Source organism: Martes martes (genome assembly GCF_963455335.1).
Source record: "Martes martes genome assembly, chromosome: 11".
Classification (NCBI taxonomy): Eukaryota; Metazoa; Chordata; class Mammalia; order Carnivora; family Mustelidae; genus Martes; species Martes martes.
Window position 1 is genome coordinate 63,518,818 of NC_137899.1, and position 144,179 is coordinate 63,662,996.

A 144,179-nucleotide genomic window follows, 5' to 3' on the forward strand; every position below is an offset into this window, starting at 1 on the left:
TAATGGATAATCAAAATATGGGTAATTGAGGGCTTCTTTGTGGATATAAGTGCATGCCTGTTTTTATTTAAAAAACCATTTTTGGAAAAATCTTCTGAGATGAAAACTGTTAAAATAGGGATTTCATTTTCTAAGTGTAGTTCTGGACATAGTATTTCAATTAACATATGTTTTGTCAGTTAGCTTTTGTCCAAGACTGTCATATCCTGATAAGTGATGCAGAGGTTCTGATCTTCTTCTTCTTCTTCTTTTTTTTTTTTGAAGATTTTATTTATTTATTTGACAGAGAGAGAGAGATCACAAGTAGGCAGAGAGGCAGGCAGAGAGGGAGGGGGAAGCAGGCTCCCTGCTGAGCAGAGAGCCCGATGTGGGCCTCGATCACAGGACCCTGAGACCATAACCTGAGCTGAAGGCAGAGGCTTAACCCACTGAGCCACCCAGGCGCCCAGGTTCTGATCCTCTCAAGGATAAATGGGCAGTGGGTGCCACAGGAGGAAAAGGATGCGGTGTTACCTCAGACCTTGAGACACTCCTAGGCTCCTGAGAGTAAAGGTCTCAGATACTAGTAGTAGAGAGGTGAGAGAATCCTAAGAGACAAGGGACATGTCCCAGGTTAGTTTCAAGGCCAGTTTACAGGACTATTCAAATCTTGCTCACAGACACGAGGAGCTCTGCAGAGGAATTCTCAAACTGTCATGGGGGGAGGGGAAATATAATAAGGCCTTTCTCTTCATTCCCCTTGAAGCCTCCCACTTTTATATATTGGGGTTCCTGGTTTTTGTTGTTGTTGTTGTTGTTTTGAAACTTTGACTGACTTATTTGAGAGAGAGACAGAGCAGGAGGGAGAGGAAGAGAGAATCTGAAGCAGGCTCTGGGCTGAGCACAGAGCCTGACTCAGGCCGAGATCCCATCGCCTTCCAATCATGACCTGAGCTGAAACCAAGAGTTGGTCATTTAAGTGACTGAGCCACCCAGCATCCCTGGGGTTCTGTTTCTTTGAAATGAAATATCATTTGAAATGCATACGGTCTTTTCTATCATTCCAAACTCTGATAATACAGCTTATCAAAATGAAAAGAACGGTTGGCATGCATGACTCAAGAACAGAATCATTTTTAAATAGTGCTTTAGCGTTGTGTTCTTTATAAGGATGCATGGTGAATGTGACTGTGAAATTTAATTTTTTAAAAATGAAGCTGCTCTTGTGCTTATTTACCTTTCTAAAGTGGGATTGTCTGATCTTTCAATTAAAATTCTTCACAAATACTGAAATCCCATGGAAAGTAGGACTGACTGTTAGCCCTGACAGCTTGGTCCCTTCTTTATGGGTTTGGGAGTACGCACGTATGTTTATGTTTCGTTTCCTCTGAACTTTCCAATAGAACTTCCTGGGAATTGAGTCTCTCCACCTGGAATATCAAATTCTACTGTCCTCATCTCCAGTGATGGTTTGCAATGCAAATTGTCGGGTTGGTTACACACAGTACCATAACCATGGTAACCAAATGAAGACAAGTTTGCCTTACTTCCTCAGTGAAGTACTTTCCAGCCCTGCATTCAGACCTGATGTTACTGCCAACAGTCAAGGGCTTTAAAGGAACAGCCCGAGGGTTCAGAGAAATAAAAACACAACTGGAGCCATTGTACTCCTTCCCCCACACTCCTCCCGAGTCCAGGACTTGCTACCAATCTCTCCTGTCATTTCTAACTACTTTCTGCTTTCTTGGAGGGGAGGCTAGAGAGAATCCCTCTGTTATCTTTATCTCCAGCTTGACTGTAGATTTGGGCAAGCCCACCGCCCTGGCTTTCCACGTCTAGCTCCTAAACAGGAGCAGATAGAAACCTGCTTCTGTGTTCACAAGGACTTTTTAGTGTTAGCAGCTGTGATGCTCAAGGAGACAGGAAGGCGTCCAAATAGAAGCAGACACTTTCTGAGAACAACCACAGCAGGTTGCAAGGGCCACTTCTCTGCCAAAATTCCTTTCTTCTGGTAGAGTCGTTCTTATCATTTGTTTGTTTCCAGCCTGTGGGGGAAGGGTATCAGTCCTCTGTTCTCATTTTCTGTCTGTTGGAATGGGAGGGCAGCTGTGGCATGATCTGAAACTTCTGTACCCGCAACAATGTGACCTGATGATGCCCAGGAAGAAAGCAATAAGGTAAGCAATCTAATTGTCATGGATTCTGGCCTGGATGATTTCCACACTCCCATGACTACCTGGGTGGCTGCCATTAACACAGAAAGGTCAAAAATACAGGGGATGGGAATGCTCTAGGCTCAAAATTCTTAGTTTACTTCCCTTTGGTTGTGAATACCATGTCAAACAATGTTTCTGAGGTAAGAGGAAGAAAATATTTTTACTTTCTATTGTAACTAGTGGGACTCGTATGTCCTTTTCTCTGGTACTTATTACCACGATTTTGTTCAGAGGATGAATTTCTAACTCTGTCGTTCCTTCTATCATTATTTGTTGGATTCTCTAAGAATAGCTTTCCCATCTCCACACAGGTCTGCCTCCTTTAGATATTAGTACACATTATCTGAGCTCTCCAGGAGGTTTCCCTAATTAATATTTCCACAATGACGAGTATCAATTTCCTATCTTCTAGGTGTTCTCACACTAATGAATTTCTGAGAATCTAATATGGTAACCTATTGTCTTTTTAGTCTTCATTTCCTGGAATATTTATAAGGTTCACTACATTTACATTCTTTAGTCCTTTGTAGATGCTCCCCCCATTTTAACTAGGCTCCATGCCCAACGTGGGGCTTGAACTCACAACCCTAAGACCGAGACCTGAGCTGAAGTCAGAAGTTGCACACTTAACTCAATGAGCCACTCAGGTGTCCCGATTTCCTACTTTTGAATTGCCTCATTATATTGTTTCTACTTCTATGTGTCTTCTTTTTATTGATTTATAATCGCATGTCATACATCAAGGATAAAAAAGCCTTTCATGTCACGTATACTGTCAACATTTTTATAGATTTTTTAACATTTTGACATTTTTATTATTTTTGCCATAGGAAATTTTTAAACTCTTAACTGGTTAAATCCATTGTGATTTTCCTTCATTGCCTTTGGTGTCATTTCAATAAGCTTTCACCACCTCAAGATTAGAAAAACATTTACCAATATTTTCTTTGAGGCCCATTTTCATTTCATTTTTTTCACATTAAATCCTTAACACTATTGGAACTCATTTTGATGAATTGTGTAGGGGTCTCTTATTCGTTTTGCTTTGTATTTTTTCCATTAAATCTTAAAATCAGAAATAACTATAAATTCACACGCAGTTCTAAAAATAATACGAAGTTTACCTGCCTTAATGCAGGAATCCTTCCAACAATGCATAGGTAACCTATTTCTGCATACATAAATTTCTATCTGGGATAGGATTTGTCTTCTCAACATACTTAACAGCTATAAAGTTGTTATATCAGGACAGTTTCTCATAATCACTTATAAGGAATAATATCTACTTTCTTCTCTACATTCCCTGAGATTTTTATGATTACGATCATGGTGGGAAAGCAAAGATGATGACACCTTTGATGTCAGAGGAGTAAAGAATATGTTAGAATATGCCTTTGTGAATAATCCGGGTTGGAAAGAGGATTTAGACCCAGGGTCTGGCTTAAATCTTGATCTCTTCCCCTCACTACCAGCTATGCCTGTGTGTTCTTGGATGAAACACACTCTCATTGTAGTCAAGAATTTAACCATTATGATGGTTTCTTATTGGACTGAAATATGATGCAATTTTTATTGTGTAAGAGTATGTTTTGAAACTTGAGATGTGCACCCCTGAAAATCTTTTTAAATTATATTTTAAAGACTTTATTTATTTGAGAGAGAGTGAGAAAGAGAGCATGGGGGGGTAGGTCAGAGGGAGAAGCAGACTCCCCGCTAAGCAGGGAGCCCAATGCAGAGCTCGATCCCAGAACACCTGGATGGTGACCTGAGCCAAAGGCAGATGCTTAACTCCCTGAGCCACCCAGGTGCCTTGTACACCTGAAAATCTTAAAGCAAATTGATCAGTTATTTTTTTAAAGGTATTAGGAAAAGTGTATAGAAGGAAGGTATTATAGAGTCCAATTAAGAGTATTTTTAAGAGAAATAGCCATCTGCATTGTTGGTCGGATTCTCCAGAGAAGTGAGCTAGTACATATATATATGTATATAATGTTAAAATAATTCCATATATTTAGTTAGAGAGAGAGGGAGGGAGGAATTTATATCTATCTATCATCTATCTATCCATCTATCTATCCATCTACCTACCTATTGTTGCTTGCACAATTGTGGAGCCTGAGAAGTTCTATGACCTTCCATGTGCAAGCTGGAGACCCAGAAAAGCTGGTGGTGTAGGTCCAGTCTGAGTGTGAAGCTTGAGAGCCAGGAGCATCAATGGTGTAAACCCCAGTTCTATAGCATGAAGATTCTGATGTCCCAGCTCAACAGTCAGGCAGAGAGAAGGAGAAATTTCTTTCTACCTTTTTCTTCTCTTTAGGCCTCAACAGATTGAATAATTCCTGTCCACACTGGGGATAACAATCTGCTTTATTCAGTCTTCTGATTTAAGTGTTAATCTGTTCTGGAAACACCCTCAGAGACACACCCAGAAATCATGATTAGCCAGATATCTGGGCACTCCCTGGCCGAATCAAGTAGAAACAAAATATTAATCATCGCTTTACCAGATAAGATGACTTGTGATTTCAGTAAGCTAACATTGAAGAGCAGCTGTTTAATTGTTGCAAATCCACTGCTGACTAGCCCTTTGGTGAAATTTATGCTATAATTGTTCACATGCATTTTAATCCCCCTGTCTGGAATGTTTGCCTACCCATTACCCATCTTCAAGAGCCACAGCCAATACTTCCCCTTCAAAGGAAACTTTTTTATGTCACTAAATGAGCATTTTCCTCCTTTAATATTTGAGAACAGTTGTTTTATACTTCTCTTAAAATGCATATTATGTTCTACTTCACAATATAGTTAATAAGTACTATTTTTTATAAACGACTGTAAGCTCCTCAAAGTTTCTTTGTATACCATAGACAGTAAAATATTTCATTGAATTAGTAGATGTTATTATTGCCTTTATGTAATAGTTCATGCATACAATGCATTTTTATGAGGAATGACAAGTGCACATTTCTGTCTCTGATTTGACAGAGACTGTGAAGATGAGTCACAATTCTCACCTCCTGAGAATAAAAACAAGAGCCCAGTATCAGAAAAATCATTCATTCATTAACAGTCATGGCTGATCCCCCATTATTACTCATGGTCTAGGCTAAGTGCCAAGGACAAAAAAAAAAAAAAAAGTCAGGGTCCTTGTCTCCAGGGGGTCCATTTAGTTGAGTGGGAAGGGCAGAAGTGTAAATAAACTGAGTGTGAAAAGTGCTTTCATAAGGAGTTGTGCAGGTTGCTGGGAGTGCCAGAAGTGGGCTAGGATGGAAGTGGAGAGTAACAAGGAAAGAAAGTTCTACGGAATGAGGTCCATCTGAACTCAGTGGAATGGTATCCAGGAAAGAGGGAAAAGCAGCACCAGCAGAGGGATCTGCACCCCACAGCAGAGAGGAGGGCACGCTGAAAACGACAAACAGGTCTGCGCATCCAGAATACGGTGTACACGAAGGAGCCTGGATGGCGATGCTATGGGAATGGAAGATAGTCCCACCTCCTTTCATTCTCCTTCCCCAGGATGAGGGAAGGCAAATACGGAGAAGACAAGAGTAGGAATAATGAAAAAAGAAAGAATCATTGAGAAGAAAAAAATCTCTTTGAAGTTGGAAAGGGATTGGAACAGGGCTCGCAGTAGGTGAATCCGTTGATTCAGGGTTCCCAGCCTCAAAGGCATTTCACGTTTCTAGGAAGCTGTATATATGGTTCTTGACTGTCATCTTAATACTCTTTTGCTTATTTCACCAGTAAAAGATGAAAACTCCTAGTCTGAGAGAACTGATTCTGGATTCCAACTTGGGCGCAACTGCCTTGTCTTTAAATCTAGCTTGCTCCTAAATGGCAGGAGAGAGCACCCTTCACATATTTCACAGTGGGAGGAAGCCACCCACGGAGCGAATCATCACAGACTGCGTGTTCCTCCTAGCAGAGTGTTGACAGAACACTCTATTCTCTAGGCTCTGCTTCTACTTCACTGAATCACTTGGAAATCTTTACCCATATTTATGGGACTTTGATACTTGGACAGGGAGGAAGAGCAGAAGGGCATTCCTGGCCTGGCTTTATTGTTTGAGTTTTTGAGTTGTCTTCTAAGTAATAGGAACAGTGTTTTATTCTTATCCCTTGTATGGTTTTGATGGTCATACCTTTAAAATATTTTTATTTATGTATTTATTTTTAAAGATTTTATTTATTTATTTAATACAGAGAGAGAGATCACAAGTAGGCAGAGAGGTAGGCAAAGAGAGAGGGGGAAGCAGGCTCCCTGCTGAGCAGAGAGCCCAATGCAGGGCTCCATCCCAGGACCCTGAGATCATGACCTGAGCCAAAGGCAGAGGCTTACCTCACTGAGCTACCCACGTGCCCCTAAAATATTTTCAAAATGTGAGCTCCATTGGTCAACGAATAGGTTATGTGGAGGCTAGAAATAGAATAATCATCTTATGGAATCATCTCATTTCATCCAGTTTTGTTATGTCATGCAAGAGGAAATTACATTCCATGACAACTTGAAACCACATACCCAATATCATGCAACCAATGAACTATTTGTTGATTAATTAAAATCAATTGCCTTTTGTTTCCCTGGTGATGAGTTAAGATTGTTCATCTGCTGTTAGCTGGGGGAAGGCACATAGGAGAAGGTAAAAGAAGGTATTTACTCAGATAATTTTGGTTGAAATAGTGGAAGTGGACCTCAAGTGATAACCCAGAAAATTTTGCTTCAAAATGGAGATAGTATATATATTTATATAGTGAATATGTATTGAAATATATGTGCATGTATGTGTGCAAATATATATGTATCCGTATAATAATCTGATCATTTTTCTAGTTCAGATTACATTGTTCTCTGATACCACATAGCTATTCCTGGCAAGTTGTACCTTAAACATTGCTGAATATCGAAGCTTTATCAATGATTTCATAACCAAACTTGCAATGATACTTCTCAATTCCTTGCTAGCATCCATTTCAACATTAATTTATTCAGCAAACATATATTGAGTACATTATCCTACAATTATGATAGGAGAGCTAAGATCTCTGTCCTGAAGAAAATCTTACATGGTCAAACAGAACTATAAGTACAAACTTATAAAACAATGTGAACATACTTTATAGTGATTTATACTAAACTATTAGATCACAGGGGAGCAATTAAAGCCATACTCACAAAGGGAGAGCATGTAGATAGCGGAGATAAGAGAGGGCTGAGATTTGAACACTCAAAATTTAGGAAAGTCATGGGCTCCTGGGTGGCTCAGTCAGTTAAGAATCTGACTCTTGGGGGCACCTGGGTGTCTCAGTGGGTTAAAGCCTCTGCCTTTGGCTCAGGTCATGATCTCAGGATCCTGGGATCAAGCCCCGCATCGGGCTCTCTGCTCAGCAGGGAGACTGCTTCCTCCTCTCTCTCTGTCTCTGCCTGCCTCTCTGCCTATTTGTGATCTCTGTCTGTCAGGTAAATAAATAAAATCTTTAAAAAAAAAAAAAAGAATCTGACTCTGATCTCAACTCACGTCATGATCTGAGGGTGGTGAGATTGAGCTGCATGTCAGGCTCTGTACTTGGCATGGAGCCTGCTTAAGATTCTCTGTCTCACTCTCTCTGCCCCTTCCCCCACTCTGAAAAAAATTTAGAAAAGCCAACCAAAGCTCTTGAGAAAAAAAAGCCTTGAGTGAGATAGGAGGATATCTGAGAGAGCTAGATATATTAAAAAGAAAAGAAAAGAAAAGATTGTTTCCATTAAGAGGAAGTGGTAAACTACTGAAAATTCTGAAATGATAAGAACAGTAGTTAAGTGTTAGCATACTGATCTGGCTGGGTAATAAGAGAATGGGAAGTGTGGATAGGTCTGTACGTGGGAGCATTTGCTATGTGATCCAAATGAGACTATAAGTTCTCATTCACATACAGTTAACAGCAGCAGAGGTCAATGTGAGATATACCATAAGGGCCCTCTCTCTCACCCGCTTTTAAGTGACTTGATGTGAGATGTAAAAGGAATAGAGGAACTAAGGAAGACTTATAGGTTCTTGGTCTGAACAACTGCCTGAACAGTGTACACCATTTATTGAGATGGGGACCAATGGAATAAAGGCAGGTATATAGGGGATCAAGCAGAAGTCAAGGAAAGAGTAAAGAATTCAGGGTGCTACATATTATGTTAAAAATGTAAATATCCAAGTGATGATGTCAAGTGACTAGGAATACCCCGTTCTGAAGCTTAGGTCCTCTATTCTAAGATGTAGAAATATGAATTCAGGAATCATCTTGAGATAAATAGAAAACTAGAGTAGGAGTTGGAGAGAAGTTGAAGGGTCAAAGGAGGATAATTTTAAGATGAGAGACATGATAGCATGTTCTAAGCTTAAAGAAACAATCCAATAGGGAAGGAAAATGGTGTCTAAGCAAAGTTTGTGAGTAAAATAGAGGTGACAAGGGATGCTTGAAATTGGGAATTTGGAGGTTGTTCATTTATAGTGATGAAGTATGACCATGGGAACTGAGTGGAAGGAAGGGTTGCTGAAAGTGGGAAGATTATTGAACTCAGTGGTCAGGTGTTGATGGGTCATCTAGATTGACAATGAAATCTTCCAGGAGGATAACAGAAATACCATTCGATTTTCAGTAAATGAGGGTGAGTGTCCTGGATGTTGATAACAACACAGTCTGATAGCTTATGCTTCGAAGGAGAGAGGAAATGAGATCTGAAAGCATCATTGAGGAACATGGAGGAACTCTATACTATCTCCAAGATTATGGTCTTTATTCAGTGGGTGGGGAAAAAAAAAAAAAGCCACAGCCTGAGAAAGAGGCGAAGGAAACCGTGTTTAGGTTTCAATTAGAAAAAGGGCATGAAGGGACATTCAATGAAGAGCTTAGGATAAAAGGGATTTGGTAGGTGACAGTCCCCGAATTCCAGAGGGCACAGGGTTTGGGAGTGCCTGGAGAAGGTGGAGATTGGGCCAGATGAGGCAATGTCCACTGCCACAGGAACATGGTTCAAGGGCATGATGGGATTAGTCCTATGGTCTCCAAGAGTAAGAAGTGTGAATCAGTTCTCTTAAAGTGTTAGCCTCCCAGGACTGGTATCTTAGTCTTTGGAGGGAAGTGAGTGATATCAAGGCTTATGGTAATCATCATTTTCAGAGCATGAAGGCTTTCAAGGCTCCCTTTTTAAACCTCTGTGAGTGATGTAACAACTGGGAAAGGGACAGGTCTTCATGGAGCATATGGCTCTATGTAGACTTCTCCTAAATTTTTCTGCTGGTGAAAGTCATTGTATATGGCAGGTGGAGGGGAGCAAGGAAGCCTGGACACCATTTGAGATCTTTATTTTATTTTATTTTATTTATTTATTTGATAGAGAAATCACAAGTAGGCAGAGAGGCAGGCAGAGAGAGGAAGGGAAGCAGGCTCCCCCCTGAGCAGAGAGCCCGACTCGGGGCTGGATCCCAGGACTCTGAGACCATGACCTGAGCCGAAGGCTGAGGCTTAACCCATTGAGCCACCCAGGTGCCCACCATTTGAGATCTTAACAGAAGGCTTGAACAGAGGCAGCCATGATGAGGATCCATTGTAGAGACATAGGGATGGTGAAATTCCTGTGGACCCAGAATGCTTGTGGAATTTTTTTCCCATTATGATGTTCTCTTCTTGAACACAGGTCTCCTTCACAAGTGGGGCCAAGGCTAGAACTATACAGCCTACAATTATCAGTTATAACCTTGAAATTAAGACTGTGGTTGACGGGACGCCTGGGTGGCTCAGTTGGTTAAGCAGCTGCCTTCGGCTCAGGTCATGATCCCAGCGTCCTGGGATCGAGTCCCGCATCGGGCTCCTTGCTCAGCAGGGAGCCTGCTTCTCCCTCTGCCTCTGCCTGCCACTCTGCCTGCCTGTGCTTGTTCGCTCTCTCTCCCTCTCTCTCTCTCTGACAAATAAATAAATAAAATCTTTAAAAAAAAAAAAAAAAAAAAAAAAAAAAAAAAAAAAAAAAAAGACTGTGGTTGAAGGTATTTCCAAACTCTGATATGAGTCTCTAGTCTCAGGTAAATCTGCATTCTCATGGTCACAGAAATATTTTATTCTCATACTCTCCAACTATATCTTCACAATTATTCAAACTAAGTAATCTCAAGATGACACAGGTTATCCACAAATTATGAGTGCCGAATTGATCTCCTATGGAAAACGAACCCAACTATTACATTGACTGGTGATTCTTTTCCTATACTTGATGGCTATTTACATGAAAGTGACCTAGAGAGGCAACATAAAGAAAGAAAAAAAAAACTGATCAATATGGGTATTGATTCTTTTATATATATTTTGCATTAATTTTTTTTTCCAACAGCCATATGAAGTGGTTATTTCCTACTAATTACAGAGATGAAGAAATAGATTATCAGAGATGTTTGAAAATTTCCCCAAGGAGATGTCAGAAAAGCAGCAGAGCTGAGATTAAAATCTGGAGTTATCTAACCTGAAAACATGTATTCTTTTAACCACATAAGAACCAAGAATGCTGGCAAAAGCAGCTGGTGACCCTTTACCAAATAACCAAGCAATCAGCTTACAGTTACAGATTATTTACCCTGGGCAGAGTTCTGTGCTGGGATCTATGGGGAACACACAGATAAATAAGGCACAGTCCCTATTCTCCAGTCTGAACAAGCTGTTTGGCAAGACAACCTGTTTGCAGAGGTGAAAAAAGTTAAATAACCCCAGAGGACAAGAATGTAACCATTGTCCCTGCTTCAAGAATCAAAGTATCAAATTCTGTGATTTCACTGTGGGCTGAAAGCTTCACATACATGGTTGCCTTTGCTCAAGTGAAAGAAAGTGTCGTGTAAAGTTAATGTAACAACACCAATTTTTTTCTCATTGTGAGTATTTTAAAAAATTGGAAAACTTGATAATATTTCAGTACATTTCTCTTTTTTGTCTTCTCAAAACCCTTCACTTTAGTTTTGTTTTTACAAAATTGAGTTCTTGCTGCATATATTGTTTTTCAACCTTTTTTAATTAAACATGATAATATAAGAAATTTCCCACGTTAAAGGAAGTTCTTTATCCACATAAGGGTTAATGGCATTATAATTAGGATAGAAAGGATCTGAAGACAGGGAAGGGACCTTCAGGCACAGGCGGCAACATAATCTGAGATGAAGATTCACTTTGGACCAAGTCAGCATTGGCAAGAATTTGGTTCCAAATGGTCCTGGGGATAAAGGGGTTAATCAGAGGATTAGGCAGAGACCACATCCTGAAACCTGCCACCTGGTCCCTGTCCCTTTACAAAGAACTGCTCTTCAGGTCAAGCCAGTGGAGGTCAGAGGAAGGACACTGGAGCATCCAGCATGAGCACTGAAGAATCCAAAGCAGATTTGTTTACTAAGCGGAAAGGGATCCACTGAAACAGACCGGAACAAAAGGGTTTTTCTTTACAAACTGGTCCCTGACCCTCGCCTTTAGCAAAGGTTCCCACTTTTCTTGGCAGGCTTTTACTGCTCGAAAGCCAACTACCACCGAGCTGGCAGGGAGCATATCCTCACCGGTTGTGTGAGCCTGGTGGCTAAGGTCAAACGTGCCATTTCAGAACGGAAGTTTGGGGACAGACCAATATAGCAGCACTTTTATCGAAAACTTTGATGATTTTTACAGCGTTCTTTTTGAAAAAAGGTTAAATTGGACATTGTAGTACAGATGCGGCAATTTGAGGAATTCAGCTGCTTGAGAACTCCGGCCCCGCTACGGAGCAGAAGCTTTTGTGCTAAATATGACCCCACTTACCGCCGAGGCTAGTGGAGGAGCAGGACTCTCTGGGGGTATCTTATTTTTCCATAAATCATTATTCTTTTCTTCAAACCCTGAGCACTTACTGAGTCTGAGCTCTCATGAATCTTGTTGAGCACGATTTTGGAGATTTTCCTTCCTTTCGAAATTGTTCATTGTCGGAGTTGAATACACATGCAAGATGCTTGGCATTGCCAAAGAGGACTTTTTTTTACTCAAAAGAGCCAAAGCGTGTGTAAAATTAAATAGCCAGAAATTAAATGCAATTCCTAAAGTGTTAAGCATCCTACTATACCAAATAAAAGTTAGAAATATAATCTTATCTGTATCATTTTTGCCTTTTATTATTTTATTATTTTTGTCTTGTGTCCGAAATTTTTTTAACGTTTTTTGTTCCCATAGAATATTCTGAGAGTTCACTTTCTTTTTTTTAAAAGATTCATTTATTTATTTTTGAGAGAGAGAGAGAGAGAGAGAACCCTTGCAGGAGGGCAGAGGGATAGAGAGACAGAGAGAGAAAATCTCAAGCAGATCCCCTGCTGAACTCATAGCCCAAAGTGGGGTTTGATCCCACAACCCAGAGATCACGACCTGACTTGAGCCAAAATCAAGAATCGGATGCTCAACTGACTGAGCCACTCAGGCACCCTCCAAAAGTTAACTTTTGGCTGACTAAAAGACTCACTGTTAATTTAGATCTCACCTGTCCACCCTTTGCCATAATTTTTAAACAATTGAAATTTCTTAGTGTTTGCTTTTTCATTCATAAAATGAACAGTCATCACCATTGTCATTGATTTTTACAGTAATTTACTATTGTAACAATAAATGTATATTTATACTTCAGTTGAATTACAGAATTCTAATGTACAAAGCAGGGAAGGAGACTCTCACTACCAACTGCAGCAAGAATGCTTACGTAGACTTAAAAGAAAATATTCAAATGTTTACAATATATCTGAATGACTTGCCTTGATTAAACACTGATCAGAAAAGATGGTTTAAGTCATGGGGCCAGTGATTATGGGTGAGTTTAGGAATGCAAAACATGCTGCTGAAATAGGTTTTGACTATTTAGTCATTTCTCTAAACTTGAAGCATAAATGAATGCGAATTCAGTAGATGCCATGGAAAGGATTTAGTCAGAAAGTGTGGTTTTGAAACCGAGCTTTGCTACTTTAGCTCTATCTGTGTTTATTTAGCATCTATTCTGTGCTGGGAATTCAGTCAAATACTGGAGACAGATTGATGAGTGAGAAGGAGACCCTCTTTCTTAATGTCCTGATAATCTGGGGAGTTGCAACAGTTTACTCCTCTGCTCTAAGCTTCTGTCCCCTCCTCTTACCTTGCAAGCCTCATAATGATATTAACAAAGGTTAAATGAGATAATGGGGGTGGTCAATATTTCTTGAGCTGTATGCATAATATATTTATTAATATTCTAACTGTCCCAACCATTCTATTGGTTAGATGGTCTAGCTTCCTAATCACAGGAATACGCTTGGAGTCCAGTGCCTGGTTTGAGTGTTCATTATTGGGTTGTCTTGGGTATGCAACCCCTCTGCTTTTCCAATTTACAATGAAATTGTGGAAGTTAGATTGCTTCCTTTGTTGGCAATTATTAGATAATGGAAGCATAGAATTCAGCATAGATTCTAGCACATCGTAGGTACTCACCAAGGTCAACAGTAATTACCACTCAGGACAATTTATACCCAACTAAGAAATAAGAGAATGTAGGAAGATAATATCATTTACACAAGGCCACCCAACAAGTTGCAGAGGTGATACTCACCCAGGATGACCTGTTGCCAAAGTCCTTATTTCTTACATTTTGGGTTCTCTAAAAATATTTTTGTAGATGTAACTGTTGGATAAACTTGAAGGATACTGATTATGTTAATCAATACTTTTGATCTTTCTTCCTGGCTGGAGCGCCTTCCCAGTCCACAATTTCTTTGCTCTCCGTCCACATCGCAGACCACCCAATTGGATCCACCAGAGGGTGGATGTGGCCTGACAACAGGCAAGGCCACATTAGTCCCCAGTCTCCAGCTGCGTCTCCACTGAGAGGGAACCATTCTTCCTCACTGAGACTGGGAACTCTGATCAGATGGGTGAGCCAAGTTCCGGAAGACTGCGGTGGCCTATGAGCACTCTGGCTTCTCCTTCTCACTGAATCAAGCCAGAAAGCGGGCTCTTGGGGTCTGATTTGTTTGTCTCCATGTTTTAGTTTACCGAATTGCTCTCTCACAATGGCGGAGAGGTCACATGGATCCGGCAACTCCCAAGGAGGCCAAGAAAAGAGCAGGAGAGAGATCCTGAGGTCCACCAAGAGGGTGTGGGCTCCCCTAGATGAGCAGCTGCCTCCTGGCTCTGAGGAGGAAAGCCAGAGTGTCACCATCCCCACACTGGGTGAGAACAGGCCCTCAGGGCTATTGAAAACATTCTGCTGTGGGTGCTAAGGGTCGTGGGGGCGTGGCTGGGGCCAGATGATTCTGGAACAAACACTTGGCTTTGAAGATACCAGTGTTCCTGGCAGGATGCTACAAACTTCTATGAAATGGGCACTTCTGACTTCCACCCACACACATTCAAAACACACATCTTCTTAATGGAAATAGACCAATTTCTCCCTTTCTACTCCAAGGTTCCCTCATCTCAAGTTCCCCAGGACCCTGAAGGGGCATGGAATCCATGCCAGAGACATGACACTTCCTTCAGAACATCAAGCATTCTATTGAAAGGTTCTTTTTGCTGGGTCTTGCATGAAGTGTCTGCAATAATTTTAATAGTTTAAAGAGTCGTAAGTAGGAAAACATTTTTCCCTCCGCAGTGATATAACTGATGGTATTTCTTCTTTGCCCACCACCCAATTCATTCTACCTCTCTAGAGTCTCTAAATTGAAAAATAAGCACCTTGCATGCCTACTTGGCCTTTCTGGTTCACCAGACCCCTTGTGAGGGGCTAAGTCAGGTACTTCACTGTTCGGTGGGATAAAGTCAAAGAAAATCAGCCCAGAGTAGCCTGTAGCCAACCAGAAAGGAAAGAAATATTTATTGGGAAATGCTGCTTTTCTGTCCTCTCCTTTTTGCCCTTTGACTATTGGTTAAGCCAGTGACAAAGATCCACCTTAAAAGACTGGTGCCTTTTTAACACAGGGTGCCTTTGGCAATCCTGGGACTGTAGTGCAATTTGTCCCTGGAATGAATGCAAATTTGGTTTAGAACCTGGCAGAGAACTCCTTGCAAATACACATCACTGGCTAGCTGCCTTAGGTAAACGTCGTGATTCAATAAGGAGAGGGTCCATGGTGATCTATATCCGACAAGAGAAAGACAAAAGTCTGGTATGCTTTCTCACTCTTCATGTTCACATTAAGGCAATTTAAAAATTATTCTGACATCTCTTGTACTTCAGTGTTATTTTTCTTCCTTTTCACACTTTTTCTCTTTCTTTCTTTCTTTCTTTTTGTTTTGATGTCAGTCATTTGGCAAGTTTATACTTCATTCTCAGGAAAGACTGATTATGGAAAGCAGGAAGTTTTGCCTTGGGAAAATAAGTGAATATGCTTCTAGAACATGTGCCTAACTATGTAGGAAATAACTATGTAGGAAATAACTATGTAAGAGCTATGGGTGGTAGCTGGATAATGGGGTAGCGTTATTTTAGCTGATGTGCTTTGACTGATGGTCTGTTTCTTTCCACTTCATAGAAGATTCCAAACAAGCAAGTATTCAGCAGTGGCTGGACTCTGGATTCTTGTAAGTGTTTCTTCGTGCCTTTACACATATCTCTTGCAAAAATCTGTGAAAACAATGTGGGTAACTCTTCTGGGGCAAGGTGAGACAGGCCTACCTTTTCATTTTAACTGAGTGTATGAAGGATCTCCCTATTATTGCAAAAGTTATATATCAATTTTAAAGTACTCAACAGAATACTGTTCCAGTCCCTGCCTGTTGATTGCTTTTAAAAAGCCCCCCCGTAATAAAGCCTAGCTTTGCATTTACTCTCATCTGTTTAATTAAAATGCAATTTAGTATAATTGAGTTGTACACATTGTTTGACTCGCAATATTTTTGTTTCTTTATAGGGTATCTGTAAATGAAAACTTTCAGCAAGTCATCGACCACACTGGTAAGACAAGAGAACCAGAAGCATTTAGGCTTTGTGGACCTGAGTAAAATTATTGAAATGTTTATGTAAATAAATCTTCTTAAAATGAGAATTATCAGAGCTTGTTAGAAATGGAATGGATCTCAAAAACCATTCAGCTCAATTGCTTTGTTTGATATATAAATCAGAGGCTCAGGAAGGATAGGGGGTCATCAGCAGCATGTGGGGTTGCAAACCAGGCCTCCTGCCACATCATTAACTCAGACTCTACCAGAAAACTCACTGGGTTCTATGAAGACATTTTGCAAGGATGTAATTATGGAAATGCAATTGTCTAACTTTTCCTCACACTGTATGGTACTTTTATGTCTAAATCTAGTTTCTTTCTATTCTCCAGTCTCAAAATTATATCCTCCCTTTCTAATGGTGCATTTGTTCTCAAAAAGAACAGATGACTGAATTCTACGGCAAACGGTGAAAGTATGTATTTCTGACGCAGAGAATGTATCACACTTGTTACACTGAGATTTGATAAGAATATTATAAAAAGAAAAAGAAATTAATTGCAGATCTCACAGTTCCCACATTCTTTAAAGAAAATACTGTATTTCATAGAAATATGATTGTAAGATGCACTCACAGTGCCCCCTACCCCCCCACCCCGACTGGCTCAGTTGGTGGAACATGTGACACTTGCTCTTGGGGTTGTGAGTTCCAGCCCCACCTTGGGTGTAGAGAGTACTTAAAAATGAAAGGAAAAGAGAGAGAGAAAGGAAGGAAGGAAGGAAAGAAGGAAGGAAGGAAGAAAAATACATTCACATGTTAAGTACCACTCAGGAAAATGAAACAGCAAGCCCTGGCAATTATAAATGAAAGGCAACACTGACTACAAGACACTTCCTGATTTCATAGATGTTAAGATGTGACAAAATGCGTGTTTTAAAACTGATGAACCACCATAAATAATGTATGTTAAAAAAATGACATAAATTAGGAGTTTAATGATTAGAGGGGAAAACTATTAGTCTACTGGTTACTTACTTGGCTGGTTTTAATTATTTCACTTCCTGCACTGACATCTTAAATTAAGATTGACCACGGGCTACAAACTAGTTTAAATTTAGACTTTTTTTTTTTTTTTTTTACTGAAAATAAAAACAAAAAACCAGGTATATCATTGAGATTTCTCCTCTTTCCCCAAGCTTCTTAATTTTTTTTTAAAATATAAAAGTTCCACGATCCCCAAATCTCTGAAGATGTTTGCCAATAAACTGAATTCTCTATTTATAGTAGTACAGAATCAAGAAAAGGCAAGAACTTGGGGTGCCTGCCTGGCTTCATTGGTAGAGCATGTGACTTGATCTTGGGGTTGTGAGTTCTAGGCCCACACTGGGTGTTTATTACTTAAAAATAAAATCTTGAAAAAGAAAGGAAGGAAGGAAGGAAAGGACTTAAGAAATGTAGCCAGGATGGGATGTCAGATTCCCCTGGATGTTTCATCTTGCCCAGGGCGTGGTGGGAGGCCTGGTACTAACTCTGGGGTTGTCAGTGACTGTATTATTAAAAGCTTCACTTCCCAGAAATGAGACACCCTGGTCCTTCCACCTCTGAATCGTGTCGATGAAGTGTAAAGGCACAGACAGAAGGTGCAAAGCTGGAGGAAAGAAGGGCTAGCCCAGCAGAAACGCACAGTTCCCACTTGCCAGGTCCTTTATCTTCAGCGAGGGTTTTAATAATAATGGAGTAGCCTCTTACAAGTTTAATTGAGCCTTCACTTTTACAAGGCTCTTTATGATCTATCGTATTTTAAACTCAGTAACCTGTGTGGGAGCAAGGCTGGTATTCATCTGAGCCTTGCAGGTGAAGAATCTGGGCCACAGAGTGATCAAGCACCATGACTTGGGGGCCCAGCGGGTTAGAAGTGGACAGAGGAGCTCGAAGCCCAGCGTCCTATCAGCCCTCTGCCTGCCGGTCACAGCCACGATGAGACCAATAAATGCGGAGTTCAGAGAAGCCAGCGGTCATACTGAAAACATGTGGAAGCTAGAACAGGACGAGCTGGTAACCTGAAGGTCGTGGTGAGGGTGGCAAGGAGAAGAACCGTGGTGAGATGAGAAGAAACCGAAGAGAAGAGAGAAGAGGGGTCACGACCTGAGGGAAAATCCCAGAACACCACGTGCAATCCTAGCATGACCCAGAGTGGTACATTTGTTCCTAGGGCCGCTGTACCAAATGACCACTGACTTGGTGGCTTCGAACAGAAATTTATTCTCTCACAGCTCTGGGGGATGGAAGTCTGAAATCAAGGTGTGGTGACAAGGTCATTCGCTCTCTGAAGGGTCTAGAGAAGAATCCTCCCTTGCCTCTTCCTAGCAGCAGGTGGTTCCCAGAAATTCTGGGCATTCCTTGGCTTATGGTGACAATCCTCCATTCTCTGCCTCCATCTCCACACAGCTGCTTTTCCCTGTGGGGGGAAAGCTTTTGTCTTTTCATAAGGACATAAGACCCACCCTAATCCAGTATGACCTCACCTTTACTAATTATATCTACAAAAACCCTATTTCTAAATAAAAGACACATTCTAAAATGAGATTTCAGGAGCGCCTGGGTGGCTCAGTCAGTTAAGCATCTGCCTTCAACTCAGGTCATGATCTCGGGGTCCTGGGATCGAGTCCCACATCAGGCTCCCTGCTTGGAGAGGAGTCTGCTTCTCTCTCTGTCCCTCACCCCACTTGTGCGTGCACTCTCTCTCTTCTCTCAAAAAAATAAATAAATAAAATCTTTAAAAATTAAAAAAAAATAAAATAAGATTTCTGATACAGAAGTTTAATTCAACCCAGTACAAGTAGAATATATTCTAAGGCTGGTTTCCCTCATTGATCATGCCTGAGCCCTTCATACAATGAAGCAGCAACCAGATCCAAGTGGCTGCTCATCTTATAGGTGACACAGGGCCCTCTATAGGAAGCATTCTAGTGGCCTCCAGGTCTTGGACTGAGTCCCAAATAAAATGGGGAGGGGGTAGTTGGCATAAGGCTTTAGGGATCCTATTGCTGAATTCCTTGTGAGTTTAGAGATGGCCAAGTTGGGGTGTTGGCCTTTTATGGTGACTCTGGCTTTCATGCTGCTCTGTAGCCATCTAAAGTCTCATTTTTATTAAACTAGAATCTGGCCCAGGGCGCCTGAGTGGCTCAGTGGGTTAAAGCTTCTGCCTTCGGCTCAGGTCATGATCTCAGGGTCTTGGGATCCAGCCCTGCATCGGACTCTCTGCTCAGCAGGGAGCCTGCTTCCCCCTCTCTCTCTGCCTGCCTCTCTGCCTACTTGATCTCTGTCTGTCAAATAAATAAGTAAAATCCTTAAAAAACAAAAACAAAAAACAAACAAGCAAAAAACCCCTAGAATCTGGCTGGCCTGTTTCCCATTGTGCTCAGTACCATAACGCTAGATGAAAGCCTTAACCCTGGGCACTTCAGCATCTTCTTCATCAGGAGAACTAGGAGGAGAAAGAAAGGAGTATGTGTGAAGGGCACACAGCTTAGGTACTTCACCTATATTATCTCATTTACCCAAACCAAGATCTCCCAAGGTAAATATTACTGTCACTAACTTTTGCAAGCAAGAAAATGAGACTCAGAAAGGTTAAGTAACTTGCCCAAAGTAGGCCAGTGAGTAGGTAAGGGGGTCAAGATTTGAATTTGGATCTGTCTGGCTCAGTAGCCATATTGCCTCTCCAGAGGCCCAGGTCATTTATGCTGTGTGCTACGCACGGGAGCCCCCAGCAGGAAAGCAAGGCCTGCATCTACCTCCCTGCGAGGAAAGTCAGAGGGTGAGCATTGTGGCCGAGTTTACTGGCGTGTACTTCTCTCTCAAGGTCATCTGGCTCTGATGCACCTGTCTTCAGAGCCACAACACAGTCCTCCAGAATTTACATTTTTTGGAGTAGAACTAATTTTTTAAGTCAATTGAGTAGTGTCTTTGGAAATGTAAAATGATCATACCCAGAGCTCAAAAAAAAAAAAAAAAGATGCATCAAATAATTCCTCTGGAAAGCCACATGAAGGCTGGCTGGCAGCTTGCCTCCCATGACTCACTGAAGTATTTCACAAAGGATGGTGTCTCACTGTCTGTCCTGTCTTCTGACAAATATTGGCCATCTTGGCTGAGTGGTCTGGCAGTCTTCTTAAGTACCTCCAGAGTCTTGTTTGCTCAGTGCATATGGGTGACTTATAGGAAAGACCCTTATGGGCATCCTTCCATTTTTTGGCTTTTCCCTTTCTGAGAACCACCACCCCTGGTGCAGATCAGTTCCTCATACTGGTCACCAACAACATAAGCAAACACAAGTTTGAGTCTCAGTTTGTGCTCTCTGAGGATCTGTGAACATTCCTATATCCACAAACACAAAGGTACAGTCGGAACCTCTTTGGGGTCACTTGGGTTGCTAAACGGTACGTGGTCATGGATGTGAAGGCCTGTCTTAGGCTGCTGATTCTTCCTAATCCCAGATTCCATATTAAAACTGTGTATAAGAAAGCCTAGGGAGAGGAGCTGGGTTTTGACAAGCCCATTTCCACCACTGGGGAACAAATTAGACTTCGACACCTTTGCCCTGTGAGAATACATTGGAGTTACCCTGCTGGGACGGACACCTACATGAATGCCTGTGTCACTGGGGAGCTTTAAAAATGTGTGCTTGTTTAATAACACAACCACACATAACTGTGAGGGGAGAAAAAACAGATGCAATGTCTACAGAAAAAAAAAGTTTTTGTCAAAGATCGCCTTGGAACCATTGATTACCTGATAGGTGGTTAATTCATTTGTCCTTTCGATATTTAGATATTTCTTCTCCAGTCCCCAGAGAGGTCCTTGAGCAATAAAGTTACACCTTTCCAGAAGGAATTTATTCAATAAGAACTACAAAATCAAATTCTAAAATCTGTGGCCTATAAGATGAGGTCGATGCAAATCCAGTTAAACATAAGAGATGCTCCTTTAATGCTTATCAAACAAAAGCACTCAGAGCAAAGAACTGTGCCGGTAGAGGGGCGCCTGGGTGGCTCAGTCAGTTGAGGATCTGACCTTGATTTCAGCTCAGGTCATGATCTCAGTGTCGTGAGATCGAGCCCCATATTGGGCTCTCCACTGGGCATGCAGTCTGCTTGGGATTATCTGCACACACTCTCTCTCTAAAAAAAGAAAGCACTGTGCTGGTGGAGAATACAAAGATGTAGAATGTATGGCCCCTGCTCTTACACATGTCACTCTGACTTCCCAGGACCGTTGCAATCTTAATATAACTGTGCCCATGTTTCACAAGACCCTCTTGTCTTATCCCCTTTCATTGCCGTTCTGCTTCATCTTTCTTCATCCAATGCCTCCTGCCGTAAAGTCTTTCTTGTTCTCTTCTCCTCTCGCCTTCTTTTGAGCCATGCCTCAGGTCCCCCGTTCTCTATAAGGCCCTTCCTGACATCTGCACACCTGCCACATCCGTGATGGGTTCTACCCATATGGTACCTGGCCCGTGCTTCCTCAAATTATTAGGGATACGAGCGGCCTCACTAACAAAATTGTAAATCCTGCTGAGGTAGGAACGATCTCTAACACATCTGATTTCCCCAAAGCTAGTCAACAAAAGACCTTCATACAACTGGTCCATAATGAAGCTGATGTGAGTTAGATTGGGAAATCTTCCAAGAAGGGTGACTTGAGCTACTCAAAGAGCAGTGTGGTTCTGAAAAAAAATAAATAAATAAAAAAGAGGCAAAGGAAGACAATGTTGCTTGGTCCAAGGAGCTAGAACAAAGGCACAGAATGAAGAGAAAACCAAATGTGTGCTGGAAAGCATATAGAAGGCAGTCAGACTAGAGAAATGGTTTCATGCTGGGGAACAAAGGTGGAAATTCTTCTGGTAAATAGGGTGTTGTCTGGTTGTAAACACCTTAAAATCCAGAAAGAGGGAACCAACTTGATGTATGACGATCATCTCAGGTTCCAGTCAAAGGAGAGGTAGTCGTAACTGGGATCTGTGTTAGGAGAATTTCAAGACCGTATTTTTGTTCACCTGAACAGAAGGTCATGAATAATTAGTGATAGTTGCCGTGGGTGCAGCGCTGGGGAATTGAAGCAGGCGTGTTACACACTTGCCATGTCTATTAGAGTGAGTTATGAGTGGTTTCTGAGGAGAAAGATGACAGATTCCGCTGTTTATCTTGGCGAGAGGAAAGAAGGGGCACATCTTGGGAAGACGCTCTTGAGAACTCGGGCTTGAGGTCGCCGGGGCTGGGGCTCCGTGCTGGAAGACGGGGGAGGAGTCAGCTGCATCCGGGAAATAAGCCGCTAGGAGAGCGGAGAAGAGCAGAGCATGGCTGGCTTCAAGGTCTTGAGGCTGAGTGTCAGGGAGAAGGAAGAATCTTTTATTTTGTAAGAGTGTAGATTGAAATCATGAACAAACTGGGAGAAATAAACGCTGCCGAGGGCCTCTGCTCCGCATCTTGGTCATGCAGGAGTTAAATATACAGAAAGCTGCAGAATGCTATTATTTTAGAGCCCTGTGAAAATGTAATTTGATTAGTCTATTGGACGATATTCCAAAGAACCAAATGTCTTCCATGAATCAGTCAGAAATGCTTAGGAAAACCAAAATAAAAAATGCTTTCTAAGCCAATAAAGGTGCTAATTAGTGCCTTCTGCATATCTCACTACATCTTCCACAGTAATACAGTTTGCAGGGTTAAGTGTGGTGTCTGCTGCCTCAGATGGCAGAAGTCCACCTCACAGTCGGGAGGGCGGCTGGAGACTCAGAACTGGCATTTTAACCCATGCGATGGGATGTAGTGAGTAAAGCGGGGAACTTTTTTCTTACTTTGATTCTCTTCCAACTCAACCCTTATGAGCCTTGAGCCTTGGGGAGAAGAGGACATTATTATTATTTTTTTTTCTTTCTTTCTTTCTTTTTTTTTCTTTCTTTTCTTTTTTTTTTTTGCTTCGTTCATCCACCATTGCTTTTAAAGAGTGAAATCTGGTTTTAAAAACCTACTAAGACTGTCATAGAAGGAAAAAAAAAATGGAGAAAAATATTGAGACCAAACCATTAGAGACACAAGAAGGAGGTAAGGAGACCCTAGAAGGCAGGGTCTTATGGGATGGATACAGGCACATTTCACAGCACGATGCCTACGGAAGCTTGAGGAAACACAGGGTACCAGGAGCAGTTTGTCTGTCCCATGGTGGCATTCCCTAGGTGTCAAATTCCTGTGCTCAGGGGCAGCAGACTCAAATGCTCCCGGGAGCCAGGCGGATAACCGCTAATGAACCAAGTGAGTAGGATAGAGACTGCACACGTTTGCCGCACATGTGGCCTCCGATGCATTGCTTTCCAAAGAGATCTGGGCCGATGCTGTCCTATCTTCGAGTTTTAAGGAAATTCTAGGAACCCCAGGGCTGGGGAGAACTGGGCCGCCAGCTGGTGCCTCTTGGTTCAGGTTCATCGTTGAAAAGGGACAGAGGGAACAAGGACCCAATCCTGACAAGCCCAGGAAGTTTATCTTACAAATTAGCAAAGTGGAAAAACAACAACAACAACTGAACCAAACTAAGACCCAAGAAACCCTCCAACAGGCAAGGAATAATACTTTCATTCTGTCTTGTGAGACTCTCAACCGCTTGGTCCCAGCACTGGAAAGGCACATCATGGGTTTATGTTTTTCACTCCCTGTGACTCTGAGGTGACAGGGTTCTATTTGTTCCATAGGGCAGACATTCATGGAAACTGCACTCTCGCTACCTTCTAAAACTATAGTTGTGTGTTCTGGGCTTAGTTAAGAACTCACCGTCTGCGCATACCTCATGATGTGCTTCAAGTCTTTATCTTTCTAGACCAGTGTTCTTGTCCCATTTAGCAGGGTCACTGAGCCTTTGAAAAAACAGCTGTAAACTACACGTGTTCTTATCTCCACCCTCAAAATTTGGCACTCAGAGGCAAGGTCACAGATACCTAGAGGTCTGTTCGTAGTATCCTACCCAGACAAGAACTCTGGCTCTAGACTGAAGAGCCCTTTATTATTTTCAACCTTTTTTTTTTTTTTGTATGTTTCAATCATTTAGGCTTGCTTTTCCAAAATTTCTCCCCACCTGCATATATTTCTTACAGTGAAAAATTTATACTTTCTCATGGGAGTGCTGGGTGGCGACATTTCCAGTTTTATACATGTCACACATTCGCAACCAGAAAAAGCCACTGTGAGAGGAAATGAGAAGGCTGGTGAACTTTCGGAGGAACTGGCCCATGTTCTGAAGGTTTCCCTCTGCAGACGTCTGCTGCCGCAGCGTTACATCGTGACACAGATCCTGAAGGCTGCCACGGCTCATTCCGGAGCCTCCCAGTACTGAGCTCTTCTAGTCTGTCCTCAGCACCACTAACCAGACAAATGGACTGTCGGCGTCATCTCTCTCACATTTATTCGTGTGCTCAAAATCCATGTCCCGACACATACATATAAACTCCTCTTTCTGGTTTTCAAATAAGCTACGGACATTCTGTTGGCAGTGTGGTGTTTTGAAAAGAAACAACAGCAACAAATAAAAATAAGCTGTGGCATCCTGCTGGCCGTGCGAAATACATTTAATCTCTCTGAGCCTCAGTTTGCTTCTCTGTTAAGTGGGGATTCATAATACCTATTTCATAGATTTGTTGTACGAATTAAAAGGGACGGTGCATGCAACACGCATAGCCCACTGACTCCTATAAAGTTAACACTAAATAAATGATGCTGTTATTGCTATAATCAATCACCAAGGGGACAATGTATTCCCAGATCTGCTACTTTTGACTGCGTGATCCTGGGCTCATTACTCGACTCCTGTGAGTCTGCTTCCTAATCTGAAAAATCAGGATAGGTCCTAAATTTAAGACTGTCATGAGGATTAGGAGATACAAATGCATGGCGGGTGCTGGACAACTGTGGGGTCCTCCGTGTATCCTTTTGCTTATCCCCACACTCACTCCTTCATCTTGTGGACCACGAGTGAGTCTTCCAAAATGCCCTATGCTCTCATAAGACTTGCTACAGACACACTTTGTGCTTGGCCACACCTCTTTTCCATCTATCAAATTCTACCCCTTCTTAAAAATCCAAGACGGGGGCACCTGGGTGCCTCAGTGGGTTAAGGCCTCTGCCTTCGGCTCGGGTCGTGATCCCAGGGTTCTGGGATCGAGCCCCATGTCGGGCTCTCTGCTCAGCGGGGAGCCTGCTTCTCCCTCTCTCTCTCTCTGCCTGCCTCTCTGCCTACTTGTGATCTCTGCCTGTCAAAATAATTAAATAAAAATCTTTAAAAAAAAAGAAAATCCAAGACACATACCAGTTTCTCCATGAAACCTTTGCGGGCTACTTCCTTTGCCATTGACTTCCGTCTTGACTGAACAAGTACATTTCTTCACGTGGTTGTCACACCATTTAGCCATTAATTACATTCTGTCTTGATCGCTGCAGAGATGCCTTCTACCTCATGCTGATACCATCTCAGATACGGAAATCAATCCCATCTTCATTCAGACGAGGACCAGAAAACCTATCTTAAAGGAAATGAAGCTCCTTAAAAGAAATGAAGCTTTGATTAATTCCAATCTTTCTTTGTTGCAGTTTCTTTACATGAACAAGAAATGGTGCACATGACCGTGAAGGACTACATGAGGTAGGTGGTGGGACCTGTGTGGCTTCACTCCAGTATTTTAGAGCCACATCTTTCACAAATGAAATGGAAGTGAGGAGACTTCTTAATACCACCATGGAGCTTGGGGTCTTGTCACTGGTTTAGCCACAGCACCTACAATGCTTTCACGACCCTTGAGAGAGATAGAGGTTCTTTCAATGTCATAAAGGGGTGAGCAAATTCGATCAACAAACGCTGGCATGGGGGTGGGGAAGGAATTTAATTAAAACACATGCATGGGGTTCTGGGTAGTTCAGTTGGTTAAGCGACTGCCTTCAGTTCAGGTCATGATCCTGGAGTCCCGGGATCGAGTCCCACATCAGGCTCCCTGCTCAGCAGGGAGTCTGCTTCTCCCTCTGACCCTCTCCTCTCATGCTCTCTCTCTTTCTCTCTCTCTTTTAAGTAAATAAATAAAATCTTAAAAAAAAAAACCAACACATGCGTAAAAGGCATTTGACTATAAGACAACTGTCCAGAAGGACCTGTTCATGAAAGAGTTGCTTTCGTATTCTCACATTGTCAGTGTTATTCATCACCATGCTCTTTGCTGGGCAATAAGACAGTTGACTTCTGAAAAACATGGCTTTGAACTGTGTGGGTCCACCTACATGCAGACTTTTTTTCAAATTCAAGTATAATTACCACACAGTTTTGGTTTTTGGTGTACAATGTAATGACGCACTAATTCTCTACATTTCTCAGTGCTCATCAAGATAAGCATACTCTTAATTCTCTTTCACCCTTCCTGGTACTCACCTCCCCTGTATTTAAGAGTCTGGGACTTTATGTTTATCTTTTTTTCCTTTGTTTGTTCATTTGTTCTGTGTCTTCAGTTCCACATATGAGTGAAATCACATGGTATTTGTCCTTCTCCAACTGACGTATTTTGCTATGCAGATTTTTTATAAGTAGACTACAGTACTATAAATGTGTTTTCCTTTTGATTTTCTTCATAACATTCTCTTTTCTCTAGCTTACTTTATTGTAAAGACAATTTTTTGTATATGACATATAAAATATGTGCTAGTTGACTCTTCTCAGTAAGGTTTTCGGTCAACAGTAGGTTATTAGTCGTTAAGTATCAGGGGAGTCCAAACTTATACATAGATTTTTGACCATGGCGGGGGTCAGTGCCCCTAGCCCCCATGTTGTTCAAGGGTCACCTGTGCATAAGATTTCCAATGTTACAGGTAGAAAGCAGTGAGAATCTCTTAATATGAGGGTAGACAAATCTCAAGGTGGTGCCTGATAATGGGGACAACAGCATCACCTCAAAACTTAATAGTCTTGAGAATTTTTGAGGCCCATCCCAGACACTCTGAGTCAGGGAACCTGGAAGTAGGGTTCAGATGATTCTGAGAAACATTCTGGTTTAAGAACCACTGGCATAGACTGCGAGCTTTTGGAAGTTGGGAACTCTGCCCCCATGCCTCAGCCACCCTTGCATTTTCGAGATAATCTCAACTCACTGAAGACCAAATATTCAATACTGTCTCCCTGTGAGTCCCACCCATTCACAATCAAAATGCTACTTTGTCAGTTTTCCCCTCTTAGCAGATTAGCTATTTTTGTTGCCCACAGAATCAGAGAGCCCTAAGGGACCCCAGAAGTCTCTCAGGTAACTTTCTCCTTTTGTTGAAGAGGAAAATGAAAGCCAAGGTCAGTGACTCGCTCCTGCTCTCCTGGTTTGCTTAGAACCGTGACTACACAGGGATTCTCCTGGATCCTAGGCCTGCACAGTTTCTGAGTGGCTCTGATGAACATTACAAAGGGAGGTGTGATCCTCAAACCCAGAATGAAACAGAAATATGGCAGGCTTAATACAAGCTGAGGGGAGGCAATAAATAAAAGGATATCTTCTGCCTCTCTTCAGGGCTCCCAGCAAACTCAACCATCTGTTAAAACCAGAGTCTTTATTGTTCAGAAACATATACTTTCTCCACCTTAACGTGGAAAAGCAATTGAACAAAGAGGCAAAGACCAGCTATTCTGACTACCTGTGGGACGGGGACTAAGGCAAATTCAAAACAACTTGGTCTCTTAGGGAAACATGATATCTACATGGTGTTCTTTGCTTAATTCCAATCTCGTGCCACCTGGCTGTTATAACTGATGAGGATGGATGTGTCAATGCTGTATCCAAGCTCTATAACACTGAACTATGTGACAACAGGGTTTCATTCTGTTTGGAAGTGCCTCCAAAGGACTTGCAAGGCAGGCCTCTTTGGATAGAGTGACACTTTTTTTTGTGGTAGTAGAGGAGTCGGTTACTATTGCATATGGATGGCCCCCGGAGCCCAGGAGACAGCACTGAAAGATTGTGAACCATGCAATATGGAACCCTTCACCATTATGGGAATTAAGACAGAGTCACGTCAGTGATGGCTCGCCGTACCTCTTTCACCACACAATTTTAACTTCTTCAGAAAGTTGGTGCCTAGCAGAGCTGTGTTCCTGAAAGGTTCCCCAATGATTTGCCATCTGTCAAAAGTGAGACATTCTGTCACCTTTATAATGAGCACTAGCGGGCACCTAACACTTAAATTCTCACACCTTCTGTAACAAGACACTCTTGGAAAGAGGAGCAGCTTCTCCACGGCATGCTCTCTCTTCCTCAAAGGTGTGGCCATTATGGGATTATTAGAAATGAGGAGGAAATGCAAATGTTCGCCCTGGAAGGGAAAGATTCACAATGATCTCCCAGGGGACTATCTAAATCAACACATCTCATCGTTGGTATTTTCCCCAACTGTAGATCTCTGCATCCGTTTTCAGAAACTCCCACCCTTTCCAGAGGGACCAGTTTCAACTCTTGCCATTCTGCTGCAAGTCTCCCACAAAGGTACGTGATTTCCAGGCACTTGTCAACCAGAGAAATCATTCGGTGTGACAGTAGATTTTATAAAATTATAAATAGGCCCTTGAGAAATCACTTGTTGAATGAACAGATGAGAAAATGAATAAAGGATTTTCAAAATTCCAACTTGCAAGAACAAGGTAAAAGATTCAGTGACATCAAACTAAATATCTGCCCATGGGGAGATGGCCAAACAGACAATTGGCCAACCCATTTTATGGAATTCTATACAATGATAAAAGGAACAGTCAGAGAGAACTATATACATTAACTTAGAACAATCTTTGAGTCATATTTTTCAGGGGAAAAATCAAGATGTGGAAAGATACATAGAGTATGCTACTATTTATAGAGTGAACCAGTAACAACTAGAAAGCATATATGTAACAGAAAAATATCTAGAAGGATAAATATAAATTTAGCAGGAAAGGAGTCAGGATTGATAGGTGTAATGGCTAAGGGGAAAGAGAGCTTTATGTATAATATCATAAATTTTTAACAAGGTGAATATATGTATGTGTTTCTTGCATAATTAAATATAAATAAGAAGAGTTAATGATATTAAAAATATGTTTAGTGACAAATCAACCAACAAATACATTCTTAGACATGAGGTTGTAAGCCTCTGAAAGGCAGAACTATGCCCTGTTCCTTTTTGTGCCATGGGTGCCTAGCAGAGATCATAGAACATGACAAATGTTCAATAAATATTTGTATAAATGGGCAGGATAAAAATGTGTACAATGAGGTCAATACGATCACAGATTAAACCTTTCAGATGCAATTTAGATTTCTTGCAAGAATTTTTTTCTCCCTTGAAACTTTTTTATGTTAAGATATCAAGGGATTGGAGGGGGGAGGGGGGCAGGGAGAGGGTGGTGGGTTTAGGGACATTGGGGAGGGTATGTGCTATGGTGAGCGCTGTGAAGTGTGTAAACCTGGCGATTCACAGACCTGTACCCCTGGGGCTAATAATACATTATATGTTAATTTAAAAAATAATAATAATAATTAAAAATTTTTAAAAAAAGATATCAAGGGATTGGTACCCCTGTTCTCCAGCTATTTCCAATGATTAGGATATCCAACCTGAGCCATTTAAGCCCTCCAGTAAGAGTTTTCGGCTTGTCTTTTCTTCCTTGATGGAAATCGGGAGGCAAAGCACCTGATCTCTATGTTACATAAGAAAGTGTGAACGTGATATTGGGTAATGTGTGGTAAATGGGCCTGCCCAGGGAGACTACAGGTGATTGTTGCTCAATGTGTGAATGGCTAAATAACTGAATTGTAGTTAATCCAATTTAAATGATGAAGTCATGAAAATAAATCACCCAAACTATCTCAAATAAGCTCCTTAGGGTTGAGTGGAAAGTAGAGGCAAACAGGGACTTGCAACGAAAGAGCCAAGCAAACCTAGGAAAACCTTATCAAAAGTTCTGCTTCCCATACGGTCCATGAGTTCTAAAAGGTCAAGAGCACAGTCACCAAGGAGAAGGTCAATAATTGGGAAGAGTTCGTAGACATAAATAGAATTTCCAGATAACCAAAGTTTATTATTTTAAGTGCCAAAACTGAGTCAAACAATTTGAAGAAACCATGTCTTATTTCTCACCCATGTTAAAAAAAAAAAAAAACCCAAAAAACAAAAAACCAGAACATATTTTAATTCTACTTTGGGACTGAAAATCATTACTTGTATCAGTCCTTGGAGTCTGCATTTCGCACTATGGTCAGCAGATCTCTGTAGCTGATGAGGCCCCCAGACTGATTCTCTTTAAAAACATTCTTTTTTGAGTTCCATTCCCTACAGGTTTTTGGTTTTTTTCTTCTGTTTCTTATTGCCATAAACTACCAGTTCTTTGTGGTTATCAGTGTATTGCTTCTGGTTTCTGACCCACAATCTCCCTGCCCTACCTAACGTAACATTTGCCTATTATGAAATGGAAAGTCAGGTAAATAAACTCATGGCTCTTGTACAGGAAGTACAGACAAGCAGTCCCTGAGTGGGAGTGATGGACTGTCCCTTAAATAAGTATGTATGAGCTCTGTAGACACACCATCTTGTTGTCTATTTAGATTCCTCTTTACTCAGTTTCTGGAAGACTGGGGCAGGAGTGGGGGCAGGAAGGGCAACTGACAGAAAAAAGACCAGATTTTGTTAAGTGAACTGTTACCGGATAAAGATATTCATATTTTTACCACAGCATTCCTGAATGGCTGGAATTTTGGGAAAAAGATCCGGTGGAGATTCTCTTGGATCTGGGGTTTGGTGCAGATGAGCCCGACATCTGCACACAAGTCCCAGCCAGATTCCTGGGTTGTAGCTCAGCCGCCAGAGGAATCAACATCCGGGTCTTCCTTGAAGCTCAAAAGCAGCGAATGAACATTGAGAACCCTGACTTGTACAGTAAGTGGGGGCTGCGTGGTTTCCGAATCTCAGCAATGGGGCTGAGTGTCCAGATGAGAGACGCAGTATGAGGAGGAACTCTCTGGAAAATGTGCGCTATAGCAATCGCCCCTCTCTTGCAGCAGCCTAGAACAGGGAAGTGTCTGCTGCAGGTTCATGTGAGTGTTTTGGGGAAAGGAGATCGCTCCATGTTGTCCTCCTATGTTGACTTGGCCCCGTCATCTGGAATGTCACTGGTTGCAATAACAAAGAAAAGGGAGAAATGGAGAATCATACTTGAGTCTTACTTCTTTCTGCTCAGAATTTACCCAGTGATATCATTGTCAGATTTATTTGTCCATAATCAGTCACATGGCCACACTTAACTCTAAAGGGTTAAGAATGTGCCATCTCACCATATGTCCAGGGAGGGGGAAAAAAAAAAAAATATATATATATATATATATACCACTGAACAGCACTAATATATACCATAATCACATACCCCGGAGAGAGAGGAACCAGGAGCTGAAAAATCTTATCACCAGTCACAAGGTAAAACCTTAATTTCCTCTTGTCTGAGGCTAGGAACATTTCTTATTTCACTATGAGCTATAAGTGGTAGGTGTGAAGCTGTCACATCTCCAGATTTGTGGACTAACTCTGCCTAACCCTCTTCATTATCATGCATACTGCTATTTTTTTCCCCAACTGGTGGTCAATGGAATACTTTTCTCTAGGAGGTTAGCGGGATGTTCTTGGAGCGTTTGTACTATGCTCAAGTAACTTGGAGGAAAGATACCTGGCAGTTGAACAGGTTTATTTACTTCAGAATTTGCTTAATATGCCAAAGTGCACTCTCGATCTCCTAAAGAAGATGCCAGGCAGCATTTTCAAAATTATTTAAATACAAAACCCCCTCTTGGAGGAGCATTGAAGAGCATCTCCTCCATGAGATAGAGTTAGCAGAATTCTGGACTGGAGAAAATGCCAAAATTCTGTTTCTGAAATACATTCTTTAAATAAATTCATGAAAGTCAAGTGAGATACAGTGTTTTTCTCAAACAAATATCTCAGATTTTTCATTTTAGTCTCTGTTTCCCCATTTTCATGTGGGTGAAATGGGTCTCAAATCTCAGCAATGCAATTTTTTAAAAAAGAGTATATATATCCCTGAAGGTATTGCAATGCCATGTTTCTTTACCTTTTAGAGGAAATTAGTATCCTTTGTTGTCTCGTCCTCCAAGCGGTAGGGAGATGCAAGTTCTTAGATCAATTCTTTCTTTGGAGACAATAATAACACTTCTTGTTATTTGGGGAGTGTTTGACCTGAACTGTGAAGTAGACATTTTGCAGATGAAATTGACACACGGATTATAGAAGACCCAGGAGATGGTCCCTAGTCTTGTGATTGTGCCCCTACTCTTATTTCCACCATCAACACTGTGCTAATAATGCACGCTAACTGTTCTCACTCAGCACTTACCTGGACACTTTTGATTCAAGAAAACTGAGATGGTCAAATGTAAAACAAGCAATAATAAAATTGGTTGGTTGTTCTAAAAACAGAAGGGAAAGTATGTCTCATTCAGAGTCACTAAAATAGCTTCAAATTCAAAGAGATAACAATCAATTGGTTCATTGCTCAATCTCCCCAAAGGCAAAAACAAACAAACAAGAAACAAAACAAACAAAACAAAACAAAACAAAAAACTCCCACACATCTAATACCACAAGATGGTGTTCTTTGAATTAACTAACAGTTAAATGGATAGATTTTATCTTAGTCTAAGTATAACAATTCTGCTATAGGATGGATGTTAAGACAATCATAGAAGTACAATTATGATTCAGTCATACCCTGGGGCTCACCAAAAAAAGATTTCGTTTCAACTAAAAAGATTGCATTCTGAAAATGCAATCAGAATGCTTCTAAAAATACCCAGAACCCAAGAGTTCCTCTTGGTCTTAAAAGAATGTCATGATCTTCTGTGAAAGGTCCATCACAGTGTTTAAAGTAGAAGGATCAGTAGTCACTGTCCCCCTTTCTGGTGAAGGGAGCAGGTAGGTGGAAGGATATGCTCATGGGAAAGTCAGTAACATTGCTCTACTGGTGCAAACAACAGAACAGAGGCCAGTGTCCTTTCCCACCAACGTGACCCTTGACCACTGTTGAGCTGTGCAACCTGGCATGTTATCACTGGGGTTGAGAAAAAGGCTGTGTAATAAAAGCAAAATGTTTTTTTTCCATCATTTTGGTTTTATTATCTGGAGATACCAAAGCTGTTTTTCGCTATTTTCTTTCAAAGTGGCAATGTGTCCCACTAGCTGCACTGGGTTCCATCCATATGATAATGAAGTCAATACTTGCATATTGCCTAAATGAGCCATCCAGAAAGACTTACAAGTTGAAGAGCTGGTTCATGTAAAAAGGCAAATGGATGTTCACATTAATGGCTGTTTTCTCTTGGACGGTTGAAGACAATATATTCCTGTCCTGAGACTTACACATTTATAACTCTAACTACTGGTATTTGTACAATATTGTGCTTTCTACACAGATGTGAGGGACACATAGATGGGATTATTACCCTCTTTCTCCAGATGAGGAAATTGACCATTTACTTACTATGTGCTTGGCACAGGTGCTAGGCACCATATTTCTATTAATTCATTTACTCTGACATCACACTTGCAGTGATTGGTTGACCTGGGATTTGGAACCAGGCCTTCTGACTCCATATTCCATGATCTTTGCAAACTGTAAGTGACAGTATAGGTGAAGATGATGGAGGTGATGATTAGGATATCTACCACCTAGAGCCATGGAGGAATACGTAAGTTCACCCCATATGAAAGAGCTAGGTTCACTCTTTTTCATTTAGTTTCATATACAAGATTCAGATTCATCCTCGCCTATAGTTTTTATGAATTCACACATAAAAACTACAGACATATATGAATTTAAATATTTATATTTATATTTATATTTAAATATAAGAGGTGTTCTCTTTCTGCATGACACAATGGCATCCTTATGTTGGGGAATCACCTCCATAATAACCAGTGGCATGTACTGAGAAAAAGTTCAAGAGCTTCAAGAGCTTGTAGTCCTTCCGACCTTGAAAATCACATATGTCACCAACTTTTTCAATTTTGACTACATTTATGCAGTTTCATGGAAAGGACCCAGTCTAAAAATTCTGTGTTCGTTGTATTGTTCAGGTCGCTTCCAACAGCTGGAGATCCTGGACCATGTAGCCAATGCCTTCTCATCTTTGCTGAATAATGTTAACATCCTGCAGAACAAAGATGAAGAGGAAGACGGAGGGGAAAATGTGCGAAGAACCTCAGTGAGTGAAGCCAATGGACATCGGAAGAGAATGGGTAAACTTTTCAAGAGAACTTCAAAGCAGAGCATTAAGAGAGATTGTAGCCCAGAAGCATCAGAGTCACTGAAGATGAGGGGCAAATTTTCCATCACCTCTGCAAAATCAGGAGGGTGTGGAGCAGAGTTACCAGTTGTGACAAACAACCATGACCAAAGCCATTTGTCTCCTTCGGCAGAACACTTGTCTCTCCAAGCCTGCAATGATTTGGTGCCCTGTCATGCTCCCCGAGCTCTTGTGAGCAAACGATGGCCTCGCTCATCCACACTGGCTAAGAGGGCTCCTCTTTCCTGTACGTCTGAGGGCTCAGTCAAGGACAGAACTGAAAATGTACACTCCATTCAAACTAACAAGCTCAAGAGCTTGTCTCATCTTGCAAGAGAAGCACTGGACTCCTTTGAATTGGAAGAGGTCAGTGTTATACCTTCACACTCAACTTCTAAGGGAACAACCCTCCCCAAGGCATTTTCTGCCTACTACATTCAGTTGACCCCTTAATCTTTTAACTTCCCCAGGGTTATATGTTATTGGTCCAAACTCTTGTTTTTGTTTTGTTTTGTTTTTTTGTCTAGGACATTTAAGGCCATTCTAGCTTGCTTCTGGAACACTCTCTAACTTTCCTTGTTTCACCATCTTAGAGGGTCAGTTCAGCTACTTCCCACTCGATGTAATTGCCCACCACTTCCACTCTGGGTTCTCACAGCCTTGGTAGGGAGCGCTTGTATAACAGAGACTGTACATGTGTGTTGATGATATCTCCCCTGCTGGTCTGTCAGCTCCCCAAAGACAAGGTTTTGGCCTTAAGATGTGTCTTGGAAATAGTTTCCCCATGATGCCTCGTGCAGGGTCTTGGGCAAAGAAGTAGGGACTTGGGTTTGGTTTTGATTTTACAGGACTAGTATTTTGTTTGCTTGCTTTGGAATTTATTGATAGTCACATAACTTGACCTCCCTTGCACAAATATATATTCACCATTCTGTGCAAAGAGAACTCACCGCATCAGCCTCATTCCTAGGCCAGTACACCTTTCTGGGGCTGATCCCACCTTCTTCAGGCGCCTGTGCCTTTGGCATTGTCAGCCTCATTCTATGCGGCCATGACTCAACTCCAGAAAAGTATGAATGCCTTTGAGGCTGAGGCGTAGGGGTATATCTCCCATTTCTGGTTCTCCCTGGGCTGCACCATGACGCAGCACCCCTTGGCATGGCTTTTGTGGGTTGACTGAAGTTCACACATCAAGTGACTTCTTGCCTCCATCATTTTTACCACATCTTGTGCCGCCTGGTCACCATACATTCTGTTCTTAAAACATGGGCGTGAAACATGTGACAGGGAAAAGATTATACTTTTACAGACCCTTTCCCCACTCATGCCTCTTCACACTGCCTGTTCTCTCCTCTCCAGACCATTAATTTCCCATCCACCCATGGTGAGAGCCTTGTAATCCCATAGGCTTCTCTCTCCTGAGTGGGAGAAGGCTAACATTGGTCAATAAAGAGTTTTTGTTCAACAAAACAAGAACAACAACATATTTTGCAATGTGCTCCTTCATCTTTACCTTCCCTCACTTGTGCTGATTTTCACCCCTATTTAGAGGACACCCCCATCCACTCCTCAGTCTTTTAAAAAAAATACACATTTTCACACATTTCTCTACTCTTTAATATAATGACAAGGAAGAACAAAAGAGCAAAATTTTCCCCTTTATCATGTAAATTATCCAGAAGTGGGGTAAGATATTTTTATGCAAATTCCAAGGTGGGCCCACCTTTCCTTTGAGCCTGGGACATGCAAGACACTTTAATGGGTTGGGGGTTGGGGGCAGACTCCAAGGGAACCTCTGTGCAGTGACAGGGATGGGTATAGAAACCAGTAACATGCAGGGAGAGGTCCAGCTCTATTGGTAAACTTTTATATCACTCTAGACATGTCTGGAATATCTGAGGAGCAAGAAAAGAGGTTCTTAACCTGCCAGGGGACTGAGAGGACCAGCGAACTTGGGGGAAGTAAGGCTTACCCATTGCCCTAAAAGAAGAGGAAGTAGGTGAATATGCCACACCGATGGGTAGCCCTCCCCATCCAACAGAGATAAAACAGTTGCCTCAAAATACGGAGCTGTCAATGCTCCTAATACCTATGTATATATGTTTATACGTGTACATGTCTTATGTTCGAAATGATTTCAAGAACCTTAAAATATTTTTAAAAAGAACCTTGAAATATTAATCTGAATGTAAACCAGTAGCCTACAAATGAATAAAAATTACAAATGGAGAGAAAAGCAGACCTTTGGTCTCATGCCCTGATTTGAAGATAAACTGATGTGGCACTAAGAAAAATTATTTTCTTTTAATTCAATCTTGCAAAGATTATTTAATTACCAAGCTAATACTTGAGGTTCTATAAAGAATATCAAGAAAATCTGCAATCTATTTGTCAGTCTGCTATATCACCTACTGTCTAAACAAGAAATGTCACCATCTCCAGCCTGTTGGCAGGCTGCACAGATGCTACTGTCCCTTACCAAGTTTTTTATGCTTCAGGCTAGACTGAGGAATATAATGTCCGTTAGATAGCACCTATATGTGAGAGTACAGGGAGAGATTATATGATATTATGCTATATCATATTCAGCATAAAAAAAGACTGAGAAAAGAATGTCAATTCTTTCATGATACGCTTTCAGATATTCGTAAGCGACAATTATTCAACAAAAAGCGATCTAGTAGTGTTTGTGGTGGTGGGAAGAAACTCAGACACCAAAATGAAAGAAAACAAACTCATGTGTTTTTAGGCGTATAGTAGGTACTCAGTAAATATTTATGAATGAGTAAATCATCGTGAAGAGTATTTGGTAACATTAATTTAGTCAGTGGGTGGCATCCGTAGAGAAACAAAATATTCTGTTGAACAATATAGCCAACTTTGTTTATAGTGTTTCTTTAATATTTGCCCAGATTGGTGTGTGTGAGAGACTGTCTGTGTATCTAAGGCAGAGAGAACCCCCAAAACAATATAAAAGAAACTCACTACTTGAATTTTGGCTTTCTAAAAAATATTTAAAATATTACATCCTCATCCCAGTCTGGGAGAAAAATGCTTGTTTCACTCGATACCAATGAATGAGTGAGTGAAGCTTGGGTAGGTTGCATCTTAAACAGGAGCTAATGCCAGACTTAATAGTCATTTTTTAATGACAAATTTAAAAATTCAATTATAAGAAATGAAAAATATGTGTGAAATTGGCAGATTTTCATGGCATTTAAAACATGAGCCAATGTCCTGAAATATCTAGCTATCAGAATTTCAACTGGAATTGGCCAAAATTTTCCTCCAGATCAATCTATGATGCTTTCCCTAACATCCTAACTGAAGGCTGAATTTGGCAATATTTGGCTCACTTTTCAAAACTATGATTCCAAGAAAATTATGCGTAGATTTTTTTAATGCACAAATCAACATATTTTTGTGTTTAAGTTTACTTAGTAAAACTGAGTCTGTTCCTTTCTTTTTAAACTCCCAAACATACTGAGCATTTAATACTGATGAAGTATATACAATTGTAAAGTCAAGGTAAGATGCTTCTTGATATCCACAATAAAGCATTTTAATCTCCCTCTGACTTTCATACAGGGATCCTGCTCTCTAGAACTCATATGTGAGAATATTGCTCATATTATTGAACAATGCCAGTCGGCATCCTGATTGGGTGGAAAATGTTTCCAAAGTTAATAATTATTTCTTTATTTTTAATTTTTAAAAATGTGTTAATTAGTTTGGCTCAGGAGGAATAACCCAAGAATACACTGTTTTCATTTTAAATTGTTGGAATTTTGTTGTTTGATGGTTATTTCTCGACACGTGAATACATACTTCACATCACACTAAATGGGCTTTTCTCCATGCTAATAATCAGAGCAAAAGAATTTTCTTATTGTACTTAAAAACTTCCGTGATGAATGCTGGTTTGAGTTACAAAACTAATAAAAATAATGGTAAGAAGTATGTCTAATTAATTATAAGTATAAAACAACTTTTTTGAAGGAAAGAGATGAAGGATTAAAAAGAAGGAATAAATAGTCTTTCTTACATCATTGGGCTATATCCTTGTGGTCCTCTCTTCCTGAGTTAGAGGTCGTTTTTGGCCACATGTACCATAATGTTTAAATGTCCTTTGATTCAGCTTCACTATTCAGACATCAGTCCAAATAAATAATATGACATGTAGAAAAAGATTTCTGTACAAGGATACTCATCTCACCATTATTAATTACTTTTATTTGCAAAATTCAGGAAATAGTCCAACATTAGGGGAACCAGTAAGTAAATTAATGTAACTTCCAAATATGGTCTATTGTAAAGTCATTAAAATGGTGTTTTCAAAGAAATCTTACAAGTGAGAAAAAGTTCCCCTTCTAAGTTTTGAATGAAAATTTTTGATTACATAACTACCTTCAGAAAAAAAATACTAAAAAGAAAACTGCAAATACACATTCCAAAATATTAATGGTCACTGTTTTCTTACCTTCTTTAATTTTTTTTATTTATCCAGCTTCTATAGTAATCTATATTATTACTTGTAAATAAATATTTATTATTTTGTTTTATCTATAATTTTACTCACAATAGAGTAATATTTATTAATTTCTGAAAAGATTTTTAAAAGAAATTCTGCTCTATCAATTTGGAAAACCAATTTTCTTTGAGCTAAGCTCCGTATAGCAACTGAGTTGTGAATTTTCTGAATTGCTCTCCATAAATTTACCAAGTCATAAATAAATCCCTTAGAGAGATAAAATTAAATGTGGAAAATAACTTGCTTTCTCCAAATATATTTAAAGCTCCTTAGGAGGAAAAAAATCTAGAATAATAATAATATTATTATTTCTGTTTTACTCAAATGCTACATCTTCCACTCAGGGTCTCTGTTACTCCCACTGGGAAGTGATTCCCCCATTTCTCTCTCCTGATCTCCTTTAGTTCCTTTAGTCTTTACCCTGAGTGCCTTGTACATGCCATCTGCCTACAGAGGACTTGCAAGCTCTTTGAGTTCAGAAGTCATGATTAATCCTCTTAGCAGTAGCCAGGAAGCAGTCATTATATGTTGATTAAATAAATGAAGTGAATTTATTATGAAAACATTCCTAATGAGATTGATGTATTTTGGTGTCTCAGGTCCAGAGCTTTGAGGAAGACACTGGTAATCCTCTTGACATGACATCAGGAATTACAGGTAAGATTCAGCACAGTGTGCAAAGTCATCAATGACCTTTCAGAAAGAGAATGTAAATAACTAGTACTCAACTTTCTTAATATGTAGAGCTTAAATAATCTCAGAAAATGGCAGAGCTACTACTGTTATTTACTGCCATTATTATTTCTACCTACTACTATTGAAAACCTACCAGCAATGCCAATGTACATGTAAATTTCAAACGACTTACTACAGACACATCCCACATCCCTGGGGCTGATGCAATATGCGGTTTTCTCAGATTAGCTCTGTGTGATTTGATCAGGAGAGCGGAAGGGATTCCACATAGAACTGGGACTAACTGAGTGAATACTTTCTAATTTCTACTGACAACTGCTCGATGTGTCAAAAATCATATCATTTTACTGGCCCTTAGGGAAGTGGAGGTAATTTTTTAAGTTCTCTGCTTTCCCTTACATTCTAAATTAAGTGATGGTAGGGACTTCCTATTAACTCTCTGTGGAAAAAAGTAGCCTGGATGTCACTTTCCAAATAATCTCTCAGAATCCTGTTATAGAATCCTAGACAGCAGAGAAGGAGGGCTTTCTCTACTCCTCATTCTTATGCTTCCATTCAGCCATCATTGTGATTCAGCATTTCCATGATCCTATAACAGAGCTAAAAGTAGACAGGGATTAGTGAAGCAAAATAAAGCAGATGAAGCTAGTGCATTTCCTGGAAGAAAATATGCAAATTTTTAATTTAATTTAGTGTGGTGTCAAACACATCTTTTTCATTACGAAGTGTATGTATGGGCCTCATTTTGCTAAATGCTGTTTAGAAATTATGCATTAGTAATTATAGGGTCCTGCTGATTACATAAATTGTTATCCTGCTCTTCGAAGTAATTACCACATAACCTGCATTGAGGTTTATAAGACAAAAATAAGCATCTGTTTTCCATCTAATTGAATGCTTCTCAATGAAGCTGGAGGTCCCTGTGCCAATAGGAGCTGCCTTCCTTGACATTCAATTAAGAGGTCTGCTGATATCACGTAAGTCTCCCCAATCATTCCAAAAAATGATTTGGGAAGTTAGGCAAAAGCGCTAGCCTACATTTAATTTCAAATTCAGAAAGCAAAGTAAAATGGGTGAAGGTTAGCCCAATGGAGAAAATCTAAACTAAAGTAAAGCAAATATAATTTATTACTTTCAAAAACAGTGTCATTAACCCAAGAAAAACTAGAACAGAGAAAAAAAATTTTTGTTTTTTCTCTTAAAAAATTTTTGTTTTCTTCTCTTAAAAGGGAAAAGGATTACTTTTATTAAATATGAATAAATGAATGAATGAATGAGTTCATTATATATATGAACCAACTATATATGTGAATGAATTTGTGTATGTATCTGTATATGAATATCAAGGAATGAATTTTGACTCAAAGTTAAAAAGATGACTTCTTTCAAAAATGATAGTATATGGACTATTTTGACCAATAGGATATAGCAGAAGTGATGCTGTGTTATGTCTAGAGTGTAACCCTTAACCCACCTGGCTGGTTCCTGGCTCTTGAGATACTTGCTCTGGAACATTCCCTCTGGGAACCCAGCCCTCATGTCGTGAAAATCCCAAACCACATGGGAATGTCCACTGTGGTAGACACCCTTTACTGAGCCTCTGTGTGAGGCAACCTAGATGTTCAATCCAGTCAAACTTTCAGATGAACATCCCCCCCACCAGATGTCATCTAACTGCCACTGCATGAGAGAATCCAATAACCACAGAGCTGAGCTGAGTCAACCCAAAGAACCATGACAAATTATCATCAACTGTGGTTCTAGGTTACAAGTATTTCAAGTTTAGTAGTACCAAGAGATAGTAAGAATGTGAAACAAACCTACCCATTGTTGGTTGTCAGTTAAAATCATAATAATTACTTGAAGTATACTCTGTCAATGTCACATAATTGTAAATGTATGCAACTATTCCAGTTCTGCGGTTTGAACCATCAGTAGACCGCACTGTATACACAAGGAATTTGACTGCAAAAATATATTTATAATAACAGACAGCTAGAAGCAGCCTACTGACCCAAAAGTATAAATTAGCTTTAAGTAATTATGGTACATTTTTACATTAAAATCTATTCAGACTTCATTTTGAAAAATGAAGCAGATATTTATGTGTTGAGGTCTCTGAGATATACAGTTGTTAAATGAGAAAAAAATGTGCAACATATTTTATAGAGACACCTCTTTTTATTAAAAAAGTTACCTATTTCTACTGAGGGAAGAAAGTATGCACAGAATGCTTCTGGAAGAATATATAAGGAACTGCTAATGGAAGTGACTTAACAGAAGGGAAACTAACATGTTTTAAATTAATTGGCATCTTTTAATTTTCTTTTGTTATCATGTGCATATGTTATTTTCATAACACTATTTAGCAAAAAATTCTGGTGATACTATAGGAAATTGACACAATAAAAATGGGAGATTTTGTTGTTACTAAATCTCTGCTCCCCATGACAACCAGTCCAAAACTTTTGGACACTTTTTATTTTTTTAATTTTTAAATAAATATTGTGCGTATTTGAGGTATGAAACATGATGATTCAATATACATATGCATATTGAAATGATTACCATAATCAAGCTACTTAGCATATCAGCTCTTCACACAGTTTCCATTTTGTGTGTGTGGTAAGTACACCTGAAATATACTCTTTCAGCAAATTTTCAATATTCAATACAGTATTATTGACTATAGTCACCAGGTACCTTAGATCCCTAGATTTTTCCATCCTATATAATTGTAACTTTGTATCCTTTGACCAACATCTCTTCCAAAATTTAAAGATTTTAATATTCCCCTCAGTTTTCTGCAGACCAAACATGACATAGTAAAAAGTGATAGATAATGTATTAATATTATAATTGATAACATGAGTATAATAGAAAATATTGAAACGAGTGTTCTCTCTCAGTGTTCTTGGTATATTTTATTAAAAGAGCTAACAATTTGTAAATACAAAGATTATCTCATTGATTTCTTACATATGCCCAAATTATGTATAGGCCACCTTCACATGGATAAATGCAGTAATATTTTAATTCAAAAATAAAAATATAAGTAACACTTCCTCCTCCTAACAAACAAAACAAAACACTAAATCCAGAATTTGGGTACTGAGTTCTCCATCCTAAAAAGAGTGCAGAAGTTGCTCATTTAGAATTATAAGTTCAGATCATTTCAATAATAATGATGAATGTTTCATATAAAATTGAAGAACTGGAACAGAAGCAGTAATCTGAGGCAAATTCATAGCATTAACTGCTTTCATTAACAAACAAGTAAAAACTAAAATAAATTATTTGGATCGCAAAATCATCATAAAAACAATAAAATAAACATAATTAGAAGTTAGAAGTTAATAAACCAGCAATTAATCATATAGAAATCAGAAAAAATAATTTGGTAAGTAAAATCAAGCACTAGTTTTTTTGTGGGGGGGAATAAAAACAATAGAAGCTGTCAAACAACAGAAGAGAGAAAGGCGTGCAAACGAAATTAGATAAGATAAAATTAAAGAAAAGACAGAACCACTGATATAGAAAAGAAGTTATACCATATGCAAAACCATGTTTAAATTATAAAGGAATACTTATACCAATACAAATGGTATAATTAAAATCAGGGATAATTAATATGGATGATATTTTAGAAAATGTATGTGTTTATACTACCAAATTTTATACTGGTATTATGTTGTCAATATTCGTATATACATATCTATTTTAAAACAAAAAATTAACAAAGTAACATAATATAACTGTTAAGTAAACTAATACCAGAAACGGGGGGGAAACAAACAAAACTTGAGTTTATCAAAAACTATCTCTAAGAACAGCAATGAATAATGCCAAAATAAAACCAAAACACTTACATGGGTAGACTCTCAGTTTTTCAAGAGATAATTGCCCTTCTTTATAAATCTTCCAGACAATGTAAACATTTATAAATCTTTCCAGTTCCTTTTAGATTAAAAACAAAACAAAACAAAATTTTGATTTCAAAATTGACTAAGATGGCTCAGAAAATTAATCATTTTTACTTATGAATACAGATGTAAACATTTTTCAATAAAGTAATGAGGATTTAAATGCAGTAAAACAGGGGTGCCTGGGTGGCTCAGTGGGTTAAAGCCTCTGCCTTCAGCTCAGGTCATGATCCTAGCATCCTGGGATCGAGCCCTATATCGGGCTCTTTGCTCGGCATGGAACCTGCTTCCTCCTCTCTCTCTCTCTCTCTCTCTGCCTGCCTCTCTGCCTAATTGTGACCTCTGTCTGTCAAATAAATTTATTTATTTATTATTATTATTTTTTAAGATTTTATTTATTTATTTGTCAGAGAGAGTGAGGACAGGCAGACAGAGTGGCAGGCAGAGGCAGAGGGAGAAGCAGGCTCCCTGCTGAGCAAGGAGCCAGATGTGGGACTCAATCCCAGGACGCCGGGATCATGACCTGAGCCAAAGGCAGCCGCTCAACCAATTGAGCCACCCAGGCGTCCCTGTCAAATAAATTAAAAAAAAAAAAATCTTTAAATGCTGTAAAACATTAAAAGTACACTAATCCTTGAAAACTACCTTTCATTTGAAGATTTTGGTGTTTCAACAATTGAAAAACTAATTTATCAACTACAGTGATAAATTATTAGAGGAAATAAATGATATGATCAATTTGATAGCTTATGAAAAATATATGTGTATTTACAAAATATTTCACTGTTTACCAACAGAAATTTAGATGAATGAAATTTCAGATAGACAACTAAATGCAAAAAACACACTCAAATTATCACAGGGCTAAAAATATAAATGCAGATGAATTGTATATGATTTTGGAATAGAAAACTATTTTTTAAATGTGGCTTAAAATGCAATAGCTAATTAAATCTATCAGTTTTCACTACCTAACATTGAACATCTATGCATGAAAAATGATCATAAAAAATTAAAAGGTAAATGACAAGCTGAGAGTGTATTTTCATCATAAACAATAAAGGATGCACAAAAACTCTTCGCAAGTAGAAATAGAAGGAAATTTTCTTAATTAAAGTGGTGTCTATTAAATCTTGATAGCAAGTATCAATCCTAACAATGAAACCTTCAAGGAAATCCTATTCAACCAAGAAAAAAAAACCTGTTGACACTCCTTTTATTCAGCATCAAACTAAAGGTCAAAGCAGAACGACAACACCGTGAAAGAAAGATGTATGTAAACTTAAAAACTGTCCGCATTTGCAGACAAAATAACCATCTACATAGAAATCCCAAGAGAATTAATAGACATATTCATAGATTAATAAAGTGTAGCAAGTTTGTTGAATGCAAGAGCAAAATGTAAAAATCAATATTATTTTCACACCACCAATAACCAATGAGGAAGCCATTAAAGTACAGCCATTGTACAAAGAAGTTTAAAAATCAAATAAAAAGGATCCACGGACCCTTTGACTCAGCCATTTCATTTGTAGCATATGCCCTAGGGAAATCCTCACATATACACAGATGAATGAACACATAAAAACATTTTTTGCAACACCGAAATAGTGAAAAACTTAAAACAACCTAAAGGCAATCAAATCAATAAGAATAAGGTTAATGATATCATAGCATCATCGCAGAGTAGAATATAATATACCACAAAGATGATAAACAAACAAGTTAATTTGTCCATATGAAAAAAATATCACAAATATAAGGTGGGGGTAAATAAATCACAATTAGGTGCATGTAATATATAAAATATATTTACCTTAGCAACACTTGGTGTGTATGACTAATGCATACACCAAGTAAAAGTACAAAAATGTACAATGGAAATATAAACATCAAATTCAGGATCCTGGTTAACTCTGGGGAGAAAGGTAAGGAGGGAGGCAATGAGATTAGGAAGGGATAAAACCAGGTAAATAACACTACTGTATCTGTAATGTTTCCTTTAAAAAAAAATCTAAAGTAACTATGGAAAAATGTTAAATTTTAATAAAACTGGTAGGTGGTTACAATTAATGAATGCATGTCATGCTATTTTCTATACTTTATACATGTTTGAAATTTCCCAGTGCAAGAGAATTGAACAAAAAATAAAGATGTCAATAGGAATTTTACTAAATAAGCTATTGCAAATGAAGCAGTTTTCAACCTCAGTAGTAATCTAAGAAATATACACTAAAATAGGCAAATGAGTTAATACATTGATAGAGATTTCAGAAATCATATAACCTAATATTGGGAAGAATACACATTGCTTTCTGGAAGACAATATGCAACAATATGTATCAGAAGATTTGCAGCAGTGTTTATCTTCCTACCTGGGTATGTCCTCTTGGAAATTATCCTAAAGCAATTATAAAAGAGGTGTAAAAAAATTAGAACTAGCTTCAATGTCCAATATAAAGGATTGTTTAAGTAAATCATGATACATTATATGGAGTATCATGCGGTCATCAAAAATGAGAACTGGTATTTCATCCCACAATGGTTTTTAACAAGTCATAAAATAAAATGTTTTTACAGAAAAATCTCTCAATTTGCTTATATAAAATTACATATATAATCTATATAATACACATAAAAAATTGCATATGAGGGGCACCTGGGTGGCTTAGTCGGTTAAGCATCTGCCTTTGGCTTAGGTCATGATCCTGGGATCCTGGGATTGAGCCTGGCATCAGGCTCCCTGCTCAACAAGGTGTCTGCTTCTCCTTCTCCCTCTGCCTGCTGCTTCTCCTGCTTGTGTTCTCTCTGTCTCTCAGATAAATAAATGAAATCTTTTTTTTTTAATTGCATATGATTTAAACTACAGTTAACAGTTTGGTGACCATCTCATGGTGATCGGTTTCAGGTAATATTTTTTCTTTTTCTTTTTTTTTTTAACATTTTATAGGCTACAAGATAAATTTTTTAATACAAGTTTCTAACCCTCAGCCTCCCACAAAAAAAACCAAAAAACAAAAATAGAGAAAGCCTAAATGTACATGGTATAAATGACGGCAGTCTAGATGATAAGAGACATCTGGTTTTTCCTTCTTTTGCTTCTCTGTATTTGCTAATGTGTCCACAACAGAATAAATAATCACTCAACCAAGATAATGCTAAATATTCATTTTTACAAATTGGGTGTATTTGGGCATTGAGTGAGAGCTAAATTATTAAAGTTCTGCTAATAGGATTTCTGCTCCAAAGCAGATTTGAATAAAGGTAGCTTTGAAGAGGTCTCTTATATCCTGTGTCCTAGTTGGCCTTGCGGTCTTCCTCATCAGTTACCACTAAATTCTGCTTATTCTCTTTCAATTTCTCATTCTCATTCTCTCTCTCTCTTATCTCCCTGTTATTTCAAAGGGGCTGATATTCTAATTTAGAAGAACACCAAAACCAGCCCGTTCTCTTTTCTTAAGCAGACAAATTCCGCAGTCCCTACAACTATTCCTCCTTTCTCTTCTCAACCTATAAGCTCTCCCTATATGCTATTGCTAGCCTTGGTAAATAACACCTCTACAGGACTCACCTGGAAAACTGATAACCATTTGCTTATGCCTCTCTCCTTTACACTAAATTATGCTCTGCTTGAGAGTAGGAATCTTGTTGTCTCGTTTACCTGCCATCCCCATGCCTCGCACAGTGCCTGACCCATCAGGGAACCCCATGCACGACACCATCTAAACTTCTCTTACCTTAGCTGAAAGAGTTTCTATTCGAATTCACCAGTGGTGATTCAATGTTGCAATGGTGGACTGTTGGCAGAGTATAATGATTATCTTAAAATGCGGCACATGGTATTTTTAATGATTTTGCTGGCATGAATTTCAGTATTTGTAAATTAGGATGATATCCAATATGTATCTTCCTTTCAAATCTATGAATTGGTGCTTTCTTTTTGCAGGTTGCACTTAGTCCTAAGTAATGTAGACTTAATATATTTTGGTTTTGCACACATTCCAGCAACATCTCTCAGCATCATCTCTCAGTTGTTTTCCCTGAATATAGATGGAGTCTGTTGCTTAATTCAATATTCTAATCAATTACAATTATTATTAGGAAGCAGTTCATTGTTAATTAAAAATTTATATTTGATACCCACTTTTGCAGTGTCCTGACCCATTTCAATTACATTATTTAACATAGTCACCGTACCACTCTTTCCTTTTTAGAGATAAAACATCAACAGATTAAGCAACTTGCCTGGGTTTACACAGCTGGCAAAAAAGAAGGACCAAAATTCGGGTCAAGATCTTTTGAATTCAAATCTAGTTCTCCTTCCATACTGAATTCATTCATTCAATGAATATTTAATGAGCGCTTGTACATGTAAGAACCTGGTCTAGGTGCTGGGGATACAAATAAAAGCAAAACAGAAGTTAGTCTCATGGAGCTTGTGAATTTCAGGAGAAACCAATTAATTATTGAATTACAATTGCGATGTGTCATGAAGGAAAAGCAAAAGATAAATCGAAAGCTACTAACACCCAGAAAAGAGCCAAGTGCAGATTTGCGTGCCTTGCTAAAGCATCCCTTTAAATTCTTGGCAACATTTATTGAGCGCTTACTCCATGCCAGATGCCATTCCAGGCACTTTACATGTGTTACTGCATTGAACCCTCCCTTGGAGGTGGATTCGATCACCACTCTTCCCATTGCACAGATGAGGACACTGAGGTGGCGAGATGGTGTAACTGGCCACAGCCACACACCCCAGAGCCCCTGACTGCCTTTCGTTTCTGGCTGGCTTCTGAGTTAACTTTGAGACAATGCACCTGGTCATAAGCTCTTAGCACTTGCCTTAACTTCTAGTGCAGAAAAGCTATTTCGGCAACGAAATTGCTCAAAGATTAACTTAGATGACGAGACTCAGAAGATACTGATTTCCGTGGTAATCTACACATGACTGTACTTTACCATCTACAGTTTCATACTTGGATTGTCGCCACTGGCCTCCCCGATGATGTAGGTTGCTAACTCAGAGGTTAAAAAATGAACTCCGCTGGCACTGAGAAGAGGGGCTGGGGTGCCCATCTCTTTTGTTGTTTGTTTGGTTTGGGTAGTGTTCCTTGTTTTCAGAGAATTAGCACGCAGGGAAGAGGGATAGCCAAACTAAAGGGAACTGATGGATCACCGGCGACTGCCTGCTCACAAAAACAGATTAGGACCAGCACTCTGGGGGAGCCCAAGCCTCAGTGGTCCTGTCCCTTGGCTCAGTCACCTGGCCTCCATTTGAGTCCGATTGCTTAATTTTCTACGCGCTCCACGAAAGGCAATTCCCATGCTGCTCTGTGTCTTCTTTATATTTCTCCGTAATGCCGTCTCTGGCTGTTTAACGGCAGCAGGCTTTATGATAAGGGTTGTTGTTTGTTTTTTCCTTCCTTGGCAGTAGGCAAAGACTTAATTTTAAAAGACACACTCAAACTCAAACAGCCCTGAACGACTTACACAGAAAGCAGGGTGTTTTCTGGGCTTGTTTTTGAAATATTACAATTTTTTTATTAGGCAATTTTATCATTGTTATAAATAAGTAATTGTACTGGGGAGAAGGGATAATCCTTATTTAATTAAATTCATCTATACTCCCAGGTTGGCAGCAACAAGACATATGTGAGACTAATACCCACAGCCTGCCTCTTTGCATGTGCAATTAAAAATTCACTCTACAGTAGCACTGGCACTTTAGTGTTGCTTTTGGCATTTACAAATTCTTTTATTTTGTGACTTTTTTTTTTTACCATACACATATGCTGGAGCAGATGTTGCTTATTTGTTGTTTATTCAAATCTGTAGGCTCTGGCAGCTAACTCCATTGTTCGGTAATGAAGCTTTATTCACTGTCCTGTATTAGGACCCAGCGCCTGCACGAGAGGCTGCCTTGGTTCCCAGTAGGACGCCACAGTTATTGCCCTTGTAGTTGGCTGTTTATAGTTGGAAGCTTGCATCCGGGAAAGGAAACCACCACAACAAAGAGCTGGGTGGTTATGGTCGGTCGGTTGGTCGGGGTTAGTGGGAGGGAAGAGGCGGGAAGGTCACCTTGCAATGCTCTGCTCGGTGGTCCCGCCCGGTGGTCTCAGCCTGGCTCCTGGACTCTGCTGCTGTGGGGGTTTGGTGTCTGAAACTCCTTCTCTGGCTCCTTTTCTTCCTTGACTTTCTCTCTCCCTTTCCAGTTATTTCATTCGTTTGCAAGCAGGGCATCTTTGGTTACTCCCTACCCACACCCCAATCCCTTATTTCCAGCGCTGCTCCCCCACCCCCGCAACCTCCTGCCGCCGGGGATGTCTTAAAGGCCAAGGTCAGCCAGAGGACCTCTGTCCAGCACAAAACTCCTTCTTGCATATGTCACACCCTCATGCCCTCTTTCCTCATCCACATACTGTTTCTGGCTGCCCGTGTCTTGGGGGAAGCCGCACTTCATAAAGTCGAGAATGTCAGGTCCACGTTGACCAAAATAAAGACCTGCTGATCCTTAGAGCTCCAATGCCAATTTTGCCTTCTGGAAAACCCCTGTCTTGGCCAGGAGGCAATCAATCAGAGATGTAACCACCTCCATCTGGCACATTATGACATGGAACCTCACTATTAACACATTTGTGATTCATCTTGTCCCAACGAGTGGTGCCAGGGATCAAACCACATCCTCCCTCCCCGTGGCAGCTGGGAGCACTCTAGCTTCCCAGCATGCGGAGTTAACACATTGGCTCCTGTGACATCGCAAGTAACAATTCTTTTAATTATCACACCTTCCCTCCCTCTCCCCACCCACTCCACAGACATTTTGGCACCATGGGGATATTTTGCAGCCGGCAATCAGTACTTTTCTTAATTGACTGAGTATGTTCTAATGGTGCAAAGCCTGGTATTATCCACGATGGAATGAAAGGGGCAGTTGCTTGATGCAAAGTTCAGTAGATACAACACCCTACACGTCTTTGGTAGCTTTTGTGTCTTTAAGGATGCTGTCGTGTTTATTCATAATTTTTTTTAAATTATTTCTCTCAGTTGTCTCTGTATGAATGTGAATCTCCTTAGGGTGGAATTCAAGGGCTGTCCCATTCTGGCCCCAGTCCATCCTGTGGTCTCGCTTCCTCTCCCATAGCCTGTACTGCATGTACTGGGTTGCTCAGTGCCCTCCAGCATTCCCCACGTTTCCATCTCTGCAGTGCATTGCTTTTTTTTTTTTTTTTTTTTTTTCACAGAATCCACCCAATCTCCTGTTCCACCTGCCAAATATCACCCATCCTCAGTGTCTCGGTTTGGTGATGACTCTTCTATCACTTCCTGCAAGAAACCTGTTCCCTGGGGATATACCTTCTTCATTGCTCCCCTAAATTTTGACATATGCCTTTACTCCAGGCCTTAACACAGTTTTCCTTGAATTGTAGTTAGCTGGTGTAAGACATATGTTCCTAACAAGACTGTTACTTCTTTTAAGGATTCTCTCCATGCATTTCATATCTAGGGGTTGGCATCACGTCTACAGAGGGGTGAGCATGGGGAATGGGTTTCAGGAATAAACAGATATCTTCACTGAGCATTCAATGTGCCAAGCACTCTACAAAGCACTTTACATTCTTAATTTATCCTCAAAACAGCCATGGGGGTAGGTGGATTTTGCTACCATTTTATAGATGAGAAGACCGAGCTCAGAGAGGATAAGTAATCTGGATCAATCTAGCTCAGATAGTGAGGGACGGAGCTGGGGTTCACAGTTCTGTCTGACCCCAAGCTTTTATTTTTACTAAAACACTCCTCTGTTTCCCTGGCAAAAATTTTGATGTTGTTATGTTAAAATCGCCAAGATGCCCCCATAATCTAAAAAGGTAGGTAGAAGTCGAGTGATGGGTCAATAGAGAAAACACTGCTGTATCTCTAAGGAAATATTAAAATCAAAGTATATTCACATGTTTGAAATCATCCACACCAACAAAGGGAACAAAGTAAAGTTTATGACTTAACCAAGAATTGAGTCTATTTAAGTTCAGACTTAATCATCATAATAATAACTATTATTATTATATTAATATTATAATATTATTATTCAAAACCCCACGGAACTATGCTAGATATGAAAATAAACAGGAACGTTCTTTGCCATGCCCCTTATAAAATTTTTTGGTTTAGCAAGATACGTGTTTCAAAGTGTTTTCAGAAGATAGTTCATGCCAGATATGAAACCAAGAACGCTTTATTTCATTTTAGCCTGAGAGATTGTTTTGGAAGGAGATTCAAAAATCAGTCTCTCACGGATGTTTTCGGTCCTGGATTGGTGATCACGTGGGGAAGGGAGGGCGTGGCCAAGGTCGTTGATGGAAGCAAAGATGAAGGAACGACAGTTAAGTGGATGTGTTTCAGATGCTTTCTCTTGTGTTTTATCCCCTATTCTTACCCCAGCTCAGCCCTCCCACTTCTCCTCTACTCCTTTCTGTGTCCCTTTGATCAGCGTCCAAGTGCTCCTGTAAAACCTTTCAAGGTGAAACAAGGCCATTAATTAACAAGGCCATTAATCAAGAAACTAGGCCATCAATTAAAAGGGGGTTTGTGTGTGTGCGTGTGTGTGTATGTGTGTGTGTGTGTGTGTGTGTGTGTGTGTTTAAAGTTCCAGGTTATACGAGGTAATCTGAAGATCAGTGGGTTGGGAAAGCACAAGGGGGAAGTCATACTTCCTAGTTCCTTTTCCACTACCTGTCAGAAGGAAGTTGCAATTCTTGTCTGGTGTAGCAAACAGCATTCTGTAAGCATGAGGCTCTAGAAAAGGTTGAGCAAACAGGGTACCCCAATGAAAAGGAAACCCATGCTAGAAAAAGCTTGGAGTATTAGGATTTTTCCTTCCATAACTGATCGTATTCTGGTTGTTCTCCTCATCTTGGAAGGAGAGTTGGCATCTCCCCCTCCCAGCCTTCCCTGGCAAGTTGAAGCCAGAGGTAGGGCTCATTCTTCTTCCTGGGTAGAGAGGTTAGAGAGAGGCACAGGGCCAGAGCAGCTGAGATTTTGATTGGTTTCTTCCACTGCCAGCTCTAGTCGGCTTCTGGTGCCCACACAGACGTCAACGATCGTATCTGACATGGTCTATTTCCTGCAGCATGTGCAATTTGCCCACCTGCATGGCAGTCCCACAGGTTTAACCTTGATCGGGGTCTGATGCTGTAACCAATGGGCTTTACAATTTATTTTATAAAATATAACACGGTATGAAGTTATAGATGCTCTGTTCGCATTAAATGACTCTCTTTTAAAAATATGTAGAAATGGTCTCCAGGGAATTTCAAAGTTCAGTTTTTTATCATTGCTTCTATTATTTTAATGAATAATACTGAGTATACATCCTTATATTCTGAATGAGAAGGCTATTTCAAAAACCATTATTTGCTCTTTGTTAACTGGAAAGTGAACAAATTATGATTTCCTAGCAGTTGGAAGACCCTGACACACATACCCTTTTAACCTAGTGGGCGCCTGACACCTAGTAGAAGCTGCAAACGGTTTGTTCAATGGGTGAATGAGATGGGCAAAAATTTTCCGGGAGCTGTACCTCTGTTTATGATAAAAAGACATTCGAGTTCGTCTGGAAATGTCTGCAATGATACAAGACAGATGGACGGACAGAAACTCATGATGGCCAATCCCCTGAGGGTGAAATGAAACCCCGGTCACACAGATAAAACTTTGCAAAGATAATGCAATCCACTATCATAGGCTTCTGTTGGTCTGACATGATATGGAAAAAGAGCTTTGAATTTAGAGAAAGAAAAGATTTTTTGTGTCCATCAGACTCTCATTTCCAATTATTTATATCAACTATTGTATCAACAGAGGAGTTCATCAGGGAAATTGAAGAAACTGGAGGTTTACATAGAGATACTGAATAAGAGATATGGACCAAGATATTTCTGGGAAAGCATTTTTTTCTTGTTGTTTATTTTCCTGTGTGATTAGTGCCAACTCTTTTATACTTTCCAATACCGTCTCAATACTTTTTTTTTTTTAAGTAAAATTTTACCTCACGTAGACTAGCAAATCTAATAATTTCAGTTTACTCTTGGCATCTACCCTGACGGTAATTTCCATTCTTTTTTTTCTCTGGTTGGGACGATTTCTAAGCCTGCTATGAAGCAGTCAACCTTGAGAATTTTTTTCTTTTGCCTTTTTCTTGGGTTAGATTCTCTCTTTCCTAGAGCTCAAGTCTTCTCCCTTTGAATTCTCCTTTTTTGTTTTGTTGTTTTGTTCATAGAACATCCTCGACTGATTTCGTTAGATAAAAAGGATATAGAATCAGAGAACAAAGTCCTGCCCTCACCGTGCCATTCCCATCAGATGGTGGCCCTTTCGTGCCTGGTGCATAGTTGTCATGCTAAGATATCTTGGCAACATCACCTTGGAAATTCCTTTGGGTTTTATCTTCATTGGATCTCCAGTTTTGCTTTTGTTTTTGTTTGGTACTTCGCTGTCTTGATGGAGGCCTTCACGTTGATGGAAGGATATTTCTATTAACTTCTTAAGATGTATGCAAAAAGTGTAAATTTCTTCATTGTGTATCTGAAAATGTCTTTATCCTGCCGTCACACTTGATTAACAAATTGGCTCAGCATCAAATTCTACGTTCATTTCCTGCAAAATTCTGAAGGCTTTTCTCCACTGTTTTCTTGCTTCCAATGTTAAACTGCTAAGAAGTCTAAAGCCAAGTTGAACCCTGTTTTATTTTTGTCTTGTTAGAAATTTAAAGATTTTCTCATTGTTCCTAGTGTTCTGAAATTTCATAATGATATGTGTGAGCCTATTTCTATACACTGGACTCAGTGTCCAGGGTCCATTTTAATCATAAATACATGCCTTCAATTTCAAATTATTTGTTAATAATTTTTAACACTTTTTTCTCATTCTGAAAATTCAAGAATTTGCATATTGGCACTAACAAACTAGTCTTCTGCTTTTCTCAGATTTGCTCTCCTGTTTACCTTTTCTAAAAAGTTGGATTGAATCTTTGTTGGACCCCTATTTTTTTTTTTTTATACTTCTCTGTCTTGTGGGATGTCTTCCTCTGATGGAGGAGTATCTCTAGTAGCTTACCAAGACATATGCTATTTTTTTAAAAGATTTTTATTTATTTGACAGAGAGAGACACAGCCACAGCCACAGTGAGAGAAGCAACACAAGCAGAGGGAGTTGGAGAGGGAGAAGCAGGCCCCCTGCTGAGCAGGGAGTCTGATGTGGGGCTCAAACCCAGGACCCTGAAATCATGACCTGAGCTGAAGGCAGAGGCTTAATGATGGAGCCACCCAGGAGCCCCAACACATGCTATTCTTAAAGTTAGGTGTTTGCCTCTCCTTCTAGTTCTCCCCTCATGCATTTTTATTCATTCTTCAATTTATTTTTATAATAACTTTATTGAGATATACTTTATATATGATAAAATTCACCCTTATGATATGTACCAACTCAAAGGTTTTAGTGTATTCACAGTTGTGTGAATAACCACCATCACTAATTTTAGAAGACTTTCATCACCCCCAAAATAAGCTCCATACCCATTATCAGTCACTTCTTCATTTCTGATGCTCTCGCTCCTTATGACAATTGCTAATCTATTTTTTGGTTCAGTGTCAATTCTGGCCATTTCATGTCACTGAATTGTATAATTTGTGGTGTTCTGTGACTGACTTCTTTCACTTAGCATAACACCTACAAGTTTCATCCACGATGTAGCATGTATCCATACTTTATTCCTTTTGCTATTGATGAATAATATCCTAATACATGGATATGTCACATTTAATTTATTCATTCATCAGCTGATAGACATTTGGGTAGTTCCTACATTTTGGCTATTATGAATATGCTTCTTTGAACATTTATGTATAAGGTTTTATATAGACATACATTTTTATTCCTCTGGGAATATACCTAGGAGTGAGATTACTGGGCCATATGGTAGCTCTTTGTTTAACATTTTGAACAATTGTCAAATCATTTTCCAAAGCAGCCATGCCATTTCATAGTCCTACCGGAGACCTGCACACAGGTTCAATAGTGACAGTTCTCTAGGAATGGGGCTTTTGCATCCCTATTGTTTTCTCCAATAAGTGCTAGAGCTATTGGTTTTCATAGCTCTCATTACTCCAGGGGTCCTGGGTTTTAGGGCTAATGTAGATAGAGCTGGGGAGAGGATGACAGGATTCAGGTAAGGTAAGATGCCTCAAAGTGCATGGTTCTTACTTATATTCAGCTACTTTTTTCTTGAATACATATTTCTTAGATTGTTGCAGTACTTTGGTTAATTTCTAGAGTTCTGAAAGAGTCAATTTTGACAATTCTTGCCAGTGTTCATGTTGCTTTCATGGAGTAACAGGGTTTGGAGGTCTAGAAATACTTCTCTCCTTTTATGTCTTTGTAATAAAACGTTTCTTTACTGGAGCTTTAGTAGGATAATTGAAAGAAAAAAATTATGTGTTCATTCTAACATTTTAGCCCAGTCCTACGTTTGTGTTATTTTTCTGTAACAATGGATTTTAAATTTGCTACTAGTAGAATATCAGGTAGTGAGACACACCAGAAGGAAAGATATTCTTAGTCAAGGCCATCTTTATTTTAAATTCCTATATGATCAGCAGTCTGTTTTGTTTCAGTCTGAAGCCAGATCCAGTGGTTATGTTTATATTTATGTTATATGCCCAATAACACTCTGGACATTTCTGAATTTGAAAAATGGCTCCTCAGAAATTCAGGTATCTTTTTTTTTTTTTAATTTAAATTGCAGGTATCATTTTGAACTCTTTGTTGCCCTTTGTACAACATAAAGATATTAAGTTGCATTGGTGTCCTTCTTGTCAATTAGTAAGGGCTTCGATATTTTCTAGCTCATAGGTTTGTTCCTCACATCACCTGTGCGATTGCTCAAGCAGTCAGGCTTAGTATCTTTTTTAGGCTCCAGTCTTTGGCTCAGAGGAGTTAAGCGACTTGCCAGAGAATAATCCGCTAGTGTGCACCAAGGTTAGGCACTGAATCCAGGTCCTCTATGTGAAAAAGCTTAGAGATTTCTTCAATACACCATCTGGTGTCCTTGCTCCCAGGTAGGATGGAGTGTTCGATCATTGTTTAGTATTAAACATCCAATGCTTAAAGTACTGAAACAACCTCCAAGATCTTCTTAAGCATCTAAGATAAGGGGGCTGGGGAGATGAGTCCAGGGATGTGTCCAATAAAGGATCCTTTACCAGGGAAGGCTGGAACTAGATACCTTTGCTTTTGGAGGGGAGGAGGGCGTGGAAGGGACTATGAGACTTGAGCTTGCTTGTTCACTTATCTGAAAAATAATTCTGCACACAGGTCTGCGGCTTTATACTTTTTCTAATCATTTAACAAATATTTATTAAGCACTCATTGTGTGTCCAGAGCTGTAAATAATACCGGCAATGCCTCTACAAAAAGAAAAGATGACATATAATTAATAGGTATATACGCCTCATGAATACAGTAGTTTTCTCTGTGCGGTTCAACACTGTATCCCCAGATCCTTAGGACATATGCAGATCCTGGTACATAATTGGTGTTCAATAAATATTTATGGAATTAATTAACTAACAAGATCATTTTAGATATTTTTAAAGGTTATAAAAATATAAAACGGGGTAATATAGTTTAGAGTGTCCTGGCCCATGGAGGTATATTTTATTGGATAATTAAAGAATGTTTTCTGAGGAGACAGTATCAGACGCCATTGTCACCTGACTTTAGAGAAGTCATTGCTTCTATTTTGAAACCAACTCCAGAAAGAACCACTGAGAAAACTCCTGACTTAGCAGCTGCTTTTCTGCTTTCAGATCACGAGGAATCCTGAATTGTCCTTTCTTGTCCCCTGGCGTAGAATGGCAGGGATGGACACTGGATCTCACTGAGGGTCCACTGCTAATAATGTCCACCCCCATCATCCAAGGCACTAAAGGGATATTTTAGCTATAAGCTGCGGGCTTGAAAATGTAACTTAGTTCAGGTTAATCTTAGATTAATTTTTGAAAGGAGAATAAGATAGCTTCCAGGACGTATATCTTGATTAGCAAAATTGTAGAAGTTACCATCGTCCAGAATTAACCCTTAGAAAAATAAAGTGATAGGGGTTCACCAAATACATACGGCCAATATATTCTCATTTCTTCTTTGGGTGTGGATATTGGACTGACTGGAGAAAACACCAAAAATTTGATATGTGTGATTTTTTGGAAAAAGGTCAGGTCACATGTATTATTTGTGTGACCTATGATAAGTTATCTAAGGCCCACAAACCTCAATGCTCCTATTTTCATGATGGGCATGATAAAATTTACCTAACTTGGCAGTTGTAAGAATGAGAGAGGGCATGTAGGGAACATCACAAGCAGTAACAGCAAACAGGAAATGGTAGCTATTAGTACTATTGTTATGACTATGGATTCATCCCACAGATCATTTGCAAATCCTCTTCTGTCATTTCTAGGAACAAAGATATAAAGACATGATCAGTGATTATCAATGTATTGTCCTTACTCCTTTAAGGAAAATGAAACATTAACTGATTTAAAAAATGGAAATCCTTTCTCTGATGCTTATGAGTAAAGCATGTGTAATTGCTTCCACTTTAAACTTCAGGTAAGATCAAGACTGTTACTAGTAATACTCTAAGTATCGAAGTAAAGATCAAGACTGGTACTAGTAATATTCTAAGTATCAAAGTAAAAACTAATACAAGTAGTATGTTAGACTGTCCTGGGAATTCTAACTCAGTTTTCTGTTAAGAGGCCTGCTTTGACAGTGTTGCAAAATGCCTCTTATAATACAGACATGTGAATTGTTGGAATTCTTGCAAATTTCAAGAATTGTGGTTTGTTATCAGTATATTAATAGCATCATCTTTAATGGATCATGGCTTTCGATTGTGGCATTTCTTGATTTTTTAAAAATGTAAGTCATTGTTAATTTATTTTTCTTTATTTATTATACTTATGGTAAGCCCTTCAGGGCCCAGTGATAAATATTTACGTGTCTGGGCTTTTTGCTTTCAATAATCAGATTTTTTAACAGGCAGATTCTAGAGCTCAGTTATGAATCATCGTTACTGTTTGTCTCAGAAACTGACCTTGGGGAAAGGTTTGTGTTAAAGTGTTTTATTAAGATGTATTCCCAGAAAAAAAACAAACAAACAGACATAGGGGACTGAGGAGTGGGACCGTGATGAGAAGGAGGTAATACACTTTTTAACACACCCTTCCACACAGCAACAAAGATCTAATTTTTTTCATCATCTCATTGAGTCCACAGGCAGTACCTGTTATTTTAGCTCTGAAAATAGCTAGGACCTTAAGTCACACAGTAGATTCCCCCAGATAACCGGAAGAGTAGTTTTCAATGGCTTTTTTCTGATTTCTTCTGTGCCCAAAGCAAGAAACAGCATGAGGATTATGCACAAGTGAATGAGACAAAAAACACAAGACCAGGAAGATTTCTAAAATGCATATGCAACAGCATAAACACATTAGCTTGCTTTCAAACAACTGTCAGACTCCCCAACCTCCCCTGCCTTCTTTTTTGCCTTTCAAAACCTGTGCAATCCATTGATAAATGCAATGATTTTAATCTTGGTGGTTTGCATAGATGGTGTCACTGGTCTGGTCATGTTCCAATCTAGATAATTATATCTGCTCTTCCTCCAGGTCCCTGTTGCTTATGTTCTGAGTGGTATTCTTCTTCCCTTTTAAACCAACTGCTCCTGGGCACCACGGTGGGGTGGGAAAGAGCTGCAGGGAGCTGCCCCAGACATAGGTGTGAATCTGTAGTGGGTGTGCCTGTCCCGGCACAATTGGTCTATTGACTTGTTCAATATGTAGAGCATTTGGCATCTTGCAGGAAGAAAGGCCTAGAGAAGAGAAGATCTTATGATTACTCCTATACCCTCAGCAGATGCAAAACATTGCTCTCATTAGGATGGAGATAACACCAATGATTAAGAAGTGGTAGACCCGGAGAGGGTGATTTTTGTAAAGGAGTTTCTCTGTCTCAAGTGTTCATTGAGAACCTATGATGAAATTAGCCTTACAGTTAGATTGCCCAAAGGTATCCTACTTCTGAGCAGTATTAAGTATTTCTAAGTTAAGCAAGATGGGCATTGAAATACCAACCAGGTATCCCCAACAAGAAAATGTGTTATTAGCACAAAATCAGAACCATCTTGCTTTTTGTGAAGAAAACTTCATTGTGAGTAGAAATTAAGAGATCACACAAAATTATTTCAGAGAAAAGTCATTCCAGTTGGTCTCCTCCATCAACAGTTGTTCTTTGGGCAAGTTCTTTACTCTCCAAGTAATTCAATGTCTCATTTTCTTTTTTTTTCTTTTTTTAAGATTTTATTTATTCATTTGACAGAGATAGAGAGCAAGCACAAGCAGGGGGAGTGGCAGAGGGAGAGGGAGAGGGAGAAGCAGGCTCCCCACTGAGCATGGAGCCCAAAGTGGGGCTCAATCCTAGGGTCCTGGGATCATGACCTGAGCCAAAGGCAGAGGCTTAACTCACGGAGCCACCCAAGTGTCCCCAGTGTCTCATTTCCTAAGGAAAAAAAGAAACACCATACTCTCTCGTGATTTTCTGACTTATGGTTGTGCCCCCCTCCAGTTTTTGCAGTAGGACACTATCTAAAATAAGTTTAGTTAACTTGGTTGAGGGAATGGAGATAAAATAACTGGATTTCAGAAAAAAAGTATTTGACTTCTTCAGAAGAGATGTGCTTAAATTTACTTCTAACAACACAAATCACTGCAGGAGAAGAAAATATAGTCCCTTTTCTATTTTAGCAAGGGAAATGGTGGGAAAAGAATTTCAGAAGCGCACTTATATTTATTGTGGTTTCAGAGATTGTGCATCTCTTCAGACATTCCCTACTTGTTGTAGCCTTCCAGTCATCCTAAGGAAGCCTGGAGAAGGCAGAAGCCATGTTGCTCACAGACCTTAGGAATTGTCATGCCCTCTTGAATGCCTTAGTGCTACAGAAGCAAGAGCTGTGATGTCCCTATAAGATCAATAGTGTAAACAGTTCTCCAAACCCGAGACCTTTTCTGCTTTGTGTATATCTTTCCAGTTACCACACAATTTGCCCCTCTTCTCCCACAATAGGACCAATAGCCCATAACAAATAACTGGGGCTGCTCATGGGAAAATGCAATGAGGACAAGTGTTCATGATTCCTTGGAGTTCCGTCTCATGTCCTTTTCTTCTGAGATAACAATCCTGTTGGAGGCATCAAGGTGTTGCCACCTCTGGGTACCCACGTTTCACAAAACCTTTGGTCAAGAAAGGTGAGGTACAGAATGTTTTTTTGCTGATCCATTGCTCACTTCCAAGATGAAATGCCTCCAGGAGATTCTTCTCCTAAGAGAAGGTAGACATGATGTTAGAAAAGGTCTTGAGCCAAGAAAGCCAAAGGGAGCCCAAAAAAGGCCAGAAGCAGATTTTCAGAAACTTGCCTTCCTTAATTGGGTTATAATGTAGAACACCATAATTATAGTTGAGGATCAAGACTTACCCACAGTTATTTCTAAATTGTGAACGAGGAAATCAGTACTCGTAAAAGTTAAGGAACGTGCTCAAGTTCACCCAGCTGGCAAGTATTGGCATCAGGACAAAGCCCAGAACTTTCTGACTCCAAATGGCATGCTCTGCCCAGATTCCATGCTGTAAATAACTTTATTATAAAATGTGCTTTGCTGATGCAGATTGCATTCTATTAGAAGCCAAAACGGATAAGATGGTTTATCACATGAAATCACAAAGTATTTCAGAATTCACTCTGGACTACCCAACTGCCCATTGCCTTATATATAGTATGGCAGAGAGAGGAAATCCCTCCTCCCACTGTTCCCTGTCTCCGTGTTTGCCATTGTCTTCTTCCAATCTCTAAAATACACTCACATTATCTTTAATTTTTACATTTTAACCATAATATTTTATTAGTATTTTAAAAGAGATTTAGTTCTCCTCTCCTTTTCTTTATCTGTAAATACATGCAAAGTATTCTTTCTCTATCTCCGTAGGCTTCGGGGGGTATATGTTGAGCCAATATGCATACTCATGTTAGATATTTAAAGGCAGAATTGGGGTCATACTTATCTTCAGGCAATCAAATGTTTGTCATTATAAGATAAAGGGCTTAATGTCTACATCTATAGGCCAACCCTCATACTTTCATAGAGGAGAAAACAAAGGCCCATGATGTTAGTGATTTGCTCCAAGTGCCAGTGATAATTAGTCAAATCCAGACCCAAGACTCTCAGTTTTGAATCTTCAATTCTGGTTATTTAATGATTAACAAATTCTCTGTATAACATGATCCTACTTTATTCTTTGTTGAAACTATATGTACAAAGCCAAGGTTAAGCAGGTAAATCCACTACACCACAGCATTTTGAGGTTAAGAATAGTGTCTGACTTCTCTTCAATCCCCATAATTTACCTTAGTGCCTGGTGCGGAGCAAATATTTAAAAATACGTATGTTGACGACCAAACAGGTTTTTAAATAAAGCGTGTTCTTTAAATATTTAAAAAACCAGAGTAGGCTTTTCTTAGGATGTCTTTTTAAAAATCTTTTCCTCAAAAAATAAAAATAAAAAACAAAAATCATTTCCTTTATAAATTTATGTTATAAATGCTTAATCAAAATAAAATGATCTCACCTTAAATTAAAACATTATATTTCAGATTCAGCTACACTAAATATTAATAAGAAGCTTATTTACAGATATTTAGTGATGATAAAAACCTTCAGAAAACTTTGCTCAGACTTCTTTATCTATGGCTCAATCTGTGATTTTTCCAGTGTTAAAAGGAGCCCAAGTTGATTCTAAAATCAAAGAACAGACAGAAGTTCAAGTGGGTTGTAATCTTGGCAAAAACATGTTCTACCAAGGGAAAAAAAAAAAAGAATTCAGCCTCCAAATCTGTTACTGTGCATGCGTCTTCTGGTTTTCCTTTCGTGTGAGCAGAGTCCAGGAAAAAAAAATCATAGCATCACATAAAGCAATCGAGGATATTTCATGCAACTAAAGATATAAAAATTGCTTTTTTGACGTGAGACCAACTGCATGACTCCTTTTGAAAGGATGATTTGCAAATAGGCTACCTTATGACCACAATTATATTTTAAGTTTGGGTGATAACCTTATGTTCTGAGAACTGCCATTAGTAACATTTTATTTATTTATTTATTTATTTACTTACTTATTTATTTATTTTTATATTATCATAATTTTTTAATGACGTGATGTTCATCACCATACAGTACATCATTAGTTTTTGATGCAGTGTTCCAAGATTCATTGTTTGTGTATAACACCCAGTGCTCCAGCAATCCGTGCCCTCCTTTTATTACTGATCACTGATCTCACCCATCCACCCACCCCCTCCCCCTCTGAAACCCTCAGTTTGTTTCTCAGAGCCCATAGTCTCTCTTGGTTCCTCTCCCACTCTGATTTCTGCCCTTCATTTAATTGTCCTCCATGCCATTAGTAACATTTTAAATTGCTGTCACCAAACTGGTGCTACTAGATAGAAATAAGTTTTCCTAACACATTTCTTGTTTCTGTTTTACTATTTACAGATCTGTGGTTGACCTTTCCGTTTGTTACCATGCTTCCCTTTGCTACCATGAATATTACAAAGAACAGCTTTATTTGAGTTCCCTCCTGTAGTGATTTCTCAGGATTTCTCTTCTGAATAGTTTTTAGCACTTGAATCCAGTTTTCCCGTGTCAATGAAATCGTGCTCTACTGGAGCAACCAGTGCTGTTGGGGCTCCAGATAAAAGGGCTTAGTTTTAAATGTGCCCCCGAACTCTTGTTATAAGGCAACTTATTCTTTGCAAGGGCCACTAACATCCTCAAAGTTCGTTTTCAGAACACTGGACTGAGCTTCGGAGAGGAGAGGCACGGTTCTATTCACCATGTATCGCCTGCATCTAGTACACTAACACACAGTATGCCCTCAGTAGGTAAATATTTGTGGAATGAACAAATAAATAGGGCAAGCTTCTTCTAGAAGATAGCTAATCATCAGTTTTAAGATGATTTTTATTGCTTAAGAGGCATATTTTGTGAATTGTGTGTTTCTAAAAAAACATAGGTTGGGAAAAATATCCTGGGATATTTTTCATTGCTATCAAATTAAATAAAAAGGCAGTCTTAGAGTTTTTGTTTAGCATCTACTCTATCCTTAATCTATGGCTCTTCCACTGAACAAGGTCGTCAAAGCCTGGGTTGCATCTTTCAATTCTCCTCACCGTTCATCCGGTACCTGGCACAAAGCAGCCATTCAGTAAGTGGTTGTTGTTAAATGAATGTGACTATGTATGAAATACTTTTATCAGAATTTAAAATGACTTGGGAGTAATAAAAAAGAAAATGAGTATTGCAAAACAAAAAAGAAAAAGCTGACATGCAAGATATTCTTTAGAGAATCATCAACATAAACAGGACAAATAGAAGAGAGTAGGTTGATATGGCAGATACAGAAGACAATGCCCAATTCTCTGTCCATCTTTTCTCCAAACTTGAGTGAGCCTAGGTCTGTAAAAACCCAAACTGTGTTTTTCTTAAAAAGCAGATTACTCAGGTTTAAAAGGAAAGAATACAGTATTCTGTCAAAGTTAATCATGGCAAGGCATTTTTAGTTGTCTGATCAATTGTATTAGGTCTATCACTCAGGTAGGAAAGAGAAAGTATATTCAAAGGTTTTGACTGAAAAAGTTTGAAAAGGAACTATTTGCCAAGGTGGGCTGGATTCAAGGGGCCACGAAGAGATGGGGAAGCACTCCAAGGCTAGTAAGAGTAGAAGGCCATGTCTGAAAAGACAGGAAAAGAATCATGCTGCTGGAGCCAGGTAAAAGTGCAAGGCTGAAAAGAGAACACACATGCGTGCGCGAGCACACACACACACACACACACACACACAAAGAGAGAACACCTCATCAAGACTCTTACTGTAAAGGAATGCAGCCATTTTCAAAAAACACCCTGAAGGAAGTGGGTGAATAAATGTGCCATGTTCTTTCTCCTGCCCTTCTACCTCCTACTTCTATTGGCACTTCCCAAGGACTGAACACAAGTGCAATCGTGGAGCACAGATGGGACAGAGAATGACCAGAGTGAGGCAGTGGAGGCAAGGAAAGGCAAATGGAAAGCAACCAGCACACACCTGGCTTCCCTAAGAGTCCCCCTTTGTCCCTGATGCAGCCATGTGTCCCACATCTGTCCCCTAGACTGCATCTAGATGTAAATCATAAGCTGACTCTTGAAGAAAATCTTACTTCTCCAGCTTGGTGAATCAAAATTTTTTCCCCTTTCCTAATCCTGGATTATTACTTTTGATGAAGTAGGCCACCACATGAAAGGACTACCTCCTCCTACTGTCTGAGGATTTGACATAATCACCTGCATATCAACTGGTTAACTCAAGCAACAATAATGTTTGCTCCCAGACTGCTTCACAAGGAGGAAAAAAAAGATACAAAAAATCATTGGGACTGGTTGTCTCTAGGCCTCTGGTAGTCGAATCAGTACAGAAACTAAAAGTTCCAAAGAACCTGGTATTACAAAATTTGCAATCCATCCATTGTCTCAAATGGTGATGGGGACATTATTCATTTCACCCTGGAAACTTCTAATTTTCTCTTTTCAAATATAGGATAAGCACTGGATCTAAACTTAAATGTGTCATTACATTCTCCCAGGACAGTGAATGCAGGGTTGCTATTAAAAAAAACTGGATCTGTGCCCCTTCTTTTTTGACTCCGGAACATCTAATAAGTAAGGATCTATGTACACAAAGAAGATATGTGTATTGAAACAATGCAATCTTTATAGATTCATAGAAATGTTCTGTTTTAGAAATATTTAATTGAATTAGACTTCTAACTTGTTTCATTCCAAAATGAAAATTTTGGTCTGCATGACCAAACCCTTAATTACTTTATGCCACTTAGCTCCAGGCACACTGGCTTCTTTTCTCCTGTGGGTAGGAACATAGCTTGTGGGGAGGAGGGAGCAGAGAGAAACATCACAAGTCACTCCCTGTGAATATATTACTCTGAAGTGTCCTTTTCAACAATTGTTAAGGTAATTTGTTGATACGACAGTTTTTAAGAAAATGGTATTGAAAAGATGCCAGAGGAAGCAGTGTGAATTAGGCAATAAAAATACCATGGTCAGACAGTGGGACCAGTAGAGAGGTTTTCATGCTCACTTACTTCTCAACAAACATCCTCTTATTAGATGCCTGGAGATAATGGGGGCACAATTTAAAGTGGAAATTTTGTAGCTTAAGAACTCTGTACCCTTCGGAGTTGTCATATTTTTAGTGAAGCCTCATTTCAGATAAGCAAAGTCTCAGGAATCATAAATCATATAAGCATAATGCAAATACCATGAAAAATCTTGGAAGAGAAGAAACATGAAAAAAAGAATTCAACAATAATATCTTGGATCTAAAATCCTAGATCATATCAGAAAGCTGAATGTAGAAGAGAAAAAGCTGAATGTAGAAGAGAATAAAATTGTCAGCAAATACTGATTAACTGGGGAGTCAATAGATACTGCTTAATTCTTGATGTTGATAATTGCAGTTTGAAATGCTTGGATTTTTTAAGTTATCACCAATTAAGTTTAAAAACACTCTACATGCCTTGTGAATTACCAGAGGGGAAAAGCAATCATTGAAGATAAAGTCCACATGGCAAAAGAATAAACATGAAAATTTAATTATATTAATAATACTACCAAATATTGAGGCCAAATAGCCACATTTTGAACATTTGGATAATAAAGAACTATGCTAAATATTTTAAATTACCTCCTTTAATCCTCTTTTAAGTCTCTGAGATAGCTGTTTATGGTGCAGTTCAAAATCAGGTCTATTTAAATGTGAAGTTTGGAGTTTATTAATACAACAGTAAGATAGCAAATATAGATTATAACTTGTGTCCCAATTTTCATTGATTTATATTAGCCATTGGTAATGTTGAACTGACAAATATTCTGAGGCTGGATTCCAGCTCAGCAGAAAAGACTGTATGGACTATTAGGGATGCTTATTTTCAGATTTGCATCAAGTGTTCCACATATTAGCTACATCAATCCCAGTTATAAAAATAGAAAACATAAAATTACAAGCAATAAGACCCAGTACATTCTTATGAAAATAGCTATAGATGGAATAAATGCATCTAACAAAGGAAAAGACTCAAAGGTCCTTTAAAAAATGTTACCCACATTTATGGAGAAATTGAGTGGCTCAGTTGGTTGAGTGACTCTTGATCTTAGATCAGGTCTTGACCGCAGCATGGTGAGTTCAAGCCCCATGTTGGCCTCCACACTGGGTGTGGAGCTTACTTAAAAAAAAAAAAAAAAAAAAAATATATATATATATATATATACACACACACACACACACACACACACACACACACATATATATATATATATAATAAAATAAATAAATGTTGTAAAAATGTTAGCCACATTTAAAATAAGGAATCATGGAAAAGCTAAAGGAAAAATGAATGGGCAGAAGTATATCAAAAAAGCATGCCAGTATGAAAAAGAAAAAGAAAAGGAAAACAAGGGGCACCTGGGTGGCTCAGTGGGTTAAGCCTCTGCCTTCAGCTCAGGTCATGATCTCAGGGTCCTGGGATTGAGCCCTACATCGAGCTCTCTGCTCAGTGGGGAGCCTGCTTTCCCCCTCTCTCTACCTGACTCTCTGCCTACTTATGACCTCTCTCTCTCTCTGTCAAATAAACAAAATAAAATCTTTAAAAAGAAAAAGAAAGAAAAAGAAAAGGAAAGCAAGAATGATAGCATTACCATTAGATAAATGGAATTTTTACAAACATTTATGAAATAAGGCCAAAGCTACCTTAAGAGGCATAGACATAATCTTTTCTCTTTTTAGAGACCTCATAATGAAAAGAAATAAATCATTTGACTGAGAGCATTGGAAAATAAATAAGAAAAAGAAATACCATTAATCCAAGAAGTAGGAATCCTGAAATATCAGTGCTTATTGTCAAAATTAAAAGTTGTCAAAGAATTTCATATTTTAAAATGTACCATGGTTAGTGGTTTTAACGCTGAGCTCTTTTACAAGTTTAAGAAAGTAATACTACATCAGTTCTCCATGCCGCTTGAGGACATAGAAACAAAGACAGAAGCCTGTCCAGTTGTGTTCTACACAGCAACCCAGTCATGACATCACAGGCCGAAACAGAAATGCACATGCTTGCAAACACACACATGTGCACACACACATTATAAAGAACTTTTGATAAAGAAAAACTCACATATATATGCAAAAAAGCAAATTATGAATTGTGTATTATTTTTATTTTACAAAATACACACATACATATGCACAAAGAAACTGGGCTGGATTGAAAGATCTATAGACACAGTCTTGTTATTTTCCTTCATCCTTAGATGATAAGTGATTTTTATTTTCTTATTGACATTTTTTCATTTTCCAAATTTTCTTCACCACCACATACGATATGATCCTAAAAAACAACTAATGGTATTGAGCCAAAAGAAGCAGTTTATAGAAGCAACTTCTTTTCTTCTTCTTTTTTTCTTTTGTAATGATGAAGGAGGGTAATTCTCAGTAAAGAACAGAGGATAGGGGACCTGGGTGGATCAGTTGGTTAAGCGACAGCCTTCAGCTCAGGTCATGATCCTGGAGTCCCAGGATCCAGTCCCGCATCAGGCTCCCTGCCCAGCAGAGAGTCTGCTTCTCCCTCTGACCCTCCACTTCTCCTCTCTCTCTCTCAAATAAATAAAATCTTTAAAAAAGAAAAAAAAACAGAGGACAGATTGCTAAGCCAGGAGCAATAAACAGAGGGAGAGAGAAAAGAAAGAGGAAGGAAAGGGAAAAAAGAAAAAGAAAAAAAAAGAGAGAGAGAGAGAAAAGGGGTGGGGGAGGAAGGAAGGAAGAATTCCCAGGTAATAAGAAAGAAATTAAAACAAAAATGTCAGCAGGACACTTGTGGAAATTATAAAAACCTTATGTAGAAATTTTTGTAGGATAGGAACTCCTCCGCCCAAGTATGCTTGGCATAGAAGGAAGAATTAAATTGCTTCAGGAATATTTGCCACAGTCACGAATGTTCTCAACCATTCTTCAGTTCTAGGATCAGAGTCAAGATAAATATAAGCTCTGTGAGAGTGGGTATCTTTGTTGACATTATGCTGGAATTTCTAGAACAGCGTAGGACCCCACAGGTGCCCAGTAACATTTGTGAAATGTGGAAAAACAATAAAATGGAGGTTTGCAGTAAACCAATCCCAGGCTGTGTGGTGTGGCCTATTCTCTTCAGAATATTAGCAGTGGCTTGGCCCACAGCAAGAATGGGTGACAAGGCCCCAGATGACACAAACAGATTTCAGAATGAAGATCAAAATCATCTTGACGCCATAGAAATGTAGTCTCAACTGAGCTAGATTCAGTTTCACAAGAGAACAAAATAGAGACTGAGCTTAGTGTATAACCCAACACTGGGAGCTCAACTTCTGACAAGGCAAAGGGCAGTCCTCTGTTCCATGTTGGTCAGACCCTATCCTAACTCCTAAATCTAGTTCTGAGTGCTGGATTTTATAGCAAACATGACTAGCTAGGTAAGCACTTAACTGAAAAGCCCAAGACACAATAATTTGAAAACTGCCCCGTGAGGGTTGATTTAAAGGCTTTGGGGAGATTTAAGCTGAGGAAGAAAGGCCTGCAGAGTACAAGCGAGCTGTCTTGAGGAAAAAGGGTTAAACATGTTCTGTATTACTCTCTGGATCAAACTATGACCCATGAATGGAAAATTCAATTGTAGATTCAGCTCAATATAAAGAAGCATTTCGTAAAAAGTATGGTATGTTCCCACCAGAGAGAAGTAGGTCTCTGTACCACAAATGTGTAATCACTAGCTAGATGGCCATCTGTATGGAATGTTCTGGAAGGGATTCCTACTTTGGATGATCGGTGGTACCATCCTAACTTCCAGTCTGGAGGATGGACTGTGGCCCACAGAGAACCTTATCTGTTCTACCAAACATTTAAAAGTACTTTTTAAAATGCCTTCAGGGGAACACACCCTCTGGAGTCCAGGCAGTCCACACCGTCCCTATTGTCTCAAATCCTAGCTGCTTAACAAGCTTTATGCCACCTGCCCCATTTGAGTTTGCATAATCTATAATGTCCAGTCCAGTTCCAAGATAACTTGTTCTGTGACTCAACTTCACCAGCACTGTGACAGAATTTTCTACCACTGGGGGAACAGAGGAGAGGGGACCGTGGCAGAGAAATCCGTGAAATAGCATAGATCAGTGTAGACAGTGAGCCCCAGGCTAAGGCTGGACTATTTCTTTTGCTCTACACAACTCTAGCTTATGGTGCACCCCCAAAGACATCTGTCCTTTTCTCCCTCCCTCATTTATGTTTTGATTCCATAGACTTTCTTTTTCCTGAGCCTCTGGGAACTCAAACTACATTAACCTTAAAACCATCTACTTAGGATTCAAAAGTATTATCAGCTCAGCTCAGGAAAGCAAGCCCCTGCGGTGGACTTTTCTTGCGACTTTTAGCTGTTCCCGGGACTCTGGGCAGGGCCCGGGCTCCTCGGTCCTGTGGTTGGTGTAATGCTGCCACCTGCTGATTATTTGGACAAAGTGCCTGAGGCATCGGTCTCGCGGGCAGAAAGCTTGCAAACTTCTTAGGCAGCGAAGGGGTCCCGCCCAGGCGGGGTCCACCTAACTGGGAGGGTAAAATCTGACTCTGGGAAGGCAGGCCTGTACTGGAAAAGGTCATTTCTAACAAATATTATTTATGAATAATAGTACACATGAATGATATTTGACAATGATATTCATCGTGATTGAGTTCTAATTGATAGTATTAAGAGGATGTTCTGCAGCAAAAATTTATATACGTGATTAGATCATCTTTTACCTGTGCCTGAAGTCTTCATATATCCAATATATCTTATTAGATAGTATCCTCGCTGCAACCCCTCAAGTGACCCATCATCCCCGTGTTTATTCTTTTCCGCGTGAGGAAATACTCCGCGCAGACGTAAGTGGCATGCCCACGATCACACCGCTAGTCAGCAGCAGAGTCAGACTCTGAATCCAGTAGATCTGGTTCCAGATTTTCTAAATGACTCAGTTAAGGGTCCGGCTTGGACCTCAGTAGCCTACCCTGCAGAGAAGGGGGCCCGTCTGGAACTATAGGATTGGCAGAGTAAGGGAGCCAGCTGTCTCAAGGGACGTGACAAACCCATAAGGGGGTTGGTGGTGGTTTGGAGCAGGATCCCTCCAGTAGTGGGGGGTTTGAATAAGTAGACTCAGCTAGGACAAAAGGACTGGTAGGTAGAGGTGAGGTGGGAAGTCAAGGCCCTAATCTAGGGAAGTCAGAAAGAGCTGTATCTCCTTGGGCATATTAAAAGCCTGTGGAAAATCCCATTGATGAGGCTTCTAAAATTCTCCCAGTCTTAGCCTCGATGCTAAGGCACTGGGCTGGGTTAGCAGGTGGGCACTGGTGCTACTTCCGTTACTCTTAGCCAGATGCCTTACTGCCTTCTCTTAAGTCGTGCCCTCCGTGTGAGGTCATGGGCAGGACAAGCAAAGCACATTTGCATTTGTCTGTTTGTTTAATCATCTATTGTAGCCATCCTGAGCCAGGAAGTGTCTCATGCTTTGTATCATTTAATTGCCACAACCTTAAGAGAATATTTAGGACACTCAAACCCATTTTCGAGGTGTTTTTCCATCTAGTTGCTGAAAGGGTGGTTTATAGGTGGGGAAGGATTTTTAGTTCTCTGAAGAAACTAAACCATCTGTAAATTGGCCCACACTTTGCTTGGTAACGCTCTCTAAATGATTCAGATGTGTGTATTTGACTTCTAAAATACAAGATAAACAAGCCTCTAGTCCTGGGAGAACTATGCCCAATCCCACCACTTGATCTCACCATCACAGAAAGGCTCTCAAAATCTGATTGTTTCACAAATTCACTTCAATGAGTTTCGGAGGTTATTTTTGTTATTTGTTCTTGTTCCTTGTGCTTTACACTAGTGCCATTAACTGATGGGAACAGTTATAATTTAAACACGTCCTTCCTAGAGGAAATCACTCTTTCTATCTTTTAGGGACCCTTTACTTTGGTGGTTGTTTATTTTCATTTGGACCAGATTGGCATGGACCAACCAGCACGTGGAGGAATGAACTCTGACATAGAGTTTTGTTCTGGTGCTCGAATGTATAATTTCATCTTAAGGTTGTAAGAAGGGGGGAGGGGCGCCCGGGTGGCTCAGTGGGTTAAAGCCTCTGCCTTCAGCTCAGGTCATGATCCGGGGGTCCTAGGATCTAGCCCCGCATCAGTCTCTCTGCTCAGCAGGTAGCCTGCTTCCTCCTCTCTCTCTGCCTGTCTCTTTGCCTACTCTTGATCTCTGTCTGTTAAATAAATAAATAAAATCTTTAAAAAAATGTTGTAAGAAGGGGAAGAGTGACCACTTTAGATGAAGCTTATACTAGAATAATAATTGCTTAGGGATCATCTGGAAAGTTTAAATGATAATGACATACCGGGAGTACTTCACAGCTTACTGTACAAATCTTGCACCAAAACATATAGGAAGAAGAGATTTCAAAGCTGTTTTGTCCATCCTTCAGCAAGTTTCAACCCTGCTGCTGAATATCTCTGGGCCCCCTGACACTTATAGGGTTGGGGATAGAGAGTGAGGGTACAGTTAGTCCCATCTTGCTCCCTCCTGTTCCGTGGTCTGTCTACTGCAAACCGGCTTTGGGGGCCAAGTAGAAAAGCTGCCTGGGTCACCAGCACAGAAACTGGGATGGGAGGGTTGTGTGGAAAACTCATGAGGAAGGGCTGCCCACTTGGTGAGGCTGTTCAGTGGAGGGGTTCCAACGGAAGTGGCCAGAGCCCTTCGTAGAGTACCAGAAAAATATTGTATATTCTGCTCTGGCCATTTCAAAGGTTTCTGCCATAATCACCACTGATTTCATACCCATAGGTGTTATAAGAAGAAAAATAGGTGATTTTTTTCTAACTCTAGAAGGAGCTGGAAGGGTTTTATGGCCCATTATAACAAGAGCAGTGAAGTCTTAAATATTACACCATATTGTGTAAATATTACACAAGTAAACTTCCTATAATGAATAGAAAATCTAGTTCTTATTACTTCAGCTTGCCAGAAGCGGAAGTCTTGTTCAGGTCAATGACCAGTCAGTATTTTCCATATTTTACCCTTATCTATACAGTAAGAGAGGTAATAACAAGATCAAAGACATTGTTTTCTCAAATTTCTTCCATGTGTCTAGGATTCAGCTGTTGAAATTTATATCCTCCAATTTTTATTTGATACAGAGAGAGAAATGATGAGAGAGAGAGATAGCAAGGGGGAAAGAGAGAGGTTGGGGAGCTGCAGCCAGAAGGAGAGGGAGAAGCAGACTCCCCACTGAGCAGGGAGCCTGATGCAGGACTCAATCCCAAGACCCTGAGATCATGACCTGAGCCAAAAGCAGACACTTAACCGACTGAACCAGCCACGTGCCCCAAGGGTCCTCTTTCTACTTCTTGTAGAAGAAGGGCTACACTCCAAACACCCTCCTCCCAGGCGACTTCCTCTTCTAGCCCATAAAGTATTTCTCATTAGGTAAGAAAAAAAAAATCTTCCAATTTAATCTTTAGCAGGTTCATCCTCTAGTAGCCACCCATATCCCCCACCCCTGCTAATATAACACAATATCTATGGTAGAAGTTCAGATAGATTTAGAATTTCCAGATGCTCATATTTACAGAATTGTTACCTGCCCTCACTTCACGTAGCTCTTTCTTTGCTCCTTCCAGCCTTTTGCAATGACAGGAGAAGCAGTCTAAAACATGAACATGGCCTTATAGTCATATAGAGTGCAGATGAAGCTAGTAAGGTTCTTATCTAACATTTAGTTAAAAAAAAAAAAAGAATATATATGTCTTAGACAGAGCTGCTGTAACAGAATACTATGGACGGGGTGGCTTATGAACAATAGGAATTTATTTTTCACAGTTCTAGAGGCTAGAAGTTCAAGGTCAAGGTGCTGGCAGTTTCAGTGTCTCATGAGAACCCACTTTCTGGTCCACAGATGGTCATCTTCTCACTGTGTTCTTACATGGTAGAAGGGGCAAGGGAGTTCTCCTCTCTGGGGTCTTCTTTAAAGGTATTTTACTAAGTAGTAATCCCACTAATGAGAGCTCTGCTCTCCTTACCTGTCACCTCCTGAAGGCCCCACCTCCTAATACCATTACCATGGGAGTTAGGATTTCAACGTATGATTGGGGGGGGGGTGCATAATATTCAGTTCATTGCAAAATATATACAGAGATATATACATTTCGTTTTTTATTGTATTGTCAGCATAGCATTTAAGGGCTATGCATTTCCTTCTGGATTTTCTTCCCCTTATTAAAGATGTATCTGCAACCATTTGCTCTTTTGTCTTAAGAGATGGTCATCCTTTCTCTTTTACTTTGTGTTTTACTCCTTGTATCAGGAAACCAGTGACAGAGTTGTACCTGGACCTTCTGACAATCAAGAAAATAGACCCTTGGAATTCCCCCCATTCATCTCTATCTCCATGCATTGGGCATTTATTGAGGATCTATGGCCTGTCCGGCACAGAGAGGGTTTGATCTCAGTCCTCCTGATACCCCACTTCCCTTCACTGACCCCAGGCCTCGTGACTTCTTTCCACAGGTGCCACAGTGAACAGAGAAAACAGCTGCCAGTCTGACAGCAGTGGATTCCTGGATGACCCCCTGGAACCATTCTCCTTGCAGGTAGAGGGCCACTGGTGGGTTGGAATTGGAGTAAAAGGAAAGAGAAGCAGAAAGCACACCACACTGCCATATTGGGGAAGGGCAGCCAGCCTGTAGAAGACATGCACCACAGGCACCCAAGGGGCGGGGGATTGGAGTCACACTAAACAAGGTGCCAGAAAGCTTAACATTCCTTTCCTTTTTATTTTCTTTTGATTTTACCAAACAAGGAAGCGAGCTTCATAGACGGAAGGGCTTAGTTAAAGTGTGACCTAATGGAAACCTGAGTTTGTAACTTTTATCTCCGGACCCCTAAGTTAAGGGTAATGACAAGGGAAAGACACAAGGCATCTTAAACCAACCCCTTCCCCACCGTCCCGACCCATTTGCCTTTATCCTGGTTTCTCACACAGATGCCTTCCTTGCCAAGCAGCCAGAGTCCTGTTGAGAATGGATGTAGAGAGCCAAGGGATCAGAGCCAGTGCTTAGTGCCACCCCAGGACTGCCAGCAAGAGTCAGATGAATCGGATTCCAAGAGTATGGTGAACACAGCCTTTTCAAATCAAGACTGGAGTGTCATGGAAGAAAAGGCCTCAACATCTACAGTGGAGGAAGAGTCTCTGTTTGAGGATATGGAGAAGCCCCCAGAGCCATTGACCCCACAAACAGCCCTTGATGGGACCACCAGAGGGGGAGAACACCCAAGGAAAGACAGCCATCCAAGGCAGGAGTTGCCCAGGCCCCAAACTGGAACTGAGGCCCTGGTGGGTCCAGCTCGCTCCAGGTGGGACTGTCCTCTGGGGTTTAGGGTGCCCCAAAGCACAGAAGCCAAGGATGGGTTTCTGAAGCTTGAGGATGCTGAGGAAACATCCGTGCAAAGCCACCACTGCAAGTCCCAAAGACCACGGGGAGCTGATCCTGCTCACGACAAGCCCCTTCATGTAGATTCTGAGGCAACCTGTCCTGACACCAATGGTACCTCAGTGACAGGGGAGAGCCCACCACAGCATGTCCCCAGGCCCAGTAATGTCACGTCCTATACAGTTGACTTTATTCAAACATCTGCAAAGTTCATTCCCCACCTCGACAAACCTGCTGGAGATACTCCCCACGCAAAGCCAGTATGTCGTGCTTTGGGTCAAATACCACATCGAGCAGAATCTGAGAGAGGAAAGCTTCCTCCAAACGCTGACTCAAACGCTGCTGGTTCCAAGTCGGTGACAATCCAGATGTCCTCCAGCCTGGCATCGGCTGCTCCGAATGCTGGGGCTTTGGGGACTGATTCTAAAGGAACAACTTTAGAATGCACTGTGGGTGACCTTGCTCCCACAGCAGAACCAGGACTGGAGACAAAATCAAGACAGTGCCGTGATGTTTCTGTTCAGGCCGATATACGCGAGCTTAGACCCTGGCACTGCTGTTCAGGTCAGAGTAACAAGGCCCGGCGCCTCACCAAATCCGTCTCTCTGGACACAGGCTTCCCTTATATCTGCCCACTGGGCATCTGCCACGCTGAACCCACCCACGGCTGTGTCTGCTGTCATCACCAGCCCCACTGCCATTCAGAGAGGCAGAGCCCCAGCCCTGTGTCTTCAGCCTGTAGGCACTGCCTGTGCTCCCGTCACCATCTGGAAGCCCAGTTCATGAAGACTTTGAGCGTCCTTCAGGACACCACAGTGAAGGAGCTGTGCTCTGTAAGTATTCCTCTCTGCTGAGACAGGGCGGAAGGCCGCTGGAGCTACACCGCCTCAGGGAGAATGTTCAGGGGTCTCTCAAATGGGAGCTCTCAGGGCAAACCCTTCCATCTCAAATCATGAGTAATATCTGTAGAGTGCTTTATAGCTTACCACATATTCTCACAAATTTCTTTTTTTTTTTTAAAGATTTTATTTACTTATTTGTCAGAGAGATCACAAGTAGGCAGAGAAGCAGGCGGGTGGGGCGGGGGGTGGGGAGCAGGCTCCCCGCGGAGCAGAGAGCTTGATGCGGGGCTCGATCCCAGGACCCTGAGATCATGACCTGAGCCAAAGGCAGTGGCTTAACCCACTGAGCCACCCAGGCTCCCCTCTCACAAATTCCTTCTTATCTGACGCATCCAATCCCCTCAGGAAGTAAGGAGGCAAATTTCGTTATTAATCCTCATATGACAGAGGGGTATAGAACAATAAGTTCACGTGTAAGGTTATAAATATTAACGCATCTGTACCTCATCTCCAGTTCAGTCTAACTGAACAATTCTGTCTTAAATTCACTTAGCTGAATAATCTTGCACAAGCCATTATTACATCTCTCTTGATTCTAGTTCCTGCTTTGCAAAATAGGGAGATTTTTAATGCCACAGACATAGGATTGTTTTAGGATTAAGTGAGAGAAAGCTTGTAAAGCACTCGGCATGCGCAGACGCTCAGCCCAGTGCCCAGCCCACAGAAGGCCCTAGAAAATGCTAACTGAGTGGCTCCTGTTCTTCTTACTCATTTTTATCATTATTTTATTATTGTTCAGCTCTTGAATCTAGAGCTTCTCTAGAAGCTCCATGTCAAATGGAGGAACTCCTGCTCCATCGTGGGTGAGGTTATTTAAAAGTGGACGTTGAGTTTACTGAAAACTGCGTGACCCCCAACCTGTTCAGCCCCTGATAAATCAATAAGCATTTAGTGAGTCTTTCCCGTGACCCCTCTTCTGTGATTCTCAAGGTGAGAAATGATCTAGGCTTTTTTTCTTAAAAAAAATTAAGAGCATCACACATGAAATCACCTGTATTGAAAGTGAAAAAACGGAAAGGTGGCACAGATAACATAGGGCTACAGCTGTTCAAAGGAGAGTGGAAGGCAACTGTTATTTACTAAGCACCTACTGTTTGAGGCCTGACAGGTTACCTTCCCATTCTTTTAATTCCACAAATATTTATTGGGTGCCTATGCTAATCACTTTATTTACCATATGTTGCATAACCCTCATTTTCACTCATACCATAAATCCTGAGTCCCTCATATATATTCCAAGTCCTCCCTCTTTTACAAATGAGGAACCTAGAATCAAGAGAGTATAAGTTTCCAACTTCCCCTACTAATAAGTGGTTAATTCAGATGCAAATTCACATTTAGCTGACACCAGATTCTTGGACAACATACTCCAGGCAATGACGTGTCTAGCTTTAAAATATCTAAATCCAAAGAAGTATAATGGCAACATGAGAAAGTGATTATGTGAAAGTCAAGGCGACTACTACCTAGCCCTGCAACATCTAGAAATCTGCATAAATGTTATATAAACATAGGAAGAGAATCAATGAAAGATAAGTGATTTACTCATCATTTTTCAAATTGCAAGGTTTCAGGCATTTGGAATCGAATTGATCTGAGATTATACACCCTGAAATACATACTATCTCAGGTGTTATTAGATGACAATGCATTTCTCCTTACTTAGATTCGAGGAACCACAAACAAACACTCAAAGAAAACAGTGTTTTTACACGTGCATTATTATACTTGTGGGCAGGTGCACACATAGGCACATAGAGACCAGCAGAAAAACAAGTGAAAATGGGGGATTGCATTTGTGCACAAGAGCAGGCTACTTAAGCCAAAGAACATACTCAGGAACAGAGAGAAGAGGTATCTCTGGTGAGTGAGCCTGGGTTTGTAAGACCCAAATAATATTCTGGAGAAAAATATCTCTAAATCAGATGCCAGCTGCTAACTAGGGTTACAAAAATTATTTATAAAAAAAATCTGGAAAATGAATTTGGACCAAGTGAAGATTATAGGCAGGGATAGATACTATCTACCACCCGTTCCAAGCAGGTGTTGAAAGTAAGAGCAAGTTTAGGTAAAAGACTCAGAAAAATTCCCACCTCCTCCCCTTACAGAGGAGTGCATAACAGTGCAGAGATTCACTTGACTAACTGGTAAATGTTACTTTGGTGGTCATGTGGGTCACCATGGTTTGTTGATAGGATTAATTCTTTTTTTCTTTTAAAGATTTTATTTATTTATTTGACAGACAGAGATCACAAGTAGGCAGAGCAGCAGGCAGAGAGAGAGGGGGAAGCAGGCTCCCCACTGAGCAGAGAGCCTGATGCGGGGCTTGATCCCAGAACCCTGAGATCATGACCTGAGCTGAAGGCAGAGGCTTAACCCACTGAGCCACCCAGATTCCCCTAAGATTAATTCTTATGTATATGTGAATTCTTCATAATTATTTAGTGATTAAAAAATACTTTCTATACAAGAAAATAAGAACACTGGAAATTAGATTTTTGGATATTAGAAAATTCTTCCATAATGTTCACGATTTAGATTTAAGTAAAAAGCATACACAGCTTAAAAAATAAGATGAACCAATTCAAAAGTGACGTTTCGATGTTTTCTGATGGTATTGCTCTTACTATTGAAGTTAAAGTTTGTTTTAATGGACTTGGGTCAGTCAGGTAGACCTTGAATTGACTTTGGGTTATAACCCAGCACTTACATTGGAAGAAAGAGTTCCAAACAGCCTTTTTTTTTTTTTTTTGCTTGCCTGGTGTTTCCTTTTTTCTGAAAACTACTATATCTGTTCTAGAACTGAAATGCACGTTTAGTACTTCCAAATGACCAGAAGATGGCAGCGCTTCAGAATCTTCGACCTCACACCCTGCTGGACCAGCTATCAGTTATTCCTGAATCCTAGACCCCTGTGCCTTCCAATCACAAAGAGTTACCCCAGAATAACTAGATGAAGCGTAAACTTTAATGTTTCTAATGCTCAGCCTACTTGAGCAACATATTTCCATCCCTAGAGTTTGGTCGGCCTGTAGGAAATCTACTAGGACCATTCAGCCAGCTCAGTCCTAAGCGACAAATAGCTTGTCCCCGTGTCCAGGCACACTACTGTGACTCAGTTAGATCTTGAGAAGAAAAGATATGACTCCGGCTTGAAATCTGTCCTTTTGGACCTTGGACAAGTCAGTTTGCCATTCTGTGTCAGAACACCTCTCTATAAAAAGAGCCCTTCATGGTCTCTAAGATCTTTTCTGGTTTCAAGAGCCATAATTGTAGTCACCTTTCAAGCATGCTTGCCAACATCAGTAACACTTCAAATACTCCTCTAACTGGTTCAAATGCGCTCACACTGAAGCAAAAGTAAGTAGAGAGTTTTGCCATGTAAAATATGTTATTCATACATAAAAATTAGGGGACAGAATCAAACCAAACTCTCAGAGCAAAATAATGAGGAGTTTTCAGTATAAGAACATCACTTGTAGGAAAGTATTTCCATTATGATAATTCCAGTAAAAGTAGAAATGAAGCTCCAAGGATCTTGGCCATGGGGTTTGGGGGAGAAAAGTAAGAAATCTAGGACTTCCTTAAAACAGGGCTAAGAGGAATTAACACAGCTGTAAGACTGGTCTCCATGGAAGGAAGAGGAAAATAAGGTTGAAAGACAGCTACCATGAAAACTAGTTTCCTTTAAAGAACTTTCCAGAAACCCCACTCCATGCTTTCCACTTTGATCTCATTGTCATCCTACTGCAGGGGATGCTGGGAAATGTCTTTTGTTAGGCACATTGTTACCTTAAGATATTAGAAGTCTCTTCATGTGAATAAAGGGGAAAAAGACAGTGAGCAGGCAACTAACAGCCTCTGCTATGCTACTCTGGGCGGTGGGGAGGGGAGCCAAACCCATACCCATGGTAGAGAAAGCATTAGGGTCTAACAAGCACTAATGTCGCTTAAAGTCAGATGGGTGGAGATGTTGGGGTTCTGGATCATGCATATTTATGTATTTATGTATGTATGTATGTATGTATTTGACAGAGTGAGAGAATGAGTGGTGGGAGGGGCAGAGAGAGAAACAGACTCCCTGCAGAACAGAGACCCTCATATGGGACTTGATCTCAGGTTCCTGGGATCTCAGGCTCCTGGGATCAGATGCTTAAGCGACTGAGCCACCCAGTCACCTTCATGCATCTGTTCAAAGCATGATCCAACCTGGGCTGGAAAAGAAGGCGGATAGCTAGTAAGAACTCAGCAAATCATCAGGTTCTCAACAAATGGACTGGACTTAGGGGCTTCCGGAAGATATATAAATTAGGACACCACGGCAGAGGCAGAGTCACACAGAGAAATTTAAGAACAATTTAAAGAACGATTTACAGATGAATGGATAAAGAAAATGTGGTGTATCTATACAATGGAATACTATGCAGCCATCAAATAAAAAACTGAAATCTTGCCATTTGCAAAGATGTGGATGGAACTAGAGGGTATTATGCTAAGCAAAATAAGTCAATCAGAGAAAGACAATTATCAGATGATCTCTCTGATATGAGGAATATGAGAAACAAGACAGAGGATCATAGGGGAAGGGAGGGAAAAATGAAACAAGACGAAACCAGAGAAGGAGAAAAAACCTTAAGAGACTCTTACTCTCAGGAAACAAATCGAGGGTTGCTGGAGGGGAGGGTGGTGAGAGGGATGGGTGGCTGAGTGATGGACATTGGGGAGGATATGTGTTATGGTGAGTGCTGTGAATTGCGTAAGGCTGATAAATCACAGACCTGTACCCCTGAAACAAATAATACATTATATGTTAATTTAAAAATACAATTAAAGAACCATTCACATCAGGAACAATAAGGAGCAGGATGGGGAGCATAGACAGAGTTTAATTCTAGATTCTAATTCACGAAGAGAGTAGGATGCCTAACTGATGCCTCCCTTACTGTGGGTGAGCTTGTTAGCCACATGGAGCTGATCCTGCAGATTTCACCACCAGGGCCTGTGGTCAAGCAGGGCTAAGACTGATATATATATATATATATATATATATATATATATATACACACACACACACACATACATACATACACACATATCATATAATATTGATATATATATATATCAATTATATATATATATTATTCTAAGCAGACTTTATCTAATCAAACACATAGCATTGGGACAGGTGTGTTCAACGTTACTGAGATTCAGAGTGAGGCAATATTCAACGCCCACGTTAAACAAGATTTAACAGGACTCAGCTTTCCTAAGCACAAGCCATCTCTCCAACACTTTCCCCCTGATTTCCTTATCTGTGTCCTTGTACCCTGACATCACCTAGTTCTTCAGACAGCCGTCCTGTCTCCGGGACATGATGTCTCCAAAAGCCAATCAACAACCAACTGCTGCCCTTCTGTCCCAGGCAAATATTGCCTCTGCTCACCCAGAGAAGCCAGAGGCTGGGCTTTCCATCTAGTCTTTCCCCTGCCTTAGCGATGGGGCTTCACTGCAGACAAGGGAGCCCCGGGGCGGGGGGGCGGGGGGGGCAGGCAGGCTCCACCGTCGTGAGCTCTTGCTGTGAATCAGAAAGGACTTCCTTTTCAGCTCTTTCTAATTGTTCTCAGTGCACAGTCCAGGAGATGGAAGTGATGAAGATGGTGTGCCAGAGTTTCCAGGAGCATTTGGAGGAAATTGAACAGCACCTTACAGGACAGCAGGCACTCTTTTGCAGGGACATGTCAGAGGAAGAAAGGTAATTATCGAAGAGAGTCATAAAAGTAAGTCGAGCCCACACACCTGAAGCAAGGAAATGTAATCAGGGCAGGACAGATGAGCACCAGGGAGCAGGACTAATGAGAAATGAGTCCCTTTCCTTGGCTTTCCTGTTCTTGTTCTTGCTTTCGCAGTAGGAATCTGTGAGAGCTATTTGTGAGACAGCAACACTTACTCTTTAAGGCCAAAGCTATTTGAGGTCAGAAGATGGGCAGTCAGCTGACAAGATGGGGGATAGCCAGCAGGATATCTTCCATTGATATGAAGGGGCTTATGCAAATGTAAGTGTTGGAGGTTATTAGAGTTTTGGAAATCTGCATTATTTTCACATCGCTGAAAAGCGTATGTCCCAAAAGTAGATTAGCTGTTGCCTGGGCCTGAGGGGTGGAAATAGGGATTAACCATAAAGGGGCATGGGAGTGTTTATTGGGCAGATAGAAGCTATCCCAAATTGACCAGTAGTGAGTGATGCAACTTGGCAAATTTATTAAAAATCATTGCAGTGGACTGTTAAAATAGGTAAACTCTGGGTATACAAATTATTCTGCAATAGAGTTGTTTAAAAAAGAAAGAACACCTGCCCTGGTGATACACCATATCTGATACAAATAAAGAAGGTGACGGTCCCTTGTAAGAGATGTCAGAGGAGTGACCTATCTTTTGAGGGGGATGATGAAGGACTGAGCTTGGAGCCTGGAGATGATGGGAAATGGGGTCAATCTCTCTTCTTTAACTGCAGGCAGGAGGCCGAACAGCTGCAGACTCTCCGCTGGGCCCTGCAGCAGCAGGTGGAGGAGCTGGCGTTTCAGTTTGGAGACCGGGCTCAGCAGATCAAAGACGAGATTCTATTGGTACGGGGCGGCGGAGGGGGTGGGGGGTGGACACTTGACTCCATCCTGCAGACCGCTGGAGAGATGCATTAGATCAGAAACCTGACTGTGTGATCCTTGCAGATTCTAGGATTATGTGCCAACCCCTTCATTTTAAGTATAAAGAAAGTGAAGTCTTTGCTCAAGGCCACATGGCTAATTGATGGCAATTGAGGATTAGAACTCAGGTCATCTAATTGCTACGTCAGTCTTTCCTCCTGCCCTGTAAATAAGCAATACATATTAATAATAATTATTATTATTGGCCATTTTCCCAATGAGAATAAGAAACACTTTGAGTTAGTATGGCTTAGCCACTGCCAGAATTTGCTGCCAGCTCACAGAGTCCACTCTAGAGAATTCCTCACCCAGGAACATCTTTCCCACAAGTCTGGCTTATCTGTTTGGTGAAAATATGGTAAGATGCCCACTCTTTTTGTTCTTATCTTCCATTTAGCACTTTGAGCTTCTCACAGAGGAACAAACTGAGCACTATCCAAACCTGCATGACTGTAACTGGACAGAAGAAAAGAATGGCCAGACTTCATGTGCTAAAGTCCACCCAGCCATGGCCCCCCAGGTTGCCTTTCCTTCGCGAGATAGCCAGCAGGCTCTCAGCTCAAGGGTGACCCATTTACCTGCCTTCTCTTCACCCACCTTGGAGAGCAGCACCAGGATGTCTCCTCCAGCTGGGGCAGAGTCAGGCCCAGACCCCTTGTCAAATTGTCCTATTGGAGATAAGGGTAAAAATGTCTTCCTTTAGATAAGAGTGGTTTTGATGACCTTCCTGCAAAGTGTAAGAGCACATTCCAGCCAGACAAGGAAATCTAAATTGCCCCCCAGAAGTGTCTGTCAACCTGCTTCAGCTATTTTTAAAAATATTCTACTCTGTGTTTCAGCCCAGGAGAAACTCAATATTTCAATATTTATTCAATACAGAATAAGTGAGCACCTACTATATGCCTGGCACAGAGAATACATGGGGGCCAAAATATGTATGCATATCTCTAGATACAAATGATAGACAGTCTTTGCCCTGCACAAACATAGAGTCTACTGGGTAAGATAGAATGTGGACACATAAAGACATATGGATTTGAAAACTGTGAAAGAGATTTGAGGGAAATCACAGGGTTTTATGAAAGAGAACATAGCAGGGAATCTGACTGAGATCAAGCTGTCAGGAGGGCCTGGGTGAGGAAGTGACAACAGAAGAGGGAAAGAAAATCCAGGGCTCAGAAGGGCCAGCCTGTCCAATGGCCTGAGGCGGTCGGTCCCTGGAAGCATTGATGAAGCTCCCACCATGACCCAGGAGATCCTCGAATGCTGGAGACAGTTGTAAACAAGACAGACATTCGACTCATAAAGAGCTGGATGGAGAGCACAGAAAAGAAGTACAACCAACAAGATAACTTCAACATTGACAACTGCCATGGAGAAGACAGCGTCGGAACCCCGTAGGGGGTGGCACGGAGGAGAAGGGCACAGAATTCCTGAGGGTAGGGCCTTGCTGAAAGGAGGCTATTAGGCTAAAACCTGGATGGTGAGGAAGAGGAAGCCATGTGAAATTCTGAGGGAAGAACCTTGAAAGCAGAAGGAATGGAAAGTTTAAAGGCCCTGAGGCAGAACCAGCCGAAGTTGCTGAGCACATGAGTGATGGGAGAGTGGAGGGCGAGGACGTCCATAGGCCGACTGTATGCCGGGGTCTGAGAGCCAGGATCCTTCGTCCTTGTGGAAGCCATTACAGGCTTTAAGCAGGATTGTCAGATAGTCTGGTTTACATTTAAAAAATCCCACTGACTGCCTGTGGGGAGCACGCCGTTGGGGACCTGCAGCTAGGCAGCGCTCCCAGGGACGGGGCTGTTGGTGTAATCCTGTGGTAAGAAGCAAAGTGTCGAGTTGCTTCCATGCAGCTGGGGAGGCTTGAGAACCCCCCAACCCCCCCCCCCATTGAAACACGGGATGCACTGGCAGTCTTGAAGCCCTGGAGGAGTTCTAAGAAATGGGGAATGAATGAAGAATGGAACAGTCAGAAGAACTTCATGGAAAAAGTAATCCCTTGAGAGAAGTTATAACATGTAGGAGATGGGCCCGTGGAGGTCACTTCCTAGCAAGGGAACTCAGAAGCTATTTCTTTGGAAACTAGCCACTACCAGATTGGGCCTCCTAGCCCGTCTCATTCTTCATCCTCCTTGCTTTTTGGAAGCCCTTTGGCTTTGGTGGAACCCTCCTACCCTCTGGACCATTCCAGTTTCCTCTGTTGACTGCCCTTTCTCAGACTGGGAACATTCCCCTTCCATCCTTAATTCTCTTCTTTTTCTCTCTCCACACCAATTTCCCCAATATGTGCAATCTACAGGCACCTGTCTCTAGTTCCTGCTCTCTCCAGAATTCCTGCCCAGCACTCTCCACTCTCTATAACATATTTGCACTTGGAAGACTTGCTGTCTTTCTCACTCAGCCTCCAACCTGATCCTGTCATTTCCCAGAATCCGTTCATCTTCCTGATACTTTCTGTCCACGGCATTATCGTTCTCCTTGATGTGTAGACTCAGAACCACAAATTCATGTTGTCTCCTAGTCCTCCTTCATCGTCTTCCCTCAGAATCAATGATCACATCAACGCTGAGGGTACTGCTACAGTGTCATTCCCACAAGCCCCCTCAGAACCTACTACTTGGTGAACACCCAACTGAGGGGCCTTCTAATTGCCTCTAGCTTCCTTCTCTCTGAGCTCTACTGGCCTCTGCCAAACTGGTCTCCCTCGGTCATCACTTGGGTCATATTACCCTGGCCTAGGGTGAGCAGCCAGGGAGTCCTTTTAGGCTATCCTAGAGAACTAGAGAGAAGTCCCAGGATCATCCTGCCCAGAGCAGTCTTGCCCCAAACAAGCTCTGTGCCCTGCAGGTATTATGCCCCCTCCTGCAACCTGCTCCCTCATTTCCCTGGACCACATCCCTCTTTTGGCTCCTGCATCATGGTTCAGCTTCCAGCCCCAACTTGGCTCCTGATATACTGCATATATATATGCATATGTACATTACGTATGTATATGGTACCCCCCAAATTTTTTCCCTTTCTAAACTTTTTAAACTTTTTACTCTTTCCCTGGGTCAGATGCTAGGCATCCTTGTTTATCTCCATTTTTCCAGTGTAGACTTTGAAAAGTTTGCCATCGTTTCTGGAGATGACTTCAGATGTGAAGCGGAGGAAAAAAAGACCCATTGCCTTCAGATGAAGGGTAGCATCTGGAATCTGTAAGGATCACTAAACATCTCATGGCATTTCCTTGTTTATTCTCCAAACTCTCCAACAAAGAGCACCAGAGGGGAACCAAGATGTAGAGAGCTGCCCATCCCACCCAGAACTTTTGCTGTCTTCAGCCCATCATGACCTGATCACCAACACTACTTCCAAATACCATCTTCTGTAGTTCATGTCCTTCTTCCCATAAACATGAAATCTCTAGAAGCCCAGGCCACCTGGCGATCTATGAAGTAACTGCTAGTGTCCCCAGGGGTTCTCTTATCCTGAATACCCTTTAGACTCACTGGGGAGATTTTAAAAATACTGACATTGAAACCACACCCCAGATCAATTAAACAAGAATCCCCAGGGATGGGATCTAGCTACCCACAAATTTTAACAGCTCCCCAAATTATTCTAATATGCAGTTAAAATTGTTGCTCTAGATGAAAAGGCCACCTTACAATTCAACTGTTCCTGTTGTTTTCTAAGGACTCTTTTTTATTTCCCATTTTTCTTTCGATACCACCCCTTTTAGCTAAAGAAGTTTTTCATGATTCATGGACAACCATTGAATTATAGAAATTGGGAGAAAAGAGAAAGAAAAAATGATGTGTGGACTTCATTTCTATTTTTTGAGCATTGACTTCTACATTACTCATCAGTTCTTACATTTCATCTTTATGTATAAAGAAGTGGTAAACAGATGACTTTGTTCTGTTTTTCTTCCTTTCCCAGAAGTCCTATTCCAAATTCGACAAACCAGATTAAATACACATATTTGATTCAGTAGATCAGGGTAAGGATTATTTGTTTCTTCTATTTAACACCTTCCTTCTCTTGGAGGAAAAATGTCTGTATAAAACAGCCCATGACAAAAATTGTGGAAATGTAAGTCGTCTTCTAAATGTATATAGTTCTTCCACCACTAGGACACAGCACAAACATTCTAGAAAGGTGAACAATTAGACAAATTTCCTTTATGGCGTAAATATCAAATATAAATGTCAAACGGAGTGTTTTGAGTATTATTTATAGTACATGAGGATATGAAGCAAGTTTCTCAAGGACAGAATCTACAGCGCACATTTAGGTAACTCAAATACTATGACCTTATGATCTCCCCTTGCATTCTTCCACCTTTTTCCATAAATAAGCTTCTAAAATTCATGTGTGTATCATACTGTTTAGAGCAGCTACAATACCAATATCAATGTACTTAACCTAAAATATCACAAAACATTATGGTTATGGAACGAATGTCAGGCCAAAGTAAATGCCTTCCACCTTGAACCTTCAGGTATTCCTTGCTGGCCTATCTCTTTATTCAGGGCGATACACAAGCAATGTCCCATACCAAGCACTTACCTTATAATCTCTTATTCTCAAGCATGGGTTCACAGCAAAACTGCTCACTAGGCTTGGAAAAAAAAATTTTTTTTAAGATTTATTTATTCGTCTGAGAGAGAGAGAAAGAACAGGGGGAAGGGCAGAGGGAGAGGGAGAAGCAGACTCCCCGCTGAGTGTGAAGCCCAATGCAGGGCTTGATCCCACAACCCCCAGACCAAGATGCAACCTGAACTGAAACCAAGAGTCCAATGCTCAACCGCTCAACCACCTGAGCCTCCGGGACACCCCTAGGCTCAGAAAATTTTTCTTCTGAGAACCTAGCTTAAAGCTAAATAAGATTCCACTTTGGAGTCCAGATGTATTTTGACGAAGTTCAGAGGTGTTTTTTACCTGAGTTGCTTCCACACAAACAGAGGGAAACGAAGATTTGGTTGTTACCAGTTTATATGATCAAACTGGATAAAACGGACGGACAGACCATGCAGGTCACCATTTGTTTACACAAAAATAGGAGTCTTTGTGACAAACTTTACCTCATTTGAGTCTCACAGTGCGAAAGGAAGTATTCCCCATCTGAACGACGAGGAGGCTAGGATACGGAGAGGCCGAACTCACAAGCACACACTGAGTCTTGTGCTTTATTAAGAAGCAACCGCATGCTGGAGGTAGGAGCTCAAGCTCTGGAGTTAAGTCCAGGGTCTGAAGCTTAAACCCAACTCTCCTACTTATTATCTGTGTGGGGTAAACTTCTTAATCCCCAAGCCTCAGGGTCACCATCTATAAATTATCAGAGTGAATACATATATAGCCCTTTAGAACGAGCCTGGAATATGGTTCAGGAGGATTCCATACTGAGTATGATATGGCTCAGTGTGATTAAGATTCTGATGGCAATCATAACAAGAAGAGAGGAAACTCCTTAATACCTACTTTCATGCAAGGTATTGGGCTAGACATTGTATGTGCATTATCACTTTTCTTCACAACCATCCTGAAAGGCAAGAATGAATATACACATACACACACACACACACACACACACACACACACACATGCTCAAAAAGATTGTAAATTGTCTAAGTTCTGGAAACTAATAGGAGACTGAGTTGACTCTCTGAATCCCTGCTTTGTCAGTGGTTCCCCCTTTATGGCTCTGCCAAGATTTGGGGTTTATGGGGAGCCCACTGATGGGTCCAAATCAACCAGAATAGCCCTGCTCCTGACTACATTACATAGTGGGCTTCAGCAGAGATTTTTCTTTAAAAAAAAAAAATCATCTCCTTACTATAGAAAAGTTTGAAAAGCACTGTACTATGCTAATCACACAGGACTCCTACAGTCAGATACAGGATCCGAGTTGCTTTCATACAAGGAAATGGCTTCCACCACATAGGAATCCTCAAGAACCTAGCATCCTAAAAACTCTTAGCTTACTACTACTTGTCCCACTGGCAGGAATAATGGCTAGAACCCCTTTGTAGCCTCTGAATGATTTTCTGGGGCATCTTTCTGTTCTATCATAAAGTCCCAAGATCCTAAATTCTCTTTCTTCGAAAGCTGCCTGTATTCAAGTTGACTATATTCAGAAGAACATAGGCCATATATTTGAAAAACAGAGGAGATTATTGCAAAAAATACTTGTAGGAAGTTAAAAACAACAATCTCTTTAATTCTGAAACCCAATTCAGTGTTGGAGCCATTTTGTTTCAATGAACAAGAAGGAAAAAGTAAAACCATACTACCTGTTTATTATCAAATTTAGAAATTGGAAAGGGAACAGCTTAACCCCTTCTATTACAAAGGACAAGGGTTGCTTCCCTGTATTAATTTCATTCTATCCGGATGCCATCTCTGTATTCAAAGCCAGAACTTTGAATAGAGAAGACTGACTTGAGAAACAATATTGGGAACTCAAGTCACGTATTTTCCTTGGTTTTGTTATGCATGAGTGAAGACTCAGGTTGCATGATGGAGACAAAAAGTTAAAACCTTGAAGGCTGCTTTGAACCACAGCATATGCATAGGCTGTATAGATTTGTCTAAGAAAATATATTTTTTTGTCCACAGATAAACATTTCTCAGAAAATTGTCCCAATAGATTTTAACAGATATTACTGTATATGTGGATTTTTGTCTGCAAGACCAGAGGTATTTTGTCTTCAAAAGGAAATAATTCTGTTGAGGGGAAAAAAAAGATCAGAAGACTTCCTAATGACATGAAAAGCTGTTCTATTAAACTGTTTGTTCTTTGTTAAGAAAGTCATCCGTTTCTGTAGTACAACACTAGTCAAATGAAATGGGACATTTGTGCAGAGTTTAAAGATAGAAAGTAGTTTCTCTTTGAGAAGAAAAGCTTCAAAGTGTTTTATTGTGGGTTGGTGGATTGCAAATCTAATTTCAAATTGTAGTTAAAACAATGAAGAGCAGCCATAATTTGAGGGATTATGGGTTACTAAAAATGATGTCAAATTGCTTTTTTTTTGAAAATTGAGAGAGTATAAGCAGAAGGCAAAATATGGATGCCACCTTTCTTTACCTAAACTTATGGCACCTTTCTCTATCCAAACTCAGTCTCTAGTAGACTAATTTTAAAACATAGTAGTTTTAGTAGACCAGAAGTTTAGTATGGGATGTGCCCTTTTGATTCTGCCCCACGTTAAGTAAGAGAAGAGCCCTCCACATTGGAGATGATTTCTTATTAGAATCACACTGAAGAATTTTCCCTTTGGGTATTCCAAGAACTCTGTGCTTCACCAAGAAAATGGAAGGGAATGACAACAATTCTTAAATTGTACCTGCACTTTTTTTTATTCCTGTTATCCTTCAATAATTATTATTTGTTGATGACAATGTACCAGAGTCACAGGATATCTGTGTTTTTCTTTTTTAAGTCTTAAGATATGAGGGACTATCTTATAAGTGTGTAGTTAATATGATTAAAGAAACACAATAGGTGTCCAGCATTGAGACATATCTTTGAATATTCAGCATAATCTCCTGTTGAAACTATACCTGGTTCCCTCTTTATGCCTTAAAAATAGAGAGACAACTATGTTGTCCTTTGTGTCTCCAGAGTCCCCTCTATGGAATCCAACTTTAATTCAAACTCTACATGGCACTTAATTGCTCACATTTCCACCTTTCCCCAGACTTTACGGTAAATTTCTTTTTTTTTATTTTTTTATAGATTTTATTCATTTATTTGACAGACAGGGGTCACAAGTAGGCAGAAAGGCAGGCACAGAGAGAGAGTGGGGAGGAAGCAGGCCCCCTGCTGAGGAGAGAGCCTGATGTGGGGCTTGATCCCAGGACCCTGAGATCATGACCTGAGCCAAAGGCAGTGGCTTAACCCACTGAGCCACCCAGGTGCCCTTTTTACAGTAAATTTCTTAAAGTGAGAGGTTGAGTCCTTATTTTTCTGGAATTGCTTGTACAGAGAACTGTAATCAGAACATGATAGGGGCATTTGGTGAAAAAAATAAACATATTTTAATATACGGGAACTGATCTCAGAACTAAATTCCTGAGTGATACTTTTAGTGGGCATGGAAATATGCATAGACAGTTATTTTTCTTACAACAGTTTAAAATGTTATTCCACTATTTCCTTTTCCATTTTTTTGCTTTGCCTTCATGGTTTCTGATGAGAAAGCTTCCTTGATTTGAATTACTGATTCCTTATGTGTTGTCTTCATCTGGCCTTTTCAAGAATTTTTGCTTTTAGTTTCTGTTCTTTATGATGAGTCAGTGCATGGCTTTCTTCAAGTTTATCTTATCTGAAGTTTGACGAACTTCTTGCATCTGCAAATATATGTTCTTTTATAAAATCTGGAAAATGTTCAGCCATTATCTCTTCAAATAAATTTCTGCACCATTTCTTTCTCCTCACCTTCCAGGGTTACGATAACACTCAAGTAAGAAGCTCTGATACTGTCCCACAGTTCTTTGAGGCTCTGTGTATATTTTATCAAACTTTTTTTCTTCTATGTTTTCCAGAATGGATAATCTTTATTGATCTATCATCAAGTTTATTGATTATTTTCTTTCTCATCTCCATTCTCCTTTGGTGGTCCTACAGTGGACTTTCTATTTCTGTTATAGTATCTATCCATTCAAAATTTCCGTTTGGTTCTTGATATCACTTCTGTTTTTTGCCTGAGAATTTCTATCTTTCCATTTCAAGAGGTTCAGCCTTACTCCATGTACATCACTATAAGAGGCTCTTTAAAAACTTTGTTCAATAATTCCCACATCTGGGTCATCTCGGAATTTGTGCTTGTTGATTACTTTTTCCCTTGGTTTCTTTGTATGTCGAGTAATTTGGGATTGTATCCCAGACATTTTCCTATTATGCTAGGAAACTCTGAGTTCTGCATTTAACTTTGGATAAAAAATTTCTGGGGAGTGTCTTGTTTCGTTTTGTTTGTTTGCTTTAGTAGGCAACCAACCTAGCTTGGTTCAGACCACAGTCCTTACCCACTTGCACACTGTAGCTCAGTTTCAATTTAGTATTTACAATCTTTCTGTAATATCTGGCCTACCCTGTGCATGCACCATTCAGGGCTCAATCTAAAAACCTGGGTAGTGGTCTACACTACAGTTCAGCTCTCAGAGTGTTTGCTCTGTTGTTTATGATCAAGTTCTATGCATGCACAACTCGTGATGAGCCCAAGACTTTGTATACAGAGATTTAAAGGATCCCTTTCTCCAGCTACCTCCCTTCTGTGAAGCCACCATATTCACTGACTCCCAAGAGCTCCTTTTCATGACTCTACCTGGAAAACCATTGTTTTAGCATCAATGCACTATATGGAACTTCCTGAAACTAGGTCTATCTCAGAGCAAAGTAGCAAGAGGAAAGAGTCTTCAAACCACATGCTGCCATAGCTGTTTCTCCTATACCACCTCCACTGTCACTGCTCTTGCCACTACCATGGGAATGCCACTCCATTACTCTGACACATCTCAAATAGGGCTTGAAGAGGTAATGATCTCTCTTTCCCAGGGGCTCCTTTCCCAACTTTCTAGCATAAGAGGGAAAATTTTTCCTGCAACAATTTCTAATAACACCTACTGCACAGTTTCAAGATTCAGGCTTCCCTAGAATCTATGCCAGGAAATATGGGAGGAAAGAAGAAACAGAAACTCTTCTCCATAGGTGTTCTTTGAGTTGTTTAGCCTCCTCCCCAGTTAACTTGTTACTATATATCCTCCAGAGTCCTCAGATGGTGTTTCATGTATTCTGTTCAGGACTTTTGGTTGTAATCTGCAGAAAAGCTAGAGTGGCATGCATCTACTCCATCTTAACCAGAACTAAAATTTGCCAATCTAATTGTCCTTCATATTCTTTTATTATAGTAAATAATGCTAACAACACTTGTTTACTATGTGCTAAAAAGGTTAAAACTTTGTATGCATGATTTACATGTAGAAAAACAACAAACATTTGTCATAAACACCATTATCCCCAGTTTATAGATGAGGAAACAGAGACTTATGGGGGTTAAGTGACTTGCTCAATGTCACACAACTGGAAAACCAAGTATGACCCTAGGCTGCTCGGACCACAGAGCCAGACTCTAAATTACTCCATAATATAGCCATGGTTAGCTCTGTCACGCAGCCCCCTGAATGGGGTCAGAGCTGCAGACACTGATTACATGTGAGGATCAGGCAGCAGTCTTCTCTGAGACCCATGTTTTCATAGCTTTCAGCATTGATTAGGTCAAGTAGAAAGATGTACTTATGCACAAGACAGGTTGAGATTTAATATTGCTTTGTGTTGGTTATTGGGCAGGTGTTTGTTTAAAGGAAGTGGAAACAGGTGTGTGGGCTCTGATTCAATTACATGATGGAGAGGAACACACTGATCCATGGCCATTTTCAAGGAGAGATGCTGATTGTGCTAATTAATCATTTGTCTGTCAGAACAAAATAGAACATAATAGAAAATGATGTTCCAGTTACCATAGGTATGGAACACGGACTCATGTGTCTGGCACTCCAGCAACCAGATGCAACTGTTTATGATGACAGCAATTAAGATGCAGTGCCTGGGTCCTCCTGGATTACTGTGTCTGAGACGGTGTTTTATAGACTCTTGCCAACAGCATGGGACATCATCCAACAGGAATTGCATATCAGAGGAACTTTTCCCTTCAAAGAGATTAATTGAGTCCTTTTAGATCATGATGATGTCCCAGAGATATGGCTGAATGGAATATTTTTCCATCCTGTGTCTTGGAACACTCAATCTACCTCACCTAACCAAGACGTTTATGCTCATAAGAGAGTGTCCTAATGATATTTCGTTCTTTCTTTATGTTATTCACTTGCCACCCAATGGCCAGAGTAGTCCCTTAAAGACAAATCAGGTACTTTGCTCCCCTGAATAAGAATTTCCAATAGTTTTCCAGTATATTTATAATTAAATGTCAGCTCCTTACCAAGATCTGCAGTGCTCTACATGACCCAGTCTTGCATACCTCCAAGAATTCATTTCATGCCACTCTCTCCCTTTCTCACTGGGATCTAATTTTGTGGATTGTCTTGCCAATGCCTGAACGTATTAAGGGCACTCTCACTTCCAGGGGAATTCCCTTGCTGTTTCCTCTTCGCATTTGCTATTCCACTTTCCCCAGACATTCATATAGGAGGTACTTTTTCATTCAGATCTTCAGATGTCTTCAGAAAGGCTTCCCTTACTAGCCCTATCCAAAATAGGGTTTCTTCCTGCAAATATCTCTACATATGCTCTGTACATTTAACCTATTTTGTTTTCTTCATAACATTTACTATCTGGATTTGTATTCATTTACTTGTTCAATAACTATCTCATTCAGTGACTATCTCCCTTACTAGAATGTAAGCTTCATGGGGGAAAGACTAGTCTGTCTACTCTATATTTTATCCACAGGCCTAAACCACTGCCTGAAACATAACAAGTTCACAAAGAATTTGATGAGTAAATGGACAGGAAAATTAACTAATCATATATCTACAGATATTGGATATACATAAATAAGGCACAGTCTAACCCATCAAGGAATTTTTAGTTTGGGGAGGAAAACACATACAGCCAATAACCTGTCCATGTTACTTCTTTGCTTAGACCTCTCAAAACCTCCCTATCCACAGTAAGGTTTCTGAGCCTGGGATCATCATCTTCAGCAGACAGTGGAGAAGTTGAGAAAAAGATAATAGGACATATGGCAAGTCTTTAATAAAGTGAGTGTAACCCAAGTCGCAGTGTTCTAACTCTTCCTTCATGGTTATACCTCCTTTTAAATAGGAGGAGTTTCCTCTTGGTTGCAGGTAACCAACCTCACTCCATATTCTATAATCTATGTCAAAGATATTTTTCTCCACTCTGGGTCCCCACTTGCTTCTCTAGCACCTGGAACTTGCTACCTGAATTCCCCTTATTGTAAACTCATTCTCTCCCGGGGGCCTGCTTCAAAGCAGAATGTAGTATGGACAGGTTTCCTTTACCTTTAGGACCTCATGTCTATATTGGCTTTTCAGATTATAGTAAAACATCTAGTCGGTGATTCTCAATATGACCGCCCATTAAAATGATCTGAGGTTTTCAAAAAGCTACCATTGCCTAGAAAAATCACCCAGACATGTTTATATAATTGGTCCAGGATGGGAACCAAGGACCGGCATTTTATAAAAATACTCGGAGTAATTTTAATGTGTACACGGGATTGAGAACTATTGGTATAAGTAATTTCTAAGGAATTAGATTTATAGGGAAATTATTTTAAACATGCATGCCAAATTTTACTTTTCTCCTAATCTCACAAGTTAAGGACATCTTAGGAGGTCTCTTTGCTCACCTGCCCTCAGGATCTGACTTTTTCTTACACCTTCTCAAAACTTTTCCATGAGAATTCCCACTAACTTTTTCAAGAAATTACATCCCTTAGCTACAGATGTTGATGTCACCCCAGGAGCCACCTTCTGTTCTAGTCTACATTATGCGGACTGGCCCTGTATCCCAGAGTGCCCCCAAAACATTCAGACCTCTGCTCTAGTCTCAAGAATAAGAGTAGAGACTGGGAATGTGAACTTATTCCCTGGATTGTGACTCATTTCCCCACAAAATGTCTGAATTCAGATCCAACTAGCTACATTAGGGATTGAGTTTTGAGAGATTCCCTTCTTCCTAGAATGCTAAATAAATAAATACCAAAAACAAAAACAAAAAATCCCTTAACAGTGAGGAAAGCCAGATAAAAATTGTAATTTTTGTAAGCTTCTCAGAGAGCTGCGATCACAGGGCAAACAAGAAACTCAAAATTCGAGGAGAGACAACCTCCCACCTTGTCTCTCTTGTGACAGAGCTTGAGAGGGAAATGATTTTTGGGTTTTGTTGTTGTTGTTGTTTATATGAAGGTTATTAATTTTTGTGTATTGGTTTTATAACCTGATATCAATAATTTTTAAAAAGATATTCCAAGAAAAAAATCAATCCAATCAATATCGCTTATAAACATAGATGCAAGCATACATGTCTTCATACCTAATCAGCTGAAAGGGCTTAGAAGTATTCCAATAGCAATAATCACACCAAGCATATAGACCTTAGATCCTAACCTCATTCTCCAATGAAAGAAAATAGGACTGCTGGGGCACCTGGGTGGCTCAGTGGGTTAAAGCCTCTGCCTTCAGCTCAGGTCATGATCCCAGGGTCCTGGGATCGAGCCCTGGGATCGAGCCCCGCATCGGACTCTCTGCTCAGCAGGGAGCCTGCTTCCCCCCCCACCCCATCTCTGTCTGCCTCTCTGCCTACTTGTGATCTCTGTCTGTCAAATTAAAAAAAAAAAAAAAAAAAAAAAAAAAAGAAAGAAAATAGGACTGCTTAGAGAAATGGCTGATTCTAGGACTGGGGCAGGAAATAGATAAAATTAGCCTGGAGCATCTTGTGATGCCAGAAAGTAAGCAAGTGTTCAAAAACATTCTGATTGCATGGGGATGTATCAAAGGGACATCGGACCAATTGAAAAACATCTCAGTGGCAAAAGATAGAACAATTTGGGCAACAAAATAAATAAAGTCATCTTAGTTGTAACTCTAATTATAAAATAAATATCCACAAGTTCACAACGACCTAAGTAAATGATTAAAATGAATAAATACATGGGAAGAAGAGATAATACACCCATGCAGAAGAATTTCAGATAATGTATGTAGACACTCCATTCTCAAGGAGGTGGACTTTATTTAACTCCCTCGTGTGCAACTGTGGGGTGTGCACAGTAAAACCCTTCGAGACAACACAGTACAGAAAAGAGGAAAAAGAAATAACTTGACATAGAAAAACCTGACACGTACTGTCTCAGCCAGGAGATCAAGGGCAGCCTCAGCAGTGATAATGTGTGTTTGATATTATATATCCTTAAATGATATTATGAAAGTGACACTTCACTTCTGTGGTCTTCCTTCTAAGAACATATAACCCCAACCCAATCATGAGAAAGACATTAGAAAAATGTCAGTTCAAGGGAATTCTACAAAATATCTGACCAGTACTTTTTAAAATGTCAAAGACATCAAAACAAAGAAAATGGGAAATTGTCACAACCAAGAGGAACCTACCAAAAGACCGAGGACCAACTACAACGTGCTACACTGAATGGGATGCTGGATCTGAAAAATAACATCAGGTAAACACTAAGGAAATAAAATGTAGACTTCTGAATAAAGCATAGACTTTGGTTTGTAATAATGTATCAACATTGATTCATTAGTTGAGTCATAAAGGTGAAATTTTCTAAACTCTCAGAAATGAAAAAATTACTGACAAACTAAAAAAAAAGAAAGAAAGAAATACACCAAGCTAATGGAAACTGTTAATAATAGGGGAAACTGGGTTCAGACATATAGGAAGGAACTTTCTGTACCATCTTCACAATTTTTCTGAAAATCAAAAATGTACCTAAAAAATAAAGTTGATTGTTAGAAAGAGAGAGAGAATAATACCAGGGTCCAACTAAAAAGAAATTGAAAAAATAAAAATAAATTCTAAAAAGAAGAAAGAAAATGAAGACATGCTGTAGATGGGGAGGAAATACTTAGAAAATATGTCTCTAATAGAGAACTGGTCTTCAAAATATGTTAAGCACTGCCATGACCCAAAAAGAAAACAGCCCAGTTGGGGAAAAACAAAACAAAACAAAACAAAAAACAAACCATAAGATTCAAACAAATACCTCAAATGAAATAACATATGGATGGCAAATAAGCACATGAAAAGAGACTCAAATTATTAGTCATTTAAAAAGGCAAATTAAAACTACAATTAAAACACACACGCACACACACACAATGACCTACCAGAACACACCTACTAGAATGACGTTAATAACCATAACAACAATACTGATAATAAATTGACAAGACTAAGTACCAGCAAGGATGTGGAGCTACTGAAAGTTTCCTACATTCCTGGTGGGAATGCACACTGCTACAGCTGTTTTGAAACAGTGTAGCCGTCTCTTGTAACATTAAACACACACTTCTGAAACAGCCCTTGGGATTCCACAGATTATATCAAAGGCAGAGTCTCTGTCTCCTGTCAATGTATATTTCAAGGAAATTCTCCCAAACTTGCTTTGATAACTATGTTACTTTACTAATTTATTTTAGTTCTTTTACTTACTTTACTGGTCTATTCATTAAATAGCAATTTAGCACATATTATATGCCAGGCAGCATTGCAGAGTCACAAACACACAAAACAATACGGACAACATCTTCTTCTATGTGACTTACATTCTAATGGGTAAGGTCAGGGTACAAATAGACAATAACCAAGTAAACAAAAATAGCAACATTTCAAATAAGTGCTTTTAAGGAATCAACACATAAAGTACATGATGGTGACTCAAGAGGTTTTATTGTACTGGTCACCAAGATGGACCAGCTCCGTCACTGGAGTGTAGATGGGAATAACGGGACAAAAACAGATGGCATATGTGGGCAAGAATGTAAAGAAATTGGAGCCCTCTTACATTCCTGGTGGAAACGGAAAATACTGCAGCCACTACAGAGCACTACATCAAAAAAATAAAAAAGAATAAAAAGTAAATAAAAATACAAAACAGGTTTAAAAAATAAAAAATTGAAGGTTCGCATCTTAAAAAGAAAAAAAAAAAAGAAAGAAAGAAAACAATTGCTCAACATGCGAAACCCAGGATTACATTTTGAGCCAGCAGTTCCACTTCTGTCTACCCAGGAAAATGAAAACATACGTCCACACAAAGAATTGTGCATGAACGTTCACAGAAGCACTGTTCATAAGAGCCAAAAAGTAAAAACAGCACAAATTACTATCCACTGATGAATGCATAGACAAAACGTGGTATAACAGTACCAGGGGCCGCTCTTCAGCAATAAAAAAGAACAAAGTAACAAAGTACTACTAATACGTGCAGCAAGGTGGGTGAACCTTGACTACATTCTAAGTGAGAGAAGCCAGCCAGGAAAGACCATATACTTTATGATCCCATTTATGTAAAAAATCCAAGATAAGCAAATCTGTAGAGGCAGAACTTAGATTATCAGTTGTCTAGGGCTGGAGAAGGAGGCAGGGAATGGAGGTGACTGTTAATGAGTACAAGATTTCTTTTGGGGCGATGAAAATATCCTGAAATGAGATTATGGGTGATGGTAACGCAATTCTGTAAATATACTAACAACCATCGAATTGTTTACTTGTATCCTACGTAAATTATATCCCAAGGAAGTGTTAAAAAAAAATAATACGGCAATTATGCAAACACCTGAGGCAGAATGTTTCCAGGGAGGGGACAGCAAACAAGCCACCTGAGCTGGGAATAAATCTGGCCTATTTAAGGAACAGAGAGAAAGTAAGGCTGGAGCTATTTGGGGAAGGAGAAGCAAGTAGAGATCCAGTCAGATAGGGTCTATTAAGCCAGAGTGGGAAGCTTGGATTTTATTTTGAATGTAATGAGAAGCCATCAGAGGGTTTGAAGTACGAAAGAGACAGGATGTGAGGCGTGATAAGAGGACTCTGACAACCTTGAGGTGATCGCCTTGGAGCATAAAGGGAAGCAGGGGAGGCCAGCCAAGACCTATTACGGCAGTTTGGGCAAAACTCAGAAGTGTAGTAGATTTCTTCTTTCTTTCCTTTCCTTTCTTTTCCTTCCCTTATCTATTCTTTCCTGCTCTTCTCTTCTTTTTATCATAAACAAAAAAAACAAGGTCACTTTATATTTAGCAGAACAGTTCTCATGAGTTATCCCAGAAAAAGACACTAGCCAAAATATTCGACCCTCCATCAACCTTTAGTGCCTCTAATAAGTTGTACGTCACTGGTCACAGGAGAACAATCTATTAATAATGAAAAATTTAGACTACTTTTATATAAGTAGTCCTTATAAAAATGGTATTATCCCAATTTAGTATCAAAACCTGCTTTTTCACTCCAAAGAGCACTGTCAAAGTAAAACACAGGCCACTTCATGTGTCTGTGACAACTCTTCCCACACCAATTTCCTAGCTCACAGCAGCCAAATGATTTTCCTACATCACAAACAAACCACAGTCTTCAGGGTTGTATTTGGAAAAGGAACAATACGGCATCTGTAGAAAAAGAGCATTTGCATTAGATTCCTCTTCTGGCCTAAGGGATTATTTGCATTGTGCAAGCTCAAGTGGGTGGCAAAGAATAGGCAGGCTTTGTTAGACCATTACTCATGTAATGAGATTCGAGGTCTGCTATTGAACGCAATTTTTCAGTGGGCACTTTCCCCAGGCTTAAATTGCTGCTTACAGACATTTTGATTATCAAATAAAATTTAAAAATAAAAGAGCACAAAATGCTCCTATCAAATAAAATTTAAAAATAAAAGAGCACAAAATGCCCTTCTTTCTCCAACCCCTGCCCTGCCCCTCCTTTTGAGTTATTCATTTTATCTCATTGAGGAGGTCTGCTCAGCAGAATACTATGCTCAACCTTGGAATGTCTGACTCTCACTTCGGACTCCTCCTCCAGCCCCCTCCCATCCCGCGACAGGTCCCAAGGTGTCTCTCCAGTTAACCCAGATATTTCTGTGTCAAGAGCCAATCAACCTTGAAATTGTGAGTGATTTGATACCTTGGGTTTCAACCAGCTCCAAATATCCTTATACCCCATGCCCACTCCTCCATAAGATTAAGCCACACCTATGCACTGGTGATTGTAACCATATTAGAGTCTGTTTATTAATTCTAAACCTGCCCCCGCTTCAGCGCAATTTTCCTCCAGTTTCTCTTTTATGATGCTGCACATCTCCCTGTGAACTTTGTTTTGCCCAAATCTCTCTGATAACTTTTGTCTTATTATTGCTTGTGTTCTAGAGAAATCAAGCTAGGCTTTAAAGTGGACTCTCAAGAAACCTGAGAACTTCAGGCCCAGGCCCTGTCTATGATCTGCTATGAGACTATCGTACCACGTCTGTCACAAAGCCCCATTGTCCCTCACTGGTCACTCATTCCCTTGTGCCAAGATGATACTGACTCTGAACATAATATGCATTCCCCGCTCTATACCCTGCCTCCCATCACCAAACTGGGGCACACTGGAATGTCTGGCTGTCTTCAGCATCATGCCTGGGCTGAAGGGAATCATGGGACCCTCTCTCAGACCCTCTGTCCACCTAAATCTACCATACTGGCATTGCTGTTGTGCCCACTCCATATATAGCCATGGGACATATAAAGATATAGCCATGGATAGACGCATAGCTGGTCAACCAGAAGCTCAAATGGGAAGCAAGCTGTAAATCCCCTAAGCTCTGAGATTCCCAAACCTCTGTCAGGAATCCCAGAGATCTAACAGGGACCCAGAAGATACCAGAAGTAGGGCACAAAACCACACTAAAACTGAATTCATTTTCCCCTCTTACTTATCTCCTAGCTTCTTCCACACCTAACCCCACAAGGGCTTTTGTACATGATGTGTGATTGGAATATTCTTTTTATCATAACCTCCACTCTTTCATACTCCAAGGATTGATGCTCAATTTGTGAAAATATAGTTTGAGAATTTTCTAGAAAATTAATATTTTTATTTTCTTTCCTAAAGTCCTGTTTTTATTTTTATCTTGATAGGCACTTTAAAATGTTCAAAGCTAAGATATGACTTTTTTATTCTAGGCATTATTAGTCCCCTCTCCAGTGTCAAAAATTCTCAGATTCATGCCCAAGTGTTAATGTAAAAAAAAAAAAAACAAAAAACAAAAAAAACAAAACTCTGGGTGGAAAGGGGTGGGAAATATACTTTACCAAGAAGTAAAAGTACATGTGTGATCTTTCAAAAAAATTACATAATTGTAAACATGAACATTGCAATTACAAACTATTTTCCAATACTACTTGTGGAGAGCAAAATGGAGTCACCATTGTCAAGCGGGGGCCAATGTCAGCAATGATGCAAGCAGTAAGGGTACTGTGGTTACCAGGTATCATGGAGACCAGCACCCAGGTGATGACAGCCCAGAATTGACAACAAAGCAGAAGCAGAGTTGGTCTACAGAGGCCCAAGACTGATGAAATCCCTTTTAAAAAGGAGGATTTGGGGTAGCAAACTGTCAGACTCTGCAGACACTGCCCCTCTCCGTCTGCCCACTGCAAAAAGGCAGCTGCTGCTGACAGCTCTGATGAATGGATCTCTGAGTGGAACTCAGATCCTTCGTGCTTGAACATCCGAAGCAGTCAGTGCTGAGAGCTGACCCGGACCAGACCAAGGCCTTATCTCAACTGTGCGCCCACAGACTGACTTCGTGTTTGATCTGTTAACTTCCTGTCTCCCGTGTTATCTTGTTTGCTGTGTGACTTGTCTTCTGTCCTGCTTTGTATGCTGTGTAAGAAGCCAAACTAATCACCTGGTGAAATGTCATTGAGTTTGGGATCCTAAACCTGCTTTATAATTATGTTATCCTTGCTTTATGACTGAATAAAGCTGACATTGTAGAAAGACACGACTCGTGCGTGCGCCTTCATAGCATGCCCATGCCGCTGCTAGTTCTTTAAGTTGACATACAGCTTTCTTCTCCTATTTCCTTCTTACTAACAATAAAATAGGTATCTTTGTACATAGGACAGACAGTTTTGTTAGATTCAATTAATAAAAGTGCAATTTCAGGACCAAAATATGAACATTTTTAAAGTTTTACATACATGCAGCCAAAGTATCCCCTTCTACAAAGTATCCCACATAAACTTACCAACAATGACTCTTCCTCCATAGTCTCTTCATGATAAGGCACTAGCATTCATTTAACTTTACCAGTCTTGTATGTGAGCTTGGTTTGCATTTATCTGAATAGTAGTGAAATCAAACATACATACTTTTCACTCTTTTTTTCTTTTCTTCTTCTTTCTTTTTTTCTTTTGTGGTTTTTAATCACCTATTCACATTCTTTGCACATGTTTGGAAGTGTGGAAATAAATGAGGGGCCCTCACATGAGAGCGAGCAAAGACTGTTCACGTCAGAGCCTACTATAACAAGGGAGTGAGCCACCATCACTTGGGTTTGGCAGTGACTCGAGGGCAGATGGGTAAATGAAAGCTTTGTAGTGAAATAAAGGGAAGCCTTCAAGTGTGCTGTGGGAGGGAGTTGTTGGCATGGTGAACCTGGAAATGAACTAGCTACAAATGGGTCATCTATATGATTGGTTTTGGGGAACATATTTGTCTTTGTCTGGTTGGTCCTGTGTTGGAGCTGGGCAAAAATTAGGGAAAGGGAAGGTAATTACCAAGTCATTGGCCATTTGAGACTGATTGCTCATTGTTCTGATTTTTTTTTCCATCATACATCAGTTTTGCCTGTTACTGTCTACAACATACTTTGAAATGCATCAGAAGTAATATGTGTTGATCAAAGGATAAAGGGATAAATAGATGGGTAGTTATATGATAAGATGAGTATAACAAAATGTTAATGATAAAATCTGGATAAATTACGATAATAGGTATAATGCATATTCCCTGTAGAATGCTTTCAACTTTTTATATGTTTGGAAATGTAAATAAGAAAATACTGGAAAAGAGAAAAGAAAAGCAAAATCCCAAAGAAGAGCTAAAACACTTCTGGAAGGATCAAGATTAGGGAATATTGCTAGATATCAAAAAATATATAAGATATATTAATCAATACAGTGTGGTGTTGGTACAGAGATAGAAAAACTGACCAAAAGAACAGAATGGAAAAACCAGAAACAAACCACATGTACACGGAAACTTCACTAATGATGAAAATAGCATTGCAGATCAGTAGAGGAAGAACAGATTTTCAAGAAATGGTACTTGGACAATTGGTTATCCATGTGGAAAAATAAAATAAGGTTCCTTCCCAACAGCATAAGACCTGATGAATTAAGGACTTATGTGGGAAGACAAGACTGTACAAGTTTTTGAAGATGTAGTTGACTGACACTCAGACTCCATTTCCACTTTCCTCTGATGTGTACCCCTGCGCTGCACAAATCTTATCTAAAAAATAAAAGCAAGGGGCACCTGGGTGGCTCAGTGGGTTAAAGCCTCTGCCTCGGCTCGGGTCATGATCCCAGTGTCCTGGGATCAGGCCCCACATCAGGCTCTCTGCTCAGTGGGGAGCCTACTTCCCCCTCTCTCTCTGCCTGCCTCTCTGACTACTTGTGATCTCTGCCAAGTAAATAAATAAAATCTTAAAAAAAAATAGAAAACAAAAACAAAAATTCTCAGACTCCCAGTAGCTAAGAAACAGAATACAAATTAGGTCTAATCAATTAAGTGCACTGACATGAAATTTAGAAGGGGACAATGAGGCCAAGGCCACATACTTGCTGCTTTAGGCTGCCTTCTGTTTCAGGCAAGCCCACAGAGAACTCAGAGTAGACTCCTCCTATGTCCTTCCCACCCTAGTGGTGTAGGGTCCTTGTGCTGTTACTGATAGCTGGCTTGCTTCATCATCCTCTACTTTTTGGCTCTTCATCCTCCATGGAACCAATGCCCTGTATTAAATTTCTTCTATTTCATACCTAGAGTGGTACTCGTTTGTCAGTTCCTTAACTGATATATTCAACTATATACATCACAAGTGAATCTGGAAAAGCTTTAAAAAAAAAAAAAAAAGGCAAATTGCTGCAGAATACCAACAATGCAATTGTACTTACCTAGGCTCCATAAATATGCAAAAAGAATGTATTGGTGAGGGATATAAACATATACTAAATTTATAAGAAAAACTATGAGAAAATGTCAGCAGTGGAGGTGTAGTTTCTGAATCTTACTAAATTACCCATTTAAAAAAAAGACAAGACAAGGCAAGAGAATAGCAAAGTCAAAATCCACTGACAACATCTACAAGAAAGCAAGTGACAAGGTACTCATCTGGAAAGCCATGTACAGGGAATGTATCTCAGAATCAATTGCCTGAGACATGGAAGAGAATATTTCACCCCTGTTTCCCATCTCCCAGAGTTGCTCCAGAAGATCTGAATGCCTTGTTAATACCACAGTGCTTCTAGGTTTGCACACATGCTGGAACGCTGGGCAGGCTCCTGTCCATGCTCCACACAGCAGCGGCAGAGAAGCCCATGGCAAAAAACAAGAGGTATGGCAGTGTAATTGAGCTGAGGGCTATCAACAAGTGATCAGAGTAAAACAGTGGGTGAACCATAGTCAAGGACACATCCCATGCAAACTCTGAAAACTGACAATAAAAAAATACATTTTCATTTCAAGTACATATGTAACATTCAGGAAAACTGGCCAGAGTTTAGGCCACAAAGAAAACCTCGATAAACTTCCAAGGGTGGATATGGTACAAAGATCATTCCTTGACTCCAGTGAAATAAAACTAGAAATCAATTTCAAATAATAGTAGTTTTAAGAGATAGAAACACACACATGCAAACACATGCACCATTAACTCCTAATCCAAGGAGGAAGTACAAAACAAAATCATGGAAGTTCTTAAAAATAACAAAAATGAAAACATTACACATCAGAAGCTATGATGTATAGTTAAAGCACTAGTGAGAGGGAAAATTACATATATGTGTGTTATGTAAATAAATAAGCATACATATGCAAGAACATACACACATAAAAGTACAATGTGTATATATAAATTAACTACCAATTCTAAGAACTAGAAGGAAAAAAATAGTAAACCAAAATAAAGCCAAAGAAGGAACTAATAAGACAAAAACAAATCTTAATGAGTCAAAAAAAGGAAAATACTAGAATTATCAGATAAATACAAAGCTGTTTCTCTGAATGAAATAAATGAAAGAGACAAAACATTAACCAGATAATTAAAGGAAAGCAAGGCAAGGTGGGAAAATGACAAAGGAGAAGTAACATCAATCAGGGACTTTGAACAAATCATAAGGAATGACTGCAGAGGGTGACCGTTTGTCCCACCTTGTTGTCCTAGCATTGCTTCCAGTGATCACACACTTTAGATCTCAATTGGAAAATGATTTTTATGGTCACCCCAGTTTTGCACAGCTCTCTGTATAAATTTGGAGCCCCAAATTGAAATGAATAATTTTATAAGTGATGTAGCAGCAAAATTAACCATGCAGAGATAGAAAACATAAATAAGATAATTCCCATGGAAGACAAAGAGAAACTAGTTCTATGGACTCTCCCTGAAAGAAGCACCAGAACCAGAAAGTTTCACGAGGAAATTCTACCAAACTTTTTAAAGATGAAATAATAGTAATGTTATTTAAATTCTTCCAGAACACAAAGACAGAAAACTTCCAAACTCAGCTGTGAAGGAAGCAGATTGACACAAAAACTTGAAAAAGATTATAGCCAAAGAAAATTAAACCATTCTCACTTATGAATATCAATGCAAACATGTCAAACTATTAGCCAATAGAATCCAGTGGCACAGTAAAAAAATTATATAGTCTATGTGGTCTCCCCTCCCAGGAATGGAAAGCTTGTTAAATATTAGAAAGTCTTTTAAAATAATTCAGCATACCAATAAAATTAAGGAGGAAAATTATATTTTTAGCTTCATAGATGCAGAAAAAGTAATTATGAAACTCAGAATTCATTCATTTAAAAAAAACACTCAATAATACAAAAATTAGAGGAGCAAGATGGCAGAGGAGCAGGAGACCTAAATATCATCGGGCTCCAGGAGTTCAGCTAGATAGTTATCAAACCATCCTGAACACCTACAAACTCAACAGGAGACTGAAGAGAAGTAGAACAACAGTTCTAGGAACAGAAAAGCGACCACTTTCTTGAAGGTAGGACGTGTGGAGAAGTAAATCTGAAGCAATATATGGGAAGATAGAGGTGGGGGGCATCTTCCAGCAAGTGGTAGAGCAGTGGAGCAAAATCGGAACTTTTAGAAGTCAGCTCCTCTGAGGGACATCACTCCAGAGGCTAAGCAGGGGGTGGAGCCCTCGCAGGTACAGTGTGATCTCAGGACCCACAGGGTCACAAAAAGACTGGAGGTGCCTGAGTGCAGCAAAGCCTCCAGGCATCAGAACAGGGAAGCTGGCTACAGAGACAGAGCTGAGGAGTGCACTTTCAACTCAGGGTTACCTTAAACCATGATCTGAGGCCCAGTCAGGCCTCTGCTCTTAGAGAAAGGACCCCACAAGTAGCAGATCTGGGGAGACTCACCTTCCTCTTCCAAGAGGAGTGGCATGGAAGCACATTGCAGAAATTGGCTGGGTTTAGAGACTCCAAACAGGGCTGTGCACCAGACATAGAAACTCTTGGTCATGGGCCAGGTGAGCATGGAGTGTGGCCGGAGACCAGGAGATGGGAGGGATTGACTGCTTTTCTCTGAGGGCACACTGAGGAGTGGGGCACTGAGCTCTTGGCTCCTATGGCTGGAGATTAGGAGGCTGCCATCTTCATTCCTGTCCTCCAAAGCTGTACGGAAAGCATTCAGGGAACAAAAGCTACCAAGAGCAAAACCGAGCATATTACGTAGCCTGGACACTGGCAAGGGTGGTGCAATTCAGCTGTGGGTAAAGACATTTGAGAATCACTGCAACAGGCCCCTCTCCCAGAAGATCAGTAAGAACATCCAGCCAAGACCAAGTTCAATGAGAACTGTGGAACTCCAGAGCTAGAGGAATACAGCACATAGAATTCATGGCTTTTTTTCCCCCATGATTCCTTAGTCTTTCAAAGTTAAATTTTTTAAATTTTATTTTTTTCTTATTCTATTTTTAAAATTTTCCTCTTTCCTCTTTTAACATTTTTTAACTATTTTATCTTATCAATACCTTTTGAAAAATCTTTTTAAATTTTCATTATTATAGTAATATTCTACCCCTTCATTGTATTTAAACTTATTTCTTGTATACATATAGGTCTCTCTTTCTTTAAAATTTTGGGATACAGTTTCTTTTAACAAATCAAAATATACCCTAAATCTAGCTCATGGCTTTGTTCTAGTCTCCGGCCTGATCACATCCTCCCCCTGCTTTTTTTTAAATTCAACCTACTTCTTATCTTATCAATTCCTTTTTTAGAATCTTTTTAAATTTTCATCTTTACATTCATATTCCATCCCTTCATCATGTTTACTCTATTTTTGTGTACATATATATAAGTTTTTCTTTCTTTAGCAATTGGGAGGCAGTTTCTTCTAACAGACCAAAATACACCCAAAATCAAGTATGTGGCTCTGTTCTATTCACCAGCCATATATTTTTTTTCTTTTTTTTTTTTTAAACCTCCTTTGTTCTCCCCTGGTTTGGGGCCTCCTCCAATTTGCTAGTGTATATTTTTCTGGGGTTGTTGCTACCCTTTTAGTATTTTGTTCTCTCATTCATCTATTCTTATCTGGATAAAATGGCAAGGCAGAAAAACTCACCACCAAAAGCAACAACAACAACAGCAACAAGAGATGGTACTGATGGCTAGGGACATAATCAATATGGACATTAGTAAGATGTCAGAACTACAGTTTAGAATGACGATTACCAAGGTAGTAGCTGGGTATGAAAAAAGCATGGATGATACTAGAGAATCCCTTTCTGGAGAAATAAAATGCCTTCCTGGAGATATAAAAGAACTAAAATCTAACCAAGTTGAAATAAAAAAAGCTATTAATGAGGTGCAATGAAAAATGGATTCTCTAACTAGGATAAAAGAAACAGAAGAGAGAATTAGTGATATAGAACACCAAATTTTGGAGAATAAAGAAGTTGAGCAAAAGAGAGATAAACAACTACAGGACCATGAAGGGAGAATTCAAGAGATATGTGATACCATAAGACAAAACAATATTAGAATAATTGGAAACCCAGAAGAAGAAAAAGAGGGGGCAGAATGTATATTGAAGCAAATTATAATAGAGAATTTCCCTAATTTGGTGAAGGGAACAAGCATCAAAATCCAGGAGACACAGAGAACTCCCCTCAAAATCAATAAAAATAGGTCAACACCCCATCATCTAATAGTAAAACTTGTAAGTCTTAGTGACAAAGAGAAAACCCTGAAAGCAGCTCAGGAAAAGAGGTTTGTAACTTACAATAGTAGAAATATTAGATTGGCAGCAGACCTATCCACAGAGACCTGTCAGGCCAGAAAGGACTGGCATGATATATTCAGAGCACTAAATGAGAAAAATATGCAGCCAAGAATTACTAAAACCATCTAGGCCGTCACTGGAAATAGAAGGAGAGATAAAAATCTTCCAGGACAAACAAAAACTAAAAGAATTTGAAAACACCAAACCAGCCCTACAGGAAATATTGAAAGGGGTCCTCTAAACAAAGAGAGAGCCTAAAAATAACAGATCAGAAAGGAAGAGAGACAATATACAGTAACAGTCACCTTACAGGCAATGCAATGGCACTAAATTCATATCTTTCAATAGTTACCCTGAATGTAAATGGGCTAAATGCCCCAATCAAAAGACACAGGGTATCAGAAGGGATAAAAAATCCATATGCTGTCTGCAAGACACTCATTTTAAACCCAAGGACACCTCCAGACTTAAAGTGAGGTATGAAAAACAATTTACCATGCTGATGGACATCAAAAGAAAACTGGAGTGGCAATCCTTATATCAGATAAATTAGATTTTAAGCCAAAGACTATAATAAGAGATGAGGAAGAACACTATATCACACTTAAAGAGTCTGTCCAACAAGAAGATCTAACAATTTTAAATATCTATGCCCCTAACATGGGAAGCAGCCAATTATATAAACCGATTAATAACAAAATCATAGAAACACATTGACAATAATACAATAATAGTAGGGGACTTTAACACACACCCCCCCCCACTGAAAAGGACAGCTCATCTCAGCAAAAGATCAACAAGGAAATAAAGGCTTTAAATGACACACTGGACCAGATGGACATCACAGATATATTTAGAACATTCCATCCCAAAGCAACAGAATACACATTCTTCTCTAGTGCACATGGAACATTCTCCAGAACAGATCACATCCTGGGTCACAAATCAGGTCTCAACCAATACCAAAAGGCTGGGATCATTCCCTGCATATTTTCAGACCACAATGCTTTGAAACTAGAACTCAATCACAAGAGGAAAGTTGGAAAGAATTTGAATACATGGAGGTTAAGAGCATCCTACTAAAGAATGAATAGGTCAACCAGGAAATTAAAGAAGAACTGAAAAAATTCATGGAAACAAATGATAATGAAAGCACAACTGTTGAAAATCTTTGGAACACAGCAAAGGCAGTCCTTAGAGGAAAGTATATAGCAATATAAGACTTTCTCAAGAAACAAGAAAGGACTCAAGTACACAATCTAACCTTACACCTAAAGGAGCTGGGAAAAGAACAGCAAAGAAAGCCGAAATCCAGCAGGAGAAAAGAAATAATAAAGATCAGAGCAGAAATCAATGAAAAAGAAAGCAAAAGAACAGCAGAACAAATCAATGAAACTAGGACCTGGTTCTTTGAAAGAATTAATAAGATTGACAAACCCCTGGCCAGACTTATCAAAAAGAAAAGAGAAAGGACCCAAATTAACAAAATCATGAATGATAGAGGAGAGATCACAACCAACACCAAAGAAATACAAACAATTATAAGAATATACTATGAGCAACTATACACCACCAAATTTGACAATCTGGAAGAAAGGGATGCATTCCTAGAGACATATAAACTACTGAAACTGAACCAGGAAGTAGAAAACCTGAACAGGCCCATTACCAGTAAGGAGATTGAAGCAGTCATCAAAAATCTCCCAACAAACAAGAGCCCAGGGCCAGATGACTGCCCAGGGGAATTCTACCAAACATTTAAAGAAGAATTAATACCTAGTCTCCTGCAACTTTTCCAAAAATAGAAATGGAAGGAAAACTTGCAAACTCATTTTATGAGACCAGCATTACCTTGATCCCAAAACCAAAGACCCCATCAAAAGGGAGAATTACAGACCAATATCCTTGATGAACACAGATGCAAAAATTCTCACCAAAATACTAGCCAATAGGATCCAACATTACATTAAAAGGATTATTCACCACAACCAAGTAGGATTTATTCCTGGGCTTCAAGGTTGGTACAACATCCACAAATCAATCAGTGTGACACAATACATTAATAAAAGAAAGAACAAGAACCATATGACACTCTCAATAGATATTGAAAAAGCATTTGACAGAGTACAGCATCCTTTCTTGATCAAAACTCTTCAAAGTGTAGGCATAGAAGCTACATACCTCAATAGCATAAAAGCCATCTATGAAAAACCCACAGTGAATATCATTCTCAATGGGGAAAAACTGAGAGCTTTTCCTCTAAGGTGAGCATGGCAGGATTGTCCACTATCACCACTGCTATTCAACATAGTACTAGAAGTCCAAGCCTCAGCAATCAGAAAACAAAAAGAAATAAAATGTATCCGAATTTGCAAAGAAGTCAAACTCTCACTTTTTGCAGATGATATGATACTTTATGTGGAAACCCCAAAAGAATCCACTCGAAATCTGCTAGAACTTGTCCAAAACTGCTGGAACTCATATAAGAATTCAGTAAGTGTCAGGATATAAAATCAATGCACAGAAACCAGTTGCATATCTATATACCAATAGAAAGACAGAAGAAAGAGAAATTAAGGAGTTGATCCCATTTACAATTACACCCAAAACCATAAGATACCTAGGAATAAACCTAACCAAAGAGGCAAAGAGTCTATACTCAGAAAACTATAAAGTACTCATGAAAGAAATTGAGGAAGACAGAAATGGAAAAATGTTCCATGCTCATGGATTAGAAGAACAAATATTGTGAAAATGTCTATGCTACCTAAAGCAATCTACACATTTAATGCAATCCCTATCAAAATACCATCAATTTTTTCCAAAGAAATAGTAATCCTAAGATTCATATGGAACCAGAAAAGACCTCGAATAGCCAGAGGAATATTGAAAAAGAAAACCAAAGTTGGCGACATCACAATTCCAGACTTCAAGCTCTATTACAAAGCTGTCATTATCAAGTCAGTATGGTACTGGCACAAAAACAGACACACAGATCAATGGAACAGTATAGAGAGCCCAGAAATGGACCCTCAACTCTGTGGTCAACTAATCTTCCACAAAGCAGGAAGGAACGTCCAATGGAAAAAAGTCTCTTCAGCAATTGATGTTGGGAAATTTGGACACACATATGCAGAAGAATGAAACTGGACAATTTCCTTACACCACACACAAAAATAGACTCACAATGGATGAAAGACCTCAATGTGAGACAGGAATCCATCAAAATCCTTGAGCAGAACACAGAGCAACCTCTTCAGCCTCAGCTGCAGCAACTTCTTCCTAGAAACATCGCCAAAGGCAAGGAAAGCAAGGGCAAAAATAAACTATTGGGACTTCATCAAGATCAAAAGCTTTTGCACAGCAAAGGAAATAGTAGACAAAACCAAAAGACAACCAACAGAATGGGAGAAAATATTTGCAAATGACATATTAGATAAAGGACTAGTATCCAAAATCTATAAAGAACTTATCAAACTCAACACCCAAAGAACAAATAATCCAATCAAGAAATGGGCAGAAGACATGAACAGACATTTCTGCAAAGAAGACATCCAAATGGCCAGCAGACACATAAAAAAGTGCTCCACATCACAGCATCAAGGAGATACAAATCGAAACTATAGTGAGATACCACCTCACACCAGTCAGAATGGCTAAAATTAACAGGTCAGTAAATGACAGGTGTTGGTGAGGATGCAGAGAAAGGTGAACCCTCCTACACTGTTGGTGGGAATGCAAGCTGGTGCAGCCACTCTGGAAAACAGTATGGAGGTTGCTCAAAAAGTTGAAAATAGAGCTACCCTATGACCCAGCAATCTCACTACTGGGTATTTACCCCAAAGATACAAATGTAGTGATCCTAAGAGGCACATACACCCAAATGTTTATAACACCAATGTCCACAATAACTAAACTATGGAAAGAACCTAAATGTCCATCAACAGATGAATGGATAAAGAAGGTGTGATATATATATATATATATATATATATATATATATATATGCAATGGAATACTATGCAGCCATCAAAAACCCCGAAATCTTGCCATTTGCAATGACATGGATGGAACTAGAAGGTATTATGCTAACCAAAACAAGTCAATCACAGAAAGACAAATAGCATGTGATCTCTCTGATGTGAGGAATTTGAGAGGCAGGGTGGGGATCATAGGAGGTAGGGAGGGAAAAAATGAAACAAGGTGGGACCAGGGAGGGAGACAAACCATAAGAGGCTCTCAATCTCACAAAACAAACTGAGGGTTGCTGGGGGCGGGTGGGGGGGGAGGGATAAGGTATCTGGGTTATGGACATTGGGAAGGGTATGTGCTATGGTGAGTGCTGTGAACTGTGTAAGACTGATGATTCACAGACCTGTACCCGTGAAACAAATAATACATTATATTTTAATTTAAAAAAAAATTCTTCCTACTAGCAGGAAAAGTAAATAAATAAATAAATACATACATACATACAAGAATTAATGGATACTCCCTTAATAATTCAACTCAGTAGCCAATGTAGTACCCCTATATTTCGGAAAATTTCTAGATTTTCCTTCCAATATCAGGAGCAACAAAGCCTACTATCTCCTCAACTATTAAACATCATTTTCATATTTTATCAGCCAATTCCATTTTTAGAGGCTGCTTTTAGTTAACTGGCTTGAGTAATGGAAGCCTGAATAAGGTAAAGGGGCCCATAGTGGCCACCAGGGTGAATGCAAATAGTCTTATTAGGGAACTCACCACAAAATATTGATAAGCCCTAGCTGACCGACGGACTATTTAACACCAAGCACAGGTATCAAAAAAGGAAAATTCCATGTATTCCCATTCCTCCCTTCCCTCTTAACTACAGTCCCCCACCACTGCCTCCTGGCAGTTTTTGCTTTGCTGTCCACAGCTCCCATGTGGTAGAGTCAAATAAACTCCTATCTCCTTTGTTCTGCCTTGGGTGAATTATTTTGCTGCCCACTGCCCTCCACCTGATCAGGTCACCTCACACTGTTGATAAAGAGAAAAAGAGGGGCCCCTGGGTGGCTCAGTGGTTAAGCATCTGCCATGGTCAGGTCATGATCCCAGGGTCCTGGGATTGAACCCCACATCAGGCTCCTTGCTCAAGCAGGAAGCCCGCTTCTCCCTCTGCCTGCCACTCTCCCTTCTTGTGTTCTCTCTCTCACTGTGTCTATCTCTGTCAAATAAATAAATAAAATCCTTAAAAAAGAGAGAGAGAGAAAAAGAATTAGAAAGTGCATGAATTGCAAAAAAAGAGATAGAAAAATCTATACTTACAGATGACATAATTATATATCTGAGAAACTCAAAGAATTGATAGGAAAACTGCAAAAACCACAAGAGAGTTTAATAAAATTAACATGTAAAAATCAATACCTTTCATAGATACAAAAAAAACTAGCTAGAAGACATAATAAAAGAAAAATTCTCATCTACAATAGCAAAAGTAAACTTACATATGCTAAAGCATAAATTTAACAAGAAATATTCAAAAGCCATGTAAGAATAAATGTAAGACAGTCCTAAAAGACCAAAAAAAAAAAAAAGAGTAGATTTGAACCTCATAAAGATATGATGTCAGTTCCCTCCTAAATTATTTATATATTTCATTCCATTCCTGTGAAAATGCCACTCTTCTGGAGGTAGGCAAATTAAATAGAGTTCTTTGGAAAAAATAAACAAACAAGGATAGCCAGAAAACCCCTAAAATATAAAAACAATGAGAGAAGGGGAGAGTCTTACCAGGTATTATAATATATTATAAACTACATATATATGCATATACATAAAACTACATATACATGTATATGCATGTATATATATATGTAGTTGTATATATGTATGTGTGTATATATAAAGGTGATACCTCAAAGTACAGGGTGAAGAGTGAAAGGATACAAGAAATAAGTGGATAACTAGACAGTCATATGGAAAAAAGATGAAATCAAATCCATTTCTTCTAGGATAGCCCAATTTCTAAATGAATCAGATGCTTAAATGTAAAAAAACAAAACCATAAAAATATTTTTTTAACAATTAGAGAATTACTCTATGATCTGGAAGTGGAGAAATCTTTCCTATGATATAAATTCCAGAAGCAATAAGGAAAATACTGACAAATTTGAATACATAACTTTTTTAAAAAGTTTCTACATGGCAAAAAAGAAAAAAATTTAAGAATAAATGGCAAGCTTAAAAAATGAATTTGTAACTTCTGTAGATAAAGAGGAAATAATCCTAACATAAGAGCTACTGAGAAAAGTGTCATCAGAAGTATGAATGGATTGCTCACAGGATAGAAATACAAATGTCTCTTAACTATATAAAAGAATATTCAACTTCACTCAAATGAAAGAAATTAGGAATGTATTGAGATACCATTTTGGCAAAAATCCATAAATTTGACAGTAAGTCTGTTAATTGGTTATGAGAAAGTGGACACTTCTCTTAACAGTACCAGTGTGACCATAAATGTGTAATATGGAGGGTTCCCCTTTCTCCACATCCTTGTTGACACCTGATGGTGGGAACATAAACTGGTGTAGCCACTCTGGAAAACAGTAAGAGGTTCCTCAAAAAGTTAAAAATAGAACTACACTATGACCCAGGAATTGCACTACTAGGTATTTACCCAAAGGATACAAAAATACTGATCTGAAGGGATCCATGCACCCTGATATTTATAGAAGCATCATCAACATTAGCCCGATTATGAAAAGAACCCAAATGTTCATCCACTGATAAATGGATAAAGAAGATGTGGGGGATATCTATCTATCTATATCTATATCTATATCTATATCTATATCTATATCTATAGATGGATATATAGTATATAATGAAATATTACTCAGCCATTGAGAAGAATGAAATCTTGCCATTTGCAATGTGGATGGAGCTAGAGAGTATTATGCTATGCAAAATAAATTGTCAGAGAAAGACAGATAACCATTACCATATGATTTCTCTCATGTGTGGAATCTAAGAAACAAAACAAATGAATAGAGCAGAGAAAGAGAGACAAACCAAGACACAGACTCTTAACTAAGGAGAACAAACTGAGGGTTACTGGAGAAGAGGTGAACAGGATAGGTTAAATAGGTAATGGAAATTAAGGAGGCCACTAGTGATGAGCACTGAGTACTGTATGTAAGTGATGAATCACTAATTTTGACACCTAAAACTAATATTACACTGTATGTTAACTAACTGGAATTTAAATAAAAACTTGCAGGAAAATTCTGTAATGTAGACCACAGTGTCATATGTATTTTTCCTTTGACCCAATCATGTCACTTCTAGGAATCTTTTCCAAAATAAGATAGAGAATATTTACATCACTCCCAGAATGTTTCCTATGTTCAGTTAGCAACCTTCCTACGATAAGCATCTTCCCATTTTTTTCATCGTAAATTAGATTTGTCTATTCTTGAATGCCATGTAAAATATAATCATATGCTATGTGAGCTGGATTCTTTGACCAACAAAACATTTTGAGATTCATTTATATTGTTTGGTGTAATGGTTGTTTACTCCTTTTTACCATAGTGTAGCATTCCATGGTGTAAGTATGCCATAATTTCTTTATCCATTTTCCTGTTGGTAGACATTGGGCTGTTTCTGCTTTGAGTCTTTGATGAGTGATGCAATTGAAAATTTATTGAAGTCTTTTCTCATTGAACTTCTTTGGCAGCCTTGTCAAAAGTCAATTGGTGTTATAAGTGTGGATCTGTCTGATCGGTTTCATCAGTCAATTTATCTCTCTCTGCTATTTCTATGCCAGTGGTTCTCAACCAGAGTGACTTTTCTCCACCCCTGGAGGGACTGAGGGAGGGAGCCACTTGGTGATGTGAGGATAAATTTAGTCTGTGACAATTCAGAGAGGGGGTGGCTACTGACATCTAGTAGATAGTGGCTAGAGATGCTGTTTAACATCCTACAACGTATACGACAATGTCTACAACAAAGAATTATCTGGCCCAAAATGTCAGTAGTGCCAAGGTTGAGAAACCCGTCCACAGCAATAGAACACTGTCTTGATTATGGTGGCTTTACAATAAGTCTTAAAATCAAGGGGTGCCTGGGTGGCAAACTCGGCTATGTGTCCAACTCTTGGTTTCAGCCCTGTTGTGATCAGGGTCATGAGATCAAGCCCTGTCTCAGGCTCTGAGTTCAGTGCAGAGTTAAGACTCTCTTTCCCTCGGGGCGCCTGGGTGGCTCAGTAGGTTAAAGCCTCTGCCTTCAGCTCGGGTCATGATCTCAAGGTCCTGGGATCGAGCCCCACATTGGGCTCTCTGCTCAGCGGGGAGTCTGCTTCCCCCCCCTCTGCCTGCCTCTCTGCCTGCTTGTGACCTCTCTGTCTCAGTAGGTTAAAGCCTCTGCCTTCAGCTCGGGTCATGATCTCAAGGTCCTGGGATCGAGCCCCACATTGGGCTCTCTGCTCAGCGGGGAGTCTGCTTCCCCCCCTCTGCCTGCCTCTCTGCCTGCTTGTGACCTCTCTGTCTCAGTAGGTTAAAGCCTCTGCCTTCAGCTCGGGTCATGATCTCAAGGTCCTGGGATCGAGCCCCACATTGGGCTCTCTGCTCAGCAGGGAGTCTGCTTCCCCCCCCCCCCCGCCTGCCTCTCTGCCTACTTGTGACCTCTCTGTCAAATAAATAAATAAAATCTTAAAAAAAAAAACCTCTCTTTCCCTCTGCCCCTCCCCCACAGCTCTCTCACTCTCTCTTTCTCTCTCTCTCTCTCAAATAAATAAATTAAGCTTTTAAAAAAATAAAATAAAATCACAATAAAATCAAGTAGTGTAAGTCCTCCAACTTTGTTCTTTTTCAAGATTGTTTTGGTCTTTCAAATTTTAGGGTTTTGAATGGGAATTGCATTGAATCTTTATATAGACAGGGGAAAACAGTCTTCTTAACAATACTAAGTCATCCAATCCATGAACATGCTCCTGGATGCTACACTGGTTGATAGTTTTCTTTTCTTGTAATGTCCTTGCCTAGTTTTTGTATGAAAATTATGCTGGCCCTATGAAATGTTTTGGGAAGTGTTCCCTTCCTTCTATTTTCTGAAAGATTTTATGTAAACTTGGTATTATTTCCATCTTCAATGTTGGTAAATTTGGCGGTGAAGCCATCTGGACTGGCAGGCTTTGTGTGTGTGTGTGTGTGTGTGTGTGTGCGCGTGTGCACGCACGCGCAAGATTTTAATTATGAATTAAATTTCCTTATAGACGAAGGGCTTTTCAGATGTTCTAGTTTTTTTTTTTCTTGCATCCATTTTGGTAATTTGTGTCCTCTAAGCATTGCTTTAATGACACTCTACAAATATTGATATATTTTTATTGTTCAGTACAAAATAGTTGTCTTTGATTTCTATTTCTAGACTAATGGACAATTTTGAGATTTATGTCTTAATCGTCAAGTATTTGAGGGTTTTCCAAATATTTTGGGTTCCTTATATCTAATTTCATTACACTGTGGCTAGAAAATATAATCTGTTATTTTTCAATCCTTAGAAATTAAGCTGTGTGTGTGTGTGTGTGTGTGTGTGTGTGTGTGTGTGTATGTGTGTTTATGGTTCAATACATAGTCTATACTGGTAATATCCCATATGAAAAGAATGTATTGTTGAGTGGAATGTTTTAAAATGTCCATTAATTTAATTTGGTTGATAGTGTTATTCAAATCCTCTGAATTGTTATTGATTGTTTTTCTACATGTACTATCAATTACTGAGAGAGGGTTAAATCTCTAACTGTATTGTTAAAATCTCTAACTATACTTATGGGTTTCTCTATTTTTCCTTTATTTCCATCAGTTATTGTTTCATTAAACCCTGTAACTAGATATCTACACACTTACAACTTATGTGTATTCTTAATTAATTGACCTTTTATCATTATGAAATGTCCCTCTTTATCTCTGATGATGTTTCTTGTCCTCAAGTCTACTTTGTCTGATATTAATATTCTAATTTGAGCTTTCTTAAGCTTACTCTTTGATATATTTTCGCCAATTTTTTGCTTTTGTTTTGTTTGTTCCTTTATATTTAAAGTCTGTGTCTTATAAACCATATACAGTTTGACCTTTCTTTTTTATACAGTTGGACAATCTCTGCCTTTTAAGTGTTCATTTCATTCACATTTATTCTAATTACAAATATTGTCCATTTTAATTCTATAATCTTAATATTTACTAAGTAGCCCCTCTGTTCTTTGTACCAGTTTCTCTCAATTCCTGCCTTCTTTTGAATTAATTATTTCTTGGGATTCCATTTTATTACTGCTTTCAGTTTATTAGGCACACCAGTTTGTTTTTTTAAGTTGTTGCTCTATGGGTTATAATATGCAACTTTAATATATTACAATCTACTTTCAAATTATATTATGTCATTTTACATATAATGTAAGAACCTTACAATACTATTCTTCCTGTTACCTGTCCTTCAACCTTTGTTAGTGTATAGTCAGACATTTTACTTCTATATGATATAATCTCAATAATAAATTGTTATTCTTTACATTTTCAGTATCCAATTGTCACTTTAAAAATTAAGAAATGAGAGAAATATAGGTGCCTGGGTGGCTCAGTCAGTTAAGCATCAGACTCTTGATTTCAGGTCAGTTCATGATCTCAGGGTTGTAAGATCAAGCCTTACCTTGAGCTCCACACTGGGTTTGGAGGGCATGGAGTTGGCTTGAGATTTTCTCTGTCCTCTCCCTTTGCTGCTCCCACTGCACTCAGGCTTTCTCTCTCTTTCTCTCTCTCAAAAAAAAAAAAAAAAAAAAAAAAAGAAAAGAAAAAAAAAGAAATGGAAAAAATAATGGTATTTTATGTTTATTTACATGTTTACTGTTTCCATGTGTCATATTTTTTTGCCTTTTTGCATGCATCACATTTTTTTATTATATGCCAGATATCATGGGTAAAAGAACAGTAGAGACTGAAGCAAATAATATTTGCCCCAAGGAAATGGGCACCTGGGTAGCTCAGTTAGTTGAGCATCTACCTTTAGCTCAGGTCATATCCCCAGGTCCTGGGTTGGAGACCCACATTGGGCTTCCTGCTGAGAGGGGAACCTGCTTCTCTCTGTCCATCTGCAGCTCCCCCTGCTTGTGCTCTCTTGCCCTTTCTCAAATAAATAAATAAATAAAATCCTTAAAAAAGACATATTTGCCCCAAGGAAAAGGCACACATATTCTTCTGTCATGACGTAACATGGGGGTCTGAATAAATCTAATTTGAGGTTAAGCTGGTTTGGGTCTTTGTTATAACTTTCATTCACCACTGGCTCCAGATATTTTCAGGGTAGTATAAGGACCTTCTCTTCACCAGGACTTGGGCTCGATGCATTAATGACTTCAAGATCTCTTTAAGATTCACTGTCCAGCTGCTCCTCTTCAGCACCACAGGAGAGCTCTCTCTGCTCAACAGCTCAGCTCTCAGCTTAAGTCACTGAGGGCTTCTCTTACAGTCCTTCTGGTTTTGTGCATTTCTGTAAGATCTCTCTCCATCCCACTGCCCCAATTCTCATCTTTCACAGGCTCTAAAGTATACTTGGTGATAGCCTGAAGTGCACTGGAGTGATTTCTCATGGTTTTCCTGCTCTGCTCCTCGCTTTCTGTAGGTTCCTGCCTTGTATTAAGGGATGGCCCAGGTGACTCAAGGAAAATTTCCTTCACTCTCCTGCCCCGCACACAGCTTTCAGTGGAGTGGACCACTGCATTTAACTTAGAGAAGGTGCCAAGAGTCTTAACTAGAATATTTTGTTTTCCTCCAGCCCTCCTGCCTTGTCCCAGCCCTCAGCACACTACTTATCCTCGTGCACTCAAGGCAAACCCTTGGGAAAGTGTAGTGCTCTCTGGCCAGGGCTTTTCAGGATTCTAATTCACTACCCCACTAACACCCCCCAGCTCATACCCAGTCATTATGAATTCTTTTCACCTACAATGAATTATTCTTTCTCCTCTCCCTTCCCCAGTAATAAAGGCAGCCATTCCTCTATTTTCTCCTAGGAAAGATTTATCACTTTCTCTAATTTTCAGTTCATTTAGCTTCCTTCGCCTCCTTGACTCTCTGGAGTCAAGGTTAAAAAAACAACCACTATGATTTTTGTGGTTTATCTTGTTTGTTCTCATTGTTAAGACCTTGCAACATTCTATAGCCTAACTGGCAGCAGAAGTCTCTCCTCAACTTCAATTTTAATGAATGCACTTTGAATAGTCATGGAGCTCTAACCTCTTATAGATGTTCTCACACATGTTTTTCCAAGTTCTGCTGAACCTCAGGATACAGCTTTTGTCTAAGTTGATCCAGGAGATTCTTATCTTAAAACCAGTTAAACTTGGTTTTACTATGAATGGGAATGTGAGAATAAAAGATGAAGCAAAGGAAAGGGAAGAGGAGGAATATTTGTTCGGTGACTGCTGTAAGCCAAGCATATCAGATATGTCTGTGGTATTCTCTCTCTTAATACTGATCACAGCCCCGTACTACTTCCTTCATTTTAAAGCTGGGAGACTTGAGTCTCAGAAACTAAATTGCTTGTGTTCTTGAGTGTAACTAGACAGGATAGAATCTAAACCCAGTTTTCCCTGATTGCACATCTTGTGCTTTCTTTCCTAGAATGTTATATGCTCAGGACAAGAATGTACGTGGGGAAGACTGAGGAAATCATGTACTCAGTAGTGGTTGACCAGGTTGGAGAGGTAATACAGAATTAGATCAAATGAACTGTGATCCTAGTTGTAGATGTTTGAAATTGACCTCAAAGGCAATTGGTATCATTGCAACTCCCTGTATTGTGACAGGAATGTAAGAAAAGTTTTTCTGGAAACACTAGATGAGTCAAGAGCTGGTTGACTTAGTCTCCCCACTGTGTGCATCATCAATCCCAACCCAAATGAACGTACAATGTGGTAATAACCGCATGCTTGCTTGCAAATGCCGCTTAGAAGCAGATCTTCTAACCTTCCCTTCCCACCAGAGTGCACCCCGGGACCACTCCTCTGCAGGCATTCTAGGCTGTCCCTGCCAAGCCAGGGTAGACAGGAGGAGGGGCTAGAGCTCTGCCTAGAGGGCTTTGCCAGAAATCACATAGCTGACCTCCTCATTGGCAACAGTCTGGAGAGTTTCCCACTGGGCTTTATGAGGCTAGTAATATGAGGCATGTAATTTCCTTGAAACCAAGTGCAGAAGTTATAGCTGCTATTTGAAATACATGCTGAGTTTAAAATTTGCTTTCACATATTCCTAAATTGTGTGTCATTTTTCATGCAGTTGAAACTAAAGAGGCAAAGTCCCAAAACTTAAAAAAAAAAAAATTCCACATCATAAAAACCTTAGTCAACACTTTTCCTTATGCTCATAGAGTTAATGAACTTACTTATTAATGTTTTTGTAGCACAATTCAAACATGATCACCCTTCATTTAACTACTTCTCCCTGAGCAACAGAAGCTTTAAACTACATTGCACATACCTTAAAATTCTATGTGCCCTTTGGGAAAATATATGTGCTGGCTCCCTCTGTGTTTAGAAGCCCCCATAAACAGTGTGGCACGTCTGCCACTATTACCATCTGGTAGCTGACACCAATTCCCTTGCTGGTTTCCTCCAACAAGGCAGCCTTATATGAACACTTGCAGTAACATTTGCCAGGCTTTGGTGACACAGTGGGAATTAGGCTCAGTTCCTTTATTTTCCTGCTTCTCTGGTGGAGGTTTCTCAGGATTCAGGCAGGTCTCAGCTTTGGAGAACTCATAACAGCTTAGCTGGAAGGAGGCAAGCATGGAAATGGTGATGAATCCATTCTCTGCAGGCCTATTCATTCTCACATGCTGTGAGAGATAACCAGTGACCAGAGAGCACTCGGGCGCCCTTGATGACTTAGAGCTGCATTAGTCAGCATATTTTCAGCATGTTTTTCATCTTTAGTACACTTACTTAATCGAGCATCAGAGAAGCCATGATAGAATTAATATTCAAGCAAAGCTTTGGATTAGGAACCGAATAAAAGCCACATGGCTCCCTTGTTGTTCTGCTGAGTGGTGATCACCATTTTATACAGTAGCCAGATGTCCAGCTTTGAGAGCATATTACTCAAAAAGAATAAAATCAGCTTGATTTTCAGAAGGGAACAAGTGACAGGTCAGATTGGTCTGTTTCATTGATGCAGGGGACTAGAAGAGCATGAAGCATGGAGAGACCACCAATGCAGCTAGGAAGTTTCACATTCATTAAAGAGCAAAGTAGAGGGAAGAATACTGACTCAGGAGAGAAAGACCTGGGTTCAAATTACTCTTTTGCTCCTTTCAGCATTGACAAGTGATCTAGGTCTCTGAAAGTCAGGTTTTAAATCTGTAACATAAAATAACATATACCTGATACTGATGTGATGAGAATTAACCAGAATATAGATAGGAGATTGAAATAGGAACTTAATAAAAGGTAGCTAGGTCAAAGTGAATGAGGTTTTGATCAGAATAATGCTCAAAATCAGTCAGTGTGATTATGTCCCATGGGGTCAAAATGCTGCTCAATGTCAATGGGACAATGGCCCTTTTGGTCAGAATGAGGCTCAAGGACATCACAGCTCTAACTCTCTACTGGATAAGACAAATCAGTATAAGCCAGATAGAAGACTGGAGACTAGATAGACAAGCATCTAAGTGGATCAAAGCTTAGAACAGAATCAACTGCAAGAAATAAGAAAAAATCAAGGTAGAGATAACAAGAGAGATAGAGAGAGAGAGAGAGAGAGAGAGAGAGAGAGATCAAAGATATGGTATTTGTGGAAAATGGGGAGGTAAGATAAATTGAATACCCAGTCAAACATCAGAAGACTTCAATATCAGGTTCAGTGTCAACTGAGTGTCACATCCTCAGAGACATTCAGACAGCCAATAGACATTGGAAAGTAGGGACCAACCCACCCCATTTAAATGCAATTCACCCATATTCCTGGGGATATATCATCATTGAAGCCAAAATATCAGAAATAGTTCACAGCTTTACTTAAAATTTGATGGTTCTTGAAACCATATATAACACTGTCCCTACAGAAAGACTGCAACTTTTTGTTCTTTCTCCGAAGGACAGGTAAATAATTGCTACATTCTTCCAACTTTGAAAACTTGGCAGTCCTTGGCCATCACCCCTACCATATTCCAAGTAAGGAACTTTGAGATTGTGGTGACATTGTACCTGCCACTGTATTTTATTTGCCACTATACCTGCAGTACCTAACACACTTCCTGAACATAATTCCTCAATGTTCAGCTGGATGGATGGATGGATGGATAGTTGGATGGATGGATGGATAGCCAAATAGGTTATTATTCCTTCATTCAGATTATCTTGTTCTGCCTTTCATTCAAAATCAGTCTTCCCTTTTTTCAAAGAAACAGATCCTTGCTTCTTTCCTGATGATCCCACAGCATTTGGCTCATATCTGCTAGAATGCATAGTGTGTCCATCATTTTTTCTATGCCTATTTACCCTCATTTCTACCAGATTACAAGCTCCTAAATGGTAGGGACCAAATCTTATTCATGTTTAACTCCCTAACCAGGGGTTAACTTAATACCAGGCATTACACCAAGTTATAATTTCAAAACTATATGGCATAGGAAAAATCTTGACAGCAACCAGAAAGAAATGACAAATCACACATGGGGGAAGACCAATTTAAATGATAGTGAATTTCTCATCTGAAACCACAGATGCCAGAGGAAGTAGCATAATATTCTTCAAGTACTGAATTGAAAAAAAATATATCCATTTCAAACTCTATACCTGGTGATATCCTTCAGGAATTAGAGGGAAATAAACACGCTCTCAGACAATGGAAAACTAAAAGACTGTGATGCTAGCAAATACATTCTTTAAAATTTAACCTAAGGAAGTTCTTCTAATAAGAAAGAAATGATAAAAGAAAGAATCTCAGAGCATCAGGAAAGAAGAAAGAACAATGGAAAGAGTAGAAATATGGGCACTTAAAAGAACCTAAACTTCTCCTTATGAGTTTTATGAATAATATTTGATGATTAAAACAAAAATTAGAACACCATTTGGTATTCAAGACAATTATGTTTAAAAATGGGAAAGGGAAGGGACCTAAGTGAAACTCAGGTTTCCACACTTCGCTTGAAACGTTAATGTTGATACTAGTAGACTATTATATTCTGAATGTTTCTGGGTGTTTTTATGAGTGTTTATGTCTGAGATTAACATTTAAGACAGTGGACCTCGACTAATCCAGATCGTCCTCCATAATGTGAATGAGCCACCTCCAATCAGTTAATAGCTCAAACAGAACAAAAATAACCTCCCCTAAGTGCTGGCAGGTGGCCTTTAGACTTGAATGTACTGAGTCTCTAGTCTGATAGCCCACCCTGAATATTTTAAACATGCTAGCCTCCATAACTACATGAGCCAATTCCTTCAAAAAAAAAAAAAAAAAACACCCTTCTATAGGTATGTTGGTTCTTTTTCTCTGGAGAATCCTGACTAATACAGAGATATGCTCAGTTTCTAAACAAATGAAGGTGGAATCCTAAAACATGCTCAACTGACCTGAAGGAAAGGCAAGAAAACAGAAACAGAGGAACAAGAATCAGAAGAAATAAAAAGAAAACAAATAATAAAATATCAGAGTTAAATGCTAATCTATCAATAATTATCTTAAATGTAAATGGTCTAAATATATCAAATAACAGAGATCTGAAGAATCTCTACACACTATATGTTGCTTCCAATTCACTCCCAATTCAACAATATAAGTAAGTTGAACGTAGACAGATGGAAGAAGATATGCACCACTAACAATTATTTAAAAGCAGGAATATCTATATTAATATGACAAAATAAACCTCACAACAACAACAAAAATCTACTAGAAACAAGAAGGAGCATTACAAATAATAACAGGATTAATATATCAGGAAGACATAACAATCCTCATTGCCTCAGCAACAAATGACAGTCTCAGATACATAAGGCACAAACTAATAGAATGGAAAGGAGAAATAGACAAATCCACAATAAAAGTTGGAGACTTGGGTGCCTGGGTGGCTCAGTGGGTTAAAGCCTCTGCCTTCAGCTCAGGTCATGATCCCAGGGTCCTGAGATCGAGCCCCGCATCGGGCTCTCTGCTCGGCAGGGAGCCTGCTTCCTCCTCTCTCTCTCTCTGCCTACCTCTCTGCCTACTTGTGATCTCTGTCTGTCAAATAAATAAATAAATAAATCTTTAAAAAAAAAGGTTGGATACTTCAACACTCCCATCTCTGCAACCAGATGAAAAGATATCAAAGAACTTGAAGATCCAAACAACACAATCAACCAAAAATATCTAATTGAAAAACAGAGAACACTCCATCCACATTTTTTTTCAAGAAACCATAGAACCCTCACCAAGCTAGACTATTTGGGGGGCCATAAAACAAACCTCCAAATTTAAAAGAATTGAAATTATGCAAAGTGTGCCCTCCGACTACAATAAAATCAAACTGGAAATCAACAACAAAAAGACAATAGGAAAATCTGCAAACATGTGGAAATGAAATAACATACTTTTAGACAACCTATGGGCCAAAAGGGAAGTGTCAAAAAACTTTAAGTGCACACAACAAAATAAAAATAAAGCTACAGCAAATCAAAATATGTGGAATGCAGCTAAAGCAGTGTTAAGAGGGAAATTTATATCATTAGTACTTACATTCAAAATGAAGAAAGTTCTCAAATCAGTAACCTAAGTTCCTACCTCAAGAAACTAGTAAAAGAAGGACAAGATAAATCCAAAACAAGCAGAAAAAGAGAGGTAATACACAGAAGAGGAGAAATCAATGAAATTGAAAAATAGGAGAATAATAGAGAAAATCAATAAAACAAAAACTAGTTCTTTGGGGGAAAAATCAATAAAATTGTTAGGCCTTTAGCTAGACTGACATAAATAGAAGGCGAAATCACCAGTATCAAGAATGAAATAGGGAATATCTCTACATATTCTACAGCCATTAAAAAGATAATAAAGGAAGAACTTAGGCTCATACATTCAATAACTTAGAAGAAATGGACCAATCCTTGAAAACTACCAACTGCCAAAATTTAACCAAGATGAAATAGCCCTGGAATCAGTAATGAAATTGAATTTGTAATTTGAAGGCTCCCCAAATAAATTTTTGGGCCCAGGTGGTTTTAATGGAAAATCTACTAAACATTTGAATAGAACAACACGAGCTTATCATAGTTTCTTCCAGGAAAGTAAAAAAAAAAAAAAAAAAAACAGGAATACTTTCCCAAATCATTATACAAGGTCAGCACTAATTAGATAGCAAAACCAACAAATGACAGCACAAAAGACAATGGAGAAAGGAATCTGTATTATTTCATGTGTATCTACAATAATCTCAAATATATTAATAACATGACCTCTTATTTCAACAAGCACTTAGTAAGTATTTATCAGTTTATTTATGAAATATTAAGCATGTTTTATATTTTAATTTTAATCCAATGAGAATAAATGATATCAGAGTTTTTATTGATCAATTCAAATAATCTTCTGTTACAAAGAGCTAAAAGGTGTTCAGAGCTTCCCAAAGCAAGAACATAGACACTTATTTACCAGAAGATATTGATCCAAAACAGTTATTTCTCCTCTCTTAAGTGCTAAAAGAGACAACCAAAGAGATCCAGCAAGATGTCTGGGATAAAACCAGCGCCTGCAAAATTTTCATTGAGCTTGCTCTCACGCTCTCTCATTCTCTCTCTCTCTCTCTCCCCCTTGATTGAGAAACTAGAGCCCCATCACCCTTCGACACAGAAACTGCCTTAGATTGATTTCGGAAGGCAAATATTTCAAGTGCACGCTTGATGGCTATTGACTAAAATAAATTGTCTGGAAATGTTCATCACTGTGATCATTCTCATTCATAAAGATTGAATATTTGTGATTAAAATGAAAATATATTCATTTAAATCTAGTTACCATTAGGCAACCATCAGGAATGAAGCCAGAAGCCAATTGAGCCACACATCAGAGGGCTCTTGGACCTACAAATCATGTCATGGACACAATGGCTCCTTGCACTTACACTGGGAGCGCTGTAGGCCAAGGGGTCTATGACTTCAACACTGCACATATGTGGCTGTTACTTAGAGCTCTCTGAGGTATAGATTTACATTACCATCTGCCATCTCAGTTGCTGTTTACATCTGCTTTAAAAGGGGGGTGGTGGGCATAATCAATTAAAGTATGCGTAGAAAGCCCTGGGAAAAAAAACACACACCACCACCACAACAACCTGAACTTGGGATAAGTACACATATCTGTCCAAAGGGAAATAAGGAACTCATACTCTCTTCTCTCTTTGAAAGATTCCCTTTGCATTGGGGAAATTAAGTGACGAAAGAGTGTTTTAAAATTCCTAACACAGGGGCGCCTGGGTGGCTCAGTGGGTTAAGGCCTCTGCCTTCGGCTCGGGTCATGATCCCAGGGTCTTGGGATCGAGCCCCGCATCGGGCTTTCTGCTCAGCAGGGAGCCTGCTTCCCTCTCTCTCTCTCTCTCTGCCTGCCTCTCTGCCTACTTGTGATCTCTGTCTGTCAAATAAATAAATAAAAAATCTTTAAAAAAAATAAAATAAAATAAAATAAAATTCCTAACACAGTTCAGCTTCTCTGAAGAGCTTTGGAACTATCTCAACTATCTGTGTTTTAACATTTATCGACAAATGTATTGGTAAATGGGATTTGATATAAATTTAAAACTTGAGCTCTATGAAACATGCTGTTAGGAGTTTGAAAAGACAACTCCCTAAACTGGGAGAAAACATTTGTAAAACTGTATTTCTTAGAAAGGACGAGTATCTAGAATACATAAGGAAATTTTAAAGCTCAATAGTAAAAAGACAAACAAACAATCCAGTGAAAAAATGGGCAAAAGACATGAAGAGACATTTCACCAAAGAAGCATTCAGATAGCAAGTAAGTTCACAAAAAGAGGTTTAACATCATTAGTCCACAGGGGAATGCAAACTAAAACCACAGTGAGATACCACCACACCTATACCTATGAGAATGACTTTATTTTTTTTTTTTAAAGATTTTATTTATTTTATTTGACAGAGAGAGAGATCACAAGTAGGCAGAGAGGTAGGCAGAGAGAGTGAGAGAGGGAAGCAGGCTCCCTGCCAAGCAGAGAGCCCGATGTGGGACTCGATCCCAGGACCCTGAGATCATGACCTGAGCCGAAGGCAGCGGCTTAAACCACTGAGCCACCCAGGCGCCCCCATGAGAATGACTTTAAACAAGTCTAACAACACCGAATGCTGGCAAATATGCAGAGCAACTGCATCGCTCCTAAGTGGCTGGTGGAAATAGAAAATGGTGGAGCTACTTTGGAAAACAAGTTGGCGGTTTCTCATAAAATTGAACATGCAACTGCCATGCAAGTCAGCAATTGCTCTCCTGGGCATTTATCTCAGAGAAATGAATACTTCTGTTCATACAAAAGCCTATACATGAATCTTTATAACAGCTTTATTTGTAATAGCCAAACACTAGGAACAACTCAGATGCCCTACAACAGGTAAATGGTTATGTGTTAGCTCATACCATGGAAAACCAGGCAGTAATTAAAAAGGAACAAATTATTGATGCATGAAACAATTTGGATGAATCACCAGGAATAATGCTGAGTGGGGAGAAAAAGCCAAATCCAAAAAATTTCACACTGTATGATTCCATGCATATAACATTTTGAAAACAACAACAGTATAGAAATGGAGACTAGATCGGTAGTTGGGGGAGTTAAGGGGTCGGTGGAAACAGGGAGAATGAGGAAGGGAAGCGGGGGAGGCAGGTGGGTGTGACTAGTTAAGAGCAACATGGGGGATTCTTGTGGCTATGGGATCATCCGGTATCTTGACTGTATCAGCACCAATATACCACTTGGGATACTTCCTATAGTTTTGCAAGATGGCATCATTGGAAAAAATTGCTTAAAGGGTACAGAAGACTTCTCTGTATTATTTCTTATAACTGCATGTGAATCTAAATTATCTCAAAAAATGTTTAATTTTAAAAAAGAAGTGAAAAGTTTAGGAAGAAAGTGTATTTTTTCCACTCAAGTTTGGAAATGAAGATGTTGCTAATCCACTGGCCAAAAAGGTTATTGATAAGAAGATAAAGTAGACAGTTGAGAACAGAGAGTTGTTTCTAGGGACTTTCTCTTAGCATCCATAGCCTCCCTTCCTAGCCAGGAACATTGGCAGCCTCCATCTCCAGGAGATTCCAAGAAGGACCAAGACAACTGGCTCTAACAAGGAAGCCTGCTCCCTGCAGATTTGTGACCATGACCTCTGAATAAATTCTAACCCTAGGAGTCAACTTCAGGATGAGTTTCATGTGGTTCCAGCCCTATTATTTGGGATGTTGGCAAATGGAAAGGGAGAATCAACCACTCAGTACTGGTGACGACAGGTGATTGAAGCCAGCGAGTGGCTTCTCAAGCCCCACCCTGCCTGCAGCCTCTGGAAGGAGAGGAAAGCCCATGCGTGGATGGCACTGTACCTCGAATCCATCTCTTGGGCATCATTGGTGGGTGGTCTCTTGGCTACTCTCAGGGATCTCAAGCCCCTTCCACTGATTCCTACCTCATCTCCTACACTAACTGCCCTACTCCTCATGCCCAGACCACTGACTACAGACTGCTCCTCTGGTCAGCATAGGACATTTCCTCCAGGGAGCTTGCCCCAAACACAGACCTTTCCTCTCTATATGACAGCACATCACACCACCAGCCTCACTTCAACACCTTTTGCTCCCCCTGCCCTTTCCTGAAGTGCATGGGAATTCCTCATGTTAGAACATTTGCTTTCATTCCTTTGAAGGAGCAAAATTTCTCTGGCCTCTACACCCCACCCCGGATAGTGAGGGCTGCTTTCTTCACCATGTGCTCTTCTCTCTGAAATGCTCTCTTCGGCAAGCAGTACTGCAAACTGGTTAAGAGCATGGACTCTAGATCCCATTGCCCAGCTCAAACTATGGCCTTACCATTTACTAGCAGAGAGGTCTTGCACAATGATTTATCAACTCAGTGCCCTATCCGTGAAATGGGGATGCAAACAGCTGCTTCTCTGGCAGTGATTTGGTAGATGTAAAGAAGAGTGATTAGCACACTAGAAGCCTTCTGTAAATGTCAGCGATTGCTTACTACTATTCTCACCCCGATACTATTCCAGGAGGCCCAGGTGGTGAGTGAAAGTACTTGGAATTTAAACTCAAGTAGATTTAAGCATTAAAATCAGCTGTGGTACCTTTTGGGCAAGTCACTTAATCTGACTGTGCCCCATCTACTGTATTTGCAAAATCAGCCCCCTCCCCCCCACAAAAAGCCACCAAAAACCTTAGTACATAGGGTGGTTTCAGAGATTAAAGTGTCTACCTGGCTCATCTGGGTCTCTCCAGAACTAGGTACTCAAAGCACAACTCCATATTGTGTTTTTGAAACGGACAATTATTGCAGTCCGAATGGTGGCAGCGAGATCAGTCCTCTTTCCCTCTCCATCCCCCTTGCCCTGGCGCCTGTGAAACGGAGCATCCCCATGGCAACAGCAGCAGCTGGTCCCTAGATAAGAGGAGCTGGAGCCCGGCAGCAGCCACTGCTGTAGAAAAGCCTGCCCAGCTTCAGGGAGAAGGCTTGCCCTCCCCATCTCTCGCCTCATCCCAGCGCCTGCACTCATTGGTAAGTGCTTCCGATTTTTACTCCAAGAACTTTCATGGCAAGAAAAGCAAATTCCCAGTAAGTTACAGGTTCTTTATGGTTGCTGGGACAAAGAGGGCTGCAGCTGGCGGAGCAAGGGTGGGGGGTAAGGGGTGGAGGCAGGGGTATGCTTTCTAGAGCAAGACTAAGCTGGGGCTAGATGAGGAACTGGGAAAGTTATCACCTTTAAGACATTTTTTTTTTCCTAAAGAAGGTAGAGTCCTGAATTCTGTGAGAGTCAGAATTTTTGCAAATTCAGTTGCTAAGTTTCCAGAGGAACATTGGTATATCTGTGTATTCACAAGGTGAAGGAGGCTGGGGAGAGTGAGCTTAGTAAAAATCCCTTTCCATGCCCTACTTCAAGGAAGAGTCACTCCTAGGAGGAATACTGCACATTTAGTCTTTTAATGAACAAACTCGATTTTAAAATGTAGTACTTTTTGACCTGAATTCAATCCTCTAGTTAAAAAGAGATTTGACAAAGGATATGAATTGTACATCATCAGACATCACATTGGGCTGTGGGCATAACCTTCTAACTTTTTATTCCATCGAGTAAATCCAGAGTTGATTTCTTCAGGGAAATTCTTTAGAATTTTTTGGAATTTCATTACTACTAAGCCAAGTGTCAGGTCGCTCCTGACAATCAGTAGTACCAAGTTCACCAGACTTGGAAAGTGGGGCGGGGGGCGGGGGGTGTCTCCCATTGGTTTGTAGCTTGGAAGCTTGGATCACGCTAATCTCATTATTAGCTTCAGAGAAGGCCAGAGATGGGGCAAGGAGATGGTTCCAATGGTTCGGTTGAGACATACATGTCATGATCACAAAGGGAGGACGGCAAAGAACAAACAAAGCAACCTACACTTCTTGAAGTGTCAGCATGTGCTGGGATCTGGGCTGGAAGCTTTACCCACAGTGTATTGTGAATACTCTCAATCCTGGAGAAAAGCCACCATCAGCCCACTTTACAGATGCGGAAATTAAGTTTCCAGGAGGGCATACCACTTTTCCAAGTTCACCCAGCTAGAGAGTGGTACAGGTAATCAAACATTTGCTCCTACCCCATACTGCACCAAATGTTTGCTGTCAGTGACCTTGAGTTAAACTTCATATTCTAACATCCAACTAAGGAATGTACTCTGTATCAAGAAGGGCAAAATGCCCAGACTCACTTCCGACCTCAGATTGAACTGACGGATGTTTTTTAGCTGAGGAATTGGCACTCCTGCCCTAAACCAGGAGCTGGCTCTGTGCTGGTGGAGGTGGGCTCCCCCCACGCTGTCTTCAGCTTCAGCAGCCCCCCTGCCTTGTCTGTCCTTCTGCATTCTGCTGGAGTTCCTTCCCAGGTCCCTGGTGTTCCAGGTCCTATTCTCAAAAGAGAGGGTGACTCTTGTCATTCAATGCACAGGTGACCTGTGTGTTGTGTGATGTCAGTTACTGTAGCCCCTCCCTCAGTGGTATTTGCATTTGCAAGTGTCTCTCCTGAGAAGAAGGGCTTTGTCTCTTGTGAAAAGGAAGGTAAAAATTAGCAAGAGGAAGTTGCAAAAGTTTAATATCAGGTCCTGAAAACCTCCTCAAACCCCTGAAAGCCTATCTATCGCTTGGTTTCCCTCCTGCACATGCTACACCAAGCCACCCTCATTCTCTCAAATGGCATCAAGAAAGTTAATACAGACCCACCATCCTTTATTCTCTAATTGAGAAATCTGAAAAACTCTGAAGACCAGAAGTTTTTAGTTGTTAGTTCAACATAAATGTATCTGGTAGCAAGACCTGAGCTGAGAGGATATGAACCTTGGTGTAGTTTTTATTCATGGCATTTGGTGCACATGTTCATATTTTTGCTATGGAAGTAGTGGGCGTGACTGTGGTGTTTCCTGCGACCCCTCTTAAGAGGGTCATGTAGGAAAAAATTCCTGATTCCGTGGCTCACGTGGCCGCATGATTCCCGGGGGAGGCTGGGCAGCCCGACGGCATCCAGATATGTCACTGTGTGATTGTTAAAATTCAGAGACTTCACCAGGCACACAAGAAACCACAAGAGAAGGTTAAAGGGTCGCAAACCTTTATGCTAGAGAACAGTTCATGCAACCCCTGCATGGCACCACGTAAGAAGGGCCCTAAACTGGGGCGCCTGGGTGGCTCAGTGGGTTAAGCCTCTGCCTTCGGCTCAGGTCATGACCTCAGGGTCCTGGGCTCAAGCCCCGTGTTGGGCTCTCTGCTCAGCAGGGAGCGTGCTTCCCCCTCTTTCTCTGTCTGCTGCTCTGCCTACTTGTGATCTCCCTCTCTCTGTCAAATACATAAATAAAATCTTTAAAAAGGGGGGCGGCTAGCCCCCTGGTTGGAATCTGAACACCCGAGGGACCAGGAATTTAGGAATGAAAGAAGAGCCAGCATTTCAGAAGCTCCTGAACAGCGAGCTGCTGAGGGAGACGATGAAATCTTCCTGGGCAGCATGACCAGAGCAGGGTCCTCTGGCTGGTGCATGGAGTAGGGAGGCTAAATTAAGGAAAGGAAAGCATGGGCAGGGTCAGGAATTATAAGTGGAAATATTCCATTTCTTTTTTTTTTTTTTTTTTTTTAAGATTTGTTTATTTGCCAGAGAGAGAGAGAGCATAAGCAGGGGGAGCAGCAGGCAGAGGGAGAGGGAGAAACAGGTTCCCTGCTGAGCAGGGAGCCCGATGTAGGACTGGATCCCAGAACCCTGGGATCATGACCTGAGCCGAAGGCAGATGCTTAACCATCTGAGCCACCCAGGAGACCCCAAAATATTCCATTTCTTAGTTCAAGAATTACACTGGCTCACGTCTAACAGTGTTTTTGCTCACCAAGCGGAACCCGTCTCCCTGAGGAGAGGAGTGGTGAGTGGGTGGGGAGACAGGGTCATCTTACACTAACACTCAACAGGCAGGTAAAGCGACAGTTACTAATAAGGTGACACTACACCAAACCTCCATCTCCTTGCAGATTTGTTCCTTTCTTTGTGTGCAACTCTCTGCCCAGAAGAGCTTAATGACATCATCCACCATAAAAGTCTCTTCTAATCCCCTGGGCAAACACACCCTTGCCCAGCTCAGAGTATTTTTTTGCTGTAAAAGCCCCAATCTGAAAACCATCTTTCAGCCCCCTAGCGCACGGAGGCTGGGCAGTCTGCTGCTGGCACCCTTGCAATCACACTGGTTTAAACCAGTATTGTTTCCCCCGTGGACACTAGGTGTTATCTTGGGGAAAAAGCATGGGCCCTCGCCTTGTCCAGGGGCTTCGGACACTGGCACGACTCCCCTGTTAGGGGGACGCCTCTCTCTCTCTCTCTCAAGTCCAGTACTGTGAAAGCTGTTTTGCTCCAATGAAGCCTGGCTCTCCTTGTGGTTGGTATCTAGACGAAAATTAAAGATTTGATTCTTTTTAGTACTTTTTGGTTATACAAACTGGCCCTCATCAGCCACAGAACAATGACTGTCATGGACTGAGTACGCGCAGTGTACAAAGCAGGGAGCTGTTCTAGTTAACCCTTACAGTAACTCCGTGAGGTAGATACTGATATCTCTATTTTACAGATTGGAAAATGGAGGATAGGAATGGGATAGGGGGACAGAAAGGGACCTATGTCCTTGGGTGCCCAGCTATGGGTACACCACAAAGATGCTAACTAGCCTTCTCTCATTCTAGCACAGCAGCTGTCCCTTGTAAGAAGAAAGGGCAAACGTGATTATATTGTACTTGGGCTCCATTCACCCTCACTACATCCTGAAGATTTCTTCACCAAAGTCATACAGCTTTTTAGGTAGAGAGTTGAAATTTTACCTGGATCCACTGGAACTCAAAACTCAGATTCAGATTAAATAACCCACTATTGGGCACACAGAAGCAGCCATATGACCCAAGGACAAAGAAGAGCTGACTGTGGGTGAAGAAAACAAGAGGGGAACCATTGCCAGATGGGACCTAGAGTAGAAGGCAGGAGGCCTGGGTTCAAACAATTACTCCGACTCTGAGCATGACACTAATACTAGGTGACTTCAATCTTTTTGAGCCTCAGCTGTCTTTCTGGAGAATGAGTATTTCTTGACTAGGTCCTCTGTGGGGTGACTTTCAGCACAAAGTCAAGGACAGAGCCCTTGATTTTCTGCCCAAAGAGGAGGAAGATTAGCTAAGTAGGTGCACAGGCCGTATTTGAGGCTGTCACTTCGCCTGGAGGCCTCAGCATTGAGCCCACTCATCCGGACTGATGGTCCCATAGCTCCCCTTTCCACTCAAGCAGGTGGGAGCTAGCCTCCCAAGTGAGCCACATACCTCCTTATGGTCCCAGGGAGCTGGCAGTCTCTATACAGACACTAACACAATGGTCGGAATTGATTTCTGCTAAAGTCACTCAGTACAATCAGTGTGCTCAGAGTAACACTAAAAGCCAGGGTCAAGGAACCTGTGAACAGCTCCATCTGCTATGCAGTGGTCTCAGCTGGTAGGGGGAGAGGCCCTCCAGGCTTCCCGGAGAAAACTGGCTTATTCTTCAGAAGATGACAGAGTTGAACTCATTCTACTCAAAATGTTAACACCACTGCTCTCTGTGTTCATCCATAGGCCAGTGATCCAGGAATCTTTTTTTTTTTTTAAGATTTTTATTTATTTATTTGACAGGCAGAGATCACAAGTAGGCAGAGAGACAGGCAGAGAGAGGAGGAAGCAGGCTCCCTGCTGAGCAGAGAGCCCGATGCGGGGCTCGATCCCAGGACCCTGGGATCATGACCCGAGCCGAAGGCAGAGGCTTTAACCCACTGAGCCACCCAGGCGCCCCCAGTGATCCAGGAATCTTAAGAAAAAATTATCAGTTTGGGTCATTTGAATCTTAATCCTCTCTAAGCCTTCTTATTATGATGGGACATGAGTAATAAATTATCAGAAAGAAACAGAATCAGATCCTGTAAGTCTCAACTAATGCATTTCTCATTCAGACCTGACACATGTCCATTCTGGATTTCCACTCCTCCTGGACAAGGGCTACAACTAATAGCTCTGGAAAGTTCAATGGATTTGTGGTTTAGGAAAAATGGGGGGAGCAGACTTGCTCTAATGTCAGAACTCTCTAAGGAGAAAATAATAAGGATCCATTTCAAGAGTTAGATTTTTTTCCTACCAGGACTTTACCACCTGGAATATGGATAGGGAGGAAATCTCATTACTTTACAGTTATTTTACAGTGTACATTGCATGCTATATATATGTAATGCAATATTTACATACATGCTACATGTATTTAATGCATATGTGCATATAAAACATAGCACATAATGATAGAAAACCAGAAGCTTGGTTCATTTTATGTTCAGTGGAATCACTGAGAGTCTTACGTGTCTACTGGAAATCTTCAGAACTAGATTTGGATCCAGACTATTTAGTAACTTGGATCTTGGCTATTTAATAGTTATGTGACTAAACAAATTAATTGTGTTTTCTGATTCTTGGTTTCTTCATCTGAGAAGTAGGCATAATCTTATTACACAGAACTCAATAGAAAAATACAAGCTAAGATTTAATCAAGATTTTCTGTAATTCTCAACTAACTCATTTCTAATTCAGAATTGACAAGTATTCATTCTGAAACTCCCACAGTGCTTCTGAAAGAAGATAAATATTGAACATTTGATGCATGGCAATTACCAACAAATCCGTGTGTGTGTATGTGTGTTTGTGTGTGTTGTTTCATTTATTTTGACTTAAATCTTAAGTTAGAGCTTCCAGTAGGTAAGTAAAAGAAGCAGATTTGAAAAATAAGACTAAATTGAAAACACAATAGTAAGTGCTCAATAAATATACTTATTTCACAAGTGAACAAATGAGCAGAGGATACACTAAGAGGCTTGTTTCTTATGCTTCCATAGTGCTGGAGAAGAAACACTTCCTTCAATGATGTCCACTGAGCAAATGCAGCCATTGGAGCTCTCAGAAGACAGACTGGACAAGCTAGACCCTCGTTGTGACCACTTAGGTAAGAGCTCCAGTGGGAATGGCAGTAGCAGAAGTCAGAAAGGAGGGGCCTCTGCCATTGGGTTTGCAGGCAAGTCAGAGGGAGGCCCCCTGAAACCTGATCATGTGGGCCTTCTGGTGACAGCCAACACCAGATGGACAGGCAAATAGCCATGACTCCGTGGGGTCTGCCATGTAAATATTAGTGGAAGCACTAGAGAGAGGTTCATTAGAGTTAGAAAAAGTGAGAAAAGGCATTGTCCTCTTTTTTGGGTCTGACGGAGTCCCAGGCAGAGCATTTTTGAGGCAATAAATGGAATGTGGCAGCACGGTTTGTTTCCAGTATTTGTCGGCACAGTTACACCCCATGTGCAGTGCCAATAAAATATTTCAAATATCTCTCTTTGCCTATCAAGACAGAATTTTAAATAGCCTTTTTCTGCTTTATTGTCAATCTGTTTCCTTTCCAGAACTGACTTTTTGCATAACCTTTGTAATGAAAATACCAGAAACATTTCTGCCTCTACCCATTTCTAAAAATGAGACACTCAGACTTTTGATGGATGGGCTTTTTGCATATTCATAGCCTTTGTTTATGTCTCGCCTGGTTATGACTCCCCCCACCCCCGCCTCCTCTCCCCTCTCCCCATTTGCCATCAAGATAGTTTATGTTCAGGATTTCTCCAAAAGTGGGGGAAAAGTGCAATGGAAGTAAAAGTCAAAATCGAAGCAAATCTCTTGCTCCCTGTACTGTGCACTGAGTGGAACGGGGACCCATGACTGGTCCACATCCAGCCTGTACTTCCAGAGACCCCACAGCTGGGCATCACCCATTCTGAGCAGTATGTATTCATTTAACAAACATCTATGGTATGTGTGATATGGGGAGAAGTTAACTGTGCTATGGGGCAATAAATTTTTAAAGTTGCATTTTCAGCCAGGCATTAAGAAACATAGGGGAGGGGGTTTAGGGGATGGGGTGATGGGGTGATGGGCATTAAGGGAGGCACTTGATCGAATGAGCACTGGGTACTGGGTGTTGTATGCAACTGAAGAATCACTAAATTCTACCCCTGAAGCTAATAATATAGTATATGTTGATGAAATTGAATTTAAATAAAGAATTTTTTACACTAAAGGATGTGAAGTCATCTAGTATATAAGCAGTACTCAATTAATTTCCCCTCTCACCTCTTTTTTTCTTGTATATGTAACCTTAAAAGCATATGGTTCAGTGCCTTACATGCAGTATGACCTCAATAAATGTTTATTAAATAATGATTGGATGGATTTATTCAAATCCTTTAGGTGAAAGGAAATATTTATTATTATTAAATATGGCTGAAGAGAATCATGCTATTTGATTTTTTGGTTATGTGATCTTTGGATGACGGAGGCATAATAATGTGTGGTTACTAAGTATTTCTAATGGTGGTTTTCTCATGTATATTGGGTTTTCTAAAACAAAGGACTGTCCAGACATAAAGCCCAATAGACCATAACAACTTGAAAGGAAGAACTATTTCTTATTTGTCTTCTTAGTCCTAGAATCTTGCTCAAGGCCTGGCATAGAGGACGAGCTTCATCAGTTTTTGTCGAATAAATACATTATGAATGACACAGGTTGTCTCTAGATCCACAAAACTGAAGTGAACAGGTTTGACACATTTAATCCTCCACATTTTAAAGACACTGGCTTGAATATTTTCATAAAAAGAAACAGAGAGAGAGGCACTTGGGTGACTCAGTCAGTTAAGGACCCGACTTTTGATTTCGACTCAGGTCAAGATCTCGGGAGTCCCAGGATTGGGCTCTACACTCAGCAGGGAGTCTACTCGAAGATTCTCTCCCTCTGCCTCTCCCTGAAGCTCATGCACTCTGTCTCTCTCTCTCTAAAATAAATAAATCTGGGGCACCTGAGTGACTCAGTAGGTTAAGTGTCTGCCTTCAACTCAGGTCATGATCCCAGGGTCCTGGGATCGAGCCCTGCATCAAGCTCCCTGCTCAGCAGAGAGCCTGCTTCTCCCTCTCCCTCTGCCTGTCTCTCTGCCTACCTGTGCTCTCTGTCTTTCAAATAAATAAATAAAGTCTTTAAATATATATATATATATATATATATATATATATAAACAAACCTATCTTAAAAAAAAAAGGAATGGAGAAAAAAAGAAAGAAGGAAGGAAAGGAAGAAGGGGCTGAAAAGATCGAGTTAATCTCTAAATTTCCCCCAATTCATTCACAGTTGTAGATTGTACTAGACTGTAACCAGGCTGTAGTGAGTTTCCAGAGAAGGCAGAGAGCTTCATTGTCTGTGGCTTCTTTGAACCCTAATGGACTATCTCCTTATTCATAACATGCTTGAGGTCATTCATTGAAGCATACATTCAACAAATATTTATTAATTGTTTTAAGGGGATAAAACACAAGATATCTCTCATCAAAGAAGGCAGAGAAGACTTATGCAGAATATGTGTTACACGAGCAAAAATCCTGTAGATATCCAGAAAATGAGACAGGACGCCCAGGACTGGGAAGACTTATGGAGACCGGGCAAGGAGGTGGACCTTCCTTTGGACCCTGTAGAAGGTTAGGGGGTGAGCAATGACCAGAGTGAACATTCTTTTGAGGATTTAAAATATATCAAATGTAACAACTGCTTTTCAACATTTACCAGATGTAGTCATCTCTCTCTGTCTCTGTCATACACACACACACACACACACACACACAAACACACACACACTGATTTAAAATTACCCCCACTTGAGAAGTTGAGGCAATATTAAAGTTCCTAGAAATTAAGGGCCAAGTTCTCAGAACTAAGAAGTGACAGAGTCAGCAAGTGAACTCAGATCAGTCCATACCACTTATCCATTCAAGATGCATTTATGGGAGGGAGAGGCAATTAAGAATTAAATTATCAAAAGGATGTGATCCTTAATCTCCAAGAAGGCTCCATCAAGAGCAGGAGATAAACCACGATAGAATAAACAAGTGTCGTTGTCTAGAACAATGACAGAGACGCTCAAAGAAGCACGCCATCACCCAAAGCACTAAGGAGTTGGATGGATCAGAGAACATACTCTCATGGGCGAGGAGTGATCAGATTGGACTCATCACACACATTGACATCTGATGGACATGATGTAGAATCCAAGCTTCATGAGCTCTGGGGACGGAGGAAGGTAAAGAGCTGAGTAAGAAGACAAGAGGACCTGGAGTGAGGATGGGCAAATGGGAGAATTGCAAAGCCAGTGGGAAGTGAATGAAGAGACCAATGCTGCAGGCAAGTGTGAACGGTCAGTGTGGCCCGGCTGGCCACAGAAATGAAGGCAGGTCAGGAATTTGCAGAGAACCTTTCCCGAAGACTAAAGAGCATGCATGGCTCTGCACCAGCCCATGCAGTCTTCAAAAGAGCAAGCCTTGAGCAAAGGATATTAAAGAGCATTTAGCACAGAGAACCTATTCCACCAGAAAATTAACTCAAGCCCACTCTGTGATTTGCCTAACTGTATTTTAAAGCTCTTCTTTGCTTTGATTATCCAGCCATTGGAGCTCTCGTCATTTGGAGTCTCATAGACGATTCCAGTTTTCTGTTTAATTCTATATATTTGTGCAAGACTATGAAGGTCCTCTGTAGACTAGCCCAAAATATATAAATGCTTTTCTTTTTCAGACCAAATGGCTTCTACAAGTAATTGGAAACCAACCAGTTTGTGTGTGAACCTTACTCACGTTACATTCTTTTTTTTTTTCCCCTTTGCATCCTATCAAAATCAGATGACCTTTCAGACCAGCTCATTAAAGACTGTGATCTCAAAAAGAAGCCAAGAAAGGGAAAAAATGCACAGGTCGCCCTGAATGTTGAGTCAGACCAAAAGAAACCAAGGAGAAAAGATACACCAGCACTGCACATCCCACCTTTTATACCAGGTAATGGACAACAAGGTCGGTTTGCATGTCTGTGAGGGGGAACCACTACCACTAGATCACATTGGTCTTAGAAAAATTTCCTTACCTATTTGGGTGTTTTTAAATCACTGGTACTATCCCTGCACCTGTCTTCATTACAATATGGCCAGCTGCTATAGAAAACAAATTCCAAAATGTTAGCGGTACAACGCAAGGGTTTTTTTCACTCATCAGTAGTGCCAGCTGGGGAGGCAGGTTCTGCTCCAAATGGTAATTCAGGGACTCTGGCTAATGGGAGTTCAGACATCACTGGCACATGGCATTCAAAGTCATCATGAGCATCAGCATCTGGCAGGCAGGGGGACGAAGGAGGTAGGAGAGGTGGCAGGGTCGGGGGGAGGGGCAGAATAGACTGGAAGACTGGCCCACCAGAAAGTGACCCACAAAGGTCCCCTGACTGCAAGGGCAGCAGAGAGATGTCGCCAGCTGTGTGCCCAGGAGAAAAGCAAAATGGTCTGGGGAACAGCTAACATGTCTTTTTTTTTTTTTTTTAATTAAATTATTTATTTATTTTCAGCATAACAGTATTCATTGTTTTTTCACCACACCCAGTGCTCCATGCAATCCGTGCCCTCCCTAGTACCCACCACCTGGTTCCCCCAACTTCCCATCCCCCGCCCCTTCAAAACCCTCAGGTTGTTTTTCAGAGTCCATAGTCTCTCATGGTTCACCTCCCCTTCCAATTTCCCTCAACTCCCTTCTCCTCTCCATCTACCCTTGTCCTCTATATTATTTGTTATGCTCCACAAATAAGTGAAACCATATGATACTTGACTCTCTCTGTATGACTTATTTCACTCAGCATAATCTTTAACAACCTCGTGTGTGACGTGTGACTTTCTCATTTCCCCAGAGTTTTGTGTGTTCTTATTTCCTTCTCCCCTTCCCTCTGGGCCACTGATGTAATGTTCTCTCCACTCACAAGCCACTTGGAGGGAGACAAAACAAATAGAACACAGAGCTTCCAGAGAAGGAAACGTCAGTCCTCTAAGAAATAATGGAAACACATAAAGTGGCTGAAATACGCAGTAAGCTGTAAGGTTGTAATGACGTCCTTCCAGAAGGACCTCGGGAGCTCAGCCTGGGCAGTGGATTGTGGAAAGTTATATAGAAGAGGCTATTTTCGGGGAGTTTGTAAATGATGGAGAGAAATGCCACGTGTGGGAGAAGTGAGAAGGCAGGGAGGTCACTGAAGAGCGGAGCATATGGCTTGCAGAGAAGCAAATGATCCACCACCTTCACGAGGATGGACCTCGGAGGAGGACAGACCTGGGCTGGCTTCCTGGGTTGGCCCCATACAAGCTGTGTCACTGTGGGCATGTTTGCTTTGCCTCGCCTTCCCCAGATAGGTGATAGTGGCAGTAATATTAAATTCCTCCCGGTTTTGTGAGGCTAAAATAAAATCAGGCATACAAAACCCTTTGTGTCATCTCAATAGATGTGAATTTCTAATATAAAAAAAGCTTTTATTAAAATAAGTTTGAAAAGCTATGTTGACTACCATCACTAGGGATATGTGCAAATATGCACGCATCGTCCTTATGTATCAGGATAGATGTATTTTTTTGAAATTTTATTTATTTATTTGACAGACAGAGATCACAAGTAGGCAGAGAGACAGGCAGAGAGAGAGAGGAAGGGAAGCAGGCTCCCGGCTAAGCAGAGAGCCCAATGCGGGGCTCGATCCCAGGACCCTGGGATCATGACCTGAGCCGAAGGCAGAGGCTTTAACCCACTGAGCCACCCAGGCAACCCAGGATAGATGTATTTGACTGTGTTTCTCCCTCTGTTCCCCTAACCATGCAGGTGTGCTTTCAGAACACTTAATTAAAAGATACGACGTTCAGGAGAGACACCCAACCGGCAAGATGAGTCCAGCTCTTCATAACACCGACCTGGAACCGAAAAAACCAAGGAGAAAAGACACACCTGCCCTGCACGTGTCCCCCTTTGCAGCAGGTAAAAGAGCTGATGCAAGGCATTTGCAGGGGGTGATGGGAACAGCTCAGGAGCCCTGCCATCTGGAGGTACCACGGGCATGGCCTCTGTCCTGTGTCACCCAGAAGCACTCTGTGGGGGTAGCAGAGTTTACTGCTGCCTTTCAGGCTTACCTTCCCTGGCAGCTCCCCAAGGACTGACTTGGAAGTGGGGAGGGGTGTTCAGAGCATTCCTTGTGCTTCAGCAGATCTGGGTAGGTCCACCGAGCCAATGAAATAGAAATGTCAGTGGGTCCTTGAAAAGAGTTGAAATCTCCTCCTCCCCAGCCTTCCATGAATCATGCATTCTACAAATGATGGCTGATTCTCCCAAGACACCTGGCTGGATGTATTGACCATATCTTCACTGCGAGAGAGAGAGAGAGAGAGAGAGAAAGTGAGGCGTAGAAATAGTGAGAGCAACCTTTAATAGC

At 40.1% G+C, this 144,179-nt stretch overlaps 2 protein-coding genes across 3 annotated transcripts in view; both read left to right on the forward strand.

Annotated features, from left to right (window-relative positions):
• Window positions 1-14,242: 14,242 nt before the first annotated feature.
• Window positions 14,243-83,706, forward strand: ITPRID1 (ITPR interacting domain containing 1; the record flags this gene model as incomplete). The annotated part of the gene is made up of 13 exons (XM_080818945.1): window positions 14,243-14,405; window positions 15,707-15,755; window positions 16,085-16,128; window positions 25,749-25,800; window positions 28,574-28,660; window positions 30,880-31,082; window positions 34,287-34,861; window positions 39,626-39,683; window positions 74,478-74,560; window positions 74,953-76,233; window positions 81,927-82,054; window positions 82,814-82,925; window positions 83,401-83,706. The coding sequence occupies exons 1-13, from the start codon at window positions 14,246-14,248 to the stop codon at window positions 83,704-83,706; spliced, it is 3,138 nt and encodes a 1,045-aa protein (XP_080675071.1). The 5' UTR covers window positions 14,243-14,245.
• Window positions 83,707-137,737: 54,031 nt separating this feature from the next.
• The window catches only part of PPP1R17 (protein phosphatase 1 regulatory subunit 17), a gene marked incomplete at both ends in the record, with an annotated part of 12,619 nt that continues 6,177 nt past the window's right edge, over window positions 137,738-144,179 (forward strand). Inside the window, 3 exons of one of the 2 annotated variants that reach the window (XM_080818030.1) lie at window positions 137,738-137,819; window positions 141,578-141,730; window positions 143,576-143,728. In XM_080818030.1, the coding sequence (XP_080674156.1) occupies window positions 137,738-137,819; window positions 141,578-141,730; window positions 143,576-143,728 (388 nt within the window). The remainder of the gene's footprint in view (window positions 137,820-141,577; window positions 141,731-143,575; window positions 143,729-144,179) is intronic. The other variant, XM_080818031.1, reaches the window with a different exon arrangement.